We start from the raw sequence: 102665 nt of genomic DNA on the forward strand, positions 1-102665 counted from the left end.
TGGTTTCAAAACAACCGGGAACTCAGTAAAAAAATAAAAAATTGACAGGTAAAAAAATCAATTTAAACAGTCATCCAACTCAGGAACTGAGGCCTCTTTCTAGAGCTCCGACTTTCCGACATGAAGATTACTGACATCATGATTTGACCGCGTTTTTTCAGAGTTCCCAGTTGTCCTGAAAGCACCATATGCCACATTCAAGTCCTAGTCTGAACTAGGAAACTCGGAAATGTCTGATTTGCTAATTGGTTGTAGTTATACACCTGCTGCTTTCAATCTGTTAGCCAGTCGGACATTTCAGAATATCCTAGTTCCAACTAGCAAGTGAATGTGGCAGTAAGGCGCATTCCTTTGACCAGGCGTTGCTGACACATACCAGATCTTACAATGCCTGGATAGGTATTTTATAAATCAGCAGAGATACTGGATATAATGACGAGACGCTTGTGTCTCCGCCCTAATACTTGGGGTCCGTTGTCCACAGACCGGAATAGCAGGTTGTTAACCTAAGGTAGCAAGTAAAATTAACTTTCAAGCTCCTGCCCATTCCTTGCTTTGGATTGGTGGATACATCTCGTTATTTGAATTTTCGATGAGGGGTATTCAATGGTGAGTGAGATCCTAAGCTAACCTTATGAATATGCATTGACGGTTTAGAATTTCAATAACTTCTAAAGTGTTTGTTCTCAATTGCTGGGCTGTCACCTGCATCACAATTATATCAGTACACTCTTAACAACCTAAGCATTATGAAACTTCTATTAGATCAAATAAGCCTCATGCATCAAAATAGCAATTCATTTTTATCTTGACTAAATTCGGCACTCACTCATTGCCCCCATACAAAAACTCCTCGCTTGCTTAATAATTAATGATCTCCTTAACGTGGGCCAATGTTGGGAGGAGTAAACCCTCTCGATTTGCTTCTTCCTCTCTGCCTATACTTGAAAATGTGAGATCCCACTGATTTCGCCGTGGTTCCGGTGCATCCTTCGACACCAAATTGCTTTCAAACACCGACCTCTACTGGACACCTACTTACAAAGTTAGACCTGAACGGTAGCTCAGCAGGTAGGGTCGGGACTGATAGAGCACTCAAACTATAAGGCGTCGGGTCATTTATATGTTATAGCTTTGTCGCATCATAAATAATGCCATGGATTCACAGTTTTTGAAAAATAGTTGGAGCAGGGCCTGCGTTATGGGCGGGCCTTAAGGGGCCTGGTCCACCCTTATGTACCTTCCGGCCCGCCCTACCATAACTTCTTGCCCATTCAAATAAAATAAAAAAATATTGTTATTTAGACATTAATACGTGTTAGATATCAGTTTTCAAACAATGTAAAAAAAAAAAAGATTTTTTTTTTTTACGTTGTTTTTAAACTGATATCTAACACGTATTAATGTCAAAATAACATGCAAAACAGGCAACCCGCCCACATTTGAGTTTAGGTTCCTACAAATCAATGTTTACGAATGCTTGACTTTATGAGGAAACTATGCCGGGTTACAATTATAGCTCGGCTCAGATAACCAAATACCCATAAAGAAATCAGAATTCCCCAGGCCCACAATAATTGAAATATCAAAAACCTATACTGTGGGTTGTAGTTATAATGTACACAGTAATTGGACAGTTATTTTTTTCAATAATTTTGGCATACAACAAGAAAAGAGACGTTTCCCTCTGTGTCCTTTAATTATTTTACATAAAAGAAAATATCATGCTTTTTTAAAATCTGATATATGAGCGGGAGAGATGGTTTTGTAACGTACATACATTAGGGATGGGGATTAGGGATTGGTTCTGGGGATATAGTAAAGCACTGGGAAGAGGGATCCAAGTCTCTTACGGCTGATAAGAGGATAAGTCATGTCCCTCTGACTGCAGGCTCTAGTCGGAGTCACTGCTGCACGAGCTGCTTGAACTCTGGATGGAGGAGAAACAGAAAAGGAACACCTTTAATTCAACATAAATTATTTCAATTTAACAGAGATTTTACTATGGAGCACTTTCAATTAGTTTTAGACTTAAAAGGTCTCTTACCCCATGACTCTGCTTCCCTTGCTTGTGACAACCTCCATGCCAATGCCCATGCTTGTGCCTGTGCCTGCATCCATGACCGTGCCCATGACCGTGCCCATGGCCATGCCCTCCGCGACCGCGCCCTCCGTGTCCTCCGCGACCGCGCCCTCCGCGACCGTGCCCTCCGTGTCCTCCATGACCGTGCCCTCCGTGTCCTCCATGACCGTGCCCTCCACAATCAGGTCCGTGCCCATGATCGTGCCCATGACCTCCATGGGGACCCTGTACTGGATAAGATGGTGGCACAGGGTAGCAAGTGGAGGGGGGCTGGTAGGGAGGGCATAATGGGGGCTGGATGGTTCCAGTGGGACACCCACCAGGGTATAACCCACCTGGCATTGGCGGGACGCATCCGCTTGGGTTCACGTTGTAGCCAGAGGGATGCTGGTTTCCTATACAAGGAGAGATTTATATAGAATATGAGCCAAATGACCTACACTATAAATTGAAAGAGTGGTACAAACAAATGAAATTGGTTTGCAAACATTTACCTTGGTTGTGACCCCACATCTCGATGTTTCAGATCAAAACCCTGAAATTGAAAAATTGTTTATTCTTATTTTAATGATTTATTAAAAATATTATATTTTGTCCCCGCTTTCGCTAAAATAGAACCTAGAGTTAGAGATGGAGAAAGTCCTTGTCAACATATTGCTACATTCAGTCACATCTAACCAGTCTGACTGGTTGTGGAAAATGCTATCTGCAAACAAATGGAACAATAGTGTACTAGACTGATCTGGCTGCACACTAAGACCTATGTTCCATACCAGGGAAAGCAACAGTGGGGTGTTGGCCGACATATTTTTTAATCCTTTTGCAGTGCTTTTTATTCATGTAGTTACCAGGTAAATACTGTCTGCAAAGACACATTTATAAACAGTTTTTCTCAGGTACTTATAAAACATAATTGCTTTGACATTAATGTCAAGATACTGTATATATTATGGCATTTCAATGTAAGTTCGGATGGCATTCTTATGGATTTCCACTGGATGGAGCATTGAAAGCACTGAGGTAATCAGTAAGCACCAAAGTTACTGAATTAATTGATATTTTACGCAGGTACTAAGTACTTATCCTAGTATTTGCTGGTAAATTAAGCACTGACAAGTGTCAAAAACTACTTTGTTTTTGGTCTTTTATTCCATCTGGAATCAACATTTAGTAAACGTATCCCTAAGTAGATAAAAATACTTATTAACAATTAAAGATATACAAAGAACATATTTCCCTGCATTGGCAACTTTAGTCTCCCATAGTTCAAAGTACTGTAACACATCAATCAAAGGGCTATCTGTTAAACTTTATCAATCATGTTTTACATGTTTCTTAAAAAAAACATGATTATTTTCAATGAGTGTCAAAATAAGGCATATTTAGAAATAGTGTACTTACTGGGATGTAGTTCCTGTCAGGGTTCTGTCTGCATTGCTTCCCAGAGAAATAACTCTTAATTATATTGTAGAGAGACACACCTCCACACACCTCACTTCCTTTAACACTCCCCAAATCTCTCATCATAAACTTAACAGACATCTCTCTCTCTCTGTGTGTGTGTATGTGTGTGTCAAGGGGGTGCGAGGGGGATGGTAATAGAAGGGCAGTCATTTTTGTGTTTTTATGTAATTTGATGAATGTATAAAATAATTGGCCAATATTTATTTCATTTTACAAAGAATTTAGTTTTAATTGAATAGTGCATATGGTCCATTGGGTTTTACGAAATGTATTATAATTTATTCTTTATATAGTGGCTTGAAAAAGTATGTGAACACTTTGGAATTACCTGGATTTCTGCATAAATTGGTGTCACGCTTGTGTGTAGAAACGGACCAAGGCGCAGCGTGAGTATCGTTCCACATCTTTTATTTGAATGTGAAACTTAGCAAGACAAACAAAAAACTAATAACAAACAACAAACCGTGACAACAGAGGTGCACTAACTCAAAATAATCTCCCACAAACACAGGTGGGAAAAACAACTACTTAAATATGATCCCCAATTAGAGACAACGATGACCAGCTGCCTCTAATTGGGAATCATACATAGAAAAAAGAAACTAGAACACAACATAGAAAAAAGAAACTAGATAAACCTCCCAGTCACGCCCTGACCTACTCTACCATAGAAAATAAGAGCACTCTATGGTCAGAACGTGACAGTACCCCCCCCCAAGGTGCGGACTCTGGCCGCAAAACCTGAAACCAAAAGGGAGGGTTAGGGGCAGTGTCTAGTGTTGGTGGCGGCTCTGGTGCAGGACGAAGAACCTTCTCATCCCGCGGATCCTCTAGCATCGGAGGCGGTTCTGGTGCGGGACGAAGAACCCTCTCATCCTGCGGATCTGCCAGCATTGGAGGCGGCTCTGGTGCAGGACGAAGAACCCTCTCATCCTGTGAATCCGCCAACGTCGCTGGAGGCTCTGGGCTGCCGACCGTCGCTGGAGGCTCCGGACCGTAGATCGTCGTCGTGGTCTCCAGGCTAGGAACCTCCCCTGTAAGCTCCGGACTGGAGACCCTCGCTACAGGCTCCCATGGATCATCACTGGAGCCTTCGTGCCATGGATCATCACTACAGGCTCTGGGCCATGGATCATCCCTACAGGCTCTGGGCCATGGATTATCACTGGAGGCTCCGGGCCATGGATTATCACTGGAGGCTCCGGGCCATGGATTATCACTGGAGGCTCCGGGCCATGGATTATCACTGGAGGCTCCGGGCCATGGATTATCACTGGAGGCTTCGTGCCATGGATCATCACTACAGGCTCTGGGCCATGGATTATCACTACAGGCTCTGGGCCATGGATTATCACTGGAGGCTCCGGGCCATGGATTATCACTGGAGGCTCCGGGCCATGGATTATCACTGGAGGCTCCGGGCCATGGATTATCACTGGAGGCTCCGGGCCATGGATTATCACTGGAGGCTTCGTGCCATGGATCATCACTGGAGGCTCCGGGCCATGGATTATCACTGGAGGCTCCGGGCCATGGATTATCACTGGAGGTTCCGGGCCATGGATTATCACTGGAGGTTCCGGGCCATGGATTATCACTGGAGGCTTCGGGCCATGGATCATCACTACAGGCACCGGACTGAGGAGACGTACTGGCAGCCTGGTGCGTGGAGCTGCCACAGGGCTTACCAGGCTGGGGAGACACACATAGAAAAAATTAACTAGATAAACCCCCCCAGTCACGCCCTGACCTACTCTACCATAGAAAATCAGAGCACTCTATGGTCAGGACATGACAATTGGTCATCAAATTTGACCTGATCTAAGTCACAACAATAGACAAACATATGTGCGATATGTATCTTGCAATTCAGCTTTTAGCTGCAATATTTTCTTATCAGGTATTAATATTTTTGTAAGTAATATGAGAAATACAAGCATTAAGAATGAAGATTAAAGACAGATGGCAATAAATATCTGGTAAGATGAGTCTTCCAACCATCAAATGACTCACACTACACATCCTTCTGAAGAAAGTATGAGTAATTGGGAAAGTTATGAGCATTGGTAAATACTGGGCGCTTTTTAAAGAGTTGGCATTTACAAATGAAATGTGGAGAACAGACCTGGGCAGAAAATAGTTGTATTTTGTTGTGGTAGTTGAATATAGTTTATATAGTTTCAACTAATAATCAACTATTTTCTTTGATACAGGTCTCAGAAAACCAAATAATATTTGAAGTTATTTGAAAAAATATATCTATATTTGATGGCTACCAAATTTTTGATGAAGAACCAAAAACTACAACAATTAGTATATAAATATATGATCATACGCACATGGCTTGGAGGGCTCTTAAATATGAATCTTAATATAGTCTATAGCCTATAATAAAATCACCTCAACATTAGAATAGGCCACTTTTGCAGCTTCAAAATGACTAACAAATACATTTTCATAATGAGTGAGACATAAGCTAATACAGTAACACTTGACATCAAGTTCTTATACATGTGTAGTAACTTTGATTATTACAATAGCAACATTGTTGTTACTTACATAAGAATTTGGGTATTGATTTATAATGGCATAATAATGGAGTTATTACAAGTGGAATAAGGAACAGTCACTATTCCTCTTGTGCACAATAGTTACAAAAACTCTTAGCTCATTGATATGCAATTAAAATGTTAATTTCCAAAGTTATGTAACAACATGCTAATAAAATGTTGCTCAAAGTAATTAGTTTTATTACACAGGCACAAGAAAAGTTCATATCATTGATTAATTGGTATGACTTGATAATGCACACCTGGGGAAATGGACATTCAAAGGAGAAAAAAGCTAATGTTTTGTAGTCACATATACAGGAAAGGTGCAGTAAAATGTGTTATTTTACAGGGTCAGCCATAGCAGTATGCCCCCCCTGGAGCAAATTAGGCTTAAGGGCCTTGCTCAAGGGAACATCGACAGATTTTTCACCTTGTCGGCTCGGGTATTCAAACCAGCGACCTTTTAGTTACTGGCCCAACGCTCTAACCGCTAGGCCAGGGTTTCCATAACTAGGTCCTGCCCTAGTTTGTGTGTGCTCTATTTATATCTTCAACATGCAATTCCAGATACAGCCCTGCCATTAGTTGAAGGCAGCCAATCCAATAGTTTCTGAAAAGTAGTATGGTAGAAAATTACGAGATTATGTTTTAATACTGTTTATGCATCGAATAAGGTTTCTCAGTACTCCCTCATCTATGTCTGTGTGAACTGAGTTGGCCTCTGGGGTTTTGGGCTAGCAACTGATTTATGATGGTCTTGTCCTCTCTCGGAGCCTGCATTCCATTGATTGAATTTGGTGTTTGTGTACTCTGAGGTACCAGGGAGGAGATGGCTCTAGTACGGACAGCTGATAAGAAGAACCTTGTTTTAGGGGTCAAACCCTGGTTTCTATACAATTAGTAGGGATGCACGATATATCGGTAAGCATATCGGAATCGGACGATATTAGCTAAAAATGCCAACATCGGCATCGGCCCGATGTAGTTTAATGCCGAGGTGCAAAACCAATGTCAATGCTGACGTGCATACCTATATAACGTAGGTAAATGACGTAATGACACCACGAAAAATACAGCGCTACACATGAAACACAGCATTCCTAACCTAACCTACATTGTCTACTTTGTGGATCTATTTTGAAGTTTCAAAGGAAGATAAAAAAAAGGCCATATGCAAAGTTTGTGCTGCTATTATTTCCCGAGGAGGGGAGAAAGTGAAATCTTTCAATACCACAAACATAATTACTCATTTGAAAGTGCATCCCCCCCAGGCGTTCAGTGACTACTTAGAAGAAAATCTGAAAAAAAACTAAGCACACACTTCCAATAACTAAACAAGTTCAAGTCAGCGAGACAACTCAAAGGCGAAATCCATTAACGCCAAGATAATGGCATTCATTGCCCTTGACAATCAACCGTTCTCTGTCGTGGATGATGTTGGCTTGTGCCGACTGGTCGGGAACCTCGAGCCCTGGTACACACTACCAAGTAGGCGCTATTTTTCAGATGTTGCCCTACCGGAGTTACACAGTATTGTTGAAACGCATATACATGAGCTACTTGCTATGGTCGCCACTGCTGTTATCTTCACGACTGACATTTGGACCAGCGATGTCAGCCCCATACCGCTGCTGCCATTTCAATGGCATTTGAGAACATGTTTGAAACATGAACACACTCCTAGCTCCATTCAAACAACTGACTCGAGAAATAACCTCCTCGACTGCGTCTGCAGCAGACGTGATACCCTCTGTCATGGCATTGAAACGCCTGCTCAACAAAACTGCCGACACAGACCGTGGGGTTAAAACTTCTACTAGAGGCTGTGAACAAGTGATTCGGTGGCATTCTCTGAGCCTCATTACTGTGTCGCCACTATGCTTGATGCTAGGCACAAGGACCGCTACTTCGATGCAGACAAGAAACAGGGTTTATGTGAAATGGTACAGACACAGCTGGACAAGATGGAAATGGACACAGTGACAGTGCGCACCGACGAAGAGGACCCACGACAGAAGAGGCCATGGACAGACAGAGCTGAAACTTCACTGCTTGACATGTATGATGAAATCCTGGTTGAAAATGAAATGACTGAACAAATTAACAACAAAACAGCATAGTGAGTAAGTGAAAGAAATAGGTTTTGATGATGTTTTTACTGGTAATGGGGACATACGTAAATGCCAACAGTCAGTGTGTGTGTGTGTGTGTTTAAACTATTTAACTACTAGAATGCTTAAAAGGCCGCTAAAATGTTTAATATCTGTATCAGGTTTTTTGGCAAGGATATCGGCCAAAAATGTAATATCGGTGCATCCCTAACAATAAGAACAGGGAGTCGCTGACCAGCTCAAAGTCTTTCTCACTTGGTTAGAATTTCCACGACAGTAGTTACTTTCGGAGATCTGTGTTGAAATTGTTTTTTGGGGGATCCGTATTCACATCCAAAGTAACAATTTGTTCCCCCGAAAAAAGGTACTTTGCACAAATCATATTTAAAACAAATTATTCCAGGTCTGGTGGAGAAGGGGTTGAAGGAGGTGAAGTACCAGCATTCTTATCAGCAGTCATGCTTCAGGAACAAAATAAATTGGATGTGGCATGGGGAGGTGAAAACAGAAATGTACCTATCTAGCACACCTTTCTTTGGAACGTCTATTGTGCAACACTTCTACTGTGTGTTATCATATGATCTCCCTTCACGATTGCTATGATTGAGTGTCAGATAGCTTTTTGTCCAAACAGCTGCACCCTACACCATCACACACATGGACGCACGCACCCACACACATACAAAGTTGGAACTTACAAACACTCCCCAAAACGGCACCTTGAATTCCATTAGATACTTTGATTTGGCAAATTCGGTGAGAGAGAGCGTGTGTGTGTGTGTGTGTGTGTGTGTGTGTGTGTGTGGATGCAGGACGGGTCACGGGCTACTGGTTGGTAGGTTTCAGTCACACTGTTCTCCCACTCAAACATCATCAGCTGTTGCAAGAGAGAAATAGTGAATTAGTGAAACCATACAAAATGACTTTATTCTGCATTTCAAAATAAGATTTAATAACAAATCAATTACATCAATACATTTTCAGAAACTATGGTTGATATTAATAGGCAACATTTGTATTTCAGCACTATTTACAGATTGATTTACACGCTCAATTTTAATGTCATAATACATACAGGTGCCAAAATGACACCCTTATTTCTCACATAGCAGCTAAAAGGTTTGTTTCAAAGACTTCAGCCCCACCAAAATGTAAGGCAAGAGGAATGTTAAAAAAGCAGGCAAGGTAAGGTGATCCCAAGGTTGAGGTCTTTTCAGGACTCACCCAGTAGAAGACTTGAAAAACTTTCATTCAATTCACTTTTACGACCAGGGCTGGGGAGGTTACTTTAGAAAAGCAATCTGTTACAGTTGCTAGTTACCTGTCCAATCATTGTAATCACCAACTTTTGGATGACCCAAACTCAGTAACGTAATCTGATAACTAAGTTACTTTTAGATTACTTTCCCCTTAAGATGCATTAGAAGAAGACAAAAATGTATGTTACCAATTGAATGACATCTATTGCAGGATAAATCAATGTTAGAGTTTACAAAGTTCTGGCAATAAATGGATGTTGCATTTTACTTTATAGTTATGTAGGCTTCTTTTAACCCATTGCTTTCTACTTTAATATAGATAATAAAATGAGAAGGCCACATCTTCACATTGAAAATCAAAGTCTGTCAGATTTCCAATCCTTCCAATTGATTTCATACCCCTTGGTCTTCAAAAATAGGACTTGGAAAAGTGCTATTTGCATGTGAAAAATGAATTCCATATGCTGCATTTGCTGTAGGCCTATTGTTTAAGCTTTTGCTGGTGACACTTTGATATCTCCTGTTTAAGTCCATCAAAAGTGTGTGCGTTTGAGCATGTGTCCGTTAGGCCTATGGGCATTTTTGTATTATCAGCACGAATTAGATTGAGCAGCAGTGTGATTCACATCAATGAGCTATATAGATATCAATAATAAGTGATATCCTAGCACCCGTAGGCTACAACACTGCTGTCGTCCTTACCGCCAAGCGTTTATTCAAGTTGGATGTATAATCTTTGATGCTGACAGCAGTCGCACCATTGGAAGACATAGCTTGGACTGAAGTCTACAAAAGCCTATTCCAGCTCTTTTCCCGCGATCCATCAAACACATTTGGTGTGTAGTGGTCTCTGCCTTGTGGTCAGACTCTCTCAGGTGGAACAAACTTAAGATGATTTGAATGTTATTGAGAAAGAGTAATCCTAGAAGTAATCATCTAGTTTTTCAAAAGTATCTGTAATCTGATTACAATATTTTAGCTGGTAACGGATTACAGGAAAAATACTTTTAGAATCAGTTACATTTAACGGATTACATGTAATACATTATTCCCCAACCCTGTTCACGACCGTTCTTTTATGTATAGATTAGAAAGGGCACTGTTCCCATCCTTGCTGACCCCTTGACCTTTAGGTGACCCCTGACCTCACAGCTTCACCTTCCCGGCCAGAGGGCTGGAGGGGTAGAGGTTAGAGAAGCGTCCCAGCGTCCACACGGTGAAGACGTTCCTGTAGGAAGTGTAGCTGATGGCACAGCTCTTATTGAACACTCCCGAGATGTTTTCCTGAGGAGAGATAGGCCAAAATACAGTTGTGGTCACCTATAAAGCTTCAGGTTATTCTTCACAGTATGTATCTCTAGTAAGAATACTCTACACTGTTTCTTGGGCTCCAAAAATACACACTGACACAATCTGCAATACAGTACATGAAAGAATGACAGACATCCAGAGGGCCAGACGTTCAACAACAGATTATGCTAAACAATTTGACAACTTCATGCTTGAGCCTTGGGTGGAGCTAAGCATTGAGCACAGTGTGACAGGAGGCGGAGACTCACCTGTGGCCAGTCTCCATTGGGCAGCTGCTTATCAACCAACAGCTGTATTCCTCTCTCAATCACCTGTGCATCTGGGTACCTGCCACAGAGCAGAGAACAGAAGAGATTGTGGGTCTACAACTTAAACATACTGAGGTTCATTGGTCCCACTTTATATCATATTGTTTTAAACCATGTAGTTACAAGGTAGTGATGGGTTCTGACTCTTAAACTTGAAATATTGTTAATTATCAGTTATCCTATTGAAATGAGGAGCGCCATAGTCTGGTTTCTACACCAGAAGTTAATGGTTATCTGTTGGGGGAATGTGTGGCGGAGGCAATTGTGCTTGGAATGTACTGAGTAAAGGAAAGGCAATCACATGGTTGCTGTCACTGATAAGGGTGAAGAGAGGTGCTTTAGTGAGGAATGGCTTTTGGGGTTAGGTCAGGTTAGGTCACATTAAGGGAGAAGGAACAGTTTATTGCCCGCATCACTTAACTTCCTGCCTAGCAATAAAGATGTCATGTTTAGAGGGAAGGAGGATACTTCACACAAATTGGGGTATATATACACTTGTGCTGGTGGAAACATGTCTTTGTCTGTTCTGCTGTCCGACCCTTTGTGTGAATAAACTTGGTTTGAGCTTTTATAGTTTTTACCCTGTTATTTAGAACCTAACAGTAGTTACAAGGTAGTCTCAAGGTAGTTAAATAAGTCATTACAAGGCAGTTACATAAATAGTTACTGTTACCTGGCAGCCATGAGGCCCAGCAGGGCCCAGCAGGTGTTGTGGATCTGGGAGTTAGCACTCTGCACGTAGCGACGCTGCTCACAGGACTCAAAGTCCTCACCCCAGCCCCCATCCTCCATCTGGTGGGCCACCAGGAAGTCACAGGCACTCTGCACCTCCTCACACACACCACCGCTGGAGAGAGAAAGGAGACAGAAACAGACCAAGAGAGAGGGAAAGATGTATTTTTAAAGGTTTGAAAAACGATTCCACAGACATTCGTGTTTCCTTTGAATGTGGTGTGTGCATACACGTCTTCCTCCAGCACTAAGGATCCTTACCCATCATGGTAGGTGTGACCCATGCAGGCAAAGGCCTCCAAGCCGAACCAGACCCCATAGGTGAAGCACACTCCCCAGGATCTAGGCAACACACACCACAATAAGAAAGGACTAGGTTTGAAAAAGTACAGTAGGATTTCCTGCTTATTCCCTCCTGATTCCGTGAAGCTTCCAACCGGGATTTCTGGAAAACTTTTTGGGGAAAGTTACCAGAATTTTGCAACCCTAGGAAGGACACATAACTAAATGGTCCATATGACACAGAAGAATTAACAACAACATGACATTCAAATCACAGGCACTGGCATTCAAATCACATGGCATTCAAATCAGATGCCACTCAAATCACATTGCATTCGAATCACAAGCACTGGCATTCAAATCAAATGGTATTCAAATCACGGGCACTGCCATTCAAATCATATGGCATTCAAATCACAGGCAGAGTCCTGACAGTCTTCAATAGCCTCCTTTACTTGTATCCTTTCCTTTATGACCACTGATCCAGACTTGTTAGATGGAATCAACATGGAGAAGACCTATCCATATAGTCTCACCCATCAGTTGTCATGAGTAGGGCCCAAAATGATTCCTTATGACCTTTAATAGCTTTATATACCTAGATGCCTAATGTTTTCCTTGGTCATGAAGTAAAGGAGATGAGGAGACACTCAGCCATGATATATAGTGCATTTGGAAAGTATTAAGACCCCTTTACTTTTTCCACATTTTGTTAGGTTACAGCCTTATTCTAAAATTGATTAAATAGTTTATTTTTCTTTTCTACACACAATACCCCATAATGACAAAGCAAACTCAGATTTTTTAAAATGTTTAGCAAAATTCCCTTTATTTTTTTACAGAAATATCACATTTACATAAGTATTCAGACCCTTTACTCAGTACTTTGTACCTTGCTACAAGCTTGGCACATCTGTATTTGGGGAGATTCTGTCATTCTTCTCTGCAGAACCTCCCAAGCTCTGACAGGTTGGATGGGGAGCGTTGCTGCACAGCTATTTTCAGGTCTCTCCAGAGATGTTCGATCGGGTTCAAGTCCGGGCTCTGGCAGGGCCACACAAGGATATTCAGAGACTTGTCCCGAAGCCACTCCAGCGTTGTCTTGACTGTGTGCTTAGGGTTGTTATCCTTTTGGAAGGTGAACCTTCTCCCCAGTCAGAGGTCCTGAGTGCTCTGGAGCAGGTTTTCATCAAGGATCTCGCTGTACTTTTCTCCGTTCATCTTTGCCTCGATCCTGACTAGTCTCCCAGTCCCTGCCGCTGAAAAACATCCCCACAGCATGATGCTGCCACCACCACACCTCACTGTTGGGATGTTGCCAGGTTTCCTCCAGATGTGACGCTTTGCATTCAGGACAAAGTGTTCAATCTTGATTTCATCAGACCAGAGATTCTTGTTTCTCATGGCCTGAGAGTCTGTCATGTGCCTTTTACTGAGAAATGGCTCCCGTCTGGCCACTCTACATGTAGACCTGATTGGTGGAGTGCTGCAGAGATGGTTTTCCTTCTGGAAGGCTCTCCCATCTCCACAGAGGAACTCTGGAGCTCTGACAGAGTGACCATCGGGTTCTTGGTCACCTCCCTGACCAAGGCCCTTCTCCACCGATTGCTTAGTTTGGCCGGGCAGCCAGCTCTAGCAAGAGTCTTGGTAATTCCTAACTTCTTCCATTTAAGAATGATGGAGGCCACTGCGTTCTTGGGACCTTCAATGTTGCAGACATTTTTTGGTACCCTTCCCCAGATCTGTGCCTTGACATAATCATGTCTCAGAGCTCTACGGAGAATTCCTTTGACCTCATGGCTTGGTTTTTGTTCTGACATGCACTGTCAATTGTGGGACCTTATATAAACAGGTGTGTGCCTTTACAAATCATGTCCAATCAATTGAATTTACCACAGGTGGACTCCAAGTTGTAGAAACATCTCAAGGATGATCAATGGAAACAGGATGCACCTGAGCATAATTTGAAGTCTCATAGCAAAGGATCTGAATACTTAAGTAAATAAGGTATTTCTGTTTTTTATTTGTAATACATTTGCAATCATTTCTAAAAACCTGTTTTCGCTTTGTCATTATGGGATATTGCGTGTAGATTGATAAGAAAAAAAAATCTGTAATCAATGTTAATGTAAGGCTGTAACGTAACCAAATGTGGAAAAAGTCAAGGGGTCTGAATGCTTTCTGAATGAACTGTAAGTGAGACCGGAAGCTACTTACCCTTCCCATGACCCATCAGGCCTCTGCACCCTCCGGCAGTACTCCAATCCTTCTCTCAGAGTGGACCTGAGTTAAAACAGTTAGAAAAAGTTAGGCTTTTAGGCAGTAGCTTGGAGAGGGTTACGGTTCCAGGCTAGATGTGTGTGTACCTTATCTCCTCTGTCCGGTATTCAGGGTACACGTGCTGGAAGTGTCTCAGAGCCTGCATGACTGCTGAGGTGCATTCCACATAGGTGTAGTCTATCATGATGTCACCTGAAAGAAAGAGAGGGGGGAGGTGGTGGTGGGAGAGAGTACAAAGCTTGTATTTATAGCCTAAAAAAGTATTATATCCATAAATACAACACGGGTGGGGGTTGGGGGAATGAAAGACTCACCAAACACCTCTGAGGGGTTGAGTAGCTCCAACAGTCTCCCTCCTCGCTTGGTCTCATAAGTGGCAAAACCGCCATCTTTGTTTCTCATGCTCAACAACTGCAACACACAGTCAACCAGGGCAAGTGTCAGTATTGTATATTGCTTTTTTGTTGTATGATGGAATCAAACATGAACTGTGAGTTTGCATTATTATCAGCACTGTGAGACATCATCTTGAAAGAAGTTGAAAGTTTGGGAGATAGTAGAGAGGAAAATACATGAAAGATCGAGAAAAGCCCCCCCGACACGATATATCAACTTGTGGTAAAAACTGTGATTGGTTGTACAGTAGATAGAAGTCAGTTGGTTTGGCCACTGACCACATTGACGGAGTCACACAGGCGCTCTGAGGGGACGTGCTGACTGATGAAGGGACAGTGTTCCTGCAGAAGCATCACTGACTTTAGGCCCTCTGCCGTGCAGTCAGCCACGATCCAGCCACAGTCCCGTGTGCTGAAGGGGAACCCTCCCTGATGGACACACATTCATGCATGTAAGCGCGCATAGACACATGCACACAAATGCACGCACACAACCATGCAGGACACACGGATGTGCAGGACACACACACACACACACTTCCTCTGACTGGCAGTAATGGTTCACCTTGTTCATCTGTCTGTAGTATTTCTGGTATTCTGGGGGGTTGTCAGGTATCTGATGAAAGGAGAAAACTGGTCAGACATTGGAAAAAATCCATAGAACAGGTCTATTAGTCCGTTCTCAAACCAAATGTTTTGAGAACGGAACCGAGGAATGTGTTCCCTCAAGGTGTTTTGTCTGGCAGCGAGCCAATACACTAGACTCTCTGACCTGTGTGAGGAACTCAAGCACCTTTCCTGTGACGCTCTCACCTGTGTGATGGTGAGAAACTGGTGGGCGTGTTTAAGACACTCTTCTAACCTGGGGCTGTCCTGAGCCCCTGCCTGAATGACCCCAATTGAGAAAAAAACACAAAAACGTTAGAAATGTGAACAACACATCATCCTCTCAACTTTGACATCTTTACGGTTATCAATCATCACATGAATGGAGAGTAATGCACACAGAATGTAAAGCGTGATGAACAAGTCAGATGGATTCTTTGTAGTCTTTGTAGCGTATAATCAATATGAATATCTCACCTCTAGGAAGGCCTGAGCTGCGAAAGCCGTGTCCCATAGCTGTGATCCATTGGTCCCCTACAGGAACACAACCAGACTGCATGTCAGACTGCATGTCAGACTGCATGCTTTTTTGTCTTCTTAATTTGGGTCAGGAAACCGGCCCATAATGCAAAAGATTAACGACATTATGTATATCATGGCTAGCCAATACCCAACATACCTGCATTTTCATACCATCCAATCCCAGCCTATCGCGAACCAGGAAATGGAAAACAAAACAATTAAATAAACACACTCACAACCTACTGCATTGTCACATACAACAACTGACTCACTAACTGACTGACCAGAGGTAGTCTGGGATCCTGGACACGTGCTCCTGGAAGGCAGCGGAGGAGGGTCCGTCCACGTGCCAGCGCACCAGCATGTTGATCGTTTTGGAGATCTGAGGAGTGAAACTAGGTGTTAAATCACCACCACGTAACAACTGACACACAATTCTGGATCAACTTAAACCATAGTGTAAACTGCCAAAACAGCATTAAAGATGGAATCCGCACTAGGGGAAACAGCGCCACTAATGTTATCCGCCCCACGGCCGTTGTTGTTTTTGTTTGGTTGAAGAAGCAGTGGGGAAGCGATGCATATCAAGGTAAAGAAAAAAAACGCAGTACGTATGCTTCTGTTCTACCGCGCGTGCAATGATGTCTGAGGGGAAAGAACTGTGTTCATTGTTCGCAGTAACTTCTTTGATGTGATAATATTGCAAACCAATGTTTCACAAAGAAGGATTCCAGCTGGAAGTGCAAGGAAATAATAGATCATCCTAAAACACAAGCGCCATTAAAAAAAAATACTTTGGTTAAAGTTCAGTTTCTTACTGGGCCGATGCTGATGCACTTGGTGAAACGGTCGTCAGCCTGTATGTGGTCGTACAGCTCTTTGACCGCTCTTCCTCGTAGACTGCTGCTGTGGTGGGCCTCATACACGTTCATGACCACTGAAGAAGAACAGAGAATTCAAGGTTACAGTTATAACGTAGTCGCAAATGACCACTCACAAACTATTAATACAGTATGTGCAGTGCTTACTGTAAGCCACGGTGAGTAGTGTGCTGTGTGGTGTGTACATGTCACATGCCGCCACATTGTTCCGCTGACCAGGCCAGTTGATGGTGGCATAGTCCTGGACATACAGCTCCTATAGAACAGAGAACGATGCTACTAAGTCCATGCACTCTATTGCAGCTCCGTCTTATTCTAGCTGATCTTGGGGCTGTGCCTACGTGGGCAACTTCTGGCCGGAGTGAGTGGAGCACTATGACAGCAACATGTCGCCCCCAGGTGGGGTGAAGTAACTACTGCACCTGTCTGAGGCTGAGCACCAGGGGGTCCTCCTTGGCAGCAAACCTGACAGCATAGCAGTAGCTCATAGGGAGGTAGACCTGGCGACAGTGGCACCAGAGAGTGGATGGGTGAGCAGGGAACCAGGTAGGGAACAGCCTGAATAGAGGACAAACATGGACCAAAGAACAGGGCAAGTTGAAAAATAGCTGAGGGAATCAATGTCCCAAATCAAGGTTAAAGTTCACAACTATTCAAGAGTGAGCTGTCTATCCAAGTTCAACTTTTATGCATAGGTGCTGTATAAAGGTGAATAAAATCTATGTACAATTCTGATCAAATTCGTATCAGGACATCAAGCATACCACATCTCCGGGAGGAGTGTGTTCATTCCTTCCCAGCTGTACACATTGAGGATGGCCAACCAGAATTTACCCCAGGAGGGAATGCCCACCGCGCCTCCTGTACAACAGACAGACACACAGACATGATCTGACTCTACAATGGTAACAATTTCACCTCTTATTTGAGGTTAAAAGCATTTAGACACTCTTTATTTCAGGTTTAAAACATATACAGGTGATGCTCTCCAACATTTCCTTTCATTTTTTCTAACAGCATATTTCTTTGGTTCTACCAACATATGAAACAAAGAGCTCAATTAATTGACCCCCCCCAAAAATTCAACAATTAAATCTGACCTTTGCTGTGCAGGTTGTTCCTGGCCCGAACCATATCCGGGTCATCTGGTCCCACTCCCAGAATCCTCAGGGTGGTGTAGCTGAGGGCCGTGCCAAACACTGTGGACTTGTCTTCAATGTGTCTGACAAGAAATTACCAAAACACAACAATAAGAAATCTTTGAAGCTTTGACTGCGCTGATACTGACAAGCCTCATAAGCTTTGGTAGAAACATTGCTAATTAAACTACTGGAGAATATCTAAACAGTGTGCGTGGGCATCCCTCTTATTTTCACACTGTATTTTGGGGTAGAAGTGAAGGAGAGCAGTGATGAGAACACTCACAGGCCCCAGCCTCCATCAGCCAGCTGGACAGAGCGCAGGTATCTCACCATCTCCTTCTTCCAGGCCTCAGGGAGAGGGATCTGGGTTATGTGACAGGTGATCAGGAGACCTGAGGATAGCACAGACAGACAGACAGACAGACCACTGATGTCACCTCAGATGTTGTAAGTACAGATGTGAGTCTCATCATTAACTTGAGTGTTTTTACTGTTTTCATAACCCATGTATTACATTATAACTACCATGGCATAATGCACACGATAATGCACACCACGTGCGACCACGTCCACTGTTATTTTCCCATGGACATGACACAATAAAACTCAATGAGCGTGCTTGTTATGTGTACATACATTATCTGTAAATATGGAAGTTAATATTGGATGGCATTATGCAGATATTTAATTTTACGAGATGCATACTGTACGTCCTTTGAAAGTGCATCTAATTGTGTGTACCTGGTAGCAGGAAGAGGGGTCCTCCGTAGTCTCCTGCCCAGTGGCCATCTTCTGCCTGGAGCTGGCTGTAGAATGCCATGCCCTTCAGGGCTGACTCCACTGCAGTGTGGGCTGAGGGAGAGCCAGGGATGAATTTACTCTGTAGAGGGGCATAGGTACTGTCACAACAAAGCATGGGTCAAAGGTCACAACACTAATGGCAAGCTCTTTAGAGGAGAGATTTAGTTCCACCTTTTGTTCTTGTGGGGCCCAACTATTCTATCATTGAATTTATACTTCATTGAGACATATGTTTATAAGAGGTTAGGATGAGAGAATATGCACTTATTTTTGAAAGGGTTTCAACCATACGGTTTATGGCTTCAACTAATAATATATTATAATAATTTGGGGAGTGCTTATATTTTACCTGTTCAATTTATATTGATTTAAGTCAATTAAGAACAAATTCTTATTTACAATGACGGCCTACTAAGGGGACATGTAGGCAATCCAAAAACTGCAATACAAGTGTGCAATGGAAATGTTATTTATATCAACTACACCTGAGACACCCACAGGGAGTGGGGTCCCAAATGTACAGCACCCCTGGAGCAATTAGGGTTAAGTGCCTTGCTCAAGGACACAGCGACAGATTTTTCACCTGGTCGGCTCCAGTATTCGAACCAGCAACCTTGCGGTTATTGGCCTAACGCTCTAACCTTAAGGCTACCTGCCATGCCTAATGCTTACGCTTCAGATAGCCTAGGTCAGCCTGTTCTCATAACATAGTAAATGTAAATCCGAGACACTGAAATTAGTATGATATGTTAGGTTTCATATGGTTACATACGACCTCATTTTTCAACTACTTAAAACTTTTGCAACTACTTAGCATGTCTGCTAACCCTTTCCCTAACCTTAACCCTTTAACCTAACTCCTAAACTTAACCCTAACCCCTAGCCTAGCTAATTTGTAACATAAACAATATATACAGAAGTAGGACACCCCTTCAAATGAGTGGATTCGGCTATTTCAGTAACACCCATTGCTGACTGGTGTATAAAATTGAGCATACCACGAGCACTAGTGAGGTTGGGCTGTGATGTTGGACGATTAGGCCTTAAATCAATATAAATGCAATCTCCATACACAAACATTGGCAGTAGAATGGCCTTCCTGAAGATCTCAGTGACTTTCAACGTGGCACCGTCATAGGATGCCACCTTTCCAACAAGTCAGTTTGGAAAATGTCTGCCCTGGTCAACTGTAAGTGCTGTTATTGTGAAGTGGAAACATCTAGGAGTAGCAACGGCTCAAACGTGAAGTGGAGGCCACACAAGCTCACAGAATGGGACCGCCGAGTGCTGAAGCACGTAGCGCGTAAAAATCGCCTGTCCTCGGTTGCAACATTCACTACCGAGTTCCAAACTGCCTCTGGAAGCAACGTCAGCACAATAACTGTTCATCCGGAGCTTCATGAAATGGGTTTCCATGGCCGAGCAGCCCCACAGAATCCTAAGATCACCATGAGCAATGCCAAGCATTGTCTGGAGTGGCGTAAAGCTCGCCGCCATTGGACTCTGGAGCAGTGGAAATGCATTCTCTGGAGTGATGAATCACGCTTCACCATCTGGAAGTCCGACGGACGAATCTGGGTTTGGCGGGTGCCAGAAGAACACTATCTGCCGAATGCATAGTGTCAACTGTAAAGTTTGGCGGAGGAGGAATAATGGTCTGGGGCTGTTTTTCATGGTTTGGGCTGGGCCCCTTAGTTCCAGTGAATGGAAATCTTAACGCTACAGCATACAATGACTTTCTAGACGATTCTGTGCTTCCAACTTTGTGGCAACAGTTTGGGGAAGGCCCTTTTGTGTTTCAGCATTACAATGGCCCTGTGCACAAAGCAAGGTCCATACAGAAATGGTTTGTTGAGATTGGTGTGGAAGAACTTGATTGGCCTGCACAGCCCTGACCTCAAGCTCATCAAACACCTTTGAAATTAATTGAAACACCGACTGCGAACCAGGCCTAATCATCCAACATCACTGCCCGACCTCACTAGTGCTCGTGGCTGAATGGAAGCAAGAATCCGCAGCAATGCTCCAACATCTAGTGGAAAGCCTTCCCAGAAAAGTGGAAGCTGTTATAGCAGCAAAGGGGGGGACCAACTCCATATTAATGCCCATGATTTTGGAATGAGATGTTCAACGAGCAAGTGTCCACTTACACTACATGACCAAAAGTATCATACGTTTGGCAAATTCGCACCCTCGTAACATATAATGCTAATTGTAATTCGTAACATATCATATGAAATGGGTGATGGACATCCACAAATGAATACATACCCTATGAAACGTAACATCATACTAAATAGTGTCTCGGATTTACGTACAGAATAAAAGTAACTTCATACTAATTAGTATCTCGGATTTACGTACAGAATAATATGAAATGCATCGAGAGAAGGTTGCCTAGGTAAGTCCTCTCCTTTAGTAGATACAGGTGATATACCCAATGCCTAGTGAAAAATAAACATGGATGAGTATGTGTACCGTATCCAAACCAAGTGAATGGGCTTCAAGCATAGTCTGCTCCCTGTCTGATGTGTCTTGATCCTCTACATAGCGCCATGTCTGCCTGCCCTCTATGTTACTCAGCCTCCAGCGGGTCAGGTCGGTCGCTGGCTCCGTCTTGTACGGTCCCCCCCTCCTACGAAGGCATCTGAGGGTGCAAGAATTGACAGCGCGCGTATGCGTATGGAATTCATGGGCGCGCGTATCCACTGGGGACACACTGGTTGAATCGACGTTGTTTCCACGTCATTTCAATGACATTACGTTGAACCAACGTGCAGTAGACGTTGAATTGAAGTCTGTGCCCAGTGGGTGTGGCGCTTGCGTAATTCTGCACCACAATTAGTATTGTACTTAATGGCTATTGTTGAAATTGATACAGTCGTTGACATGCGTCTTGTTCCTTTCCTATTGAGCATGCATGTCCTTTCTGATCAAGTTAATAGTTTAATATTGTGAAAGAGCACAAAGCAATCAGCTACCAATCAATTAGCAACAGTTATAACTTTCTACAAACGTTTACTTGTATAGCATATATAATTTAATACACATAATTGAACATGGTCTGTACTTACGTTCCCTCGGTCATCATTAAAACCGTATGAATGAATTATATCCTCTGCCAACTTCAGCTGATGCACAGGATCAACCCCCCCATTTGGGATACTGTGGGAATTGATGTTCTCTTTTCAAAATCTTTCCGTTGGATAAACACTAACTTGTGCCACAGCGGACTGCCCTTCCCATGATTCCAAGCAGTACCATCCGAGGAGGTTTTTGCATGGAGAGATATGAGCAGACAGACGACTGTCCAATCACAATTTAGAGAGGCGGAGAAATGGGGGGGGGTTTCAATGTGGCGCTCGAAACATGTTGCTTTCGTGAATATGAGAGCGTTACCATAAACTGGTGAAATATGGCAACATTCATCAGAAGACTTTTATTTAGATTCATATGACAAATATAACCTCAGCCTTTTAGACAAATATAGCTCAACATGAAACATAGGCACAAGCACAACCAACGTAATTCATTTGGGTCAATCCACAAAATATCCCTAAACCAGTTAATATGGAGAAATAAGATAATAAAGCATCCTTGTGATTTAAAAAAAAAACATCTACAAGAGGACTAAGCAACTAATTACAACGAATACATAATTTTGGATATAAACTGAACTCATGTTATGTCTGTCAAGCAACTGCATGTGTAGGTCACTGAGATCCACCCGTTATAGGAAGACAGAGACACATGCAACAAATCAGTTCCCTGCCATAATACAAAACTAAAAAACAAAAAGCAATGCATCTTTCTTCTCAATTACAAAACCAACATTTAAAAAAGTAAAAACACTGACAGTGACAATATTATGGGTTTACATTTTCTGACCACAATAACAGATTTTCAGATGGCAACAAGTCCAAAAAGCAAAAGCTAAGGCCTTTAACTAAGTGGTGTGATATGACATGAGATTCAGTCCTCGACAATGTTCAATAAGCTGTTCAGCTTGAGCCCGCACGCAAGCTCCTCCTCCCGACTGGCCAATAAAAGCCTATCCAGCTCCTTCAGGCGCTGCGCCATGGATACAGGAGCACCCTTGAGCCAATCGCGCTCTGCTTTCTCCAAAGGATCTTCTGATTCTGCCTCCTACAAAAAAATAAGACATTGAAGAATGCCAATTAAGTCACTCTACTATTGTACTATTCATCGCAAATGCCACAAAACACTTGGGTGAGAGAGACAGTGGCAGTGGTGGAAAAAGTACCCAATTGTCATACTGAAGTAAAAGTAAAGATGCATTAATAGAAAATGACTCAAAAGTGAAAGTCACCCAGTAAAATACTACTACAGTAAAAGTATTTGGTTTTAAATATAAGTATGTATCAAAAGTACATGTAATTGATAAAATATACTTAAGTATCAAAAGTAAAAGTATAAATAATTTCACATTCCTTATATTAAGCAGACGGCATTTTCCTGTTTTTTTAATTCACGGATAGCCAGGGGCACAGTCCAACGCGTAAACAATTTACAAACAAAGCATGTGTGTTTAGTGAGTCTGCCAGTACAAATACCCAAAAAAACTTAAGTAGTACTTTAAAGTATTTTTTTTACTAAAGTACTTTAAAACTACTGGACAGTGGTTACAGCATATAGTGTGTTGTGTACATTGTTATAGTAGCCTACTTGGTGTGTTGTGTTTAACACATGTTCAACAGTGTAAATTCTCAACTACAGTGCCTTCAGAAAGTATTCACAACCCGTGACTTTTTCCAAATGTTGTTGTGTTATAGCCTGAATTTCCTTTGACAGCGGTTACAGTTGTGAGGCTTTCTGGGTAATTGTAAGAGTTTTGCATACCTGGATTGGACAATATTTGCACAATCTTTGAAATTCTTCAAGCTCTGTCAAGTTGTTTGTTAATCATTCCTAGACAGCCTTTTTCAAGTCTTGTCATAGATTTTCAAGCAGATTTACGTAAAAACTATAACTCGGCCACTCAGGAAAATGCACAGCCTTCTTGGCAAGCAACTCCAGTGTAGATTTGGCCTTGTGTTTTAGGTTAGGTGAAATGTGAATTTGTCTCCCAGTGTCTGTTGGAAAGCAGACTGAACCAGGTTTTCCTTTAGGATTTTTCCTGTGCTTAGCTCTATTCCGTTTCTTTTTATCAGAAAAAACTCCCTAGTCCTTGCCAAAGACGAGCATATCCATAACACGATGCAGCCACCACCATGCTTGAAAATATGACAAGTGGTACTCAGTGACGTGTTGTATTGAGTACAAAGTTAATTTCTTTACCACATTTTTTGCAGTTTTACTTTAGTGCCTTATTGTAAACAGGATGCATGTTTTGGAATAGTTTTATTCTGTACAGACTTCCTTCTTCTCACTCTGTCAATTAGGTTAGTACTGTGGAGTAACTACAATGTCGTTGACCCATCCTCAGTTCTCTCCTCTCACGGCCATTAAACTCTATTTTAAAGTCACCATCGGCCTCATGGTGAAATCTCGGAGGTTTCCTTCCTCTCCGGCAACTGAGTTAGGAAGGACGCATGTATGTTTAGGTGGTGTATCAATACACCCAGTCACTACATAGTGTAATTAATAACTTCACCATGCTCAAAGGGATATTCAATGTCTGCTTTTACTTTTACCCATCTACCAATAGGTGCCCTTCTTTGCAAAGCAATGGAAAATCTTCCTGGTCTTTGTAGTTGAATCTGTGTTTGAAATTCAATGCTCGATTGAGGGACCTTACAGATAATTGTATGTGTGGGGTACAGAGATGAGGTAGTCATTCAAAAATCATGTTAAACACTATCATTGCAAACAGAGTCCATGCAACTTATTATGTGACTTGTTACCCCTGAACTTATTTAGGCTTGCCATAACAAATGGGTTGAATACTTATTGACTCAAGACATTTCAGTTTTTCCTTTTTAATTAATTTGTAAAAAATATAATAGGCCAGTGAATTATTTTTTAACCAATTTTAAATTCAGGCTGTAACACACAATGTGGAAAAAGTAAAAGGTTGTGAATACTTTCTAGAGGCACTGTAAATTAGATATCTTTATTTCATTTTCAATTAATGTAAAAAAAAATCAAAAAACATGTTTTCACTTTCTCATTACAGGGTATTGTATCTAGATTGTATGTACTTTCTCAGGGCACTGTAATATTGTGTTTTTTGTGTTTATGTGTGTGTGTACGTGCGATGACAGCCGTACCTGTGTAGCAGTGGACGCACCACCAGAAGTACGGATGGGGGCCATGATGTTAGTTGTGGAGAGCAGGCTAGAGGGCATGAAGAGGGGCATGGAGAGAGTGTCCAAGGGCTCTACCTCTAGCCAACGCTGCAGCTGCTCCTCACACCTCTGGCTGTGTGCCCTCTCCTCCTGGAGACCGTGGAGGACCTTGTGGGGCAGCAGGTCCCGGGGTGAGGGGGTGTGTGTGATGTCCAGAGTGTGGCAGGGGGTAAAGCGGTCTGGCCGATCCACCAGGCTCCGGAACAGCTTCTGTCTGAAGGGAGGGAGAGCTGCAAGGCCTCCTGGACTGGTTCTGAAGAGGAAATTATCAATTTTCGATTATCAATTCGCAGAAGGGAGTATAAGCCAACAGACTCAGGAGTAGATTTGAGAGTGAGAGAGAAATATAGAGGGAGAAAGAGAGACAGAGTAGTGAACCAGTCTCCTGCTTACCCCTGTGTCTCCTGCTGCTTCTCTCTGTGTGTGAGGCTGACCGCCTCCGTCCACTCTGCCGGGGGCTGGAAGCCCTTCAGTCCCTCCTTGGGGAAGTAGACCAGGACCTCTCCATCTTCTGTCACTGCATCTGGAACAGCACCACCGGAGTCTTGGGATTAAGTTTAGCTCTTTACAAATTCCAATGCAATAAAGGCTTTTTAACTTGTTTTCTTGCTTTCTTCATACAATACTTTGATGTCTCAAATCCTGCTGAAAGCTCAGTATATTGTGTCTAGCATAAGGTGCTGCATTTGTTTTTGGTGTGGAAAATGTCACCCAAAGTGCTAGAATAGGCCTTGACTAGAGCAGACAGAGTAGATAAACCAATAGTCATCTCACCGTCACAAACTGGGCTGTCAGGGGGTTGCCAGTCCTTCAGCTTATGGTCTATGCAGAGAGCCACCACCTCGTCCCAGGGGACCTGCTGGAAGGATGGGCCCTCCTCCTCCCAGTGGTCCTGGGCTCCAGCCGTGGAACAGCGCACCCTCTCCAGGAGGTTCTCCAGACGGGACATGAGGAGGGGCTGGCTGTGGCGCGAAGTTGGGATCTGGCCGGCGTACTGGAAGATGGCGGAACACAGCTGGGGCCAGGAGGCTGGGGGGAATTTTATTAATGTGATGTATTAACGAGTAGATAGGAGGGCAATGTATACAGCTGTAATTTGAGCAGCAATAAGGGATAAAATGTTAGCCTGGGTGCCAGTCTGTTTCTGCTCCATGACAATGGAGTAGGCAAAAGCAAAAACAGATCTGGGATCAGGCTACATAAAAGTCGCAAGTCAACAGAATCACACACAAGCACAACTACACAGTCACACACACAAACCAAAAAGCTACCCACCTGTGTTAGCGGGCATGTCCCAGCTGGGTATCTGCAAGCTGACTACAGCCGTCCGGAGCCAGGCCAGGTGTTGGGGAGAGTTCCAACCCAGGTGTGGCACCAAGTCCCGGGTCTCAGGCAGGGCAAACTCCCCCGGAGGCCAGGACAGGCTGGAGAGGTACTGGGAAGACACTAGGTCAGCCAGGAATGCCAGCACAGCATTGTAGAGTTTGATGACAGGGGCTGGGTGTTGGCGCGCCAGCCCTGCCCCCGCCCGGTCCTGCCGGTGGCTGTAGAGGCGGGCACTGAACTCACGGCCCAGCCCGGCCTCCACGAAGTGCACCAGGGTCTGGGAGGAGAGGAGGGAGGGCGCTGGGGCACGTGCCAAGAGCCAGCGTACCGCTTGGCTCACCTGAGGGCAAGCAAACCCCATAAAACAACACATTAGAATACTTCCAATTCAATAAAACTTGGGTTGCGACGATACCAGTATCGCAATATTTTTTCCATGGCAAAAATGAAAACAAGAAACAGATCAAATTCTTTGGTCCCTTAAAAACCAGCTGTAAGATAGTGTCCTATAGCTTGGAAAATAAATAAATGCAACTCTGGATGAAAACATAATGATGTTAGTTTCCAACATTAGGGCTGTTTTCATAAAGAAATTAAATCCCTTTCGTGTTTTGTTTCTTTGGCACGATACTAACGAATATCGCGATACTGGTATCGTCCAGGTCATAAATACCACACCACCCATTTAATTACCTTAGGAGCAATTTAAATAGTTGTATTTTGTTTCAAGAGGGCTGTCCGTACCTGCTCTGAGCCATGTAGGTCGCTGGTGGTCTCTGGGATGTGGACGAACACGTGTTCTGATATCAGACCGTCTTCAACCAACGTCTGGAGCATCAGGTCTAACCAGAAGAGAAGAAGAGGCAGGCAGAGATTTACAGACTTGGTACTTAATAAGGACTTAATTCACAATATGTGCCATTGAGTAAGTAACCACTAAGAAAATGCTGGTGATGTCCAGCCATGTGTGCATGTGTGGTTGGGGTACCCCTACCTTCCTCCAGTTTCTGTGTGTTGTGGGGGCCAGGCACCAATATGGCAAGGGGCAGCGGGCAGTCCCAGATGTTGGCCTGCTGGAGCTGTTTGAGCTGGAGCAGAGCGGAGAGCATGGGCACGTCCTGGTCCTCGCTGCCTGGGCTGGGGGCAGGCAGCAGCATCAGCAGGGCCCCTGTACCCTGGAGCTCCTGGGCCTCCTCCAAATTGGACAGGCCCTCTTCACTCAGTGGGCCCCGAGATGCCTGGTAGGTACAACACACACAGACAAAGTCAGTACAACTACACTGCTGTCAGAAGTGTCCTGATATTTGCTTAGATGGGATTGGTGAATGCATCAGGATGTTAATCCATCAGTATAGAGCAGGGGGGTCTATATATATATATATATATATTTATATATATTTATTATATATATATATGCTGTCCCCAACATAAAAAAATCTTGGTTGACCAAGAGTCGTCTGTTCTTTCGATATATAGACACAACCTATGCTTGAATAAAGTCAACTATATATAGGCTACTGAGCTTGTCTGATGCTTTAAGCACTGCGATTAAAAATCAAGACACACAAATTACTAAAGAGGGAGCAAGAGATCAATATAGCCTAACCAGAAGAAAAAAAACCTGTTCCCAACCCTCCTCCTCTCTCTGCTGCTGGTATTCACAGATTCTGCCATTAAGCTCCTGAAGTTGCCGGTAATAGCTGGTTGCCGACACCAGCTGTCGGCAACCTTTTCCATTTGGAATAACAAGATATTGTACTTCTACTGATCTACGTGCTAGTTATGATTTTCACATGCACATTTTCATGGATCAGATTCATTTATTTTATAATAGTCTTCATATGTCAAAATCAATGTTGTGTGGTTAATAAAAAATTATATCTAAATGAAAATGATACCAATCTAAAATTAACTTTGCCATTGCCAATACGTAAAAATAGCCTACATAAACCAACAAATAAAAACATTGCAGCCTGCAGTTAGAAAATATCCTGATAAAAATAAATATCCTATAAAATCACATTAGCTACGCCTGACTTGTCTGCAAGAATCTTGAAACACTGTATCAACTATTAACTTGGTCCATCCCGATAGTGATAGCAAATATTCTGGGCCCTCAGAGTTTCCAGTAACCCCCGGACAAACAGACACAGCTGTAGACTAATTGCGCAAGGGATAAGAAATAATCAGGTCAGCCTATTTTATGACGTTTTCTCCGGATCAGAGCATGACATTTTTACCCCTTTCATGCCGAGTGATTATCGAACGGGAGAGAGCTGGAAACATTTTTCCAATAGGCTACCTTGAGGAACTATTGTCATTCTCAACGGAAATAAAAACTTGCTATTTGATGCGAAGAAAAAATTACTTTGACAGGCTACACAGTGACGGTGGGTTAAGACAATCAGAAATAGTATCAGATCCCCAAACGAGCACATTTATAGGCCTAGATTTGTACGCAGGCCAGGTAGCCTAGGCCTACTTCTATGCATAAATCAGGTACGTGTAATTACTCAAGACTCTGACAAAAAATACAAAACTGAAATATCACATTTACATAAGTATTCAGACCATTTACTCAGTACTTTGTTGAAGCACCTTTGGCAGCGATTACAGCATCAAGTCTTCTTGGGTATGACGCTACAAGCTTTGCATATCTGTATTTGGAGAGTTTCTCCCATTCTTCTCTGCAGATCCACTCAAGCTCTGTCAGGTTGGATGGGGAGCGTCGCTGCACAGCTATTTTCAGGTCTCTCCAGAGATGTTCGATCGGGTTCAAGTCTGGGCTCTGTCTGGGCCACTCAAGGACATTCAGAGACCCAGTCAGAGGTCCTCAGCGCTCTGGAGCAGGTTTTCATCAAGGATCACTGTACTTTTCTCCATTCATCTTTCCCTCGATCCTGACTAGTCTCCCGGTCACTGCCGCTGAAAAACATCCCCACAGCATCTTCACCTCCCAGACCAAGGCCATTCTACCCCGATTGCTTAGTTTGGCCGGGCGGCCAGCTCTAGGAAGAGTCCAAAATGCTTCCATTTAAGAATGATGGAACCACTGTGTTCCTGGGGACCTTCAATGCTGCATACATTTTTTGGTAACCCTCCCCAGATCTGTGCCTCGACACAATCCTGTCTTGGAGCTCTACAGACAATTCCTTCGATCTCATGGCTTGGTTTTTGCTCTGACATGCACTGTCAACTGTGGGACCTTATATAGACAGGTGTGTGCCTTTACAAATCATGGCCAATCAATTGAATTTACCACAGGTGGACTCGAATAAAGTTGTAGAAACATCAAGGATGATCAATGGAAACAGGATGCACCTGAGCTCAATCGAGTCTGAATCCTTATGTAAATAAGGTATACGTTTTATTTTTTTTATAAATATTTGCAAAAATGTAAAAAAAACTGTTTTCGCTTTGTCATTATGGGGTATTGTGTGTAGAGTGATGAGGGGACAAATGTAATCAATTTTAGAATTACCCTAACGTAACAAAATGTGGGGAAAAGGAAGGGGTCTGAATATTTTCCAAATGCACTATATAACACATTTTCAGTATGGCCCTCTGGATCTCGTTGAAGACCGAATGCAGCATCTGGGCAAAAATGTGTTTTACACCCCTGGTGTAGAAAGTAGTTATTCAACTTATCGCTAGTCTTAGTGGAAAATGTTTTGGTAATGTTGTTTTAGCTCCCACCTTGATGCTGATGTGTACTTTGTGAGTCTTCTCTCCTGCTTCCCTGAGTCCATTGGTGATGCAGAGAGTCCTCAGTGTCCCCTCCTGCTCGGTGTCGTTTGCACTTTCATCTATGCCAAATTTCATCTCCAGCCAGTCTGTCAGGATCCTACAATAAGAGCACAGAGAACACACTCAATAAACACAAGTGTCATCAGAGGTAAAAAGCACTTGGAAAGCATGAGTGACTAGCTGGTGAAAATATGTGTGTGGAGAGAAAATCAAATGTATTTATAAAGCCCTTTTTACATCAGCAGATGCTTATACAGAAACCCAGCTTAAAACTCCAAAGAGCAAGAAATGCAGATGTAGAAGCACGGTGGCTAGGAAAAACTCCCTAGAAAGGCAGGAACCTAGGAAGAAACCTAGAGAGGAACTAGGCTCTGAGGGGTGGCCAGTCCTCCTCTGGCTGTGCTGGGTGGCCAATTGCATCCGGATAAAAATATACAAGAGGCTGCCCCGTTTGAACATACAGTACATGAACATTCACAAAGTTCTGCAAGAAGGACTTTGATGCACCCTGTGGTTAGTAGCAGTATTCTATCAACAAAAAAAAAGTGTTTGTGTAAAAAATAATTAGCTAATTCTGAATTCAGTCCTCACTGGGAAAGCTAAGATTCAGCTGACTTTTCTGCCTCTCCGGCAAATTATTACAGAACTTAATTGGAATACTTTTCATAAACTCTTGCGATTTATTCAGAATTTTATTCACAAAAGGTCTGATGATTTTCGCGATTGACACCATTGGAAAGTTTGAGCCTGTGGCCTTTACCACTGGCAGAGATGAGAGCAAGACAATCTGATTTTGATGTTGTTACCTCTCCCATGACTCTGACTGTGTTTTACAGATCTGTTGTGGATTCCATCAAAAGCTGGGATGAGTCCCATGACATCATGAAAGAGCATTACAGCAAACTGGTTGATGCATTGTATGTGGTCATCTTTGATGCATTGTATGTGGTCATCTTTGATGCATTGTATGTGGTCATCTTTGATGCATTGTATGTGGTTATCTTTGGAAAGGTGAAAAGCTGAATGAGTTTCAGGACAGAAAGAGGCACTCGGAAAGCATGAGACCAGCTGGTGAAAATGGTCAGGTGTGTAGAGAATGGTGGTCCATGCATCCAGTGCCACTTTCAGAAGAAAGTCCTCAAGAAGAAACAGTCGCACAGGCTGCTCCTTATCCTGGAGCAGATGCAGATCAAGAACCACAGGATGGAAGCTTAGGTGCAGAGGCTTCAGAGGCAGCTGTCCATCAAACTGAAGTCACTTTACAGTATTTAGCAGAGCCGGCAAATACATGACACTCTTGGACACAGCCATCAAAGTACTGGTGAGAGTACTTGTATGCTGCACTGTGAGAGGGTGTGTGGAATTCAATGGCAATTACATCTGCCACACTGCATTTAATCTCACCTGTCGGCGATGCTGGCAACACTCTCGTGGTCGCTGGGCAACAGCAGGGTGGCCTTCCAGAAGATTCTGTCAGGTGGGTTAGGAACGTTCTCAACCACCAGCGTAGGCATGTCTAGAGGAGTCCACACTGACTCACTGAAGGGGACACACATATTGTTTGATGTTGTGTTTAATGTCATTGTGAAAGAGTGAGAAGTACACAACAGAGAAGAACTACAATGAAGTAAGAGCGGGGATGATGGCTTACTTCAACAGCTGCTGGTAGTAGAAGTGGACTCTCATCTGATGGATTGCTTCTTTTCTCATCTTTAGCAACCTGGGGACATTACAGAAGAGTCAGAGGTGTGTAAGAGAGCGAAGGAAAGAGGGAAAAAAAGAAAGAGGCGAGGGCCAGAGCAGGGAGGGTAGCTCCAGTACCTGGTGCTGGACAGGGCCATGTAGCCGGCATTTCCCAGGTTGACCATGCCCCTGGCCAGGCAGTCCATAGAAGGCTGTGAGGGGGCACTGGGAGCCAGGGCTTTGAGCTTGTAGCGGGGGTCCACACAGCAGGGGGCGGCAGGGAAGCCCCGCATCTGTCTCTTCAGCTGCCTGCGTACTGCCACCACGTCGCGCCACCTGACGGAGAGAAAGAAATAGGGAGAGGGGGTGAGAGGGAAGCTTACATGTCTTTTGGTTGAGCAAAACCTTTTGTGGAAAGTACTAAGCAGCGCACAGATCCCTCGCCCCTTGTAGGCCTATTCGTCAGGGAAACTGTGAAGCCAGCTGTATAGTCTATTGGCTGCAAAACAATGTGTCTGTTTGCAGCTTTTCATAAAAATCAGGCATAGCTGTTCTTTATATGGCCTAAAATAAATGTGTTCATATGGGCAGAATATTATCTATAGGCTATACCATACCCAATTTTGATCAGTTAGGAAAATAGAACATTTCCTGTCCCAAAAAATGATCTTGTAAAAGGCCGACATTTGGAAGTTTCAATATGACTTTAGAAACGTTGTGATTTTAGAGACACAAATTAACAGTAGCCTATGATTAAAGGGTTAGGCTATACCGGGCTCTCAGCATCATCATTATTCACATCATTCCAATTTAATCAAGTCACAATTCTCAACTTTGGTATTGACATCAGTCAGCAGGCTTTCTGAGCAAGGAGAGAGACAATGTAACCCAAATGTATCCACTACGTGCTTCGAAAAAATATCCTGCCGCATGAAGGCTACGCCTACAGATGGGAACGACCGACTGCAAATACATCTTTCTAGAAGTGAACCGAATATGATCTATTTTTTAAATAATTTTCAGAATTACGGAACTGGTACGATGCTGTCCTGCAAGACTTGGCGAAGACCAACAACTGAGTGGAAGGCTGGCATGGAACATTTTCGGCGAATCTTGGCGCTAACCACCCCACCGTTGGAAGTTCAAGGCATTGCAACAACAGCTGAAGAGGTGAAATGAGAAGGGAGCAGCAACTTGCAGTCATTCCGCCGCCTACTGCAAGCAACAGAAGGATCTGAAGCTACTGGGTTCAGAAGTACACCACGACAGCTGAGAAAATTTTGCGCCGAGCCTTCGTGACATCCATTTCAACCCTTTCAATGACTCCAAAATCCTTATGAGACCAGAACATTAATTGGATGATTTGTTCTGAACTTGTTTTTATGGCGCTGGATTGTCATGTAGCCTACTCTTATTTTACTGTTTTTTGGGGGTTATTTGAAATATATATTTTAGGCATACTTATTTTTGCCCCATAATATTTTGTATTTTGCTAAGCTTTTTTGTTGGTAAATGTTTTATAGTGAATGATTGGTGTAAAACCTAGATAAAATGAAAATATATATTTTTTCATTAAAATACATTGTACAAAATAGATATTGGCTGTTTCTAGCCTTCAGCCTTTATATCACGTACGAACAAATGTATATACAATATTCAGGCCACTACTGAACCAAGTTCTGTAGGCTATATGTGCTTCACGGCTTCCCCGGAAACTCAACGTATTGTAGCCTCACGCGGACGAAAGAGTAGCAGAGGAAGGAGTTCGCTTTTGCCGCAGTGTTCACGGTAAAATATTCTGCGTTATGGCGGTGTTTCGAGAGAAGGAGCCAACACCCAACAGAGAGAGAGGGCAGGCTTTAAAAAGCAAACGTGAGTCTTGAAACTAAAACAGCAAGGACCAGAGTTGGAGAACCTTGATGAAGGGTCTACACGAGTCTGGCGGCCCAACTGTCAACCCAAGCAGTTATAGTTGTCATTCAAATGCCTTGGTTGTACCTCTTAATGTACTTCTGTATGCGCTGTAGCTCCGCCTCCAGGATGTCTTCAACCATGAGGAATATCTCTTTATCCAGGGTCTCCTCCACCAGGAAGCTGCACACCTCCTCAGAGCAGCGCGCCACACATGCTGCCTCCTCCTCCGTGGCTAACCTGACACACAGATACTGTTATTGAAAATGACTTATGTCTGGTGGCTACTGCACGTCGACAAATACAACAGAGACCCAACAGTACTGCACAGGTGCATATACACGAGGGAGAGACAGCACCATGATTATGGGGATAGTGGTGGATATGGAATCAGGAATGTGAGTTTTGAGTGTAGAAGGGCAGCTCACTGGATCTCGGAGGCAGCAGTCTCCTGGATACACTCGGTCAAGACCTCTTGGCTGATCTCAGAACAGAGAGAGTCACTAAACTGGGCCAGGAAGACTTCGTGCTCCTGCTTTCTCCTGCCAAGGAAAAGAGGGAGCGACATGGATAATGAGTTGGAAGACATTGGACTAGAAGTTGGATGTGGAGTTACATGTTAACAAGTCAAAACTTGGACTAAGTGATTTGTTAAACTTCTGCTTCCAATGTATGGTTAAGAAAGTGAGAGACTAATAACATAATACACGCCATTTAGCAGACGCTTTGATCCAAAACGACTTACAGTCACGCGTGCATACATTTTGCGCATGGGTTTGCAGCTAGTGTTAGGATTGAGATCAAGGTGTTTCAGAGTCTCTGACCAACCTGGCTTCCTCTATCCTGCGTTTTTCCTCGGCGAGTCTCTCTCGCTCTGCTTGGATCTCGGCTATGGACACCTCCCGGAGCATCTGCTCCACCACCTCGCTCACCACCGCCTCCATGTGGCCACTGCTCGCACTGCAGCGAGACAGAACAACAAGGCATTGGGTATCAACGTGAAAGGGGATGTTCAATGCTACTCCTGATGTGCCACAGTGTATGCAATCATAAGTCAGTCTTAAACAAGCAAATCAATAACATAGCACTCACCCGAGAGCGGCTGCAGCGTAGTCGGCCCCGGCGCTGGCAACCTCCTGCACCACCGCCTCCAGCACCTCCTCCACCACGCACTCCAGTTCTGCCAGGATGTCCTACGGCAATAGGATGGACAGAAAACATGAGTCATACGTACAGGGGGGGGGCACATCTCCTACCCTTCTGCTGACTTTCATACACATCTAGAGGCAGAGCCTAGAGCTATGACCAAAAAGGAAGCAGCAACGATCTACCAACATTCTCAACCCACCATTTTTTAAATTTAACTAGGCAAGTCAGTTAAGAACAAATTTTTATTTACAATGACGGCCTACCCCGGCCAAATCATAACGACACTGGGCCAATTGTGCACCGCCCTATGGGACTCCCAATCACGGCCCGGATGTGATACAGCCCAAGTTTGAACCAGGGTCTATAGAGATGCCTCTAGCACTGAGATGCAGTGCCTTGACCACAGCGACAATCGGGAGCCCATTTGGGAAACACTACCACTAAGGCAAGCTAGCATCAACCCACTAGGGGTTTCTCGCTCTCTCACCTCGTCAGAGTAGATTGGCTCAGGTTTGGGCGGGGGCGAGGGGGGTCTGACAGGCTGGGTCTGGGCAACATCAATGGGCTGGAACAGCTGCTGTTGGAGATCTGCTGCAGGGTGAACCTGGACAGTGGGTTGGGCGGGCTCTGGTTCCCCTGTCTCATCTGTGCCCTGCAATGGCTGGGCAGGCTCGGTGGCAGTGACAAGGCCGGGGTACGGTGGGGGAAGATCCCCGAAGAGTCGTGGCTCTGCCAGCAGCCTGACGGGTTTGTTCTGCGGCTGGAGCTCAACCTCCGGCTGGGCCTTGACTTCTTGCTTCTGCAGGGTGAAGGCTGGCACTGGGGAGAGTAAAAAAAATAAAAAATCTCAGTCAGAATGAGAAAGATTACAACACAGCAGGAATTGTAAAGAACATGGACGCCCCTCGTACCTGTGACATTGAATCATTAGCTCAAGACTACCAACACAAACTATTGAACATTTTATCAAGGGTAGCAACAACGGCAGACAACTCTAGACACCATGACAGGCTAAATAAACAATGTCAGTAAGGGCTGACATCAATCTATGGGCACAGTGGCTCTACAGGCCTCTAAAGTTTAGCCATCTTGAACTGCCATGGCTACCATACCCGTTACAGCCACCGGGCTGCTCCTGAAGACGGCAGTGAGCGTTGGTTCTGCCAGCGGACCCTCCCCGCAGTACTTGTTGTGGGCGTCGAAGCTGCAGACGGGGGAATGTTGGGGCGGGTTGGGCAGTGGTCCTCCGTTTACCACCTCCCCAATCAGCACAGACCTCTTGGCCATGATGACGTCTGACTTCACTTGGGGCAGGTTCAGGTCTGGCTCTTGCCAGGCCGTGCGGCTCAGTTCCACCAAGCTGTGGGGTCAGGAGGTCAGGGGACATCAGAGAAGGAAGTCTGTTGCTTGATGACAACAATTACCCAATTAAACATTGAAAAGTGACTATAGTGATTCATCTTCAGATTTTTTTTATTTTTTTATATGAATATTTTTTTTAAGGAGCAATTACCAGTTGCTACATCCATTGTTGGACTTAGAAATGAACAATATGTACCCATTGATTCTTGAAGAATATAACTTGTAAATGCCTCATGAGCTTAGTTCAACTGTCGTACCCCATCAAAACGCACACCATCAGAAACTCTGCGTTTTAAATCATTTCACCTGTGTTTTATATTGACAGTCAGTGTTTTTTTGCTTCAATAGGAGCGGTCAGGGGCGTGCAACTATAGTTTCCGTTAACACCAAATACATTAGTGCAACACATTTGGCAGAAAATAGCTTCATTTTCTTGAGAAAAGTGCAACACTATTTGTCTAGCAGCCACACTTACATAAATTAGCTTACAAAAATGATGCATGGCCATCCTATTTGTAATGTTTATCATAGAAAAAATGTAGCCAGCTACATTTCCTAATGTTTTGCTTGAAGTTAATCTTGCATTTTACCAGATAAAAATACACAGAGAAAAGTTGGTACAAAGTCAGAGAGCCTTCTGTAGAAGCAATGCCTGTTCGTGAATGTGGGAATGACGACGAGTGGTGAAGAGCAACTGAAGAACAGAATTTGTCTGAAGCAATCAGAAATTACAATAAGAAGCATTTTAAATCTGTGTTTACTCCAATGTTTGTAAACAACCACTATATGAGGAAGGTCCTAAAAATTGTCAAAGACTCCAGCCACCTTAGTCATAGACTATTCTCTGCTACCACACGGCAAGCGGTACCAGAGAGCCAAGTCTAGGTCCAAGAGGCTTCTAAAGAGCTTCTACCTCCAAGCCATAAGACTCCTGAACACCTAATCGAATGGCTACCCAGACTATTTGCATTGCCCCCCCCCCCCCCTCTCCTACTCTCTGTTGTCATCTATGCATAGTCACTTTAATAACGCTACCTACATGTACATATTACCTCAACTAACTGGTGACCCCGCACATTAACTCTGTACCGGTACCCCCTTTGTATATAGTCTCGCTATTGTTATTTTACTGCTGCTCTTTAATTACTTGTAACTTTTATTTCTTATTCTTATCCATATTTTATTAACTGCATTGTTGGTTAGGGGCTCGTAAGTAAGCATTTCACTGTAAGGTCTACAGCTGTTGTATTCGGCACATGTGACTAATACAATTTGATTTAGCCTCAAAACATGGTTAAAACTATAATTTTTATTTCATGGATAATATCAGTTTCAGCGTTTTCGCAAAACAGAGGTGCGAGGTACTCTTTGTTACTGTTTCTAATGCTGATTGCCGCTTTAAAACACTGCCCCTCTGGGCCCTTTACTGTTGTGAAGATGTTACATTTCAAGCAATACATGGAGGTGCAACCTGAACATCAAATAAGAAACGTTATTTTTTGTTTTCTGTATGCTACAGGTTTTTTTTTCTTCTCTCCAGTAAATATGTTGGGTGCATATATTGTATTAGACAGGTACTGGTACTGACCCGCCACTGACGTTGAGGCCGAATTGCTGGATGAAGTCTGTGGCCTCAGCAGCGTCTTCGAACATGAGCATGCGCACCAGATCCTCCAGGGGGAAGATGGTGGACCTCTGAATGCCCACTGTGTGGGCGTTATTCAGGGTCCTCAGGGCCTTGCCCCTCACCTACACACACAGGAATGCATACAAACACATAGGCACGTACACAAACGTCGATCAATTCCCAAGGGGCAACCAGTTGGGACGTGACCCTCATTACTACAGGTTCAACTTCCTACTACCTTTCAAAGCTAACTACAGACCCACTAAAAATTACATGGCATGTAAGGAGGTATGTTATTAGGGTAGGTGGCGTTTATTGCTGACCTGGTTGAAGTATCTGTGCAATAGGCAGCCCGCCAGGTAGGAGGCAGACTTCACCAGCTTGAAGAAGCGTACGAAGTTGTTGCTGTTGAGAGCTGCGAATGCCTGCACTGCAAACTTCACCTCTGGAGAGTTGCGCACCTCGTCCCTGAACTGCTGCACCTCACTGTGTGGACCACAACAAAAGAGAGCATACTCACAGTCAGAGTGGAGGATAAGGGTGGTGTTTGAAACATTAAAACAAAGACAAGCTTACAGTTCATCGGTAGTATGTTTCCAAATGGAGAATAACTAGGGTAATGTCACAGCCGTAAGAACAAAACAGAAGAAAATGGTCCATAACGAAGGGAGACTGGGAGGTAAAACTGACCAATAAGAGACACTTATTACCTTCTTCCGTTACAAAATATTTTGCTACATTGTACCCTAATAAACACGACCCAATCATTGGCGAGTGACTGACCGGAGGACGTCCCCAACGTCTAGTTTGAGAAGCACGTTGTACTGGCGGAACTCAGCCTCCTGGGGGCAGTAGACACCCCTGGTGGACAGGTCCTGGTACATCTCCTTCAGGCTCTGCAGGCACTTGGTCATGTTCTCGTTGTTGATCTTGGCGTCAAACGTCATCATGTGCTCCTGGCACAGGTGGTGGGCACAGTGCACATGGAAGCGGGTGCACTTCTCGATCAGCGACACCGTCAGGGGGTCGCACAGGTGCTGCTGAGTGATGTCCTGGGAGGAGAGGAATAGAGTTAGCATAACTCCAACGGACAAAGCCCCTCAGAACACAGCAATGTGTTATGAAAACTTATTCATAAGCTTTTTTTTTTCTGCTCTCATCTACTCAGCACTTTACCATTCCTTTAACTTGCCTAGTTAAATAAAAAAAAATACAAATTGTGACACCGATAATAAACGATTAAAAAAACAGTACCAGCTAGCTAGCTAACCAACAGTAGCTGTGTTTACCTTACGGATGCCGCGGGTCCTGTTCCACACAAAGTCGTACCAGTCGCGGTAGTTGTCGTGGCCCTGGTCCATGATCTGGGTGACGAGGTAGTCCATGGTCATGCTGAGCACGGGGAGGGGACGCAGCTCATAGGGGAGGGGCTCCTCCTGGTCCGCCGACGATCTGCTGTACTCCTTGATGGCCGCCACGTGGTCCACCTGGACAGGAAGTGGTTACGTCTCATTATAAAATGTATAAACAAGGTTGATTTCCTTTAACTGAGACGTTTGGACAGGAGTATATACCACTCACAATGTCAAGCACTTGGGAGTTTGAGGACATATCTAGATAAATATCCTACTTATCAAAATCATCATTATTATGATTATCATATGCCATCAAGTGGAACTTCTCTATTGATGACAGGGTGGTGTACTTTACACAACAGTAGCACAGGTGCAGTATACTTGCAAAATGTGTGCCTGAGAGAATTTGTGTGTTTTGAAACAGGGATAGAAGAAATAGCTTTACCCTCTCGGTGTCTGGGACGACCTCAAAGCAACTGAGCTGGTTGCGTGTCTCCCTCATGTAGCGCTCCTTCTCAGGGCACATGTCCGGGCATGTCCCCACAAAGAAAGACAGCTCCAGGTCTGTCCGTTTGGGCCGCCCTGCACATTGAACAACAGAACCAGTCAGCCACTACAGACCAGATTTTTATTTAATTTGTATTATTATTACTTTAATTTCATCGTTGTTGTTATGCCAACAGTCAAAGAAATCAACATTCAGCTCTTTCTTTCATGTCAACACTTGGCTTCATACAAAAAATGCAGGAAAGTCAATTCAGAAGTGCATGGCCAGTTCCAGGACTGCATGTCAGACTGACAGCTCTACTATACCTACCAGCTCGCAAGATCTTGTCCCTCTGCTCCAGGAAGCGGTACTTCTCCTCGGCTGTCTCAGCCACCTGGCCAATCAGGTGGAGGAGGGAGGAGGGCACTGGGCGCTCAGAGCTCTGGCCCTCGGAGCTGCTGTCCTGCTGGGGCTCGCTTTCAAATTGCAGGGACTTGGCTATGGACGGCTTCTTCACTGGGGAGCTGAGAAACAAAGTGTCTTTTTATTATCTGACGTCACATCCTGATGTGTTTAGAGATTAACTCTAGTCACCTACGGCTAGCTAACACCCACAGTTATTCCCCAGTTAATAAGCCTCGAAAGTATCTATTATCTTTACAGTATTAGTCGTATGTTTCCACATGCATTTCAGGTTATAAAAGCACTTCACAGAAACTAGAAGTCTGGCCCAGCTAGCTGTGAGGGGGAGCCAAGGTTACCTCCTGCTGAGGTTGATGGTGCTGCTGAGGGCAGGGGCTCTGGGGAGTGGCTTCCTCAGTGGAGAGCAGGACTGGAAGCCCCCCAGACTGGTGTTTGAAACCTGGTTGTCCCCGTCTTCCTCCTTTCCCTCTGGGGCTCGATCGCCTTTCTTCCCCGGGCCTGACACAAACACAGAAGGAGCAATACACACGAGCACGCACACACACAATCAATTTCTAACGACAGAATGGCTTCAATCAAGGTGCATAGAAATACAGGGGCAGCTGATCAAGAACTTGACAGTAGGCTACTTGTCTGTCAAATGATTTCCCTTAGATAAGCCTATTAATTGCGTACTAAACTAGTAACAGTAATTTGGTCTGTATTGTCTGTCTTAACTCTGCAAAATAGGAGGATGCAGCCACAAGGACTTACTGTGTTTCTTTCTCTGCCAGAAGATAGCAATTTCCTGTCTGTGCAGCATTTTACCCTTCTTCTTTGCCTTTGCTGCTGATGCCTGAAAGGTATCACAGACGTTTGAAAACAAACAAAAAAATATTCTCAGTTAAATTCAGCACAAACATGTAACATGTAACGGAACTGAGAATCCCCAAAAGCGTGTCAAGTCGCCTCTGTTGTCTGTAGAGTGTGTACTCACGTGGTCTTGGAAGTGGACGATAGCCAGGTTCTTATGGGGTCGGCAGTAGACCCGGCAGACTTTCCCGAAGCGGCCAAAGTGCTTTTCTATGACGTTCTTTTTGTTGAGGCTGAGTGGGATGCTCTTGCACTGGAGGATGGTGGCGTCGGTGGGGGACATGCCCCCCAGGCTGTCCGTGCTCTCGCCGCGCTGCCTTCTCCTAGCTGGGGTCTTGGTCTCAGCGTCTGGGTCGGGGGCTTCCACCGAACCTGGAGGAAAAGGTGAGAAGAAAATCAGCATGACAAAATCTGATACACATTAAACATTCTACTTAAAATGTTGGTTAACAGCAAGTAAGTGTTTTACTTCATTTTCATGACGAGGACTTACCAGTCACCTCTGCTTTCTCCAGAACCTCTCTGGTGGGGGCCTGAGCACTGGGAGGAGTAGCAGGTCTGAGACTGATCGGAGCTTGTGTGTCTGCTCTCTCCCCCTCCCCCCATCCTGGAGGCTGCTGCTCCTCCTTCACGGGGTCCCTCCTCACTGAGTTGGCTGTGGATTTCATTATGCCACTCATTGCCCTGGAGAAGAGTCCACCCACGGGGCCGCGGGAGGACCTCAGGAGAGGCCGTTTCGAGGGGTGTCTGGGTAGGTCAGCTCTGGCTTCAGCTTGGGCGTCCTCTGATTGGGCAGGCTTCCTTGGAGCGGCTTTGGGACTCACTGGCTCCTCCTTCCGCTTAGTTCCTTTTCCAAGTCTCCCAAACACTGTCCCTTCCCTGGTGCTCTCCTCATCGCCAACTTTCTCCTCGGCTAAGGCCTCGGTTTTGAGGTCTCCGAATGTAGAGGTCTGGCCGAAGCTGACTCCTCCAAACAGGGACATCGGGGGCGCGGGCTGGGACTGGAGGACTTTGGTAGAGAAGCTGAAGGAGGAGGGGCTGCTGGGGACCGGGGCTGGTTGGGGGGCGGCGGTGCTGGAACTGGAGTTAGTGCTGGATAGAGTGGATGGCTGTGAGAATGTGAACTGCAGGCTCCTTCCGGAGCCTATGCTGAGAGGGTCTTTCTGGGCCAGGCTGGTAGTGGCAATGGAAGCGGAGATGGAGGGGGCCACCGCCGGCTGGGAGAAGCTGAAGCCAAGCGGGCCACTCTTGGCTCCGGTCAGGAGAGAGAAGCCTGAGCAGGCTGGTCCACTGCTGTCCTTGGTGCTGAAAGAGGGCTGGGTGGTGGTGGCGCCACCGAAGGGCTGCTCGGATGCAGCGGCGGGCTGGGGGTTAGCCGGCTCTGGGCTGGCACTGAAGATGGGCTTAAACAGCACCTCGTTGGACGGCTTGAAGCTGAATTCTGACGTGCTGAAGCCTCCACTCTTGACAACACTCTGAGCTGTAGCAAAGGAAGTGGTGGTGGTGCTGGGCTGCGGCTGGCCAACGTGCGACTGGCCAAAACTCAAAGGCTGTGCTGACCCTGCGGTGGTGGTAGAGGTGGGGCCAGAGGAAGCTTGGGAGATCCCAGAGGAGAGGCCGAACGCCGGGGTCTGCTGCTGCCCGTATGCAGGTGGCTGCCCAAAGGCAGAGCTCTGTCCAAAAGCAGGCATCTGTCCAAACCCAGAACTCTGACTCTGTCCGGTGGCCTGACCATACGATGGCGGGGGAGGACCACTAAACCCAGAGCTACCCTGCCCCAATGAGGCCTGACCAAAGGTTGGAGGCTGACTTATTGAAGAGAATGTCGAGGTCTGCCCTGACACCTGACCTAGTCCTCCACTTTGAACAAAAACAGAGTCTTGTCCAAGCGAAGGCGTCTGCCCAAATGCCGGAGACTGACCAAAGACTGACGGCTGACTGAAGGCAGACGGTTGCCCAAATGTTGCAGTTTGCCTAAATGCTATATTCTGTGGAGGGTTGGTGGAGCCCTCCTGTCTGAAGGCCTGGAACATGCCACCAGTCTTGTTAGTGTTGCTGGGGGCCTGGAAAGCTCCTCCCTGCTGCCTCCCAAACAGACTGTTGGGGTTCATGGTGGAAATGTCAGAATAGTCTCTATTGTACTCAAGGGCAGTCACTTAATCACTTAAACTCACATAAGCCGTCCAAGAGGCCAGGTTGCTGCAAGGCATGTTGAGGAAAGTGTGTGTTCCTCTATTTGAAGTGTCTTCAGTAAAGCATCATTGAGCCTGAAAACAAGCAAAGTAAACATCAGCATGTTGATGTTATATAGCTAACTTAACATGTTATCTAACGTGGTTTATGTTAACGTCTTAATGTTATCTAAAAGAAAATATACTAATGTACACGTAATTCAGCTTCAAATACTATGTAAACACTTTAATGGCGTACTTTACATGTAACTAGCTAGTTAGTTAACATGTTGTGACTTGGAAAATGTTAGCTAGCTAACGTTAGTTACATCATGTAAACCTAGCTAGCTGACGTTTAGTTTGTTAGCGCGCTAGCGAATTTACGTCTTTGATAACGCTAAAACGTTCGGTTGCTTTTTATAATACAGACGGACTTTACCTTTATATTGTTTCAAACAAGATAGCTAGTGACCTACTTTTTCAGTATTCCCCTATGCTCATCAATTTGAATAGAAACTTGCTGACATCCGGTTCCGGTCCAACTTATTTAGGCTCCTGGATTCTACATTCCACCCCGGGAAGGATCCGCATGAGAAGAATGCTAGCTAAAATGTTAATTTTTTGTTTCAAGCAATAGGATATTTTGTTATATAATATATTGGATTTGTATCATTACATCAGCTCTAGAGGACCTTGTTGTAGAATACTACATATTTGTATTCATAATCTAAAATAAGAATGCCTCCAACAACTGGAACGACTGAGTCACCTTGATTGAACCAACGAGCATTCGCCGGCTAACAACACGCTAGTTACCTAGGATACCTGTTTCTTGTATGTAGACATTCATAATATTTACGACTACTTGATAAAAACTATTTCCTTCAGAATTGTTGTAACATTCGTGACTGGCGTTTTCAAATGGGTGTAGTTCTACGGAATCTTCAGAACGTGGTGCCGCTGCGACGCGCGAGGCTACGGAAGGATGTAGAGACGTTGAGGCACATATTGGGCATCCAAAAATTTGATTTGGGAGTCATTTGCGTGGACAACCGCAAAATTCAACGCATCAATAACATTTATAGGAAAAAAAATATGCCCACTGATGTCCTCTCATTTCCATTCTATGAGGTTGGTATCTAAGTTCCCTTCCCAGCATTCACCTGCCCCTGTCAAGAGGTCTGGGATTTTATGGCACGAGTGTTAATGCACCATAGGTTCAAGATGCAGTGGTGGGATGGTCTCTGGCATCTGTTGGAAGTGTTAGCAAAGAAACGGTGATCAATGTTTGTTTTGTTTTTAAAGGAGCTGAGGCCTGGGAAGCTGCCTTGCCCCCTTTACAGAGATGAACTGAACCTTGGAGACATTTTCTTGGGGGTTGAATACGTGATGAAACAGTGCCAGCAGCAGTCTCAGGATCTTCATGGGATTCTCACAGTGAGCAAGCTACTAGTAAAACAGCCACACAATGATTGACAGACCATTGTTTTTATTACATTAAACACTAGTAGTTGCATTAGTGCTTGTTCATTTGACTTTTTTTTGTCCCCGTTCTCCTTGCTCAGTCAGTCACTGCTCATGGAATCTGTCACTTGTTGGGTTACAGACATGAAACTGAGGAGGAGTGGAAAGAGGTATGGATGATAATTAAAAGTGTAATGGCTAGGTCCCACATTTTTTTCTATTAAAGATTTCCTTTTAACAGTTGTATATCTGTGCTCCCAGATGCTGCAGAAGGAAAGCTACATACTTAATGAGTTCAACAGATTCACTGGCAGACAGCTGGTGCCTCTGACCAAGAAATGTAGCCAAGACGGATGACCACCAAGAAGAACCACCTGCAATGGAAGGCCTTTGAAATGAATGGACTTAGCTTTGGATGGATTTGGAAACGAATGGACTTAGCTTGGATGGATTTGGAAACTTGCAAAGACGACTCCTTGATCATGAATGAACAGCCCATTTCCAAGTGATAGCTACAGACCGTGTCAGTCTTCATGTGATTGCTGAGCTTTTACCTATGGAACTAGACAGACTACTCTTTTTACAATCAAACTGCATGACTTGACATTGACAATTAAACGTCCAAAACCATTGTTTAAATTCATTTTTATTTTAAAACGCGATGTAGGAAGTCAAATACTGGAGCCTGAACAACAAAAAAACTCAGTCCACTCTGCTACTCCTTTGCATTCCACATCAGACACGCTTGTCAACTTCAAACCTGTTCATTCTCACTTAATGCAAGCAGGAGACCAGTAAATAGCTAGCCAAACCCTAATCTTAGCAAAAAGTAGTCTAAAAGATGTGAATACTGGCCTGGTCAGGTGTGATGAGACATCCGAGCTGGCATTATAAACAGACCTCTGCTAAAATAAATAGTTAAATCTTATGGCCTTACTAAAAGCAAAGCCTATGCAGGATAGCTTACGCATGTAATACACGTTTCTGCATTGTCAGCGGTTTGAAGAACACATTCTAAACAAAGTGGTTGTGCATTTCTCAAAGTAAAGCGCTTTAGAAAAAGAAACTACTGGTTCTGTACTGGGAAGCACTAGGGAACCCCAAGGAGCCTAAGCTTATATATATAAAAAAGCAAGCTACTTTATTGTTTAGTTTGTCAAGGTGATAAAACATGAATAAAACAGCAACACAAACAGTCCATAAGTAAAGCATTGCAAGAAATTGAAGAAAAAAAACACAGACTCAACTCTAGAACAGAATACAAACATAAGCAGTATTGGCAAATCTATGCCACAAAATAAATATTGCACCACATGTATCCGATGCATATAGAAGTACTAACCTCAAATTAGCTTTTATTCCAACACAGAAGAATAAATCTTGGTTTTCGATAGATTATATTGGAAATTAAGTCAACCATACAATCCATCTGACACTTTCTATCAAAGTTCTTAAATGCATGATAGTTAATATCATACGAGTGCCAAGAAACTATTTTACAAGTTATTCAACAAATCATAGAAAATAAACAAAAAGTTGGGGGCTAATCTCTCAGGCTTGAATAAACAAACATAGTCAACTCCTTTATTTTGAGTGCGCTGCATGTCTCATTTCTGAATGGACCTGGAGAGAAGAATGTGGGCTGTATTTGTGCTGACGTCTTAAGCCTGACAGAAGCTACCTTGGTCTGTAGTGTTTTTTTATTTTTTTAAAAGGGACAAAGTGCCTGAAGAGGGCAAAATGTGGACGGCGATCAGTAGTACTGGAGAAGGGTTCTCTTTAACCCGACACATCTGATGGGGAACAGCTCTGTGCTGTTGGAGTGTGTTGGTTGGTGTGTGTGATTGATTGATGACAGACTGGTGGCTCAGAGGGGCTGCAGGACGGTCCTCCCTGCCTCTGAGGCTCCTCCACTGGCCCCAGTTCTCTCCAGCTCAGACAGCTCCTCAAAAACATCCCTGAGGAGAGGAGGGAACAAACACAGCAGTGAGTCAAGGCATCCACATCCATTATAGTGGGTTCCAGTGTATATGATACACACAACACCAAGTTAGGCAAACATCTCCTACAATAAGTGAATGTACAACTTTATTTGTATTAAACCCCCCCCAGCATTCTTCGAGTTAGTAGACTGTTTAATTTCCCCCCTTCATTTTTTCCGACAAAAGAAGAGATTTGAAGAAATTTGCTTTTCTAATTGCATGGGGGGGGGATTTTGTTCCAGCTTCTGCTCAGTTGCCCATTGGTGTTGGCAGCCCTGCTTACTGGAGCTGGGTCTCGCTCAGCCGCCACTGGATTATACTCAGAGACTGGTGTAGTGCATAGTGACAGGAGGCTGGTTGTTTACTCCTTATTATAAACTGGGCTGTTCGAGCCCTGAATGCTGATTGGCTGACAACCGTGGTATATCAGACTGTATACCACGGGTATATGACAAAACATTCATTTTTACTGCTTAATTACGTTGGTAGCCAGTTTATAATAGCAATAAGGGGTTTGTGGTATATGGCCAATATACCAGGCTAAGGGCTGTATCCAGGCACTCTGCGTTGCGTCGTGCATAAGAACAGCCCTTAGCTGTGCTATATTGGCAATAATATACCACTTATATGCTTAGGCAATAAGGCACGAGGGGGTGTGGTATATTGGCAATATACCACACCCCCTCGTGCCTTATTGCCTAAGCATAAGAAAACAGGGTTGTATTCAGTAGGGGATACCGTTGCAAAGTTTTTGCATCTGAAAACAAATCTATGTTCTTATTGGACACGTTCAGGGTACGTTTCACTGCATTTTCTCCACTGAACACAACCCCGCACTCCATCTGAAGCTGGGATAGGGACCTTGATGGAAGGGATAAGAGGGACACTCACTTGTGCATGTAGAAGAAGATGTATCCGCTGCGGTCGCGGTCCCTCTGTACCGTGGCCTCCTGCGTGCGCGACACGTCCAGGTCATTGTAGGTCAGCCATGACTGCTTCTTCATGTCGTAGATGTCACTGATGTAATGGCCTGAGGGTCGGGAGAATGAACTATAGGTTAATATTAGACTACAAGAATCCAATGTTTGGCGTTCTCATGGTATTGTAATCATATGCTGCCTCAGCTCACACAACCTTATATTTTCATGATTTACGTTGTTTCACGGATGAGTGATAATCTGTGGCTCCTGCTACACAGTAGTGCGTTTTGAGATGCACAAAAATCAGTTGCTACCAAAAAATATGAATGACATTCATGCTTCAATATTCATTCAACTTGAACACATTTTTGGGTCTCGCAAATAACGGTGCATCTCATAACACAGTCATATATCTTAGCAGACTGTGGTCTATAAGGGAGGGCAGTGCTTACCAGAGGAGGAGCTGCTCCCAATGTGACTGACTACACTGATCAGCCGGAAGGAATTGGCCAGATCTCCACTCTGGGAACAAGAAAGGAAGAGGTGTTCAAGCCAGGACGTTTCACTCCATTTCAAAACGTTTCTCCTTACTTAATGTCAAACACCCAGAACTAAAATGTTGTGTAATTGCATCAGATGCTCGATTAAGTTCTGGGGGCGGCGACACACACACACACACACACACACACACACGTTAGAAAAGATACTAACAAGAATAACAAAGTCTCGACCCCCCCTAAACAGAAACTCTTTGCCAGTTTCAGGCAAGTCTATGGGCCAAATGTCCCATTTAGAAATTCGAAAGATGTTAGCACCTGCGGAATCGTGATTTGTCCAAATCATCAGTGACAAAAAAAAAAAACTGCGTACCAGAACAAAGTTGCTCGTTAGTCGTCACATCTCAGTCTCTTGTAAGACGCTACTACCATTTATGTTATGTGCGTCTGTCCACGAGAGTTTTACTCCCTACTGAACAGGACCCTGGTGAAGGATGGTTAGTGTGGGAGAGGAGGAAAAGGAGGGAGACTCTGTACCTCAGCGTTCCTCTTCAGGTCCCCAGCCTCTGCTTCGCTGTACTCCATGTCCAGCACCTCTTCGTTCCCAGAATCCTCGTCTGAACATAGCAGCTCCGGCAACGAGTTGTTGAACTCTGGGAGGGAGGGAGAAACCAGCAGAGCAGATCAAGACACGTGAAAACCACTGATATACGCAAACCAGGGGTTGGAACCAGTTCAGGGAACCAAAAACTGAAAAATAACGACATTTTCAGAGGAAGTGAAATTGAACTGGGAACGAAAGGGAAGTGTTCTGGACCATTATTTTCAAATCTTGCCTACGGCTTACTAACATTCTTTTTAGTTCCCAAAATATTCCTAATGTCTAGAATATAATTTGGTAATTTTGTGAAGTTATAATGCTAGTAACAGCCTAAACACATTCCAATTCACATCATGATGTTCAGCGCTTCAAGCCAAGTCCCCTCCTCACCCGTGAAATTTCAGTCGCATCTTGCACCTGCACTTATCTGACCAATCAAACTTTATACTTGTACTTCACTACATTCTTAAAGAAAATGAAAATACATGTTCCCTGACACCAACAGTACTCGTTACATTTTGAATGCTTAGAAGGACAGGAAAATTGTCTAATTTATGCACTTATCTGGGGGACTCACTAAACATATGCTTAGTTTGTAAATGATGTATGAGGTTTGAAGCGTGTCCTTGGCAATCCATAAAAAAAGAAAAAAGAAAATGGTGCCGTCTAGTTTGCCTAATATAAGGAATTGGAAATGATTTATACTTTTGATACTGAAGTATATTTGAGAAATTACATTTACTTTTGATACTTAAGTATATTTAAAACCAAATACTTTTAGACTTTTACTTAAATAGGATTTTACTGGGTGACTCTCATTTGAGTCATTTTCTATTAAGATATCTTTACTTTTACTCAAGTATGACAATTTCCACCACTGATCAGGGATGGGCAACTGCCGGCATGCGGCCAGCAGGCAACCTTTTTAGAGGCCCTCGGATCAAATTCAACTCAACTTACTGTTTGTTGCAAGTTAGAATAGTAGAATACACAAGGTGCAATTTAGAAATTTGGTTGTGAATCAGCAGTTTCTCTATCGTTATGTCTGTCTGTCACTGATAGTCAGTCAATTAGCCCATGTCAGCTAAATGTTTTCAGATTGGTAAATTAGATTGCTGGCCGCTAAACTAAACTTATTATCACAGTCAAATTATCGGCCAGGGGCCCCCCCCATTGATTTTGTTAGTCTCACTCAGATACCATATTAAAACTGCAAATATTTCTCTCTACACTATGACAAAACGTGGAAAATTGCACGAAACGAACTCTAAAACTTAAGTCTCTCCGCTGTCAAGAGGTGGGCCACTAAAATGTTTTGCTCGCAGTGTGTGTGTGTGGGGGGCAACTACAGCCCCTCATGATGAGTTCAGAGTGTGTGGCCCCCACTCCTATCAAAGTTGCCCATCCCTGACCTATATGAACAGCTACTTTTTTTATTTATTGGTTCAAACCGGTTCAGAACGTATTTTCTGGTCGGAACACCGGAACTGATTCCAACCCCTGGTGTAAACACACACACACTACTTTTCTTTTGTGAAGCTGAGTATATGCTTAAAAAGGGGTACCAGTGTCTATGCTGTACCTTGCAGGCTGAGCTCTGTGGCTCTCTTGAGGTCGTCGTCCTCCCTCATCTCTTGGGCTTCCTGTAGGACATACCACAAATTTAAAATGTCACTGGATTGTATTGTGATGGTGCAACAAGGCAGCATTGCTGGATACAGGGTCAAGTAGACACCTAGTTGACATTATATAAAGTTGGTGGGTCAGAGCTTAAAACCCATTTTGGGTATTCACCAAAACAAGCTGAGGGAAGATTAGCCTACATTACAAAAACATTGGTGAACCACCAACACCAGATTTATCCAACAGTAAAATGTCAAAGGGTAGAGCTGTATAGGTCTCTCTATGTAATGGCCTAGTGTGTTGGGGGTCTTACATGCTCCTGCAGGCTCTGGGCCAGGGCTTGCTGCAGCTCCTGCTCCTCCCGCTCCTGCTCCAGGCTATACTGCTGCACCCAGTCCAGCTCCCCCTGCACCCCCTCAGGTGTCTGGTTTTCCTTGTTTTCGTCCATGGTCAGGTCCAGGGAGTCCAGCACATCTACACACACAGATACACTCTGTTGCGCAAGGGTTGGTGAAACGCACATTTCAAAACAGTCCATGGTCTTCATGACTTAGTATAGGATAGTTCAAGGGAATTACAATTTCACAAATTTCATAATGGACATCTAGTAACTACAGAGAGTTGTTTTGGTGTGTAGTCTGTTTAAGCCTACACTTCCCCGTCTCTCCTGGCTGGGGTGTGTGTGTGTCGTGGTTACCTGCAGACGGTTTGTTGTCCGTCTCCAGCAGGTCTGGGTGGTAGTTTGACTCCTGGGTGTCGGGGTCGGTGTCTCCGAAGCCCGTGTCGGGGCTGCTGGTTGGCTCGTCCTCAGGGGCGGGGCAGGAGAGACCAGTGTCTTGACAACTCATCTCTAGCACTACCGCCAGCATCGCCTCATCGTTGATGTCTGACGCGTCTGTGTGTTGGACGCCTCGCTGGACCGAAACACAACAACCAGAGCCCACCATGACACACCGGACCTAAACCCACAGTATTCTTTCAACCTGGCCCTGCATGTGTCAGTGGTTAAGTTGTTGTAACTAATTTCACCCCCCAGTCCCCCTACCTCCTCTGCTTTGTCGTCAGGCAGACAGTCACTGAGGAGTCGCTTGCGGCTCACTGCCTTCCGGCTCAGCTCCTCCTCGCTGTCAGAGTCCACCAGGATACTGCTGGAGCTGCCCCCCGCCTTCAGAGACACTTTCCTGGGGGAAGGAAATAAAGACAGTGGTTAGAAGATCCAAACATTTACACCAGTGGTTTTCAACCTGTGGACCGGAGGTATTGCAGGTGGTCCAAAAATTTTTTCATTTATTTTTAGAATCTAATTTTGTAATTTATAATTACTTTACACAATGCAAATTGTAATAACAATGTATTTTATTTAACGAGGCAAGTCTTAAATTCTTATTTACAATGACGGCCTACCAAAAGGCAAAAGGCCTCCTGCGGGGACGGGGGCTGGGATAAAAAATAGGACAAAACACACATCACAACAAGAGACAACGCAACACTACATAAAGAGAGAACTAAGACAAAAACACAGCATGGTAGCAACAAAACATGGTACAAACATTATTGTGCACAGACAACAGCACAAAGGACAAGGTAGAGACAACAACACATTACTCAAAGCAGCCGCAACTGTCAGTAAGAGTGTCCATGATTGAGTCTTTGAATTAAGAGATTGAGATAAAACTGTCCAGTTTGAGTGTTTGTTGCAGCTCGTTTCAGTCGCTAGCTGCAGTGAACTGAAAAGATGAGCGACCCAGGGATGTATGTGCTTTGGGGACCTTTAACAGAACGTGACTGGCAGAGCGGGTGTTGTATGTGGAGGATGAGGGCTGCAGTAGAGCTCTCAAATACGGGGTAGTGAGGCCTAAGAGGGTTTTATAAATAACCATCAACCAGTGGGTCTTGTGACGGGTATAGAGATGACCAGTTTACAGATGAGTATAGAGTGCAGTGATGTGTCCTATAAGGAGCATTGGTGGCAAATCTGATGGCCGAATGGTAAAGAACCATTCGGCCATCGAGAGCTCCCTTACCTGCCAATCTTTAAATTATGTCTCCACAATCTAGCATTGGTAGGATGGTCATCTGAATCAGGGTTAGTTTGGCAGCTGGGATGAAAGAGGAGCGATTATGATAGAGGAAACCAAGTCTAGATTTAACTTTAGCCTGCAGCTTTGATATGTGCTGAGAGAAGGACAGTGCACTGTCTAGCCATACTCCCAAGTACTTGTATGAGGTGACTACCTCAAGCTCTAAACCCTCAGAGATAGTAATCACACCTGTGGGGAGAGGGACATTCTTCTTACCAAACCACATGACCTTTGTTTTGGAGGGGTTCAGAATTAGGTTAAGGGTAAAGAAAGCTTTGTTGGAGAGCATTTAACACAAAATCCGGGGAGGGGCCAGCTGAGTATAAGACTATCATCTGCATATAAATGGATGAGAGAGCTTCCTACTGCCCGAGCTGTTTTTGATGTAAATTGGAAAAAACGCGTGGGGCCTAGGATTGAGCCTTGGGGTACTCCCTTGGTGACCGGCAGTGGCTGAGAAAGAAGATGTTCTGACGTTATAGACTGCACTCTTTGAGAGAGGTAGTTAGCAAACCAGGCCAAAGACCCCTCAGAGACACCAATACTCCTTAGCCGGCCCACAAGAATGGAATGGTCTACCGTATCAAAAGCTTGGCCAAGTCAATAAAAATAGCAGCACAACATTGCTTAGAATCAAGCAATGGTGACATCATTGAGGACCTTTAAGGTTGCAGTGACACATCCATAACCTGAGCGGAAACCAGATTGCATAGCAGAGAGAATACTATAGACATCAAGTCAGTCAGTCAGTTGATTATTGACAATTCTTACAACATTTTGATAAACAGGTCAAAATAGAAATAGGTCTATAACAGTTAGGATCTGCTTGATCTCACCCTTTAAATAAAGGACGAACCTTGGCTGCCTTCCAAGCAATGGGAACCTCACCAGAAAGGAGAGACAGGTTAAAAAGGTTGGAGATAGGCTTGGCGATGATAGGGGCAGCAACCTTAAAGAAGAAAAGGTCTAAACCATCTGACCCAGATGTTTTTTTGGGGTCAAGTTTAAGGAGCTCCTTTAGCACCACGGACCCAGTGACTGCCTGCAGGGAGAAACTTTGTAGCGGGGCAGGGGAAAAAAGAGGGAGAAGCATCGGGTAGAGTCGCATTAGAAGGGGTGGGAGATGAGGAAATGTTGGACGGGCAAGGAGGCATGGCTGAGTCAAACAGGGATCCTGACTTAATGAAGTGGTGATTAAAGAGCTCAGCCATGTGCTTCTTGTCAGTAACAACCACATCATCAACATTAAGGGACATGGGCAGCTGTGAGGAGGAGGGTTTATTCTCCAGGTCTTTAACCGTTTTCCAGAACTTTTTGGGGTTAGACCCACAGAGAGAGAACTGCTCCTTAAAGTAACTAACTTTGGCCTTCCGGGTAGCCTGAGTGCACTTATTTCTCATTTGCCTGAACATGCATGTGCCGAGCCTTTCACCAAATGCAATTCTTGAGGTGGAGTAACTTTGCATGATCACGGTCGAACCAGGGGCCGAACCTTCATGTTTGTTAACAATACCACTGAAAATATCAAAAAAGAAGGTCCAAACATCTACGACAGAGGGGATCAAGCTGATTCTATACCATCTTACAATAATAATAATATTAATACAACTATTAATAATAAGTTACATTTACTGATAAAAATGTACTCTAAATTTGACCGCCAAGATACTTTGTTAAATTCCGCCATTCCTGGAATGTGGTCCTCAAGAGTTTGCCGGTGATTTGGTAGTCCCCGGAATGGAAAAGTTTGGGAACCGCTGATCTACACAATGTTCCCATCAAGGAAACAAGAGACCTACTGTAAACATGATTGGTGTCCATGGGCTGGAAGTGTGTGGAAGTGATACCATAGTGTTAGAGAGGGGTTGAATGAGTGGCTTACCAAAGTAGTGAGGAGGAGTTCACCAACTGGGAAGCCTTCAGTGTTCGTGCCCTGTACAAAACAAACAGGGTGTGGTAAGGTAATTTAATTTCTGCAGAGCACATTGGAGTAGGATTGTATTGCATTGGCAGGCAGAGTGGTCTTTCAATAATCCCTTTGGCGAGATGTGCTATTGAGATCAAAGAACAGATGTGTGTAGCCACGTGTGCACATTTATTTCTAATCCTTGCCAATTAGTGAGTTACGTGCACAGTTATAGCACATTTTCAGTCAGCAAACAGGTTTTGACAAGAAAAACCCTGGAAAAGTCATGGGTGTGTGCATCAACTGTATGTGTGCTAGGTAAGGCTACAAAATAATGACAGACCAACTAGTTAGCCAATTCAACACCTATTGTGTAGACTGGATAGTTCTCGGTAGTTAACTATTATCATGTATTAATGGAATTGTCATGTCCAATGTCCTAAATACGCCACCATAACTACAAATGGCGACACACAGTTGATCAACGGGCGCGTTAATAAATCAATGGTTACTCCGGCTGTAAAAGTCTCTGACACCATTGGAAAGCTGGGATTCCCCTCTGTTCAACATTGGGCATGTCATTCTGACAACTTTAAAATGTATTCTTAGATAATCCTAATGGAGAATTTAGTAATGTCTCCCATGCTGTCAATAGATCTCCCCTGAAAGGATGTTATCAATAAACAGCTCCCTTGCTTTGAAGTAGGCTACTTTAGCCATTTGATTTAAAAACAAATATGGCAAGACCTGAACATGGTGGTCTAGCAATGTTCAACAACCAATTTGACAGAGCTTGAAAAAAAATGTTTTAAGAATAATGGGCAAATGTTGACAATACAGTGTGGAAAGCTCTTAAGAGACTTACCCAGAAAGACTCACAGCTGTAATTGCTGCCAAACGTGCTTCTACAAAGTATTGACTCAGGGGATATGAATACTTATATAAATGAGATTTCTGTATTTAATTTTCAATACATTTGCAAACATATCTAAAAACATGTTTTCATGGGGTATTGCGTATAGATTGATGAGGAAAATAATTGATTTCATCCATTTAGAATTTAGGTTGTAACAAAATTTAGAACAAGTCAAGGGGTGTGAATACTTTCTGATGGCACTGTAACAGGCCTAATAACACATTTTATTTTGTAAAGTGGTGCCTTGCATCATACAACAATTTTCAGTTACCTTTTTGACCCAAAGTGTTACAAACACCCCAAAAAATGTGGAGTACAAAAATGTATGCCAAGCCCTGGTAAAATTATATAATTATGCAACAAACGTTGGATAATTTTCATTGTGGGGTGTGTTTCTTACATGGTTCCATGTGCGCTCCAGCCTAGGCTGAGGGGGGGCTGCGTAGTGTCTGTGCAGTGGGACAGCAGTGTGAGATAGCGGGGAATCATCACCTGCTGGCCCAGCTTACTGTTTAGTGACAGCTGGGCGTTGAAGCTGTAGCGCTTCAGGTGCAAGATAAGAACTCTACATGGGGGGGAAACAACAGAAAGGAATGGATTTAGGGTTCTGGTGAACCTCATACCACTTCTCATTCACTTCAACATCAGGTCACTGTTGTAGACAAACAGGCATACCTGGGGAGTCGGCTGAATTTATGAGTCACTGTCGCCGCTTTCCTGCTGCACTTTTCACAAGAATACTCGATTTCCTCCATCTGGAACACACATCAACACGCATTCAACTCATCCACTTCCTATTAGGATACTAGGTTAACTGTTTCATTGCATTTAGTGCAGGGGGGGGTGGGGTTCAAACCCTGTTTGCCTCGAGGGCCACATTCGTTCTTCAACGAGGTCCGGAGAGCCACATTGAAAACTAGTTACATTTCCTTGGCGTCAAAATTTGCGAAAAAAAATGATCCTTTATCCTTCATTTTTGGAATTTGATGCTCCCGACTGTCTAGCTTTCATTTCGGTGATTATTAGTGAGCTGGACACAGTCAAGAAACGGTGACTGTAGCTCCATTATTTCTTCACAGTTTCGATTTGCTTTTAGTCATTTTAAAAGTATTTTGAGTATATCCCTCCCACCCAATTTGTTGTGTTTGGTTTTTGATATAAAAGTTGGTCACCCATGCTTTAGTGAGTTGACATTGGGGCTGTTACGGTGACCCTATTACTGCCACACCGGCGGTCACGAGTCATGAAGGCAGTCACAGTAATTGGGAGTCTCCAAGCGCTGATGCTGCTGATAGCAAGTTTGGCAGGCTACTAATGACTAACTGCCTTGTACTCAGCACTCAATGCAAATGTAAAAGAAAATCTAATCAAACACTTCATGAGAGCATGTTGCGCAACATTTCTATAGGCTATGAAATTGCGTGCGAAAACAGAGTGATGGCCTCTACTTAAAAGAGGATCCCATCAGCTTTCTATAGGCTAGGCCTACTATATTTATATCTCAACTTTCTTAATATTAAGCACATTGCTCGTCTTTACAAGTATAGCCTACCTGGCTGGCATGAAAATGAACCATGGGAAAAAGAGTCCTCCATTTGCTATTTAAGTGCATAGATGTATTTTTCCCCCTGCCCCTGTTTTGAGACAGGTGCATGATAATGGTCCATTCTAAATCAAATTTCACATTTTATTTAGTATATGTAAAGACAAGATTAAATCAAGAATAGTCTGATGGGTGACAAAATTAGTCGATCACTTGTGAATAATATATTATCACTTGTGAATGATGCCCAGCGTAAGGCAAGAAACAATGCATACCTTTTTTTGCGACTTCTTTAAATCATAGTCCCACACCTCATATAGCCTAGCCCATAGACCTATATGTTTGGTAAGGTTTGTATCACAACTAAAGTGACCAAATAACTTATTAAAATTAAGCACATTAATCTGCTTTACAAGGGGCATAGAGCCTAACTGGCATATATAAGCGGCCCGCGAGTTTCAAGTTTGGGGACGATAATTTACCATAAAAGTGTACCTTTATAATAAAAGCATTACTCGCATAATCACATTTGTGGTCACTTTTGATAGTGTTTTCCCGCTAATGGAACATTCGCGCTTATAGCCTACTGCTTGCTGCGCTTATAAATGTGAAGAAATAAACTATTAGGCTATCACATTTTAAGCTAAACATTCTGATCTGTTGCATCAGCCTCATTGTGTAAAAATATTGTTATGCTAGTGGTTGTATTAATTTGGGATCTATCGCATCCCACAAGTGTCCCAGACAATGTTGTGAATATTTATTTCTTGCACAGAATATAATAGGTCAAGTTCTGTACTATAAGAGATGGTAGATCGACATAGGCTAGTGCTTTTGCTATTTGTTAGTCCTACTCATCTTGTTGGCTGACAAATGTAGACAGTTCTTCCAATAGCTTTAATATGAACCTCGGAATTGTATAGACCCGATCACATGACGGAGATCCATGTGAGTGAGAGGTGCTTCAGAGCACACAGGGAGAAGGAAATTCAAATGATTATATTCAGCCCAAGGGCACAACGGCCACTGGCCGCAAAAGGCATGGATTTCTTTAGGGGGCAATACGGCCAAACAAAGGGGATACCGCTGGGAAATCTAAGGCATTATCAAGTGCTTGTCAAATTGTGAATAAGAGACTGATGAAGTGTGAACAGCCTGCACAAAAAACAAAGCAGAGCTCATGCCTTTCATGTGACTTTTTTCAAATCATCATTAGAGTCGCATCATGCAGCCTTAGAATGTCTAAAAAATATAAACATAGAGCCCAACGTTTGTAGAACAACTAAAGTTACATAAATAACTAAATTAAGCTTATAGGAGTACCTGTTTCTTTAACCGCTCAACATAGAATGTGCGCACTCCCACAAACCGGTTTGGAGAAAATTTCAGCTTTGTTCAATTGTATTCTTCATACTATAAAACATTATAAAATAATGGCACGGAATTCTAAGAAAATGTCTGCTAAATGAGATAGCCCACGGCCATATGGCAAAGCCAGATAAGGACAACACAGAGTGTGCTATTCTGTTCTTCTGAAATGGACTACATTTTCTTCATATCATGTTTCTTTAGACCAGTCTAAAATAAATAATGGATTTATTGTGAAAGTGAAGCCCATGTTACATGAATTTATTAGACTTTTTAAAATGTAGATGTTCCAAAGGTCTGCATCAGTGGCTTGTAGGCTGTGTGTGGAAGCCAGGAGATGCTAAATGTGTTCATGTTAATTAACGGTCAATTACCGTGAGACTGGCAGTTAATTGCTTGACAATGCCCAGCTGACGAAATTTCATGACCGCCACAGCCCTAGTCGATACACAGTATATTTGGACAGGGAGCTAGTCTGGTGGTTTTTGGGGACAGTGGACACGCACCCTGAAGAAGAGGTCCAGAGAGTCCTGGATGGACCGGAGAGGGATGGTCTTCTTCCTGCGAGGCAGGTCAATGGACAGGTCGTTGAACTGCTCCCGCTTGGTCACTACTTCTCCACAGCTGAAACCACACAATAGCACAACCTTTTTTCATGATTTGTTGTTAATAACATGACATTCAGTCAGTCTTTATGACAACTTCATATGCTTAGGAAAGGTAATACCATAAAAGCTAAAGGAAAGGACTCTTAAAAGCTAAATCTAGGATGTCTAATACACATCCATTATTTTATTTTCCATCAGGGAAGAGATGTACCACCCAGAAATCCACAGTCTGAGAAGGTGATGATTCACTCACCCTTTGCAGGTGATGGTGTGCTGCACCTCAAACTCCATGTTGACCACCACGGGGCAGGTGTAGGTGTGTGAGGTGTCCGCCTCCTCCCCAGGCCTGACCGCGACCGCCTGCTGGGAGGCCTCGTCCCATGCCGCCGAGTCGCTCTTCCAGCTCTTGTTCACCTTCTCCATGTCCTCCTTAAGCTGGTCCAGGCACTGGCTCAGGAACTCATGGGCGTCCTGGGGGGGGGGGGGGGGGGTGTAAGTATACAGAGCTACAAAAGAGCCAAAATGGTTGTGGTGCAAATATTCTAGGTCTTACGTTCTGCATGTATCCAGAGAAGCGCTCGGCTGTGGAGGAGATGGAACTCTTCACTCTCCTCAGCAGGTCTTTCTTTACCTCGGGGCATGAGATGTCCTTCTTGGCCAGCAAGTGGGCAAAGCGTCTGCACACACAACAGAGAGGAGGGTCAGTGAGGGTGCAGGGCAGGTACAAGTCAGCTGAGCAGTTAAGAGAAATATTGAGTCATAGACATGAAATCACTAAGCCACCTAAACAAAAACAGCTTTTAAAAGGGTGCGTTAAAGTGGAAATATTCTCAACAGTGTTTAATAGAAGGAGAAATAAGATGATAACAGTTGAGGAATTTATTGAACGAGTGACAGTTTCCTATATCCAGTTCTGGGGTTAGCTGAAGAGTCATCCTGTGTAGCTTGCAATGCCAGGGTTGTGGGTTCGATTCCCATAGGGGACCAGTACAAAAATGTGTGCACTCACTCCTGTAAGTCGCTCTGGATAAGAGCATCTGCTAAATGACTAAAATCTAAAACAAAGGGTGACTGCAGTAACAGTAGGCTACCTGAGTAGGGCGTTGGCGGGGACCTTCTTCCATGGGATTCCCTGCTTCAGCAGGTCATTGGAGAACGACGGCAGGCTGAAGAGAGACTGCAGGATGGCGTTCATGTAACACGTGTTGCCCAGGTTGGAGAATCTGCAGCAAAGAGGTTAGAGAAAGATGGAGTTATACTTACAGTTATGTACCACAACCACTGGTGAAAAGACATGTTTTAAACTGAAAGTATCTGCTTCGGCACATTAGGGCTGTAAGCGACAACAAAAAAATCTTTGTTGACCGAAATGTCTTCTTTCGACCAATCAATTAGCTGACATTCTTGTGTGTGTATTTTTTTCATTTAGACACACCCTGTGTGTTTTAATAAAATCAACTATATGTATTAAGCTTTGATGCTTTAAATTCTTAAGAGTCTATGCCGTTGGGGGGTGGGGGGGATGGGTTCAAAGGTGACATATGGAATTGTTTTGAGATGGTCATACTATGGATCATTTAGCCATTTGATTATAGAATATCAAGGACCCCTTTAGATATCCCGATTTTTTATGTTTTTAATATAAAAACATACTACTATAACCCAGAGAACTACATTGAGTAACATCCATAAAATGGCAAAAAAGACATTCAAAATAAAATCAGAAACAAGGTTTTGAAGTGTTTGTCCTATATCTGGGAGATAAGAAAGCTCATGATATAACAGTGCCTTCAAAAAGGATTCAGAACCCTTGACTTTTTCCATGTTAGGTTACAGCCTTATTTTAAAATATATTAAACAGTTTTTTCCCCCCATCAATCGAGACACAATATCCCATAATGACAAAGCAATAACAGGTTTTAGAAATGTTTGCCAATTTAGTAAAAAAAACAAAAAACGGAAATATCACATTTACATAAGTATTCAGACCATTTACTTAGTATTTTGTTGAAGCACCTTTGGCAGCGACTACAGCCTCGATTCTTTTTGGATATGACGCTACAAGCATGGCACACTTGCATTTTGGTAGTTTCTCCCATTTGTCTCTGCAGATCCTCTCAAGCTCTGTCAGGTTGGATGGGGAGTGTCGCTGCACAGCTATTTTCAGGTCTCTCCAGAGATGTTCGATCGGGTTCAAGTCCGGACTCTGGCTTGGCCACTCAAGGACATCGAGACTTGTCCCGAAGCCACTCCTGCGTTGTCTTGGCTGTGTGGTAAGGGTCGTTGTCATGTTGGAAGGTGAACCTTCACTCCAGGTTTCATTGAGGATCTCTGTGCTCCGTTCATGTTTGTCTCGCTCCTGACTAGTCTCCCAGTCCCTGCCGCTGAAAAACATCCCCACAGAATGATGCTGCCACCACCATGCTTCACCATAGGGATGGTGCCAGGTTTCTTCCAGATGTGACGCTTGGAATTCAGGCCAAAGAGTTCAATCTTGGTTTCATCAGACCAGAGATTTTTGGCAAACTCCAAGCAGGCTGTCATGTGCCTTTTACTGAGGCGTGGCTTGTCTGGCCACTCTACCATAAAGGCCTGATTGGTGGTATGCTGTAGAGATGGTTGTCCTTCTGGTAGGTTCAACCATCACCACTGAGGAACTCTAGAGCTCTGTCAGAGACCATTGAGTTCTTAGTCACCTCCCTGACCAAAGCCCTTCTCCCCCGATTGCTCAGTTTGGCCGGGTGGCCAGCTCTAGGAAGAGTCTTGATGGTACCAAACTTCTTCCATTTAAGAATGATGGAGGCCTCTGTTCTTGGGGACCTTCAATGCTGCAGACATTTTTTGGTAACGCAGACATTTGTTGGTAACATTCCCCAGATCTGTGCCTCAACACAATCTTGTCTCGGTGCTTTAAGGACAATTCCTTTGACCTCATGGCTTGGTTTTTGCTCCGACATGCACTGTCAACTGTGGGATCTTATATAGAAAGGTGTGTGCCTTTCCAAATCATGTCCAATCAATTGAATTTACCACAGGTGGACTCCAATCAATTTGAAGAAACATCTCAAGGATGATCAATGGAAACAGGATGCACCGGAGCTCAATTTCGAGTCTCATAGCAAAGGGTCTGAATACTTATGTAAATAAGGTTTGTTGTTTATTTTTAAGACATTTACAACAACAAAAAAGACATCTTTTGCTTTCATTATAGGGTATTGTGTGTAGATCTGAGGAATTATTTTAATTTACTCCCTTTTAGAACAAGGCTGTAATGTAACAAAACATTTTGAAAACTAATACTTTCCAAAGGCACTTTAAAAAAAATATATTATTATTTTACACATATTAAACATATTTTTGTGGTAGGTAACAAAAACAACCTTCATACTTACATTCATTTTTTTTAATACTGGTGCTGGTTACCTTCAGACAAGTCCCGTGACACTTGGGGTCATAAAGCAAAACAGAGAATCTCACCTTTCCACAGTGGGGTCACAGTTTGTAGCCTGAACGGTTCGGACGCTACAAACAGAAGTTGGCACATCGACACTATGGACTTCAGACGAGTCCCCTGACACTTGTCTGTGGTCGTAGAGCAAAACAGAGACCGCCATCGTGTTCGTTTGAGTCTACCCTTTCCACAGTGGTCTAGTTAGGATGCTACAGATGTTTGTCTCGTGGTCTGACAAACACTGCTCTAGCTATGCCACCTTTCACTGCAGATGTGGAAGGGCGACATTGGCGGATTGAGACTGATCCAATGCAAAAATAGATATCGCTAGGTTAAACTGACAGATTTTGATGGGGATTGTATTACGTTACTTAGACTGACCGGTGCGTCAAATCGAGTCTACAGGGGTTAAGCGCACTCTGATGAAATAAGTCAAATGACTTAAGAGGGAGCCAGAGAACATGATCGCCAGAATAATAAAATCTTAACCTGAACCTTACCATCCTCCTCCCATTTCTGCTGGCTTTCGCAGACTCTGCCGTTACTCTCCCGAAGTTGCCAGTAATAGCCTACATGAGGAGTCGGCACCATTATCATGTGGAATGCCAATCTATTTTAAGATTTCTACCAATCTGCGTGCCAGTTCTTTCATGGAACAGTTTAATTTAATTTATAATGTCTTCGTATCTCAATCATTGTCATGTGGTTAATCAAACTTGTAACCAAATGAAAATTATACAAACCTAAAAAGTTACTTATACTGCCAACTACGTAAAAACAATTGCCTACATACGCCAACAAATAAAAACAGTGCAGCCTGCAGGTTGAAAATATCCTGATAGGAATAAATCACATTGGCTACCCATGGCCTGTCTGCAACAAACTTTAAACATTGTATCAACTATTAACTTGGGTCTGACCCAAAGCACATGCTAGCAAAATTGCGTAAGATATTCTGGGCCTTCCGAGTTTCCCGTGCCAGTGAGCTCGGGACAGACACAGCTGTAAGCTCTTTGCATAAGGGATAAGAAATAATCAGGTAGGCCTATTTTATGACACTTCCACTGGATCAGATCATTATATTTTTTCCTTTAATGCTGAGTGGTTATTGAAAAAGGAGAGAGCTGGAAAGATTTTTTCAAATAAACTCAGCAAAAAGAGAAACGTCCCCTTTTCAGGACCCTGTCTTTCAAAGATAATTCGTAAAAATCCTAATAACTTCCCAGATCTTCATTGTAAAGGGTTTAAACACTGTTTGCCATGCTTGTTCAATTTACCATAAACAATTAATGAACATGCACCTGTGGAACGGTCATTAAGACAAACAGCTTACAGACGGTAGACAATTAAAGGTCACAGTTATGAAAACTTAGGACACTAAAGAGGCCTTTCTACTGACTCTGAAAAACACCAAAAGAAAGATGCCCAGGGTCCCTGCTCATCTGCATGAACGTGGCTTAGGCATGCTGCAAGGAGGCATGAGGACTGCAGATGTGGCCAGGGCAATAAACTGCAATGTCCGTACTGTGAGACGCCTAAGACAGCGCTACAGGGAGACAGGACGGACAGCTGATCGTCCTCGCAGTGGCAGACCACGTGTAACACCACCTGCACAGGATCGGAACATCACACCTACGGAACAGGTACAGGATGTCAACAACAACTGCCGGGGTTACATCAGGAACGCACAATCCCTCCATCAGTGCTCAGACTGTCCGCAACAGGCTGAGAGAGGCTGGACTGAGGGCTTGTAGGCCTGTTGTAAGGCAGGCCCTCACCAGGCATCACCGGCAACAACGTCGCCTATGGGCACAAATCCACCATCGCTGGACCAGACAGGACTGGCAAAAAGTGCTCTTCACTGATGAGTCGCGGTTTTGTCTCACCAGGGGTGATAGTCGGATTTGCGTTTATCATCGAAGGAATGAGCGTTACACCGAGGCCTGTACTCTGGAGCGGGATCGATTTGGAGGTGGAGGGTCCGTCATGGTCTGGTGTGTCACAGCAGCATCGGACTGAGCTTGTTGTCATTGCAGGCAATCTCAACGCTGTGCGTTACAGGGAAGACATCCTCCTCCCTCATGTGGTACCCTTCCTGCAGGCTCATACTGACATGAGCCTCCAGCATGACAATGCCACCAGCCATACTGCTCATTCTGTGCGTGATTTCCTGCAAGACAGGAATGTCAGTGTTCTGCCATGGCCAGCGAAGAGCCCGGATCTCAATCCCATTGAGCAGGCCTGGGATTGTTGGGTGAGGGCCATTCCCCCCAGAAACTTGCAGGTGCCTTGGTGGAAGAGTAGGGTAACATCTCACAGCAAGAACTGGAAAATGTGGTGCAGTCCATGAGGAGATGCACTGCAGTACTTAATGCAGCTAGTGGTACACCAGACACTGACTTACTTTTGATTTTGACAAGATTCAACAACGGAGACATAAACTGAACCAGTTCCACATACATGTGACTAACAGAAATGGAATAATGTGTCCCTGAACAAAGGAGGGGGCTTTGTTCAGGGACACATTATTCAATTTCTGTTAGTCGCACGTCTGTGGAACTGGTTCAGTTTATGTCTCCGTTGTTGAATCTTGTTATGTTCAGACAAATATTTACACATGTTAAGTTTGCTGAAAATAAACACAGTTGATAGTGAGAGGACGTTTCTTTTTTTGCTGAGTTTACATAGAGGAACTATTGTCATTCTCAATAGATATAAAAACAGACTGCTTGCTGTTCGAGGTTGAGAAAACATTACTTTGAGAAGCTCCACAGCTCATTAGTGGTGGTGCATTAAGTCAATCAGAAATACTATCAGATCCCCAAATGGGCATATTTATGCGCCAAAATGTGCGCGCAGGCCAGGTAGCCTATAGGCCTACTTCCATACGTAATCAGGTGCGCGTGCTTACTAAAAATTGACAGGAGCGCTCAAAACAAAAGACTAACTAAATTGACAAAACTCGTAAAAGGAATGAAATAAACCCAAACTTGTTTCTCACAAGTGTAGCATAGGTTGTGCTCTCTGCAAACAATGTGTCCCCTCCGACAATGAGAACAGTAAAAGACTGGAATACTAATATATTTCATGCATTAACAGAAATTACCATAACCAAACAAACATTGTAGATGAAAAAATATAGGAATTAACTGCAAATGTACTACTGGTGATTTATGTAATGGAGAATTGATAGACACTAACGCAAACAATTCACACAATGAAGTTAAGAACCAATGAATGTACACAAATTGTCAGGAGAGCGCATACAGTGGGGGAAAAAAGTATTTGATCCCCTGCTGATTTTGTACGTTTGCCCACTGACAAAGAAATGATCAGTCTATAATTTTAATGGTAGGTTTATTTGAACAGTGAGAGACACTATAACAACAAAAATATCCAGAAAAACGCATGTCAGAAATGTTATAAATTGATTTGCATTTTAATGAGGGAAATAAGTATTTGACCCCCTCTCAATCAGAAAGATTTCTGGCTCCCAGGTGTCTTTTATACAGGTAACGAGCTGAAGGGAGTGCTCCTAACCACAGCTTGTTACCTGTAAAAAAGACACCTGTCCACAGAAGCAATCAATCAGATTCCAAACTCTCCACCATGGCCAAGACCAAAGAGCTCTCCAAGGATGTCAGGGACAAGATTGTAGACCTACACAAGGCTGGAATGGGCTACAAGACCATCGCCAAGCAGCTTGGTGAGAAGGTGACAACAGTTGGTGCGATTATTCGCAAATGGAAGAAACACAAAAGAACTGTCAATATCCCTCGGCCTGGGGCTCCATGCAAGATCTCACCTCGTGGAGTTGCAATGATCATGAGAACGGTGAGGAATCAGCCCAGAACTATACGGGAGGATCTTGTCAATGATCTCAAGGCAGCAGGGACCATAGTCACCAAGAAAACAATTGGTAACACACTACGTCGTGAAGGACTGAAATCCTGCAGCGCCCACAAGGTCCCCCTGCTCAAGAATACATATACATGCCCGTCTGAAGTTTGCCAATGAACATCTGAATGACTCAGAGGACAACTGGTGAAAGTGCTGTGGTCAGATGAGACCAAAATGGAGCTCTTTGACATCAACTCAACTCGCCGTGTTTGGAGGAGGAGGAATGCTGCCTATGACCCCAAGAACACCATCTCCACCGTCAAACATGGTGGAAACATTATGCTTTGGGGGTGTTTTACTGCTAAGGGGACAGGACAATTTCACCGCATCAAAGGGACGATGGACGGGGCCATGTACCGTCAAATCTTGGGTGAGAATCTCCTTCCCTCAGCCAGGGCATTGAAAATGGGTCGTGGATGGGTATTCCAGCATGGCAATGACCCAAAACACACAGCCAAGGCAACAAAGGAGTGGCTCAAGAAGAAGCACATTAAGGTCCTGGAGTGGCCTAGCCAGTCTCCAGACCTTAATCCCATAGAAAATCTGTGGTGGGAGCTGAAGGTTCGAGTTGCCAAACGTCAGCCTCGAAACCTTAATGACTTTCTAGAAGATCTGCAAAGAGGAGTGGGACAAAATCCCTCCTGAGATGTGCGCAAACCTGGTGGCCAACTACAAGAAACGTCTGACCTCTGTGATTGCCAACAAGGGTTTTGCCACCAAGTACTAAGTCATGTTTTGCAGAGGGGTCAAATACTTATTTCCCTCATTAAAATGCAAATCATTTTATAACATTTTTGACATGCGTTTTTTGTTGTTATTTTGTCTCTCACTGTTCAAATAAATCTACTATTAAAATTATAGACTGATCATTTCTTTGTAAGTGGGCAAACGTACAAAATCAGCAGGGGGTCAAATACTTTTTTCTCCCACTGTATTCTGGAGAGAGACGTGCATCTTAGCCACACTCCCCTTCTTCTTGGACTGTGCCATCCACGCAGCCTCCACAATGGATTAGTCTCGGCCTCCATAATGGATTAGTTCACAGAGATGGGTGTGAATAGGACTGGCGTCTCATGTTCCTTAAATTGTATTTGCAACTGCTTGACAAAAAAAATCTTGGTTGACCAACAGCCTATCGACCAAACAATTGACTAATTGGGGTCAGCCGAATGGCAAATTCATAACGAGCATTAACAGATATAGTAAATCACACATTACTGGTAGGTGGGCAGAACTAGAAAAGCCCCTCATTGACTCCGGAAGTTAACTTTAGAATCATCAGTATAACCCTGGGATGTCTCCTTACCCTTGCAGTGGAGGCTGGGGTTGGGCCAGAGTGGATGGTCTCGGCTTGTTCCAGCCACCATAGTCCAGCATGGGGCGCACTTTCTTGAAGGGGGTCGAGTGATTGGGTAACATGAGACTTCTCTTAGCCGAGGTGGTCTGGGATGTACTGGATGGCCTGTGGAGGGAACGACAAAGAAGAAGTCAAGGTGCGGCAGCATCTTAACGATGCATAAGAATGTTTTCTTAACATCCATGGGACAACCTGGTTAAATTAAGGTGCAAAAAAAAAAGATCTCTTACCGGTCTAGGAAAGAGTGACTCGTGGAGTAGTCTTTGGTCACCGATCGGCTGCCGTAGAATGACGTGGGCTGAAGTGGCGCTGGAACCAGTAAAACTGGTGGGAAAGGTAGACAGTTATCACAGGGCGACTAGAGACGGCACAGTTCTAGTCTGGAGGAGGTCATCTCAATATGACGAGGGCTTACCAGAGCAGCGGTTCTCCTCTACCTGTTTCAGCTTGTCTTTGCAGCTCAGCAGAAACTTCCTGGAGGGGTCCGACATGGTCTTGTTGTTGCTGAGATACAAGAAACAGTTTAGATTCACTGGTGCACAACTCTGCCCTACAAAGGCAAAGTGCAGTAACAGCAAATTTGGTCAAAAAGTTTTGATCTGTTGTAATGGCAGTTTCCCCTTTACGCTAAACCGGTGCTGCTAAATCATGGGCGACTGTAAAAACACCTACCCCCTCACCCCCACTCGCTACACTCCCAGGCCGCCATGGACATAAGCCTAAATGGACAGGAAGGGAGGTGAAATCAAACTTTTGCTTGGTAAAGTAACATTGTCGTTGTCATACCTGGATGAGTCATTCTCCTTGGGGTAGTCCTTAGTCAGGTCGCTGTCAGAGGTGAGGTGTCTCTTCCTCTTCTCAATCCTGAAGGGGCAAAAGATGGTTCTGAAGATGACGAATATGAAGTACACATTTTGAAATGTCCCTTTAAGAGTGGTTATGAGACCAATGCACACATGAAGACTAAAGCCTCTGTCAAATGAAGAAATGCAATCTCAGGAGAAAGGCTAGCGAGACAAGAGAGTGGTGGAAGAGGTGCGTTGGGATTCTCTACCCCCCACCCAGAAGTCTGCACTTGTTCACTCCCCCTTGTGAATTTAAAAGTCCAATCCAGTTAAATAAATAAGGGGGGAAAATATGAGTGGAGAGTCAGGACGCAGCTAGTGTGTGATGCTTTATCTACCTGGATGGCCTGGCTTGCCTACCTGTTCTCAGACAGCCCACTGCGGGAAGGTGTGGAGGTGACTCTGCTGGGACTGCTCAGGGGTTTGCGGGGCATCGTCTCCTCCCTGTTGTCCACACTGGGTCGCCTGGGTGTTGTCTGAAACAAGAGTCAGAGTTAAATAAGTCATCTTTTCAGAAAAGCAAAAAGCAGGAACAGTATGTTTGTAAATGACAGGTACTTTCTTACAGCAACTCTTTACCTGTCGTTCTCCTCCAGGTGGGCTAATCTCGTTCTTTACGGATCGATTCCCGAGCACACTGAAGCTTGCACTTCCCTGTGATGTCTTTAGAACTACAAGAAAACAACACTTGTCTAACAGAAGGACACCAGTTCCACAGTAAATCATGCAAATTCGTAGAAACAGTTAATGATCTACAAGTTCCAATAGATTGTTACCTGTTGGTTTTCCCTGCTTCAACTTCTCAAGGTATTCTTTCATTTTCTCAGCCACAGCAGTTGGAATTCTCTCAAGGGTGACTACACTGCCATCCTTAAGAGACACCACAATTCGTCTCATAGTGTGCATGGACTGCATCATGACATTCTTCACATTATGGTTGAGCTGAAAGCATAGACATAGTATATGTTCATTATATATATCAAGCCGATTCGATACATGGGCTCCGATTAGGAATGTTAAGTTTCAACGAGACGCATCAAAGATAAAACTGCATCGGTCCGAGAGACCCCAAACGATCCAAAAGTAGCATGCATATTTGAGATTGTTCAAAGGAGCCACCCTTTGCCTTGATGACAGCTTTGCACACCCTTGGCATTCTCTCAACCAGCTTCATGAGGTGGTCACCTGGAATGCATTTCAATTAACAGGTGTGCCTTGTTAAAAGTTAATTTGTGGAATTTCTTTCTTTCTTAATGCGTTTGAGCCAATCAGTTGTGTTGTGAAAAGGTAGGGGTGGTATACAGAAGATAGCCCTATTTGGTAAAAGACCAAGTCCATTTTATGGCAAGAACAGCTCAAACAAGCAAAGTGAAATGACAGTCCATCATTACTTTAAGACATGAAGGTCTGTCAATCTGGAAAATTACACAAACTTTGAAAGTTTCTTCAAGTGCAGTTGCAAAAACCATCAAGTGCTATGATGAAACTGCCTCTCATGAAGACCACCACAGGAAAGGAAGACCCAGAGTTATCTCTGCTGCAGAGGATAAGTTCATTAGAGTTAACTGCACCTCAGATTTCCGCCCAAATAAATGCTTCACAGAGTTCAAGTAGCAGACATCTCAACATCAACTGTTCAGAGGAGACTGCGTGAATCAGGCCTTCATGGTAAAATTGCTGCAAAGAAACCACTACTAAAGGACACCAATAAGAAGAAGGGACTCACTTGCTTGGGCCAAGAAATTAGCAATGGACATTAGACAGGAGTAAATCTCTAATTTAGTCTGAGGAGTCTAAATTAGATTTTTTGTTCCAACCACCATGTCTTTGTGAGATGCAGAGTAGGTGAACGGATGATCTAGGCATGTGTGGTTCCCACCGTGAAACATGGAGGAGGTGCGATGGTGCTTTGCTGGTGACACTGTCTGTGATTTATTTAGAATTCAAGGCACTTAACCAGCATGGCTACCATAGCATTCTGCAGTGATATGCCATCCCATCTGGTTTGAACTTAGTGGGACTATCATTTGTTTTTCAACAGGACAATGACCCAACACACCTCCAGGCTGTGTAAGGGCAAGTTGACCAAGAAGGAGAGTGATGGAGTGCTGCATCAGATGACCTGGCTTCCACAATCACCTGACCTCAACCCAATTGGGATGGTTTGGGATGAGTCGGACCACAGAGTGAAGGAAAAGCAGCAGTGAAGGAAAAGCAGCCAACAAGTGCTCAGCATATGTGGGAACTCCTTCAAGACTGTTGGAAAAGCATTCCAGGTGAAGCTGGTTAAGAGAATGCCAAGAGTGTGCAAAGCTGTCATTCAAGGAAAAGGGTGGCTATTTGAATAATCTCAAATACAAAATATATATTGATTTGTTTAACACTTTTTTGGTTACTACAGGATTCCATATGTATATTTTTTAATTTAACATTTTAAACCCTCTTTGGGCTAGGGGCAGTATTTTCACGTCCGGATGAAAAGCATGCCCAGAGGAAACTGCCTGCTACTCAGGCCCTGAAGCTAGGATATGCATATTATTAGTAGATTTGGATAGAAAACACTCAAGTTTCTAAAACTGTTTGAATGATGTCTGTGAGTATAACAGAACTCATATGGCGGGTGAAAACCTGAGAAAAATCCAACCAGGAAGTGGGAAATCTGAGGCTTGTAGTGTTTCAAGTGATTGCCCTTACAATATACAGTGTAAATGGGGTCATATTGCACTTCCTAAGGCTTCCACTAGATGTCAACAGTCTTTAGAACGTTGTTTCAGGCTTCTACTGAATGGGGCGAGAATAAGAGCTGTTGGGATCAGGTGTCTAGAAAAAAGGCATGAGCTCAGTCACGCGCGCAGCCTTGGGAGCGAGCTGAGTTCTTCTTCATTCCTAAAGACAAAGGAATTGTCCGGTTGGAATTTTATTGAAGATTTATGATAAAAACATCCTAAAGATTGATTCTATACATTGTTTGACATGTTTCTACAAACTGTAGTATAACTTTTGTACTTTTCGTCTGGACTTTGTAAGCGCGCCTTGTGCATTTGGAATAGTGAACCTAACGCGCGAACAAAATGGAGGTATTTGGACATAAAGATTAACTTTATCGAACAAAACGAACATTTATTGTGGAACTTGGATTCCTGGGAGTGCATTCCGATGAAGATCATCAAAGGTAAGTGAATATTTATAATGCTATTTCTGACTTCTGTTGACTCCACAACATGGCGGGTATCTGTATGGCTTGTTTTGGTGTCTGAGCACTGTACTCCGATTATTGCAAGGTGTGCTTTCGCCGTGAATCTTTTTTGAAATCTGACACAGCGGTTGCATTAAGGAGAAGTGTATCTTTAAATCTGTGCATAACACTTGTATATTTTATCAAAGTTTATGATAAGTATTTCTGTAAATTGATGTGGCTCTCTGCAAAATCACCGAAGGTTTTGGAGGCAAAATATTACTGAACATAACGCGCCACCGTAAACTGAGATTTTTGGATATAAATATGAACTTTATCGAACAAAACATACATCTATTGTGTAACATGAAGTCCTATGAGTGCCATCTGATGAAGATCATGAAAGGTTAGTGATTAATGTTCTCTATTTCTGCTTTTTGTGACTCCTATCTTTGGCTGGAAAATGGCTGTATGTTTTTTTATGACTAGGTCCTGACCTAACATAATCGTTTGGTGTGCTTTTGCAGTAAAGCCTTTTTGAAATCGGACACTGTGGTTGGATTAACAAGAATCTTATCTTTAAAAATGGTGTATAATACTTGTATGTTTGAGGAATTTTAATTATGAGATTTCTGTTGTTTGAATTTGGCGCCCTGCACTTTCACTGGCTGTTGTCAAATCGATCCCGCTAAAAGGATTTGATCCGCAAGAAGTTTTAACGAGGCAATTCAGTTAAGAACAAGTTATTATTTTCAATGACGGCCTACCGGGGAACAGTGGGTTAACTGCCTTGTTCAGGGGCAGGACGACAGATTTTTTACCTTTTCACCTCAGGGATTTCATTCAGTAACCTTTCAGTTACTGGCCCAACGCTCTAACCACTAGGCTACCTGCCGCCATATGTGTTATTTCATAGTTGATGTCTTCACTATTATTATACAATGTAGAAAAAAGTACAAATAAAGAAAAAACCTTGAATGCGTCGGTGTGTCCAAACTTTTGACTGGTACTGTACCTTAAAAGACAGTCTTAACATACAACATTTCAGCTATTTAAGTCCAATGTAATCATGCCATTTTGTTAGGTGAATGAGCACATATAGGGAAAACTATTACCTGGAAACTTTTGAGTGCACCACCGGCATTGAACTTCAGGCACAGGTTGACTTTGTTATCCTTCTCAAGAACCTCGAAGGTTCCCTCCTTCCATCGAGTGGTGCCCACGTCTATGCTGTTGTAGCGTATTTTGACAACGCTTCCGCTGGAGAGCTTGGGCACTGCAGCTGCCATGAGTGATTGTCAGGGTTGTGGTCTCCAAATAAACCTAATGGAAGGGAAAAGTAGATTGTGTGCAAACAAGGACATATTTTTTATATACCGGTATACCGTATACCGGGTATTTGGAAATAGCCACGGGATTGCTTTTCAATACCGTCAAAACTATTTCGATTTTTTTTATTATAAATTTGAATATGTGTAGCTACTTAAGTAAATACCTGCAGTCAACTTGTGCAATACGATAGGCGATAAAGAGATTACCAGTAGTCCCCAGTCACTTAGTGTTTGTTTACAAGCACACAACGAGACCGGAGCCTTGTGAGTCACTTACTGTTTGTTGTGCAGCACGCGCCAGGTGATCTAGTTACAGTATGGAATTCACAACTAAATGTTTGCCAGCTAAATATCTTATGTTAACTGTCTAAAATGTGCTAAATGCTCTGCAGGTGTTTGTTAATTTAGTAGCTAGTTAGCCATCTAGCTCCTTGCAAAATCAAGCTTTGCTTGGTAATAGCAGAGAATTCCATCCTGGATCAAGTATTTGTTTTATGCATGCAGCAAACTGAGTAGCATGCATTTTTGAGTTACTTGTATAACTTTGAGCTGGGATGTCTGTCCTGCAAATAGTTTAGGTCAGAGACAGTATAAAATGTTAGCAATGCGTTCGTTAGCATTTAGTTTACATTCACCTTTAGATCTCAAGAGGCTCAGTGGGGTTTGAAAATAGCGCCCCTTGTGTTCAGTGCAAGTATTACAGAATATCCCAGGATATTACAAGAACAATATGAAGGTATGACAATCTGGATACCGCCCATGACTACTTTAAATATATATATATTTAACATTTAGAGCACTAGTAAGAGAGCAGCAACTGAGTCGTCCAGTAACTTTTAACACATTGTTGGCGCAACAAACAGTTGTCCTGTCCTATGGGTAAGTCTGGTTTGAAAGGGAACACTATGCCAAAAGACTAATTAAATAATATACAGTGCAGACCAGTGCACGTGACCTGGGCAATTTTTCCAAGCTGTAAATTGAAATGTTCTGCTTATGTTTGGTCCCACGGTGTTGTTATTTGGCAGTGACAAATGTTTGCATGATGCAATTTCGTTTTTAACCTGATCAGGGAGGGATTCACTTGTTTACCGATTTGCAAGTAAAGTCTTGGGACACTCTGCTAGGCAGGGAAGTGTACGTGTGGCATTATCCACAACCATCAAAGGTATTGTTCACGCATTACCTATTGGGCTGCAGTGTATTACGACAAACATTTGCCACTTGGTTAGTCCAATTGGTTAAACTTAGCTAGCAAGCAAGTGACATAGCTAGATAGAGGGGGAACTAACAGTACTTAGCTAGCTATAATTGAACTGGCATAACGATGCTTGCTAAGTATGCCCCCATTGTATGACAAATAGCCATGTTCAGAGATTCAACGTTATCTACATGGATCTCCCCAAAGAATGTAAAAGAGGAGCCCTGCGCCAACTTGTGGACTTACATATTTTATTCTATTAGACGAGGGACGCAAAAAAACATCATACCTGTGGGCATAGCGGGACAAGAAAGCAAGAAAAACAGTAATTGTAAAAGCAAGCCAGCATGATGGTATGTGTTGCTATGGTGATTTCCGTAAATAAACATAGCAAATCAACACTATGACAGATGGCAAAAGTAACAATATTTGAAGATGTTTTATTTTTTGCCCGCACTACAAATAACTATAGCAGTCCACTAATACTGGACTAGTAATGGCCCAGTGCACTACTTTAAAAAAACGCATACCATTTTGCGCAAGAGCACTGTCGGTGTGATCGAAGCGTTATGCCTACAGCGTCATTGCGCAAAATGGTATGCAGCATCATCTGGATATGTGCGCAACAAAAGTTCATAATTCCCCTTCTGCTACCATTTCTATCAAGCCGTCTACGCATACAGTTTGAGCAAACATTCGACAAATCCAACATGTGTACACACAGAACGCACTGCAACTGCCTCAGCAACGCTGCAAGGCAAACGCAGCGTTCCATTGGAAATGAATGTACTTCTATTATGACAAAATGCAATAAAGCTGTCCGTGTGACCGAGGCGTTACACAACTCTGCAAGCGTATTCATGTCCAAATACATTTGGTTGCTTGTAAATGTTTTATTTACACCTTTTTTGGAAGTACATACCGGCCATAAAGGGAGTAAATGTAGATAGTTCCTAAGCGAAACTCCATACTGTATTTGGTGTGTAATGAACGTATTTTGACAATAATACGCTTTCAGAGCGGTCTAATTCGTTTGAATCGGAGGTTCCTGGGCAAACATCTCTAACGCACAGATAAGGTCTGGGGCAGGGAGGACACAGCCACACTACACTCGAGTCAGTTACTGTTGGCTAGATAACTGCTGTGATGCACCGCTAACCACTAGTTAGTTAGCTAACGTTAGCTAGCTTGGTAGCTAGGTAGCTGGCTAACTGGATATTACGAGATGAGATTGACGCCCCCAAATCAACTCAGCAAAACATCATTGGATAGTTACACATCTAGCTAGCTGTGAAAGTCTAGCCATGTCCCATGCACGAGCAAGTTCGTAACTAACGATAGCTGGCTGCTAAAAAGGACAAGGAATAGCTAGCTAATTTGATTTTGTCATTTGGAGATAAACATCGCCTTGACTTAATTACAAGACAAGGAACACTTGCCTTTGAATGAAATATCCCTTAAACGAAACTTGTAAATTATAATATTTTTGTTTTAAATCCTCGGGGAGTAGTAAGTTGGTTTAGCCGGCATTCGGTGGCCCCAGTATTTTGTTGTTGACAGTGTGGTCCGCACGACGTTTTCCTCCAGTACTCGATGATGGCGGGAATGTGAAAATCTAGCGGAAATGATATACGAGAACACATATCACATGTCTTCTCGCGATACTTAACCACGATGAATTGAGAACAAAAAAATGAAGATAGTTCAGTCAGGCCGTTAAGCATCGCAAAATATGATCAGTTCCGGTTTACTTAACAGGGTGTGTCTACCATAGACACCAATGCAATAGCAGCTGGGTCTGACTTTCATTGAACCAGAAAAAAACCCAGAAAGAAACAGCGAGTGGGGTGTCTCGCTTCCTCTTCCGTCTCTGATTCAACAAATGAAATGCATAACTGTCTTACTAGCTTCTTATCGGTATAGACCTACCATGTAAACTAAAGGTTATATTTTGTTTAAGGATAATAGCTATGTTGCTTGTGTTATAGCGTTAGACAGCTATAAAGCAGACATCCTTCTCAAACAGAAGTTCGCTGCATGTTGGATTAATAAACGCGCGGGTAAAGGTTCAAACGTCGTTACAGTTCCGATGTGACCATTGTGGCAAACTAAGACCAAATATAGTCTGCTAAAACTAAGCTAGCTAGGTAACTAGTTGTCGTTTTTGTTTTATTTGTAGCTAGCTCAGCAGCTAAACGGGAGATAATATCCAGACGCTTCAGACAATGCTGGCTACAGGCGCAGTAAGTTTGCAATATTGCATTAGCTAGCTAACGTTACATTGTATGCCGTGTTATCTATCAATATGCATATTCATTTTGTGTTATGGTTGTTTTCTGTCGCCACCCACCAGATCCATGCACAACTCGGGGAGTCCAACCAGTACACAAACTACAGATGTGTCGCAAAGCTAGATACTCGGAGGTCTCTAGTTTACACAGCCCAAACAGGGTGGGTATAATTTGTGGAATTTTCCAACAGGAATCTGTTCCAGAAACTTAGTAAAGTAACGTTACAAGGTTGCCAACAAACAACGCATACAAAGTAGTATGATCAATTCACCTAGCTAACTAGCTGCCGAATAGGCATCAACTCAACACGTAGTTTATTCTTAATGTTTGTCCATAGGCTACCAGAGTGAGGACAGACATTTTTCGGAATAAACGTGGTGAGTGAAAAACTTTATGAAATGGCCCACTCCCTACCCGGTATCTTTATTCTGCCGCTATACAACTTTGTATGCGTTGTTTGTTGGCAACCTTATACGTTTTTGGAACAGATTTCTGTTGAAACGTTGCACAAATTATACCCGCCCAAACACGTGATTGCAGTTAGTTAGTGCATTGTAAAAAATTAACTAGTTAAGTTAGTTACTAACGGTAGTTAGTCACCGGGCAGCAAACCAACCTTGATTTATCTGACGGATGATCCTAGAAAGGGAGAGCATTCGTTGGAATTGTATTACATGCTCAGATGCCATGTCTGAGGTTGGTTCACCCCCCTGCTCTTTTCTCACAGGCTGCAACCACAGCCCTGGTTCAGGTGGATCGGGAGAAGATCTACCAGTGGATCAACGAGCTGTCTAGCCCAGAGACCAGGGAGAATGCCCTCCTGGAGCTCAGCAAGAAGAGGGAGTCTGTCCCTGACCTGGCACCCATGCTATGGCACTCTTGTGGAACCATTGCTGCCCTCCTGCAGGTACTAAATATATTACCTTCACTTACTGTAATAACTATTTCACATTACTGAGCCGATTCAAGCCAATCTGTAATGCGCTTTCATAAGAGGAAAAATACATGTGCATTGCTTTAGGTGGCCTTCCCCTATGTCTGTGTGTCTTTAGTCATTGTGGCATTGTGTTAGCTCAGTTGGTAGAGCATGGCACCAGGGTTGTGGGTACGATTCCCACAGGGGATGTTAGCAGTTGATGTTATTCTTCAATAACACAGACCCCAATACAAATCAGAGGGAGAAAAATATATTTATTCAAAGAGAACAAATCATAGTTGTTATGCTGGACAGTAGATGGTCATTCTTTCCTGTCCTCAGTGTTTTCTCCACTTAACAAAGAGACCAGATGTAGTTTACAACCCAACCCTAGCCTGTGGTTGACCAATTAGAATTACTTACAGTAAAATTGAGCCAATGACCAAGTATCTCGTTTTGGGCTCAATGTATAGACAATTCGGACCAATGAGAACTTGCCACATGTCGCTATGAGTCCAAGACTGAAACCCCTACACAGATTCTAAACGGATGTTAAACTGAAAAACAACTATTTCTATTGATCGTTATTTCCCCAATGACCTCTAGTCCTCTGCGTTGTTTATTTATCTTAAAATATTCTTACAGGGACCAGTATGAAAAAAGTATGAAAATCTATGCACTCACTACTGTAAGTCTCTCTGGATAAGAGCATCTGACTAAAATGTAAAATGATGCATGAAGGTACCTACAGTGCCTCCTTGAAGACATGCTTTTTACCTTTGGCAACTACTAAGTCTTTTTTAAACATGCTGGATGTGGCGATGTGTAGTTCATACATGCGTTATCTATGAGCAAAATTACGGTCTTACCTCAATTAACCATGAAATCACTAGTTAGAAACTAAGTTTGTTTGGAAGCTTTACTGCGCTATTTTCCCCCATGTGGGCCATCCCCTATCAATTCAGGTTCTAGCCAATGAACTTCAGCCTCTTGCTATTTGAGTGGCAGCAAGGAAGATGTGCACACACAGCATAGCGAGGTAGAGAGCAGTGACGTGGTGCACATACCGTATCTGGACAAGTGACGTAGAAGCAATTTTCAGGGACTACTTTTGGCTCGTGAGCACTACTTTCAGATTTACTGGCTAAAAAGTATACAAAAGTACCGTAGAATCTCTTTAAGAGGACGATACTACTTCACATTCTAATTTATTTGCATTCTGTTTCTTTCAGGAAATTGTGAACATCTACCCCTCCATAAACCCACCAACTCTGACAGCCCACCAATCCAACAGAGTATGCAACGCCCTCGCGCTCTTACAGTGTGTCGCCTCCCATCCAGAGACTCGGTAATGCACCATCTTTCTTTTCAATATGTAAATGATTGTGTTATATGCGTCACTATCTTACACATTCAAAATGTAACCACCTCCTCCAGGTCTGCATTTTTGGCAGCACACATTCCTCTCTTCCTCTACCCTTTCCTGCATACTGTGAGCAAGACACGCCCATTTGAGTACCTGCGCCTCACCAGCTTAGGAGTCATAGGTAACATCCTTTTCTACCTGCATTTGTCTGCCTGATTCCAATGCACCCGATTGTTCATGCTGCAATTCTCTGGCTCATTAAAAACGCCTGAATGCCTCCAACTATAGTTTGCTGTTTGTGTGCCTGCAGGTGCTCTGGTCAAAACAGACGAACAGGAGGTGATCAATTTCCTGCTCACCACAGAGATCATCCCTCTATGCCTGCGCATCATGGAGTCAGGCAGCGAGCTCTCCAAAACGGTAGCTAATCAATCCAGCTTCTGCCATATTGCTTACACACATTGTTACGCGCATATAATCAAAAGGAAATGAATAACCTTTATTAATGACTTCATCTGCCTTCTCCCTTTCTCCTCAATGTCAGGTTGCTACTTTCATACTCCAAAAAATTCTGCTGGACGACACCGGGCTGGCGTACATATGCCAGACCTATGAACGCTTCTCTCACGTGGCAATGATTCTTGTAAGTATCATTTGTTTTCAGAGGAAGGTTTAGCTCAGCTGTATATACGGGTGGGTTGTTCAGCAATAAAACCAGACACGTGAACAAATGGGGCTTTACCTGTGCAGAGCACCTGCCCATTTGCCTTCCCAGTCTCCAAAGTGCCCTTTGCTGTGGTGATATAATTTCCCACAAAATGTTAGTTATTCTGAACCCACAAAAAGTTCAGCGTCTTGATTGTTGACCAATTACCAATAATCAGCAATGGTGTGCAAAGGGACGCGTGCATATCCAGATTAGTGACCAGAAATAACTTAGCTGTGTTTGAATACCCATACTGACATACTATTTGTTCATTTTAGTATACTGTAAACGAACGGTATTGTTTCAGTTGAGCGTAATAGAGCTTCGCCTGCCTACCGGAAGTTGACGCTGTTGCTATGCAACCTCTTGCTAGCTTGTTAGCATAACAAATGACTAGCTAAACATTTTACGATTTCGGTGTGTTTGTAAATTCAATCTGGAGTGCCAGGGTGCACTCTGGACGCCCTGGCCGAGGAGTAGACCTCACAACGGCATTCAAGCACCCAAGCTAACTGGCTAATGTTGGCTAGCTTGCTAGCTACTGCCAGACACAAATAAGAGAACACCTCACTCTGACAATTTTACTCCCCCTAGAAGAGCTGGTTAGGCTGTTTTTATGTTGTCCAGAGCGTTGTTGACTGTAACTGTGCTGCTGGCAACAACTTAATTGTTTTTTTGCCGACGTTTACTGACAGCAGCTATATTCAACTGGTGTTGAGCGTTCCTAAATTTGTCAGTTATTCTGCACTCTGGCACACTCAGACGACAGTGCCTTGAAATCGGAGTAGATAGCCTGAGTGAATTTAAGAACGCACCCTAGGGTTGATCGGAGGGTTCAATGGCAGTCAAGCACCTAAGCTAACTGGCTAACGTTGGCTAGCTACTTTCAGACACAAATGAGAGAACACCTCACTCTCACCATTTTACTCACCCTAGCAGAGCTGGTTAGGCTGTTTGTTATCCAGAGCGTTGGTGACTAACTGTGCTGCTAGCAACAATTTAATTATGCTTTTTTTGGCCAACGTTTACTGACACTGGCCATATTCAACGGTGTTGAGCGTTTTGTAAATTCATCAGTTATTCTGCACAAGAGTGCTCTGAAATCAGAGTAGCTATTTGGAATGAACAATTTCCATTGAAACGCACAACGACTATACCACTTAACTAAGAATTATGTGAATAATCGAGTCAATAAATGTTGGGTAGTTAGTTAGCAGATAGTTAATATACTGCCAGGCAAGTTTGATTTATTAGTAGCCAACTAACGTTAGGTAACATACTGGTACATACTGCTGTAATGCTATGCGGTTCGTAAGGATAGCGTAGTTAGCAAATTGTCAGCCAACATAACGTGTAACGTTTTTGAAAAGTCATTACTTTATTACATTGCTCAACATTTTCTTAACTTTGATTATAATTAGTTAAAGCAATGAATTTGCATCCGCTCTCGTTGGACTTTGGCTGCATATTTTCCGCCATTTTCTTCAAATCTGAAAACGCTGTGAAGCCACGGTCATTTTATAAAGAATTGCATTATGGGCCCTAAAAGCACAGAAATAGTGTCCACTGCATGTATACATCATATTTTGGCAAATTTAGTACGACATCCGGTAACTTTTGTCATACTAACTATATCCATACTATGACTAATAAGCATACTATATACTCAGTTCATGTCACAAGTAGTGAGGTTACTATGAGTATTCAAACACAGCTCTTGTTTAATTTCCTCCAGTTTTGCCTGGCAAAAACTGAGTAGGCCTACATTTATCATCCATATAAAATACAGTTTAGCAATCTACTACTGACTCATCTTTGCCAGAACAATAGGCTACCTGCAGGGTTGGGGAGTAACAGATTACATGTAAACGGTTACATATAAGGGACTACAAAAAAAGGGTAACTGTAATCCGTTACCAGCAAAAATATTGTAATCAGATTAGATACTTTTGAAAAAGTAGATGATTACTCCGAGGATTACTTTTAAATATAGAAAGGATGTTTTTCTGTTTTCTCAATGACGTTCAAATCAGCATTGATAAAAGGCGCAAGTTCAAGTTTGTTCCACCTGAGCGTGTCTGACCACAAGTCAGAGACCACTATGATGACACACCAAATCTGTTTGATGGATCACGCAAAAAGAGCAGGAATAAGCTTTTGCGAGTTACAGTCCAAGCTATGTCTTCCAATGGTGCGACTTCTGTCGGCATCCAAAGACTATCCAACATGAATAAAACGTTTGGCGGTAAGGATGCCAGCAGTGGTGTAGTCTACGGCGATACGGATATCACTTATTATTGATATCTACAGTTGAAGTTGGAAGTTTGGGTGGCTACTGACTATATGTCTAAAGATATGCAGCCGTAACATCGTACTGCCTTCAATATTACGGGATGAAGATCTGTAACATATTCTGGTGAATCTACTACAATATTTGTAAGGAATAACAGCTACCAGGTTGACAACGAGCACTCTGCAGGCAGGCTGCCCTCCAAAATGATACGGTGCCTTCAGAAAGTATTCACACTAGTTTACTTTTTTGTTGCGTTACAACCTGAATTTAAAATGGGTTAAATGTTGATTTAACACGCAATCAATTGGGCTTCCCCACTGATATTAGTCGATTTGTTCAACCGCAGAGAAAATTTACCGGAATTGTTCTTTTTTTAAATCACCAATTGCTCAACAATATCAATGCCCATGCCATTGATCCTACGGCACACTGTGTTATTTGACAATGGTACAGTCTAAAGTGCATCAGCTGCTGTCTTATCTATCATAGTTTCTGCGAGGATAAGCAACTGATCCAACTGGAGAGCAGAGGCCAGGTAGCCAAAGAAATGTGCACAGGCAGAAACTAAAGTGAAAAAAAGTTGGCCTTTTCAAATATAAAATAACTAGATATTTCACACCAGTGACCCCAGTAAATGTTTTCCTGCCTATTCTTTCACATTTTTGAAAATCTTCCCACGTATCCCTAGGTTGGGAAACACTGAATATTTTTTTTTACCTATAATTTAATTCTACATTCTGTTTTACAGAAAGTGATTTAGATCAATTGATAGCCACAGAGTGACACATTGTATAAGATTACTTCCCAAGCAAATACCAATTTTTTTTGGCTCCTCTACTTTAGGTCATAGCCATGCTTCTGAATGTCATAGAGACAAACCAAAGATATTGCCATGTGCATCAGTCACGTCTGTTTCTTTTGTTTCACAAAAAAAACCTAGTCTTTGCTTATGACAAGCATACATATAACATGATGCAGCCACCACTGTGCTTGAAAATATGAAGAGTGGTACTCAGGGACGTGTTGTGTTGGATTTGCCCCAAACATAACGCTTTGTGTTCAGGACATAAAGTTAATTTCTTTGCCACATTTTTTTCCAGTTTTACTTTACTGCCTTATTGCAAACAGGATGAATGTTTTGGATAAACATTTTTTGTGAAGACTTCCTTCTTTTCACTCTTATTGAGGTTAGTATTGTGGAGTAACTAAAATGTTGATCCATCCTCAGTTTTCTCCTATCACAACCATTAAATTCTGTTTTAAAGTCACCATTGGCCTCATGGTAAAATCCCTGAGTGGTTTCCTTCATCTCCGGCAACTGAGTTAGGAAGGAAGCCTGCATCTTTGTAGTGACTGGGTGTATTGATACACCATCCAAAATGTAATTAATAACTTTACCATGCTCAAAGGGATATTCAATATATACTTATTTTTTACCCATTTACAAATAGGTGCCCTTTTTTGCGAGGCATTGGAAAACCTCCCTGCTCTTTGTGGTTGAATCTGTGATTTGAAATGTACTGCTCGACTGAGGGACCTTACAGATAATTGTATGTGTGGGGTACAGAAATCGGGTAGTTATTCAAAAATCATGTTAAACCCTATTATAGTGAGTTCATGCAATTTATATGACTTAAGCACATTTTTACTCCTGAAGTTATACTGAACACAAATATAAACGCAACATGCAACAATTCATATAAGGAAAATCAGTACATTTGAAGTAAATTCATTAGGCCCTAATCTATGGATTTCACATGACTGGGAATATAGATATGCATCTGTTGGTCACAGATGCCAACAATAACAAAAAAGTAGGGGAATGGATCAGAGAACCAGTCCATGTCTGGTGTGACCGCCATTTGCCTCATGCAGCGCGACATATTCTACATGCATACAAAAGTATGTAGATGCCTGTTTTGTTGGACTTCTCATTCCAAAATCATGGGCATTAATATGGAGTTAGTCCCCCCTTTGCTGCTATAACAGCCTCAACTCTTCTGGGAAGGCTTTCCACTAGATGTTGACTCATTGCTGCGGGGACTTGCTTCCTTTCAGCCACAAGAGCACTAGTGAGGTCGGGCATTGATGTTGGGGGATTAGACCTGGCACACAGTCGGCGTTTCGATTAATCCCAAAAATGTTTGATGGGGTTGAGGTCTGGGCTCTGTGTAGGCCAGTCAAGTTCTTCCACACCGATCTCGCCAAACCAAACCATTTCTGTATGGACCTCGCTTTGTGCACGGGGGCATTGTCATGCTGAACAGGAAAGGGCCTTCCCCAAACTGTTGCCACAAAGTTGGAACCACAGAATCGTCAAGAATGTCATTGTATGTTGAAGCATTAAGATTTCCTTTCACTGGAACTAAGGGGCCAAGCCCGAACCATGAAAAGCACCCCCATACCATTATTCCTCCTCCACCAAACTTTACAGTTGGCACTATGCATTCGGGCAGGTAGCGTTCTCCTGGAATCCACCATACTCAGATGGTGAAGCGTGATTTAGTTCCAGAGAACACGTTTCCACTGCCCCAGAGTCCAATAGCGGCGAGCTTTACACCTATCCAGCCGAAGCTTGCCATTGCACATGGTGATCTTAGGCTTGTATGCGGCTGCTCGGCCAAAGAAACCTATTTCATGAAGCTCCCAATGAACAGTTCTTGTGCTGACATTGCTTTGAGAGGCAGTTTGGAAGTCGGTAGTAAGTGTTGCAACCCTTTAGACGTTTCCACTTCACAATAACAACACTTACAGTTGACCAGGGCAGAAATTTGACAAACTGACTTGTTGGAAAGGTGGCATCCTATGACGTGCCATATTGGAAGTCACTCGACTACTTATGCCTCTCCCCAATGTCAATATGCCTTGTCCATTGCTGTTTTGGTTAGTGATTGTCTTATTTCACTGTAGAGCCTCCAGCCCTGCTCAATATGCCTCAGCTAACCCTCTTGTCCCACCTCCCACACATGCGGTGACCTCACCTGGTTTAATTGATGTCTCTAGAGACAATGCCTCTCTCATCATCACTCAATGCCTAGGTTTACCTCAACTGTATTCACATCCTACCATATCTTTGTCTGTACATTATGCATTGAATCTATTCTACCGCACCCATAAACCTGCTCCTTTTACTCTCTGTCCCAAACGTACTAGACGACCAGTTCTTATAGCCCTTAGCCGTACCCTTATCCTCCTACTCCTCTGCTCCTCTGGTTACGTAGAGGTTAATCCAGGCCCTGCAGTGCCTAGCTCCACTCCCATTCCCCAGGCCCTCTCATTTGTTGACTTCTGTAACCGTAAAAGCCTTGGTTTCATGTATGTTAACATTAGAAGCCTCCTCCCTAAGTTTGTTTTATTCACTGCTTTAGCACACTCTGCCAACCCGGATGTCCTAGCCGTGTCTGAATCCTGGTTTAGGAAGGCCACCAAAAACCCAGAAATGTACATCCCTAACTATAACATTTTCCGACAAGATAGAACTGCCAAAGGGGGCGGGTTGCAATCTACTGCAGAGAGAGCCTGCAGAGTTCTGTCTTACTATCCAGGTCTGTGCCCAAACAATTTGAGCTTCTACTTTTAAAAATCCACCTTTCCAGAAACAAGTCTCTCACCGTTGCCGCTTGCTATAAACCACCTTTTGCCCCCAGCTGTGCCCCGGACACCATATGTGAATTGATTACCTCCCATCTATCTTCAGAGCTCATGCTGTTAGGTGACCTAAACTGGGACATGCTTAACACCCCGATCATCCTACAATCTAAGTTTGATGCCCTCAATCTCACACAAATTACTGTCAAACGCTCCCTAAAACACTTCAGCGAGCAGGCCTTAGTAATCAACCTGGACCGGGTATCTTGGAAGGATATTGACCTCATTTCGTCAGTAGAGGATGCCTGGTTATTCTTTAAAAGTGCTTTCCTCACAATCTTAAATAAGCATGCCCCATTCAAAAAATGTAGAACCAGGAACAGATACAGCCCGTGGTTCACTCCAGACCTGACTGCCCTTGACCAGCACAAAAACATCCTGTGGCGTACGGCATTAGCATCAAATAGCCCTCGCGATATGCAACTTTTCAGGGAAGTTAGGAACCAATATAGACAGGCAGTTATGAAAGCTAAGGCTAGCTTTTTCAAACAGAGATTTGCAACCTGCAGCACAAACTCCAAAAGGTTCTGCGACACTGTAAAGTCCATGGCGAGTAAGAGCACCTCCTCCCAGCTGCCCACTGCACTGAGGCTAGGAAACACTGTCACCACCGATAAATCCACAATAATTGAGAATTTTTATAAGCATTTTTCTACGGCTGGCCATGCTTTCCACCTGGCCACCCCTACCCTGGTCAACAGCCCTGCACCCCCCACAGCCACTTGCCCAAGCCTCCCTCATTTCTCCCTCACCCAAATCCAGATAGCTGATGTTCTGAAAGAGCTGCAAAATCTGGACGCCTACAAATCAGTAGGGCTAGACATTCTGGACCCTCGCTTTCTAAAATTATCCGCCGAAATTGTTGCAACCCCTATTACTAGCCTGTTCAACCTCTCTTTTGTGTCGTCTGAGATCCCCAAAGATTGGAAAGCTGCCGCGGTCATCCCCTCTTCAAAGGGGGAAACACTCTAGACCCAAACTGCTACAGACCTATATCTATCCTACCCTGCCTTTCTAAAGTCTTCGAAAGCCAAGTTAACAAAAAGATCACCGACCATTTCGAATCCCACCGTACCTACTATGCTATACAATTCTGGTTTCTGAGCTGGTCATGGGTGCACCACAGCCACGCTCAAGGTCCTAAACGATATCATAACCGCCATCGATAAGAGACAATACTGTACAGCTGTATTCATCACTCTGTCCTTGACTTTCAAATCTGTCAATCACCACATTCTTATCGGCAGACTCAACAGCCTTGGTTTCTAAAATGACTTCCTCGCCTGGTTCACCAACTACTTCTCGGACAGAGTTCAATGTGTCAAATCGGAGGGCCTGTTGTCCGGACCTTTGGCAGTCTCTATGGGGGTGCCACAGGTTTCAATTCTCGGGCCGACTCTTTTCTCTGTGTACATCAATGATGTCGCTCTTGCTGCTGGTGATTCTCTGATCCACCTCTACGCAGACGACACCATTCTGTATACTTCTGGCCCTTCTTTGGACACTGTATTAATAACTAACCTCCAGACGAGCTTCAATGCCATACAACTCTCCTTCCGTTGTCTCCAAGTGCTCTTAAATACAAGTAAAACTAAATGCATGCTCTTCAACCGATCGCTGCCCGCACCTGCCTGCCTGTCCAGCATCACTACTCTGAACGGTTCTGACTTAGAATATGTGGACAACTACAAATACCTAGGTGTCTGGTTAGACTGTAAAGTCTCCTTCCAGACTCACATTAAGCATCTCCAATCCAAAATTAAATCTAGAATCGGCTTCCTATTTCGCAACAAAGCATCCTTCACTCATGCTGCCAAACATACCCTTGTAAAACTGACTATCCTACCGATCCTTGACTGCGGCGATGTCATTTAGGTGCTTCTACACCTGCATTGCTTGCTGTTTGGGGTTTTAGGCTGGGTTTCTGTACAGCACTTTGAGATATCAGCTGATGTAAGAAGGGCTACATAAATACATTTGATTTGATTTACAAAATAGCCTCCAACACTCTACTCAGCAAATTGGATGTAGTCTATCACAGTGCCATCCGTTTTGTCACTAAAGCTCCATATACTACCCACCACTACGACCTGTATGCTCTCATTGGCTGGCCCTCGCTACATATTCGTCGCCAAACCCACTGGCTCCAGGTCATCTATAAGTCTTTGCTAGGTAAAGCCCCGCCTTATCTCAGCTCACTGGTCACCATAGCAGCACCCACCCGTAGCATGAGCTCCAGCAGGTATATTTCACTGGTCACCCCCAAATCTAATTCCTCCTTTGGCTGCCTTTCCTTCCAGTTCTCTGCTGCCAATGACTGGAACGAATTGTAAAAATCACTGAAGCTGGAGACCCATATCTCCCTCACTAACTTTAAGCACCAGCTGTCAGAGCAGCTCACAGATCAGTGCACCTGTACACAGCCCATCTGTAAATAGCCCATCCAACTACCTCATCCCTATACTGTTATTTATTTTTTTGCTCCTTTGCACCCCAGTATCTCTACTTGCACATTCATCTTCTGCACATCTATCACTCCAGTGTTTAATTGCTAAATTGTAATTATTTCACCACTATGGCCTATTTACTGCCTTACCTCCCTTATCTTACCTCATTTGCACACACTGTATATAGTCTTTTTCTCTATTGTGTTATTGACTGTATGTTTGTTTATTCCATGTGTTGTTTGTGTCGCATTTGTAAATGAGAACTTGTTCTCAACTAGCCTACCTGGTTAAATAAAGGTGAAATACAAAAAACTGAGCTCTTCAGTTAGGCCATTATACTGCCAATGTTTGTCTATGGAGATTACATGGCTGTGTGCTCGATTTTATACACCTGTCAGCAACAGTTGTGGCTGAAATAGCCAAAGCTACTTATTTGAAGGGGTGTCCATATACTAGTTTATCTCCTTTGCATAGATTTGATCAGGCTGTTGATTGTGGCCTGTGGGATGTTGTCCCAGTCGTTGGATATTGGCGGGAACTGGAACAAGCTGCATCTGAAACATGATGAATGATTGACATGTCTGGTGAGTATGCAGGCCATGGAAGAACTGGGACATTTTCAGCTTCCAGGAATTGTGTACAGAGCCTTGCAACATGGGGCTGTGCATTATCATGAAACACGAGGTGATGGCAGTGGATACATTTTTGTTTTATTTTAAATGTAACCTTTATTTAACTAGGCAAGTCAGCTAAGATCAAATTCTTATTTACAATGACGGCCTACCGGGAAACAGTGGGTTAACTGCCTTGTTCAGGGGCAGAAAGCTGATTTTTACCTTGCGTTGTGTGCCCCCCCAACCCCTCTTTTACGCTGCTGCTACTCTCTGTTTATCATATATGCATTGTCACTAACTATACATTCATCTACATACTACCTCAATTGGCCGGACCAACCAGTGCCCCTGCACATTGGCTAATCGGGCTATCTGCATTGTGTCCCACCACCTGCCAACCCCTCTTTTACGCTACTGCTACTCTCTGTTCATCATATATGCATAGTCACTTTAACCATATCTACATGTACATACTACCTCAATCAGCCTGACTAACCGGTGCCTGTATGTAGCCTCCCTACTGTTATAGCCTAGCTACGGTATATAGCCTCGCTACTGTTATTTTTCACTGTATTTTTACTGTTTTTATTTCTTTACTTACCTATTGTTCACTTAATACCTTTTTTGCACTGTTGGTTAGACCCTGTAAGTAAGCATTTCACTTTAAGGTCTACACCTGTTGTATTCGAGGCACGTGACAAATAAACTTTGATTTGATTCTATCCAGCAACCTTTCGGTTACTGGCCCAATGCTCTAACCACCAGGCTACCTGCCGCCCCAATGGGCCTCAGGATCTCGCCACGGTATCTCTCTGCATTCAAATTGCCATTGATAAAATGCAATTGTGTTCGTTGTCCGTAGCTTATGCCTGCCCATAACATAAGCCAACCGCCACCATGGGGCACTCTGTTCACAACGTTGACATCAGCAAACCACTCGCCCACATAACACCATACACGTGGTCTGTTGTTGTGAGGCCATTTGGACGTACTGCCAAATTCTCTAAAACGACATTGGAGGCAGGTTATGGTAGAGAAAGGAACATTTAATTTTCTTTCAACAGCTCCCTCAACTTGATACGTCTGTGGCATTGTGTTGTTTGACAAAACTGCACATTTTAGAGTGGCCTTTTATTGTCCTCATCACAAGGTGCACCTGTCTAATGATCATGCTGTTTAATTAGCTGCCAGATATGCCACAACTGTCAGGTGGATGGATTCTCTTGGCAAAGGAGACATGCAAATTTGTACCCAAAATTTGAGATAAATACGCTTTTTGTGCGTATTGAACATTTCTGAGATTTTATTTCAGCTAATGAAACATGGGACAAACACTTTATAAAACATTTTTTAAAATGTCACCTTTATTTAACCAGGTAGGCTAGTTGAGAACAAGTTCTCATTTGCAACTGCGACCTGGCCAAGATAAAGCATAGCAATTCGACACATACAACAACAGTTACACATGGAATAAACAAAACATACAGTCAATAATACAGTAGAACAAAAGAAAACAAAAAGTCTATATACAGTGAGTGCAAATGAGGTAAGGCAATAAATAGTCCATGGTGGTGAAGTAATTAGAATATAGCAATTAAACACTGGAATGGTAGATGTGCAGAAGATGAATGTGCAAGTAGAGATACTGGGGTGCAAAGGAGCAAGATAAATAAATTCAGTATGGGGATGAGGTAGGTAGGTAGATAGATGGGCTGTTTACAGATGGGCTATGTACTTGAATTTGTTCCATGTATTTAGGTTTGACATAACAAAGGGCTTGAATACTTGACTCTTAAATATTTATTAATTTGTAAAAATGTCTAAACATAATTCCATTTTGGCATTATGGGGTATTGTGTGTGGGCCAGTGACACAAAATCTCAATTTAATCCATTTTAAATTCTGGCTGTAACACAACAAAATGGGTGAAAAGTTTCTGAAGGCCCTATACTATTGTTTTTTTGTTGTTTTTTTTACCCCAAACATGTTGATTCTCTTTGTTTTCAGGGGAAAATGGTGCTGCAGCTTTCGAAGGAACCATCTGCACGTCTGCTGAAACATGTTGTACGCTGCTACCTTCGCCTCTCTGATAATCCAAGGTAAATTAAGTGTTAACAGCACTTTAAAGAGATTCTCTGGTACCTTTTTGTATACTTTTTAGCCAGTAGTTCTGAAAGTAGCGCTCACTAGGCAAAAATTTGTCCCTGAAAATTGCTTACCTTGTCACATATGTGCACCGTGTCATTGCTCTCTCTCGCTCTGCTGTGTGCATCTTGCTAGCTGTCACTCAAATTGTGAGGGGCTGAAGCTCATTGGCTGGAATACTTACTAGTCGTCAAAGTCCCAGAGCATGTCTTTAACACCAGCAGGTATAGGCTTATGCATTATGATGCAGTTATAATGCACTATAAGACTTGTTATAAGCATGTATAACGCCGTTATGTCTTAGTACTTTCTCATAATGATCTTGTCTAAAATGTGCAGAATCTTAATATATGAGATATTAGAAAGGGGAAGCTTCACTTGTTCTCTTTGTTGGTGCACTGTCTCTTCATGTCCACCAAGAGGAGCTGTGCCATGAATGTAATTTAAGCCAGGAGGTCACTGTGTCAGTCAGAGATGCAGTGCATTCCGAAAGTATTCAGACACCTTCCATTTTTCCACATTTTGTTACATTACAGCCTTATTCTAAAATTGATTTTTTTTTAAATCTCAATCTATACACAATACCCCATAATGAAAAAGTGAAAGCAGGTTTTTAGAAATCTTTGCAAATTAATATATTTTTAACATTCCTTATTTACATAAATATTCAGACCCTTTGCAATGAGGCTCTAAATTAAGCTCAGGTGCATCCTGTTTCCATTGATCATCCTTGAGATGTTTCTACAACTTGATTGGAGTCTACCTGTGGTAAATGAAATTGATTGGACATGATTTGGAAAGGCACACACCTGTCTATATAAGGTCCCACAGTTGACAGTGCATGTCAGAGCAAAAACCAAGCCATGAGATCGACGGAATTGTCCATAGAGCTCCGAGACAGGATTGTGTCGAGGCACAGATCTGGGGAAGGGTACCAAAAAATGTCTGTAGCATTGAAGGTCCCCAAGAACACAGTGGCCTCCATCATTCTGAAATGGAAGAAGTTTGAGACCACCAAGATTCATAGAGCTGGCTGCCCGGACAAACTGAGCAATCGAGGGAGAAAGGCCTTGGTCATGGTGGTGACTAAGAACCCCATGGTCACTCGGACAGAGCTCCAGGGTTCCTTTGTGGAGGTGGGAGAACCTTCCAGAAGGACAACCATCTCTGCAGCACTCCACCAATCAGGCCTGTATGGTAGAGTGGCTAGACAAAGCCACTCCTCTGTAAAAGGCACTTGACAGCCCGCTTGGAGTTTGCCAAAAGTTACCTAAAGGACTCTCAGATCATGAGGAACAAGATTCCCTGGTCTGATGAAACCAAGATTGAACTCTTTGACCTGAATGCCAAGTATCACGTCTGGATGAAACCTGGTACCATCCCTACGGTGAAGCATGGCGGTTCACCTTCTAACAGGACAACGACCCTAAGCACCACAGCCAAGACAAAGCAGGAGTGGCTTCGGGACATGTGTCTGAATGTTCTCGAGTGGCCCAGCCAGAGCCCAGACTTGAACCCGATTGAACATCTCTGGAGAAACCTGAAAATATCTGTGCAGCGACGCTCCCCATCCAACCTGACAGAGCTTGAGAGGATCTGCAGAGAAGAATGAGAGAAACTCCCTAAATACAGATGTGCGAAGCTTGTACCCAAGAAGAGTCAAGGCTGTAATCGCTGCCAAAGGTGCTTCAATAAAGACTGAGTAAAGGGTCTGAATACTTATGTAAATGTTATTTAAGTTCTTTATTTTTAATACATTTGCAAACATTTCTACAAACTTGTTTTTGCTTTGTCATTATGGGATATTGTGTGTAGATTTGATTAAATCGTTAAAAAGAATTTCTCATCAATGTTAGAACAAGGCTGTAACGTAAGTAAATGTGGAAAAAGTCAAGGGCTCTGAATACTTTCCGAATGCACTGTATGCTAGGACTGGAAAACGTGAAACCAATGTGATGGAACTATACCAACAGGGGCCGACTGGCCATCTGGCATTTCGGACAAAAGTTAGATGGGCATTTTTTTCAGTGGGCCTGTGTAAATTTTGTACTTTTTTTTTTTTTTTTTTTTGCAAAATGATAATTATCTGGCTAACACTGGGGGCCTCAAGGAAAACATGTATTTACCAGCAAACAAAAGCTGCTAGTGTGTTTTTTTTTTTTTTTTTTTTTTTTTTTTTTTTTCAATAATAAAGTTGTAAATGACAGATTCTGACTTAAGACATTTTCCTCAGAGCCTATTCTAGAAATCAAGCCATTACCAAGCTATTTCCACATAGCATGTAGTGCCTTTTCCACATGAAAATGATAGACGCTGCTTGTTAGAACATTCGCTTTTTTTACGTGGGTAAAGCGGCAGTTTGAAAATTCATCATTGGCTTTGATACTCTGATTGGTTAGAGATGATTCAAAACCTAATGACTTTGTTTTGTACAATGCCCCTCATCACCACAAACGACTTAAATAATGGCAGTCTCAAACTAAAGTGTGTAGTGATGACAGAGCAGTGGAAGAATCGTCGTCAGGCTAGGTGTCTCAAGGCTCTTTATGAGAAACTCCAGGGCCAGATCAGCAAGGGAGTATGTTTTGTCTTTTTTGTTTAGATTTTTTTCCCGTTTTTATTTCATTTTGATGTGTGTGTATATTACTCCTAAACCGGTTTCTGAGAAACACACCTCTTCCTGCCCGTACAGAGTGGAAGTTTCCTGCTTCCTGCCCACACAAAGTCAAGGTTTCTAATGACACTCTGCAGTGCTTCAGTGCATTGTGGTCTCATGGCCTACTCACAAGTGGAACTGTTATCTGGGTCAGAGCTTATTTTTCCACTCTGAGCAAAAAGAATGTTTTATGTATAGGTTACTCAGTTGGTAGAGCATGGCGCTTGCAACGCCGGGACAATGGGTTAGATTTCCAGGACCACGCATACGTAAAATGTATGGATGCATTACTCTAAGTCGATTTGGATAAAAGCGTCTGCTAAATGGCATTATTATTAGTTCAAAACGTTGAGTTGATGTCTGAAATCATTCATGCAAGATTAACATAATAAGTATAACTCTAATGAAAAGCTCTATCTTAAAGCTCTACTGAAGGAAATAAAAACAACACATTTAAAATCAAGGGAGGTAAAATAGCAATAGTGGACTAGGTGCTAAATACATCTTAGATTAGGTTTAGGACTTTGAAATCCACTTCTACATACTAACGCCCATTTAAAAGTTCAGAGTTATGGAGTGGCTCTCAGATGGTCAGGGAGTGCATTCCATAGGCGAGGGGCAAGGGAGCAGAAGGCTCAGCCTCGCATAGTTCGGAGATGTATCTTGGAGACTTTAAGCAGTATGGAATGGCTGGAGCGGAGAGTGCGAGGTGTCTTGCTGATTGAGAGGAAGTCGCCGATGTAGGTGGGCCTCAATCTTTTCAAGGCTTTAAATACAGGCATGAGTTGATCCTGTAATTGACCGGTAGCCAGTGGGGTTTGGCCAGGATCGGGGTGATGTGGTCGGACTTCTTGGACCCCGGCAGTACTGTTCTGGATTTGTAGGAGCCACTGTAGTGATTTGGCTGGAAGGCCCCCAAACAGCGCATTACCGAAGTTAATCCGAGAGAAGATGTGGATGAGTTTCTCTGCATCTGGCTAGGCGAGTGATGGTAAGACCCTGGCAATGTTTTCCAGATGGAAAAATGTTTTATGTGGGCATTGAAGGACACAGAATGATCAAACTTGACTCCTAGGTTGGAGATGACAAAGACAGGTGGATGGCCTGCTTGGGTATCTGAATAAGCATAGCATTAGTCTTGTTACTGTTCAACTGGAGGAAGTTATTTCTCATTCATCCATGCCCTGATGTCCTCTAGTCAGCTGCTGACTTTTGCTAGGGCAGAGATGGTGTCTGGTTTGGTGTTATTTTAAACATTGGTATCGTTAGCGTAGCAGAGGAAGTTGATGTTATAATCTGAGGATTTGGCCATGGGAGCATGTAAATTAAAAACAGAATAGGCCCCAGCACTGACCCTTGTGGGATACTGCATGTGAAGGCAGACTCCTGGGATCTGGACTCTCCAGTACTGTTGATAGGAAGGGGAGGTTGGAGTTGGGCCTGTAGCTGGATAGGATGTCCTGATCAAGGATGGGTTTCTTGAGTAAGGGGGTGACCTACTGCTGTTTTGAAGATTGATGGTACCTCTCTAGTCAGAGCAGTGCTGCGAACTCACGCATTGGGCATGAGACACGCATTTGACCCTCTTCACAAGCTCATGCGCCACACCTTTTATTTCTCACTCATTAAAAATAAAAAAGTACTGCTTTTATTTTGTAATTAATTCAGTGCATTAACTTCAACTGTGCATTCTACATCACAAGCAATGTAACTGTGGCAGCTTCACGCTGGAGATCCGTAATTTTCCTGCCACCACACTATGAATCGCGTCAGATTGAAACTTGTGATTGGTTTAGTAAGGGTCCAAGACCACGGCCTCCACAATCACCCAACCTCAACCCAATTGAGATGGCTTGGGATGAGCTGGACCGCAGAATGAAGGAAAAGCAGCCAACAAGTGCTCAGCATATGTGGGAACTCCTTCAAGACTGTTGGAAAAGCATTTACAGGTAAAGCTGGTTGAGAGAATGCCAAGAGTGTGCAAAGCTGTCAAGGAAAAGGATGTATTTTGTATATTTTGATTTCTTTTAACTTTTCTTTTTTTTTTGTAACTACGTGATTCCGTTTTTGTTATTTCATAGTTTTGATGTCTTCACTATTCTACAATGTAGAAAATAGTACAAATAAAGAAAAACCCTTGAATGAGTAGGTGTCCAAACTTTGGACTGGTACTGTATATAAAATTAGGGCTGACTCCATTTGGTCGATTGTTTGGAAATAACTACTAAAACAAGAGGATCAATGAACATTTGATTCTGGAAAATGAATGCTCAGTATATTGCGCACAACATTTCAGTACCAACAGCATTTTAGCCTGTTATACTAGCTGTCAAGTCTGTGTTTTATAAATGTGCAATAAACATCAAAAACAAGTGTCTGTGTGTGTGTGTGTGTATAGGGAATTGGCAACTCGTTCTCATTCTGAGAAATTAGGTAGGCCACTTGATTTCAACATCGGAACAAAGTGGACAGACAAGCATGCTGTTCAAACAGTTGGAGATGGACAGAATGGTGTGTTCATAACAATTCAACTGTTCTGCCTTGTTAGCTAGCAAATAGATCGAAGTTGGCTAAACCTGAAATATGAAGATTAGCTGACGACTCACTAGGAAGTGGACTTGTGTTTGGGAGATTGAGACCTGTGTTAATTTTCTATTATGCCTGCTGCAAGAAGTTAGTAATTATTAGTGAATGTGCATTATGCATGGTTCTGGTAAAAATGTGTTACAAAAAACTGCATTTTTATAGACTTGAAAGCCAGATCAACAATGATTGCAAAAAAGCAGCTTAAACAATTTGGTTTTATGGCATATATGCCCTGAATTCATTAGGTTATTGCTGACTCTTTGAAATACAGTATATTTAACCTTTTTAATTATACAACAAAGCTTATTTAGAGAACATTAAAATCTAGATGTGTGTGTATATATTGTGAATCACCCATATGGTCTAAAATAAACATATTTTTCTAACTTATCGCCCAGCCCTACTAACAGTTATTCTTCTTTGTGGGGGGGTTAAGTGCCTTGCACAACGACAGGAGATGGTGTCTCCCAGTGTCGTTACCACATTACGCATACTTTTTTTTATATGTACATACTAGAGATGCCAATTATTGGTCATGGGAATTTGGTTATAAGTCATGACTTATATTGTCATTTTAGTATTGTGCTGCTAGGCAAAAATGGTAGGCATAAATGCGTATGTAGAGTAAGAGGATGGGTTTTGCAAATCAGCCTCAACCACCTGAAGATGAATATTCATTACAATTTTCTTGAATGTGGGGTTATTTATTCTAATCAAATGTCACATGAACATATTCAAACCCCCAGTATTTGGGAGACATCGATCAGGTGGCCAACCATCTTGGAGAGCTACCTCCATGCAGGATTTTCTATAGTCCTATTTTAAAGGAATAGTTCACCCAAATGAATGACATATTTACATGTTGGTTTCTTATCGACAAGGAAAGACTGCAATCCACCTTATGGTTAGTCAATAGCCACCCTCACCAACCATTTAATATTAGCATTTTCTAATGCTGTAAATGTTAGCATACCCAAATCATTTCTTAGTAACTTCAGACCAGGTCGACAAGTTTTGATTGTGTATTCTACTTTAACTCTTACATCTAGACGTTCCGCTAGCGGAACACCTGCTCCAATATCCAATGATAGGCGTGGCGCGAATTACAAATTCCTCAAAAATACAAAAACTTCCATTTTTCAAACATATGACTATTTTACAGCATTTTAAAGACAAGACTCTCCTTTATCTAACCACACTGTCCAATTTCAAAAAGGCTTTACAGCGAAAGCAAAACATTAGATTATGTCAGCAGAGTACCCAGCCAGAAATAATTAGACACCCATTTTTCAAGCTAGCATCGAATGTCACAAAAAACAAAACCACAGCTAAATGCAGCACTAACCTTTGATGATCTTCATCAGATGACACGCCTAGGACATTATGTTATACAATACATGCATGTTTTGTTCAATCAAGTTCATATTTATATCAAAAAACAGCTTTTTACATTAGCATGTGACGTTCAGAACTAGCATTCCCACCGAACACTTCCGGTGAATTTACTAAATTACTCACGATAAACGTTCACAAAAAACATAATTATTTTAAGAATTATAGATACAGAACTCCTTTGTGCAATCGAGGTGTCCGATTTTAAAATAGCTTTTCGGTGAAAGCACATTTTGCAATATTCTGAGTACATAGCCCGGCATCACAGGGCTAGCTATTTAGACACCCAGCAAGTTTAGCCTTCACCAAACTCCGATTTATTATTAGAAAAGTTTGATTACCTTTGGTGTTCTTCGTCAGAATGCACTCCCAGGACTGCTACTTCAATAACAAATGTTGGTTTGGTTCAAAATAATCCATAGTTATATCCAAATAGCGGCGTTTTGTTCGTGCGTTCAAGACACTATCCAAGGGTGACGAAGGGTTACGTGCCCGACGCGTTTCGTGACAAAAAAAATCTAAATATTCCATTACCGTACTTCGAAGCATGTCAACCTCTGTTTAAAATCAATTTTTATGCCATTTTTCTCGTAAAAAAAGCGATAATATTCCGACCGGGAGTGGTTGTTTTCGTTCAAAGAGAGAGAAAGTAAACATGGAGTCGACTCGGGCACGCGCCTCAGTCTCATAGTACTCTGACCGGCCACTATCCAAACGCGCTAATGTTTTTCAGCCAGGGCCTGCAAAGCCACGATTCAGCTTTTTGCCACCTTCTGAGAGCCCATGGGAGCCGTAGGAAGTGTCACGTAACAGCAGAGATCCCCTGTATTGGATAGAGATATTCAAGAAGGCCAAGAAATGGTCAGACAGGGTACTTCCTGTACATAATCTTCTCAGGTTTTGGCCTGCCAAATGAGTTCTGTTATACTCACAGACACCATTCAAACAGTTTTAGAAACTTTGGAGTGTTTTCTATCCAAAGCTAATAATTATATGCATATTCTAGTTTCTGGGCAGGAGTAATAATCAGATTAAATCGGGTACGTTTTTTATCCGACCGTGAAAATACTGCCCCCTAGCCATAACGGGTTAAAAGAATCCTGAATACACCTTACCTGTGATTAAAACATTTTTAAAAATCCACTCTGGTCATGGGACTTAAATGCTGAGCACACAAATGTACACATGCATGTTATTCAATCATTGCATCCAAACTGCTCACGCACGTTGTCAAGCATTTCCATAGCCATGAGCTAAAATAGAACTTGGTTCTATTTGTGATGCTTGATGCGCTGCAAGTCCCGCCTGTCCCATCCCCTCATTTGTTTTTAGGAGCATATACCCAGATGGGTGATTGAAAGATGAAATGAGGTCCACAGTCCAGTTGGTGTTGGTCATGCACCTTAAAGTTGGTTGCCAACCACCATATAAAGTCCAAAGAGGAAGAAGACCTGAAGGAGGAGAGATTACTAGGAACAAAATTGGTTTACCCTTTTATCTGTGGATTAATTGTCGGAGTAGAGGACCTTGTGCTTTTCAGGTAAAATAACAACCCAATGTTATATCCCAGGACAAATTAGCTAGCAACAGCAAGCTAGCTAACTAAATTGCCATGAATGTTTAATGCTTTTTGACCTGTCCCCAAATTAATATAGTTGGTTCAGTGTTCATTTTGATATTTCAACCTGCGTGTCCTGAACGCATCTGGCATGGATGGACAAAACCAATATGCTCATGATGGCATACGTGGACGCTTGCCCTGTTGAGTCAGCATGTTAGCCATGTGAAAATATGTGGAATAGCTGGAAATTAGCTTTAAAACAGATTCTTTATTTTACGGGGGGTACACCCAGACCACACGGTTAGAGGGTGGAACCAATGACATTCACAATATGAAATCTTACTCTGAGCTGTCTTCAAAAGTTGGCAGCCCTGCAGCAGGGACTTGTTGATCAGGGTGGTGATGAACATAAGCAGGCTAGATGAGCAGGTTTTGAGTAGGGATAGGGAGCAAGTGGTGGCCTTAATTTTATAAATATTTGACTGCACAGAGGAGGATATAACTTCTGTAAAGTTGCCGAGGGGGAGGGTTAGTCTAAGATGCCGTTAGTAAACTACAAAGGCTGCCACGGCAACCATGGATCTCATGTTAAGAATATCTTAATCGCTGTATATAAGTTATGGATGTTCCTTTTTGCACAATACGTATATGGTCTGAGGGGGGTGAGCAATGAAACAACAGTGGTGAGGTGAATGTATCACATAGCTTGCCTGTAGCTCTACCTTGTAACAGGAAATTGATACTCCCTTCATCTTATAGAGGAGTGTGGGTGGTGGATGTTAAGTTAGTGGCAGAGGTAGACTGGCCATCAGGCAAATAGGCTGGTCCATTTTTAGCCCACTGAGCCAATCTAATTTTTGCGCAACATTTTAAGTATCTGGCTAATACTGGGAGCCTCAAGGAAATAAATGGGCCGATGGGGGGGCCTTGAGGGGGAAAAACGGGCCGGTGTGTTACAAATGCCAGGGCCGATTTCTGGTCCCAGTCCGCCACTGTATATGGACCTACAGTATCTCTTTTGTTGTCTCAGATACGCAAAGAGGAATGAACAAGAGAGGGGAGGGGGGGGTGTACTGCAGTCCAGGGTCACGTTCAGTAGCCTAATGTTTTCGAGCGTTGAAGACAGGAATGCCATGAAGAGAGTCGACATGAATCCTTCTTCAGAGTCGGGTTTGTTCTTTTGTTCTAGCATATTCCTATCTAAATGTTAGCCAACGTTGTTTCCTGATGAACGCGCTCCTAATATGTTTGGTGTTCTGTTCACTCATTACATCTAACCTCTGACCCCCAGAGCGCGAGAAGCACTGCGCCAGTGCCTGCCCGACCAGTTGAAGGATGCCACATTCGCCCAGGTGCTAAAGGACGACACCACCACCAAGCGCTGGCTGGCCCAGCTGGTCAAGAACCTGCAGGAGGGCCCGGTGACGGACGGCCGAGGCATCCCCCTGACCGCACAGTAACCTCATCAACCCCTTTGACACTACCTGAGGAACGGTAGCGTGCTGGCAGAGCCACAGAAGAAAAACATGATTAGACCAGGAGAGGATGATGCTGTGTAGAACCATAAACTCTGTGGCTCACTTGTTGTTGCCGCTCACATGGCATTCTCCCTGAGACGTTCTCACAAATGCTTCCTCAATGCTTATGGAGGTGTTTGCGTTACATTTCAACAGGGTTGAACATTGAAGTCATCAAAAAGGAAATCGACATTGGTCTGGTTTTAACCTGGTGTTCCCACTGTTTTTGTACTGTCCTGAACCAAAACCACTACAGGCTTTTTCTAAGTGTTTATTTTTTATTTATATGTTTTCTTTTAACCATCTAGAGCAGGGTTCTCTGAATTTGGTCCACGGGTGATTTTATTTGGCACCCCAAGGTCCCCAGAAACCGCCAAAAACATGTATGTTAATGCATTTTCTTTTTACTGTTGTACATAAAGCTGATTTACTGGTGTTTTTTACAGTCTAAAGTGAATTGGAAAATCTGTTCCAAAGTATTCCCATGCATAATAGAGACACTGTATGTGATGGTATACAAATGTAAACAAGGTTTTTAATTAAATATTATATTTGCAGTCAATTTGCAGTCTACACATTATTTGTAATAATGTTCTGGTCCCCTGACCATCCACTCAAGACAAATCTGCCCACGGCTAAATCTTGTTGATGATCCGTGCTCTAGAGCAGGGGCATTCAACTCTGACCCTACGAGATCTGGAGCCTGCTGGTTTTCTGTTCTACCTGATACTTCATTGCACCCATGTGGTGTCCAAGGTATAAATCATTCTGTGATTAGAGGGGAACATGAAAACAAGCAACCAAATCTTGCTTAGGGCCCACAAAAGGTGGCTCTGCATCAACGGAGAGCTTACCTTTTTGCTTCGGAGCTATAGGAGCTATACATTAAACATATCTACTGTAACGTATTCCAAAACAAAGCCCCAATCTCAGCAAAAACCGCTTACTTTCTTGAAATGTTGAAGGAATAACTATTTTCCCTCTATTATTGGAAATTGAGATTTCAAATGTGATTTCTGAGTTATTGTAAATTATGAGAGCAGGTTATTGAAGAGAAGAAAGGTTTCCCTTCACTTGTACATTAGCCTTTAACAGCTTTTAGCCTACCATTTCCGCCATAGGGACCATTAACAATGCAAGGGAGGGATTTTCATTTTGTTTATGGGGGTAGATTCCATTTGTAAATTAACTGGATCTCTGCTAAAATCTGTGTAATGTGCTTTCCTGTCAGGAAAGTGCCCATTAAAAAAAAAAAATCTATCCACCTATCTGGAACGCTCCATTTTATGTTATTTGTTATTCTGTTACAAGTGCGTGTGCATTAGGAAAATGAGTGACTTTTCGTAGATATTGAAAATGTATTATGATCAAAATTAGGTGGTATACTATGTGAAATAAATTGTACTGATTGCAAAGTAATTATTTAAATACTTCTACTACTAGTGAAATGGGGTTGCATCTTCTAGTTGCAAAGTGGCAATTGCAAATTATACCCAAACTCGAGGATTTTCCACTAATGTTTTCCGTAGATACCAGAGCAAGGTTTGGTCCACAGGAAGGTAGAATTCTCATAAGAGTGATCTGTGATGCCGTGAAGCTGTTCCCATGGCTCATTCCACCACTCTGGTCTCTTGACTGCAGTGCATGGGCACACAGCCAAATGGGATGGCGCTTTCTCGATTAGGTCCTCTCTCTTTCTCTTTAGTGTAACTCACTCTACCGGTCCCATTTCCTACTATGTTTTCAGATATGGTATCAGTCATTGTACCAGTGCTAAGTGGGTAAATACAGACACGTCAGAGAGGGTTTTAGATGTTGGAGAGGATGGGACATAATGTAACTATCAATATATTAGACAATATATTGGACAATAAACTCAGCAAAACATGGCTGCATGTGCAATAGACGTAAATTAACTCAGATGGGATTAGTGCAGTATGTATGAAAACGATTGGGTTTGTGAGAACTCGAGTACTGTATGCAGCTCTCTACATGTATTTTGATCTTGCACAGGCAACCTAACCCCTCCTTGACTGAGGTAAGCACAAAGGCCTGTCTGGGTTGCTGCCCTTTAAATGGCAGCTGAACTTCCTGATTTGGTCTCGTTTTCTATTTGGTTTATTAAGAAATGCTAGCAACCACAATAAATTGAAACGTGAGTTGGCTCCTGGTATGGTTTGATTTTGTGTGTGTGTTCAAAGGTGGGAAGAGTTAGACAAATTCTTTCGCCAATTAGCTTCAGCGGGTAAGTGCGCGACTGTGGTTTGACTTTGGATAGCCAATCTCCGGTGCTATTTAGGGACCATCAATAAATTACACAATGTAAATGAGACTATTTTCATGTTGCACACTTTTTAGTTTTCTCATGAAATGCTTTCAATATTTGAATTTCTACAATTTATATCTTTGGTTTGAAGTTTTTATGTCATTGAAATTTGGAGCAATTAAAATTTTAACATATTGTCCCATGTGTAATTTACCGATGGTCACAAACTAGCCATCCAAGGTCAACTGAAATGTATGACCGGCATTGCGATCGGGTCGCATGCAGCTGCACTCCGAATTGATGATTACTTGCTGTGGGCATGTAGGCAGGATTGAAACAAACCCAACTTTAATTTACGTGGT

The 102665-nt window shown here is 43.1% G+C and overlaps 5 protein-coding genes across 10 annotated transcripts; 2 read left to right on the forward strand and 3 right to left on the reverse strand.

The window, feature by feature from the left end:
* Positions 1–9111: 9111 nt before the first annotated feature.
* lss (lanosterol synthase (2,3-oxidosqualene-lanosterol cyclase)) lies at positions 9112–21910 on the reverse strand. 2 transcript variants are annotated; one of them, XM_029703477.1, is made up of 22 exons: positions 21804–21910; positions 21208–21376; positions 18670–18808; positions 18212–18320; positions 17887–18008; positions 17551–17647; positions 17209–17344; positions 16934–17042; positions 16724–16842; positions 16190–16287; positions 16063–16090; positions 15861–15917; positions 15591–15662; positions 15343–15393; positions 15057–15206; positions 14697–14793; positions 14469–14574; positions 14320–14385; positions 12082–12162; positions 11762–11935; positions 11029–11107; positions 9112–10753 (listed from the first exon to the last, which is right to left on the reverse strand). In XM_029703477.1, exons 1-22 carry the CDS (start codon positions 21818–21820, stop codon positions 10616–10618), a joined length of 2214 nt encoding a protein of 737 aa, XP_029559337.1. In that variant the 5' UTR covers positions 21821–21910; the 3' UTR covers positions 9112–10615. The 2 variants fall into 2 exon arrangements, with proteins under 2 accessions (XP_029559337.1, XP_029559338.1); XM_029703478.1 differs by lacking the exons at positions 21208–21376; positions 21804–21910 and adding an exon at positions 21094–21190.
* A 243-nt stretch (positions 21911–22153) lies between these two features.
* On the reverse strand, positions 22154–43682 carry mcm3ap (minichromosome maintenance complex component 3 associated protein). Of its 3 annotated transcripts, none has more exons than XM_029703480.1 (28): positions 43607–43682; positions 41453–43226; positions 41084–41331; positions 40861–40942; positions 40446–40605; positions 40015–40208; positions 39643–39779; positions 39132–39329; positions 38626–38894; positions 38166–38328; positions 37804–37964; positions 35966–36213; positions 35341–35672; positions 34797–34897; positions 34533–34664; positions 34133–34246; positions 33792–33944; positions 31932–32129; positions 31762–31830; positions 31515–31649; positions 30060–30207; positions 27358–27601; positions 27108–27205; positions 26313–26703; positions 25812–26066; positions 25431–25581; positions 24960–25290; positions 22154–22875 (listed from the first exon to the last, which is right to left on the reverse strand). In XM_029703480.1, exons 2-28 carry the CDS (start codon positions 43068–43070, stop codon positions 22702–22704), a joined length of 6504 nt encoding a protein of 2167 aa, XP_029559340.1. In that variant the 5' UTR covers positions 43071–43226; positions 43607–43682; the 3' UTR covers positions 22154–22701. The 3 variants fall into 3 exon arrangements, with proteins under 3 accessions (XP_029559340.1, XP_029559341.1, XP_029559339.1); XM_029703481.1 differs by having other exon boundaries at positions 25431–25560; positions 43570–43649; XM_029703479.1 differs by having other exon boundaries at positions 43570–43649.
* A 13-nt stretch (positions 43683–43695) lies between these two features.
* Positions 43696–45224, forward strand: ybey (ybeY metalloendoribonuclease). Of its 2 annotated transcripts, XM_029703487.1 has the most exons (5): positions 43698–43964; positions 44062–44261; positions 44436–44567; positions 44696–44764; positions 44856–45224. In XM_029703487.1, the coding sequence occupies exons 2-5, from the start codon at positions 44226–44228 to the stop codon at positions 44949–44951; spliced, it is 333 nt and encodes a 110-aa protein (XP_029559347.1). In that variant the 5' UTR covers positions 43698–43964; positions 44062–44225; the 3' UTR covers positions 44952–45224. The 2 variants fall into 2 exon arrangements, with proteins under 2 accessions (XP_029559346.1, XP_029559347.1); XM_029703486.1 differs by having other exon boundaries at positions 43696–44261.
* On the reverse strand, positions 45225–75568 carry LOC115156155 (ubiquitin carboxyl-terminal hydrolase 37). Its single transcript, XM_029703482.1, has 24 exons — positions 75339–75568; positions 72483–72690; positions 68969–69134; positions 68772–68863; positions 68553–68668; positions 68134–68211; positions 67763–67851; positions 67578–67671; positions 67297–67452; positions 59731–59862; positions 59193–59316; positions 58893–59110; positions 58538–58655; positions 55796–55875; positions 55521–55685; positions 54181–54231; positions 51263–51398; positions 50915–51131; positions 50531–50691; positions 50177–50237; positions 48531–48646; positions 47949–48018; positions 47468–47606; positions 45225–46552 (listed from the first exon to the last, which is right to left on the reverse strand). The coding sequence occupies exons 2-24, from the start codon at positions 72654–72656 to the stop codon at positions 46462–46464; spliced, it is 2844 nt and encodes a 947-aa protein (XP_029559342.1). The 5' UTR covers positions 72657–72690; positions 75339–75568; the 3' UTR covers positions 45225–46461.
* A 52-nt stretch (positions 75569–75620) lies between these two features.
* On the forward strand, positions 75621–101303 carry LOC115156156 (CCR4-NOT transcription complex subunit 9). 2 transcript variants are annotated; one of them, XM_029703484.1, is made up of 9 exons: positions 75621–76142; positions 76253–76350; positions 76918–77097; positions 78339–78454; positions 78544–78653; positions 78783–78892; positions 79017–79115; positions 90188–90279; positions 99812–101303. In XM_029703484.1, the coding sequence occupies exons 2-9, from the start codon at positions 76297–76299 to the stop codon at positions 99978–99980; spliced, it is 930 nt and encodes a 309-aa protein (XP_029559344.1). In that variant the 5' UTR covers positions 75621–76142; positions 76253–76296; the 3' UTR covers positions 99981–101303. The 2 variants fall into 2 exon arrangements, with proteins under 2 accessions (XP_029559344.1, XP_029559345.1); XM_029703485.1 differs by lacking the exon at positions 76253–76350 and having other exon boundaries at positions 75624–76142.
* The last annotated feature ends 1362 nt before the right edge of the window (positions 101304–102665 follow it).

The sequence above is a fragment of the Salmo trutta genome, chromosome 20 (genome assembly GCF_901001165.1).
Source record: "Salmo trutta chromosome 20, fSalTru1.1, whole genome shotgun sequence".
Classification (NCBI taxonomy): Eukaryota; Metazoa; Chordata; class Actinopteri; order Salmoniformes; family Salmonidae; genus Salmo; species Salmo trutta.

What these genes read in the sequence shown, in the direction of transcription:
- lss (XM_029703477.1), bottom strand. An exon ending in TGGTGCTCAGCCTCAGACAG is followed by an intron (nt 17,043 to 17,208) that starts GTGCAGTAGTTA and finishes TCTGTTCTATAG; the next exon opens with GAGCTGTATGTCCAGGACTA. An exon ending in GGTCACACCTACCATGATGG is followed by an intron (nt 11,936 to 12,081) that starts GTAAGGATCCTT and finishes TTCTCTCTCCAG; the next exon opens with CGGTGGTGTGTGTGAGGAGG.
- mcm3ap (XM_029703480.1), bottom strand. Translation starts at nt 43,070, where the DNA reads ATGAACCCCAACAGTCTGTTTGGGAGGCAGCAGGGAGGAGCTTTCCAG. An exon ending in CGCAGGATAGAGGAAGCCAG is followed by an intron (nt 34,247 to 34,532) that starts GTTGGTCAGAGA and finishes TTTCCTTGGCAG; the next exon opens with GAGAAAGCAGGAGCACGAAG. An exon ending in TACTACCAGCAGCTGTTGAA is followed by an intron (nt 31,650 to 31,761) that starts GTAAGCCATCAT and finishes TGTCCCCTTCAG; the next exon opens with TGAGTCAGTGTGGACTCCTC.
- ybey (XM_029703486.1), top strand. Translation starts at nt 44,052, where the DNA reads ATGGGTGTAGTTCTACGGAATCTTCAGAACGTGGTGCCGCTGCGACGC. An exon ending in TCTCATTTCCATTCTATGAG is followed by an intron (nt 44,262 to 44,435) that starts GTTGGTATCTAA and finishes TTGTTTTTAAAG; the next exon opens with GAGCTGAGGCCTGGGAAGCT. An exon ending in ATCTTCATGGGATTCTCACA is followed by an intron (nt 44,568 to 44,695) that starts GTGAGCAAGCTA and finishes CTCCTTGCTCAG; the next exon opens with TCAGTCACTGCTCATGGAAT.
- LOC115156155 (XM_029703482.1), bottom strand. Translation starts at nt 72,656, where the DNA reads ATGGCAGCTGCAGTGCCCAAGCTCTCCAGCGGAAGCGTTGTCAAAATA. An exon ending in AACTCCTCCTCACTACTTTG is followed by an intron (nt 51,399 to 54,180) that starts GTAAGCCACTCA and finishes TCCTTCCCCCAG; the next exon opens with GAAAGTGTCTCTGAAGGCGG. An exon ending in TGGGAGCAGCTCCTCCTCTG is followed by an intron (nt 47,607 to 47,948) that starts GTAAGCACTGCC and finishes CCCGACCCTCAG; the next exon opens with GCCATTACATCAGTGACATC.
- LOC115156156 (XM_029703484.1), top strand. Translation starts at nt 76,297, where the DNA reads ATGTGTCGCAAAGCTAGATACTCGGAGGTCTCTAGTTTACACAGCCCA. An exon ending in CACCAGCTTAGGAGTCATAG is followed by an intron (nt 78,654 to 78,782) that starts GTAACATCCTTT and finishes GTGTGCCTGCAG; the next exon opens with GTGCTCTGGTCAAAACAGAC. An exon ending in GCAGCGAGCTCTCCAAAACG is followed by an intron (nt 78,893 to 79,016) that starts GTAGCTAATCAA and finishes CCTCAATGTCAG; the next exon opens with GTTGCTACTTTCATACTCCA.